Source organism: Thermobia domestica, chromosome 5 (assembly GCF_964235325.1).
Source record: "Thermobia domestica chromosome 5, izTheDome1.hap1.1, whole genome shotgun sequence".
NCBI lineage: Eukaryota > Metazoa > Arthropoda > Insecta > Zygentoma > Lepismatidae > Thermobia > Thermobia domestica.
The window spans coordinates 170,529,423-170,657,486 of NC_137458.1; the positions used below are offsets into that span (position 1 = coordinate 170,529,423).

Sequence of the window (128,064 nt, forward strand, 5' to 3'; positions counted from 1 at the left end):
CCGTAAATTTTGATACTATCTCACAGAGAAAGAGATTGTAAAATGAAGAGTACTGCACATCGCTATATTGAAACCTTATGTAGGATTAAATAGACAGTTTCTGGGAAGTAGTTTTTTATTTAGCTTGACTATACGATGGTTTTTTTTTTTTTTGTGATAAATTATAACAAAGGGAACACAGTCGGTGAAACGTACTCGGAAAACCCCTGTGTGCAAGGCTGTGAAACACAGTTTCTGTTGCAGGGCCGAGGGCGCCCAGGCCAAGCTGGGTCACCAAATATAGTGACCATCATTGGGACCTCATTGGGACCGAACCAGCAATCCCACTCTCTACCACCTAAGCAACGGAATTTCATAAATACACCTATGTTCAAAAATCAAGTATAGATCCATAAAGCACGAGATCCAACCAAACGCGGGGCACTAGGCATTTATCTGGTTCGCCTTGTATAAAGGCCTCCGTTGCGTGTGCCATTCCGTAGAATATAACGGAGCGTTTATTGCTGAGTGCACAAGTCACGTATGTAAAAGAATAAAAAAGACCAACTATGATGCACTCTGTTCACGTGTGTTCGGTACACAGACAGATAACTAAAGATAAGAAGACTACTTCTGCTTGAATCCACCCAACAACACACCTCCTATTGTTGAAGGCGTGCTTTCTATGTGCACTTGACATTAGCAAATGAAGATACAATGATGTTTATACAGATGAGACACTCACCTGATTATATAACAATAAGAATAGTTCAATCGTCTATTTGTGAATGTTTCAGTCGTCAGAAAACAAGTTACGTAACACAATATTATCTATTATTTATATTTCAAGGAAAAAAATATTTTTCCTGATATTAGTCATGAATGATGAGTATAAAAACAGTTGGTTGACCACACGCAATACTTTTTATCCCAATCATGAAGGCTGGTATTATAAGTTTATGTTCTGTGGCGCTGCTAGCTATTGCAGTGCCAAGTGCAAATGGCTATTTACAAGTTAGCGGTAACAACTTGACTTACAAAGGACAAAGAGTATTTCTGTCAGGATCTAACATTGCCTGGAATTGTTACGCTTGTGATTTCGGTAACAACCAATATGCTCAAAATGGCCCAACTCTTGAAAACTGGCTACAACAAATTGGCAACGCCGGAGGAAATGCTGTCCGTAAGTTTCCTTTTCCTAAGCATTTTTAATACTTCATGTTCAAAGATATTACTTAGAATTGGATTACAAGTTCATGTGACTGAAACCAAAGGATTGTGTGGGGAACTTAAGCTAAACTTAACAGTTGATTTACAGGGTTATTTTGTTGATTTTGGCCTAGGGAGAAATTCAATTGGTGGTTAATGATGTAAGTAACAATTCCACATACAGTGTGAATAAATTATTTTGCTCCAATCTTGAATTTTTCATGTTAATGAGAGTGATGTCCCGCCTTATGTGTGCACTTACCGACAGTAATAGTATACAGCCATAAATGCCATACAAGATGGTGGTTCATCATTTCTAGAGGTTACTCAGAATATTATTTTTTAAAAATTTTATTGTATTGAACAAGACACCTCGAGTACATGTACGAGTGCATTGCTTCACCCAGACGATAGCAGTGCTTATGCGCACCAGTACTGTTATTGAACTATTGCAGAAATTGCTTGAATATTGTAGAATTTGTCCAGTTTTCCCCCTTTGGAGCGGAATTCTCGGAAAAGCTGAAACATTTATTTCCTTTCTTTTAAATTAAGGGCTTATGTACCAAATTTCAAACGTCCAACTTAAGAGAATTCTCACATTTCGGACTTTCTCAATTAAAATTAAATTAAAATAAGATAGAATATTATAGAAATCTTCAATTTTTCTTTCCTTGGTGCGGAATTTCCTGAAAGGCTGCAACATGTATTCTATTATTATAGATTTAGAGTTTACATACCGACAGTGGCGGCGTAAGGGCGGGGCGAGCGGTGGCCCCGCCCCGGGCCCCACTTTGTGGGGGCCCCTGACGGTAGGTAAAAAAATAGTTACTAAGGAAATTACTAAGGAAAAATAGTTACTTAGGACCGTCAAGGTTTATAATCCACACCTTCCCTAAATGTAAACGCAATTAATTGTCAATCAATATTACACCATATAACGGATGAAACAACAGAAATATCTGTGTAATAAAGCTAATCGGTGCTGGATTTCCGTATAAGCTAAACAGACTATAAGTTTCGGGCCTCACTCTTTGGGGACCCGAAAGAAACTTAAAGAAAAACAATATTGATTAAAAATAAATAAAATAAAAGTTTCATTATCTTGGAGGCTCCCAAAGAAATTTAAAGGAAAAAGCTCTGAATATACGTGAAAAATAAAGTAAATGTTCCATACTCTGGGGGCCTCCCAAAGAATTTTAAAGGAAAAGGCTAAATGCAGGCGAAAAAATAAAACAGACGTTCCACTTTCTTGGGGCCCCCAAGAAAATTTAAAATAAAATGTTGAATGTAGATGAAAAATAAATAAAATGCAAGTTTTACTGTCTTGGGGCCCCAAAGAAATTTAAAGGAAAAAATGTACTGTATGTGGATTAAAATATGAATAAAATAAAAGTTTCACTCTGTTTAATTACCTCATAGAAATTTAAAGGAAAAGCTGAGTGTAGATTAAAATATAATGAAAGTCAAAGTATATTGTGTTATTTACATTCTAAGGCCTTATGAAGCAAGTAATGGGGCCCCGTCTGCTATCCTGCTTCCTAAACTATCACTGTTTATTTATTTATTTATTTATTTATTTATTTATTTATTCATATATCAGCTCAAGAGAAGGATAGAAAGAAGGGATCAACGTATATAATGCTTTATTAGGGTACTAGCATTCTGTTCCTAATTAAAAGCTCTTTGGTGCAGACGCTATAATCCAAGGATCTTATAAAATAGAGGATCTGCCCTTACAACAAAATCTTGAAGCCATACGTCACAGTAACGCCACCCCTACCCTGCCCACTCCACCCAATAGGATCGTAACGTTTTGAGCCAACAATCATGGCGGAAACGAAAGTAGCCAATCAGACTATGGTGGAAACGAGAGTAGCCAATCAGATATGCCGATGCTCGATTGTTTTTTGGCTTTATCGATTTAATAGGATGACGATACATTTGGGCAGATCCTCTATTTATAACATTCTTGCTATAGTCGCTGATTCACTTGTTTTCCTTCTGTCTGTATTCTTTTGCCCTTTTCAGCGAGCGAAACCCTTTTGCTTAGCTGGTTTCCCCATTTCTGCTCTTGTTGTTTGGCGTATGAATTTACATTTCAGCCCACAAATTTAGAGTGAAGAAAATGTTCAATAAGAAAACAAGTGTTAAAATAATCAAAGTACTTCAGCATTATATTTAATTCAACTCCTGATTGTTCTCATATGGAACACTTGTCACAATCATTCGATTTGTTGACATACAACGTGATTCTGTTCAAGTTCGGGAAGCATTTATTGATTTCATCTCTGTCAAAGGAAAGACTTCTGAGACTGAAGAAACTTGAACGTGATAGGCTTGATATTAAGATTGCAGAATCCAGTCTTGTGATAATCAGGCTACAATGGTCGGTCAATATTCTGGAGTTCAAACTTTGATACGGAATATAAGTCCTTTGGCCATTTTTGTTCCTTGTAACAATAATTCATTGAACCTTGTGGCTTACATGCTGCGCACGTTAACGTTGTGGCGGCGACTTTGTTGGAAGCAATGGAACGTTTGGTGGTATTCTTCTCTAGATCTACTCACCGATAGAATGTGCTGCAAAATCACGTAAAGATTGGTCTGAAACGTGAAAATGACACTAGATGGAGATCAAAAGCAGAAGCTTTAAAGGCACTTTCTAGTCAATTGGATGAAGTAATAGATCCGTTAGAAGATCTGCGTGACACTTCGATTGAAACGTGGCTCCTTGATACTACAGGAGATGCTGGTCTTCTTCTTGCAAGCATCCAGTCATTTAACTTCATCGCTTTACTATATTTCTGGTCTGCAAATCTCTCATATATTGATCGGATCCAAAAATGCCTTCAATCTCAGGATATGAGTTTCAATCAAACTCTTATTCAGTTACAGAGCCTGGTTAACACCATTAATACCTGGAGACTTGAGCTGGACAAGAAAATCATATCCACAGCTGAGAGAAGTTGCAGGGCATGAAATATAACTGTGGGTACACACAATAGAAGGAGATGCATGCCTGGAGAAACAAAGAATGAAACCTGACTGCACAGGTCAAAGTGAAGCGCTCTATCAATGAAATTCTAGATGAGATGAGACAACAAATGATTATTTTACTGAGATGCATGACCTAAACGACAGATTTGGATTCCTGTGTTCTATGGCCAACTTTGTGCAGCAGCTAGATGATGAGAGCGAGGAAAGGCTAAAAGCATGTTGCTCTGATTTGGCTTTGTTCTACCCGAATGACCTGGATGGCTTATTATTATTTCAGGATTGTAAGGATTTAATCCGTTCACTAAGGTGTGCTCAGAAAGCTAAAGAACAACTTGACTTTTCACCACAAGGTATCCTGAAATATGTATCTTTAACGGGGCTTGAAATTTACTAAAGTTTGGCAACCGCTCTTCAGATTTTGATAACACTGCCCGTATTTGTCGCATCATGTGAAAGGTTTTTCACCAAATGAAATTGTTAAAATCATACTTGCGTTTCACAATGAGTCAGGAAAGATTCAGGGATCTGACCATTCTTTCTATCGAAAATGAAATAGCATCCACTGGATTCTGATAATATAGTTGAGACTTTCGCTGCTGTTGGTGGAACATAGGCTAATATGGTAGTGGAATTATTGCCGAAAGTAGTTTCATGTTTCAAGTAAAGGCAATAAAAATACAAAAGTACCAGAAGAAAATAAAGTCTTTGTTTTACGTTCCACGGCTATGTCGGTTAGGCTAAAGGGGGCGGTGATGATGAGAAATGAATGAAAAGTTAGAATGAAGAAAGTGGGAGGAAACGGGGAACCCCGAGAAAATCCACGAGCACGGTGTTTATCCATTACAAAGTCCACATGGGTCGAGCTGGGATCGAGACAGGGACCCCACGCATCGAGGTGAACCACTGAGCCACCCCGCCCCAAAAGTACCAAAAGAGTAATAACAAACAGTCAAGATTTGTCAATTGACTGGTGATAGGTGGTAATGAAAAGTAGGATGGTATAGCCCGTAGTAGAATTCTGTGCTCACATATTTAATCTGTAATATCCCCAATTATTCAATATATTGAGGATTTTTTTGTTATAATATATTCTAATACTAAGTACCGGTATGTTAGTAAATGGTAATGGAAATAGTCATAAGTGAGAGAATGTAAACAAGACTGAATTATCAAATACAAAATAATATAATCATAAAACAAGTGCGAAATCTGGAAACAATAGTAAAAAAGACAAGCAGGAGAGAAATATTCTAGTGCTTAACTGTTCATTGATATTTCGGCAAAAGTAGCGGGACTAAATAGATCGTACATTATCACTGGAGAGAAACCGAAGGTTAAAGTGAATGGGGCTAATTGTAGGAAGAAAAATCTAATCAAATAAAACCCATCTAACGCAAATTCAGACAGGTAAGAACCTATAAATAAACTTAACCATATGAGAAATTGCGCAGGAGAAACACCAAAGGTGAGAACCGAACAAAAATATTCTAGAAAACATAGAGCTTACAATTAAAAATCCCATCGGTTATACAGGGGTGCCCACAGAGGGGGGCTATGACGCAAACTGCGTCATTGAAATATTGGGGGGGGGGTAAAAATCAAATATGTTTGAGGAGGTGTAAAAATTAATCGAAAAGAAGATATTTTTTTTTCATGGAAGAACACCTACGGATAGACAAGTAGGGGGGTGCGTTATGGACATAAGGGGGGGGCACCAGTGGGTTATATTATTATTTGCATATTTTGCAATATCAGCTCATTGTTATGTTTTGTACGTAAATTTGTCTCTAACTGTATTATTAGGAGCATTACTTCCACTATTCCATCTAATTACAATATGCGTTGATGCTACGATAGTATAGATGTAGGATAAATTCTGGATTCTTGATTGTTACGTTTTGTTTGTTATTTCTGTTGTGGGTTGTAGTTTCCGTTACACCTGTATCCATAATCCTTTTTCTATCGTGTCCTTTGTTTAAAAATAAATAGAAAAGAAAAAAATTGCAATGATAATCGTGGTCCAGTATTATTTGTAGATACCAGCCTGAAGGCGGTTCTAAGCAATTAAAAAATAGACAGGGATGCCGAATGTCAGCCCTATTTGTTTGATATATCCCAGATTATAATGATCTAAACACATATACCAACGGGAAAGGGGGAGGAGCAAACAGAAAGAATGATTATGTAAATGAATGTCAAAAATAGAAGTGTATTAATCACGATTGTTTGAAAAGGGGCCCCAACCTACTTCACTCTCCCCGGGCCCCTGTTTGCCTTACGCCGCCACTGCATACCGAATCCACACCTCTACCTTTATGATAATCCTCACATTGTACATTTTCTGAACAAATAATAGAAAATTTGAATACGATTAAGAAAGTCTCCATTTTCTCTTTTTGGAGCGGAATTTCGAAAACACTGAAACAAGTATTCTATTATTTTTTATTAAATCTTTATATACTGAGTTTCACACCATCAAATTAAGCGAATCCTTGCATTAAATTCTTTCTAAATAGGGATTAGCATTAGATAAACTCTAATAATGGATATTGAAACGATTTCTCTGCTTGTTCGAAGTAAAATTGCCGACCGCTTATGATTTCCAAAACAAACCCAAGATTCACGAAGCAGAGATTTCTGTAGAAATCTCAGGTCGGAGGTATTTTAAAGAAAATGTAATTACCACAGGTCTTTAAGGCTTAGAAAGAACAGAACATAACAGAACAAATGGAGATTAACAATAATAATTATTTATTAAAATAAAGTAAAAAATATGCAAAATGATAAAAAAAAATGAACAATAAACCAAAAGGGCATAGCGAAAACGACATAACTCACTCTTTGTTTTAGAGTAGGGCATATAGGACAAAATTTATGTGTGTACACCAGGTGGCATCTGTTCTAGCCTTTCTATCTAGAAATGTGTACGTCATGGCTCTGAGAAAATTTAAAACATTACTTGAGTCATGAGAAGTTAAATGTTGTCTAGGGGAATAAAACAATCTTATAGTTGGCAAAACATACTTAGCTGATGCAATGCAGCGCTCCGTGAACCCAGAAGGATAAAGTTTCTCTTCTTCCTCATATTTTACGTTAAGGAAACAAGGAGTTGACAGGAGGTTACATCCGAACAATGTGAAAATTAATGTATTAGTAACGAAGGGAGTCGAACTGTACACAGAGAAAAATCCGTTCTCCGGACAGCGGTATACCGGTATTGTACAAATATACGGTATCCTCTTGCTTAGTATAGAAATTAGTACGGAGCGTACGTTATCCGTATGCTACATAGGCACTGCCCTTAGATGTTACATCATGCCGTTGCAGGATGTCTGCCATCTAACAGTTTTCCGTATATCACATGCATATACTTATGTTACCTTCGTCAGATATATGTTATATACGTCCATTTGTGTGTGAGATCTTGACCGCCAACATTGTTTCATACGGAAAGTACGTATAGATGGAACACTTATACAGAAAGTATTATTAAACATGCGTTTTCAGTTATACATCTGCTGTACGTTAAGTCCAAAATCTACAGAAATTACGCTGTAAACTATCTTTTTAAGAACGTTACCTACAATTTTTTTTCTCAGTGTACGGAAAAAGCGGAGTGTAATGGTTTTCTTAACTTTAATCGTGTTGATTATGAACAATAATTTCATGTTGTAGACGGGATGGCATACAGAACTCTCAATTTTCAGGTGTAGAACGTATATCCGTTCTTCGGATAACGTTTCTTCCCATATTAAAAAAAATCAAACTTTATCGATTATGACAAAACACTTGTGGCTTACCATTATGGAAGAAAGGTTTCCTCTGCTTTAAGCCATAATGAGTCCATGGTTGAATGCACTTCTGTGATATTTATTATCCTGTTACTATAAGAATGCGTAAATGTTTTCATGTTCAAAACCAACCAAGAGAAATACAAATCTCTGCTTATATGAAAAATAATCATTCAGTTAACTTAAAATTATCAATGAATGGTCCCAATCAATTTAAAAATAATTCATATAAAACTATTTCTTTTTCTGATAGAAAGACCTGCCTCGTCTCGAATCTTGTAACGAAAATTCTGTATCGTCTCGTATCATGGACATTTCTGAAATGTCGCCCTTTAGGACGGGAACTTCTGAAGATTATTAAACTTGTACTCCTTTATATTTATTTAAAAGTTTATAAGCTATATCGGAGTTCACACGTCCAATTTAAGCGAATCCTCACATTGCACATTATAATATTAAGCACTGGAAAGTTTTAATTTTTAGGAAAATATTCCTACTTTTCCTCTTAGATGCATAATTTGGCAAAAGTGTTCATTTATTTTTAAGGAAGTAGATTCCCGACACTATTATAATGGATTAATATCTAATAAAATATTAGTTAGGATATTCTAACATCATACTACAGTAGTTATGTTTGGAGAAGGGGCACACCCACGTGGAAGCCAATTGGATCTGGACCCCTTCCAAAAAACCTCGTAATTCGACATACGTTTGTACATTTTCTTAATAAAACAATACTTGTCTATCAGAGAAAAGATTGGTGCAATATGAAGATTTTATTTTACACTTCATCTGTACGATTACTTTTGTTATAAAAAATATTTTTTTATAATTTTTTCTGAAAATATAGGTGGTAGTAATTAACAATTACTTATCTTCTTTTAGAATTTATAATAACATCTGTTCAATACTATAGATATATAGTATCGAACCTTTTCAAAGTTTCGATTTCTCCCAACAAAAATTACTCAGTGTGCGCCTGGTTTGAAGGTTAATCACATATAAGAAGGCAAGACTTCAATAAAAATAAATCAGACGACAACAAATTAACAAATAAAGATTTCATTGTTAGCTGTGTTAAAATATCAACGGGAGGCTTCAGCACAAAATTCTATAGCTGGTAGAACACTATTCTTTCAACTTTTTCAAGAATGCATTGATGTTTACTTTATTCAATCACAGATATGTGCGACGTGAATGATTTCGCATATCAAAAGTAAAATATTAGTTATAGGGTCTGGAGGATACAGAAACAATTGGGAACATCAATGTGGTAACCTCGAAATAGTGGTCAGGGTTTTGATCCTTTGAAATTACCTTCTCTTTTCACGTTGTCTTTACTCATAGTTATATCTCCGTCTGGTATTATTTTTTCTTCAGATATTCATATGCCATTTGAATCGTCTGATAGGAAACCTAAATGTTGTATTTCATTTAATTGACTCTGAATTAGTATATTGCGGAATTAGTGGATGTTTACGATATATGGCACAGACTCAACTTGCCCCTATATTATTAGCAAATTGCTTGAACATGATCATTGAACTATGCCTTACACGATGGTTGAAACTTAAACCGGTTCATTTCCTTTATGTTATAGACTTTCTCCGTGATTTTATGCTTTCAGAGCAATCCCATAAATTCTTACTGCATGTAGTACAACAAAATGAATTATTAGTCTTTCAGATAAATTAATCATCGAATGAAGATTAGATATAAAATTAATTTAAATTAATACTAAACTTAAAGATAAATATGCTATAGAATTTCACATGATTATTATTGTCATCGCTGCAACATATGAAATAAGGATTTTAAAAATGTTTTCATAAAATATATGGGAAACAAAGAACTTTCGAAACGAATGTTGTTTTCGTGAGCGCATGGCTTGTAGTTCCGTCCATAGAAGGGACAAAAAATCGTTAGCTTGTAAACTGTTTAACACGATTGTTTTGTTATCTAAAGAGCAAACTCAAATATTCGGATGAATGAAGATCGAAAAGCGAAGAAACGATCTTACAGATTATATTCAGAAAAGAATAATAGTTTCGAAAAATATGACGAATAAACAAGATAATCATTTAGAGGTAAAATTCACAATCAGGAGAATTGTAATAATACTAGGAATGAAATACTTCAAAATGGGGGAAGTTGTAACCTTTGTAGCACAAATGCGAAAAGAATGGTAACCATATCTTAGAATTTGTATAGTTTTCAGTAGGCTAAAACGTCACAATGATGTTTAGAGCAATCTAATACATCAAACTGTTCCGGAGATATGAACAGCACTGGTAGAAAGGTGAGTGCTATAGGATTGCTTAAAATGTCGTTGAGAAATATTAAAAATGGTTATTGCTTTTTTAAAATTTTATAACATTATAGCAATAAGTTTTACTTTTACATTTGCCTATGATACATTGAACCAAATCAAATTTAATATTCAAAATGCTAACAGTCTTTTTACATTTATGTAGCAAATGAAATTTGAAGCTAAATTCTACTAAAACTGCGATAATACTAATTCTCCCACTCAAGAGACATACTGTAATAAACAAAGTCATAATTTTCGAAATTCACTTCAAGATTCGGCCTGTCCTTCCTACTCCTTAAATATTATATTAAGAACAACCTTTGATGAAAAAATATCATGCAAACTCCTCCTCTTCTCCATTGATTGAAAGTCCAAAACAGTTTAAATATATTAAAACTCCTTCTTGGCACTACCCAGAACTTAAAAGCACATAAGAGTTTTAAAATTCTACGTATATGTTCCAATGTATTGTGAGTTATTCTGAAACACAATGCTTGCGTCTCAACTATCGTATCAAATTGTTCAATCCCACTTGTCTTGTATACCACAGGCTTACTTACCCTCATAATACTACCTTGGTTTTCGATATGCTGAAACGAAACGAACGACTCAACATATACTCTAATAGAGACCATAAATCTTGATACCCGTCTGTTCACTGAACATAAATATATATATATATGTCAGGAATCATTTTGAATATCCCGACCGAGATTTCTTCACTACCTTTCATCCTTAGAATTTCAACCGATTATATCATTAATACAATGATTTCCACTCTCTCAAAGGATTCCCCTCATCAAACATCAATGTTGAGTGGCTCCAACACAAAAGAAAATTTGTGAATACTAACGCCACTCTTTGTATTGTGACGTCTAAACACACGTCTTCTCACAATTATCGCTATCTCCATTTCTAGATTTCCATCTTCTACATTATTTCACCTGTATTAATCTAGTGTTAATTTATACTTTTTCTCTGTCTTTAATAACTAAGTTTTATTCTCTGTAACTTCTTGATATTACAACTGATGTATGTATTCTGCGGTTCTGTCTCCCTTGCTGTGCTACAGAAAGAATAATAATTTACCAATGCATAAATAAAGTTATCTGCTGTATCTTTCTTCTCTCTGAAATGCAATACTGCAATTTATTTAGTATTACTTATTTAGAACATATTTTCTTTTTCTTTCCAACATATTGATGTTCAAGAGTTTGGGTCGAACAGACAGTTTGACCCCTCATTAAATATTTTTATAAGAGGTAGAATCCTATACCTCGTTTCTAAACTATTAATATGTAATAATTCTTAAACTATTGTATTGTTATGATGATGATATATCGAAATAAAATTATTGATATTATTCTTGTTAATCACAGAAGACTGTCGGGAAAACGAGTTTGAACATTTATGTTTGGAATTTAAATAAGCTTTGAGTTCTTATTTTAAATTTACAATATTTAACTTTTAATATATGATAAGATAGAAAAACGATACATACAATACCAATTGTTTATTGTAATAAAATACGTATATGTAATATAATGAATGAGATGTGGCGTACAAATATATGATTATTAAAATTATTTTAGTTCTATATGTTGAAAATGATTACGAGTGTCTACGAATAGCAATAAAGCAACTGAAATAAATATGTTTTACGTAGGTAATACAGTGTAAGTTATGTTGTATGTTGTACAGTCAGGAACAATATTAAGTATAGGTTGCAGCTATCATTTCTTATACCTCCAACCTATACTTAATATTGTTTTTGACTGTACAAATGACTATTTCTGATTGGCTTAATAGTATCATCTCACTGCAGGAAGCCGATAGAACATTGTTTACACAAATCCATAACAACTCAGAAATCGTTTATTTACTAGTGTTTTCTTAAGCAAGTGAAAATATCTAATATTTTACTTTAATCTACAAGTTACAGCCCATATTTTTTTCATCTTTATGAGATATGAATTTATTTTAATCAATATGTGCTTCATTATGCTACTGAAATTGAAATTTAACAATGTTCTTGTTAGAATGAAAACTTATGTATTTCTAGTTCAGAACATTACCAGGTTGTGATTTCTCTCTTTCTCTCATTGTCTGTCATCTTCCCTTCATCAGAACACACCTTGCAATGTCGAACTTTTGTCTCGTAACTTGAACTTTCTCCGTGAAGTGGTGACCAGACAAATTTTTTAGCTTCAATTCCATTTTTTTTAACCAGACCTTCTCCAACAGCCTCTAGAAAGTCTATTAAACGTACATTCTTATTTGTTCTTACATATCTTAGTTTCTCTATATACATTCATTTGCTGGGGCGTATTCATAAAATGGAAAAAGATTTTGTCTTCACCTCAGTTATTTCCTGTTGAAAAAAATAGTAAGCTAATAATTGTTCACCTCGGTCCACACTAGCTCGCTTTGCTATAGATTATGTTAGAATCCAATACTACATCTGGATTTCTCCTATTGTCAGATCCTCCTCTGGACTTGGCAGCTACATCGGACTTATTTCTATGTATTTCAATTTAAGGCATAGCAAATGATATTTATTCATACACCGCACACTATTCTGAATATATGCATTGAAATTATAGTGTACGTGCTATGCACGCGCATGGGATCAAAAGTGTTAATAGCGAAACCATTTATTAAGGCTAAATTACTGAATAAATAATTCCTACTGAATTAAAGTGATACTAAAGCCGTAATGTAATAATATTTTTTTTCTAAAAAAAAACTTAAGCAAGCATTCAAAAACAAGAAAATTGAGAAGCAAAAATAACTATTTAGATTAGATCGGGACTACTATCAACACTCCAATTGACCAAAGCAGTATATATATTTTAAAATTACATATATGCTGATTTGGTCAGTTGGAGTTTTATTAGTAATCTTGAATTTTCCAAAGCTACAATGAATAATTTACTAGATCGGGACGTATAATAATCAGTTTTTTTCTTTAACACAAAGAGCGGACCTAAAAGAAGATCTTGCCAGAGATTGGGGTGTTATGGAACATTACACCGTCTAATGATAGTCAAAGATTGGAGTTGAGAACATGCTATGCTATCATGTAAACGAGGGATTCTCAACCTGTGGCACGTGAGCCGTTTTTGGTGGTATATACGGATTATGATGGTATCAATAATGAATAACAATCTTCCGAAAGGGAGGATTCAGATATCAATGGGGAATTTCTTTCCTGGCCTATCCCTTCAACGAATTGAGTCAGTATGATCTTATCCATTCAACAATATATCTTTTTAAATATCTATCTATCTATATAAATCCACACATTAGACGGTTATATATATATATATATATATATATATATATATATATATATATATATATATATATATATATATATATATATATATATATATATAGCGTTTGAGAAAAAATCCTGAAATTCGAACGCATAACAGTGATTCAAACTTCACTATAAACTGTAGATTCACGTCTCAAACACCCTTTGTGCCGCTGAAAGGAATGCTACATTCCAAGCCACCAACCAACTGTGCAATACTGTACTATACGAAGCAGAAATAGATATTAAAAGAAATATATTAGAAATGGTGGAAATATTGGAAATAGGGGTCTTGAAAGAGAATCGAAAAAAACAGTTCGATCGAAGGAAGAACGAATGCAAAGCGTTAGGAATAGTAGATATAGTTGTAATGCTCTGCTATTGTGCAGCAGCAGCGTAGTACAGATATATTAAATTTTTGTATGTGGCATTGTGGACATCGGTCCGTATCAGAAGATAAATTCTTAATTAAAGTTTTTCTAATCGAATTTAATAAGTGATTAGTCTAACAATTCAGCGAGGTAATGCAGTTAGCATTTTAAGTTCCTTCCCTTCTAAAATGGAAGAAATTTTTTATTTGAAATGAACCAGAATTTGTGAACACTTTGGACTGAAAATTTTGTAAACTATTTAAGTTTTGTTAACTCCGTGATATTTGTCATGCTACTTCCGAAGATGAAGAAGATGGACTTACTAGCTCTTCTCAATTACGAAGTTAATCGAATAAATTTCATTGTTGTATATTGTGAAAAAGAAAAAATAGTTTCATTTAAAAAAAATAATAAAGATTTAAAAAAAATTAATAAACAAACAAAATATACTAATATATAAAATCTTATAAAATGGTTCAAGAATTCGTAAGTGGAAAGTGATTGAAGGATAAAGATAACGAAAAATCATTTGAGAAGTGCTGAAAAGGAATTAAATACCACAGGTAACTTTAGTAAATAGAGAAAAAATCAGTTTTTTTTTAGAGAAGTAATCAAATACAAAAATTCAGCACTAATTTAAAATTTAGGTCAGGAGAAACCTCCTCCTCCCTTTTCTCTGTAAATATACTGCGATTAATATAAATGGAGTGACTGAATACAAAATAATTTAAAGTTAAGCAATTTTCCAAATCTTCATGTATTTAAGTTTTATTATTTCGGACTCTATTGATGCACATTTTAGCCTAAACGTTCGTACAAACTTAATGTTTGCAATGTTTTCTGTATAATAACATATAATTTACAACCTGAAAATAATATCAAGTTAATATAGTATTTTAATTCGGAAGTGGTTATTATTATTAATTTTAATGGAATACATTAATCCACCCAAAAGTTGTTTATGCTATTTAAGGTTAGAAACAGGTACAAAAGAGTAAGAAAACATAATCGAAAGATATAAAATGAATAAAAAGTTTATATGTATATAAGTAAGAATATAAATAATACATTGAATAATTATGATGAAGGAGAAATATTATTTATAGTGTGACGGAAAGGAATATTAATTCCATAACACCAGGTAAAGAGCTAGAGGAGATTTTTTTCTTTAAATCACCTTTCTTTATGTTATCTGATTTTTTTTATGCTAGAAGAAGAAGAAATTTGATTTGTATATAGAGTTATCTCTACTATGTGATTTGCTTTAGGATTGTTCTGTTTATGTACATGATATTAGTTTTACAAATGATAATAATAATAAACATTATGGATGAGATGGAATGTGTATATATCAAAAAGTCACGGAAAAATTGAAATATATGGGACTCTTGTTATTATTTTATGTAGAGTATTTTGCAATAAACGATAACAGCTGCATATATATCGCATTTTTAGTTGTTTTATATTTGTCTTGAATTTAAATGACATAACTAAATTTTCAATTAGAATATAAGATTGTTTGTGAATACGTATTTTCCATTTATTCTAACGTAAAATAACTTCATATTATGCAATTTTATAAAAATTTGAATCTGAAGACCTTCTGATTAGATTTTCCACGCGACTTCATGCGAAAGTGGCAACTCCGTTGATGCAGGGCCAAATCAATAGATGTTTACATTAGACCAGAAGTATCGTCTCATCTCAGGATTACAGTTACTCCAAAACTTTGATTTCCACATTTAAGAGCAGTTCATAGTAAAAACAGAACAATAGAGTACAAGAAACTGGTTTTAAATTTCCATAGCTATTAGTGTGTTATTATCTGTTTCTTTAAAAATAAATTTATATATTTTCTTGACATGTTTCTTTAGTTCATCTATAAAACAATACTTCGTTGGTTTCTTCAGAAACAGAAAAACGTGGTTTGTCAGATTGAAGTTCACGTCTTTTCAACGCACAGATTGTATGAGACTAGTCTTATAATTTAAGGTGCAATCAACCGGCAATTGGAACTTGAGGCGCCAAAGGCATAAACAGATATTATTGCATTTAATATTTTAGGTATAATATTTTACAATACATAATGTATTCTGCGTGTTTTGACATATGGAAACTTAAACACTAACAGAATCAGATATTCGCCGTTAATTGATTACAAAAGAAGCATAGAAAGATGAATGCTAGGAATAATCAACAAAGATAGAGGAAAACCGCATGGATCAGAAAAAGACGAATATTATTATGAAAACAAAGGCACTGAAGTGGCGGTGCGTTGGAGATATTACACAGAATAGGTGGAAAATACTATAAGAATTTATGAAATCTCCCAGGAGAAAACAGTATATCAGACCTCTGCTAAATATATGCACTTCACCGTAGAAAGAATATGTTTAAGTAGACTTTAAAATGTTTAAAATTTTATGTTACTTTTATTACTCGTGAAATATATCGTACACACTATGATGTTCGTTGATAGATATGACATTTCAGTTATTCCTTCACTCGTTATGGTACTTTTGTTTATGGTGTTACCTACATCTAACTAAAGGTATTTTGCCTTAAAGGTATATGGGTTCACATTGGTGGAGAAACGACACCAGCCTTCGACAGCAATGGCAATGTTGTTGGCCCAGACACCGGTGGCACTTTGATTGACGATATGAGGAAGTACTTGGACGCTGCTGCAGCAAATGACATTCTTGTGATTTTTGTCTTGTGGAATGGAGCTGTTGCACCTCAACAAAGAGTCTTGGGTCTCATCAACGACGACACTAAACTGCAAACCTACCTGGACAACGCATTGACGGTAAGTGACTCTAAATGCACATGGGGATGAAGTAGAAAGCAGAAATGGTTTGCTTTTAAGTTATTTAGTAATGATTCATACACAATAAGCTTCGTTACTAATACATTGTATGATACCTTTTGGTCGTCATGATTATAAATTATCCATTGAGTAAATAATAATATATCATAAAAATCCGTAGTCAAACTGAAAATATATTACTAGTGTATCCTTGAATGCATAGACTTGTTTGTCGTATGAATTGTCTGTAATTTCCTATCGTATACTTGAAACGATAAGAAATTTCAAATACATGTGAACTGAACTCGCACGTAACTTCTAGCGCACATATAATACACAGAAACAACCGAAACACAGCTATGGTGTAAAACGATAAAAAAAAAAATTCAAATACATGTGAACTGAACTCGCACGTAACTTCTAGCGCACATATAATACACAGAAACAACCGAAACACAGTTATACACACTACATTTGCATATAATTTTCTTAAGATAAACCACTATTGTGCCTAATCAATAAACATTTCCGATTATTCATGTAATTCGTTTGTTCGTGCTTTTTCGACCGATCATTAACACGAATGATAGCGAGATCATTGTATTTTACTTGGTTTGAAATAGAAATTATGTTTTCTATTTGTATTTCAATAATAAAAGAAAACTTGCTAAGTATCTTGCTCGCTGTATTTGTATAACTATGAAGACACTGAGTTTTTGTGAAACATTTGACAAGTAGTAAGTAAAATAATATGTATATGTAACTTTCAAGCAAATATAATATTTCAAGATTATATTTATTAATCTTCCTTTCTTCCCATCAGCCTATGGTACAGGCTTTGAGCGACCATCCCGCTTTGGGAGCATGGGAGATTATCAATGAGCCCGCTGGTTCCTGGGCCATACAATCTAATTCTAACCAATGCGCTGACACTTCTGGTCTACAAGGAACTGGAGCTGGATGGGCAGGCAGTATCTCTCCTGAAAGGTAAGATGCTGCATAAAATTGCTAGTTGATAATAATTGATACTAATTGCTAGTTGATACTAATGCTGCGTAAAATTTAGTTGAACTAATTATTAGCTTATCTTAGTAATTTGCAAGTGGGGTAGGTTAGCTTAGTGCGATTGACTAAAATGTCTGGTTTCACGTCTGGTGGAAACGACCCTCAATAACGCAACAAATAGATAGAGCGAGGTTACGAATTCAAAATCACAAATTCTATAGATACATGTTCAGAAGAAAGGATGAAATGCTCACACAGTCAGGAGCCAGTGTATTGTTGGATAGATAATGAGAAAGTGGGTTATGGGGAACACGTAATTGAAAATTATCTTTCTATAAAAGTTCAAGCGGAGATATTCTGCACATCTAGACACGAGGAACATCAACAGTGTAAGTGGAACATGAATGGTGAATACACTTCATACGCCATTGTTTGTGAAATTTTGTACCGGTTACAAAATATTTTAAAAAATGTTCCTAGGGCTACCGCTCAGCATGTTCTTATTAGCTTCTCAGAAATGCTGTGCAACATGATTCAGAAAAATGTTCGTGTAATTGCAGGCGAGCTAGACATACACTACAGAGATGTGTTCGTGCAATTGCAGACGAGTTAGGCATACACTATATCACTTTTGGTTAGGTGATAAAGTTGGACATATGGGTGTCACACAACTTTACACCGGCCAAGAAGGATAGTCGTCTTGAGATGTGCAGTTCTCTGTACGAAGTAACTGGTAAATTTTCCCGGGTTTTACTTCTGGTAAAAGAAATAGATCTGTTACTACAATCGTAAGTGATTGGGTCGTGATCACTGTCCAGAACGGTTTTCAAAATCACTTCTTCACCCGAAGAATGTGTTGATGCAGATTTTGCCGTTAATGGCAGAGGTGTTTCATAACGCCTTTCTTCTAAGATGCGAAACTATTACTACTAATATTACAGTGCTGGTCTCTATGAAATGCACTGCAAAGTTGTCCGCAAGCATCAAGCAATAATTAAGAGTAATGATGCCCTTATGTTGAATGAAAATGCATGCCACTCAAAGGACGGTGCAGGCTCTCCAGAAGTTGGAGCATGGAACCCTTCCTCACCCATCGTATTCTCTTGCCTCTCGCACCATTTACGAACTCTTTCGCCATTTCTATTACTTCTTGGCATGAAAGAACTTCCCGATAGCCGGTAGTGCTTCGTGCAGTTAAAGGCTTCTTCGAATCAAAGATTCTGGACTTCTCTTGTAATGGAATCCAATCAGATATTGAGCAATGTCAAAAAATATGTGGCCTCCATCCCAGTAGCATAGTTAGGGTTATTTTTAGGGGTCAGTGAAGGGACTCCAAAATTTTGTGGAGGCTATTCATGCTTAACACCCTTCGTGCTTAATACATATATATACAGTAAAAGCTTGTTCAACGGACATCTCACAATGGCGGACACCTCCACAAGGACAAACATTTTTGTCCCGGCAAAAATATACCCTCTCTGTACGGACACGTCAGTCTTTTTTACCCTTAACGTTTTAGTAACCTCTTCATAACAGGAGTAATTACACTCAGCTCGTACTTATTTAGTATAGAAAAGACTTCCTGCAATCTGAAAATAAGTCTTCAATATATTGATTCCTTCAACTTGTCTAGCAGTTACAAGCCGTTCAGATAAAAAGAAAAATAGTGTCCCCTTAATTATACGACCGACTTTGCAGACAAATTATCGCAGTCTTTTTTCCAAGGAAGTTATAAATCCTCATTATTGCTTAGTTCTGTCTACATTTTAGGTGTTTAATAAAAAAAATATTGTATATTCTTATTGAATGAGTTTTACTTTTAATACAGTCAGTAAACGAATTAAAGGAATTTTATAAAAGTATGATTAGCACTTGACAAACAATTATCACACAAGCGCTATATCAACAATTTCGAGAAATAGGTGGGAAGAAAGATCGTGTATGGCAATGTTACGTGCAAAATTATAAAGATAAGTCAGTATTTTGCAAATATTGTGAACATAAATATGTATGCGCAAATGTTGATAAAATGGTGAGATATGTGTTTTCTGGCAGTTACCCAACCTAATTTGTTTATAACATTTAAAAATGTAATGATTATAATATCAGTAGTAAAGTCAAATTTAAAAATCCACTTAAATGTAAATTTAAACATTTTAGCGGTATAAATGTATGTGGACTTACTATACCATTTTCCCACATATTTACTTGCATAGAACATATTGTAAGTAAATACCCATTTATGCTTACCTTCTAAATATAATAAAATATTAATAAAATAACATAATGCCGTTCAGAATATACATTTTAAAGAATCCTCTGGAGACAACACTAATAATATACTGTGATAGAAAAAACGAATTTAACTTTGAAATAATAACATAGTAATGTAATGGAATTTTCTTTGTGATTGTACATAAATTCCCGGAAAATTCCCATTTTTGGGAATCTTCCCGGGAATATTCCCAGGGAATTTTCCCGAAAAATATCTTCCCGGGGATTTACCCATCACTAGACATGTTACGATGAACATGTTACCAAAACTGATTTAGGATTGCCACGTTATGAACAATTGTTAAGATTAAAAAAAAATTGCAAATATTGCTTTTAACAACATTAACGATAAAAACAAGAATAAATAAACCACAAATTACAATAACAGTATCGAAACCGATACCAGCATTAAAATGCTGAACTGACAACCTACTAAGAAAATGACCAAGTACTAAATTTCTAATAGCATGGTCCTCTCAAAAAACTCAAAGCAGCCTGGTCGTTCTCATCAAGCTTATCTTGTTGGAAATCAGTAGCATGAACTGAATAATTTATTTTCCAACAACAATTTGTTTTAACCACTGTGTTCATTTACTTTAATTATGCATAGTTCCTGAATTACATTAATAGAGAACATTGTAAACAAACAGTAATAGCTTATTTGAAATTATGATAGGATATTCCGATTGGAAATCCCGATTGGAGATTCCTGGAAATATTTGAAGGTCAATGTACCGTAAATTCACTTGACCATGCTGAGAACTCTTTATACCTCATCCCTCTCACACGGAAGTCTAAGTATAAACCATTTTCCATCCCAACATTCTAAAAATGGACTTCACCTCCGTTTCATTTTTTACCCCTCAAACCTCTGTACAGAGTTTTCTTGTCGCACACGGGCTACGCATTTATTTATGTCGGCTCCACGCATTTATTTCGTTTTCGCCACTATATTATTGTTTCTCTCCAGTCATCGGGAATTAGTTTTCGGAAGTTCAGCATGTCTTCTCAGCAGTGTTTTATCCCTAAGTTTTTTTTGGGGGGGAGGGAAAGTTATAGGGGGAGACCCCATTAAAAATGTCAACCTTGTACTTTATGCAACTCATACCTTCATAGCATGTGTGCAAAGAAACTGTCTATATACTTTCAAAGAACTGTATCTTTGTTCTTCACTGCTACACATTAATTTTTAACTATTGAAATATAAAACTTCTCCATAAGAACTAATAATATTTTGATGAGATAAAGATTCATATTCATTCAATTATTAAAATATTAAGACTATGCTAAAAGGTTCTTACCTTTTCATGAACTACATATTTAAATACATATTTTTAATAAACCAACGTATTTTACATTTTAAGATTAAAAGAAGGCAGTGCAATTCTTCTTGGGCATGCATTATACCAGATTTTTATAATATTTCTTTTATGGAAAAATTCCAGTTCCCGAGGACCTTCCATGGATATTAACACAGGTGAACTTAAGTGATGTGGTGTAAGCTGTTGTCTTAATTTAGTACAAATTCGTGCCATACTTGAGAATGATCTTTCAACTTTGCAGGTACCTATGGACACAAATTTAATATGGCAGCTAGATGTCGTAGTGTAGGAAAACAGTCCCCAATATTATCCACTTGAAGTTTACGTAAGATATAACTTAACTTCATATTCTTCTATGCATATTTCTTTAAAATTGAATAAAAACACTTATATTCAGTTACACACTCTTCAAAATTCAAAGAAAAAAATCACACAAAGATTTGACTTATTGTATTGCATTATCCATAGGCATAATGTCACCACAGTTGAACACTTGAGACGATAAAGAAATTTTGCCAATGCTATCCCTAAATCTTCTATCAAAATTTTCTAGCAACGCTATCACATATGGCCGCACAACTTTTTATGGAGTTTGTCATAGTTTTCAAAATCTATCTTCAGAAAGGCGTAAAGACTTTCTTCCATCACTTTCTTGATACTTATGAAATGCTTCCAAATAAGTCGATGAATCACTCAATGTCCTTCAAACGAGAGGATGCTACTGACACTTTCATCAGTAAATCACTAAGAGTAAGTTTTCCGGACTGTAAAATTTAGGGTTGCCATATGTCGGTATTTTGTACGGACTATTTGTATTTTTGGGTCCGTGTCCGTGTCCGTATCGTACAAAGCATGAAATAGGAAAATGTCCCTATTTGACATTTTTTGGAGCTGCCCGAAAATTTCCGAGTCGGGAATTGCTAAAATCTTGGGAAAAAGAATTGCGTTTTCATCATATAACTTATATTTTAGTCACTTTTAATAAAATAGGTTACGTTTTTAAGAAGTGTCTCATTTTCCCATTCCACAGTTCTTTTGGTTAGATTTTTTTTATATGTAATTTAATGTCATGATTTATTATATTTGTGTTATGAAAAAATATATAATATGCTAGTTTCCAATAGTGTTTTTTTAAGTATTACAGTAAACAATTCTGTGATAACCTAAAAAGGTGGTTTTTAGGTAAGAAGTTTCAACATATTTACTCTGTGTTTGGGAACCGTACCTTTAATGGGTCGTCATTTTAAGGATTGTCCGTATTTTTGATCAAAAACTATGGCAACCCTAGTAAAATTAGATTCAATGAATTAATTGGTTTCAACACTTCTTTATAGCGAACAATAAGATCGTTAGCTTTTTGTACTGGACTACAACAACAATCCCCCTGCCTCTGATGGCAAATTCCCACAATCTATGTGTATTTCATGTAGAGTTACTACGATTGCCGCCAAACAGTCAACAAGGACTTTGACAGCTCGAAAGTGATACGTGGAACGACTGTCTCCTACTCTCACAAGCTCCAGATTGGGATCATTCATGATAGCTTGTAATGCTTTTAACTTCGTATGATTTTTCGGTGATAGCTGAAAATACTTCCATAGTCTGTTGAAGATCCAATAAAAGCTTTTTACAATCTTTCATTTTTGTCGTTACATTAGCTGCGGCTACATTTAATCAGTGCCTTTTGCAATGAACATTGTGCTTTCTGTAGGCCAAAATTATCCTTGAAACGAACACAAACACAAACACCATACTTCTTTTCTGAGAAGTTATGATTCAACTTTGCAGCAAGATTGATGAGAGGTTCATACTTCGTTGTATGGGGAATTTCGTTCTTGAACATGAAATATGCTAGCTTTACATTTGAACATTTTCTTATTTCTGTTTTTCAGATTGTGTGTGTAACATTGAATATACAGAAGTACATTGTTCCATCATACTTTTTACCTCGCAATCTATGAGCTTTTTTTATGAGATTCGTTTTGTTCATGTTTTAAAAGTTTATCTTTTGAATTTTTCCCTATACTTTTATTCCAGTTTGTGAAACCTTTCGTTATGAAAATATCATCAGAACCTTTTGGAAGTGGTCTATCTTTAAAATATATACTACATACTTGGCAAAGCGCACGAGTTTTACCATTGTCTAATGGCAAAAGCCACGTGTAAGTTTTTTCCTATACGACAAGGAAACATATTACGACATATCATCAACATTCTAGTCGATTACATTTCGGATACTTCAAATAACTCTATTATAAAGAAATATAACACTCCAAGTATTACACTTCAAAAGCACAAATACATTACATTAAAACCCGATCACAACACTGTTGTTACTTTGTGCTGATACATATTAGTTAGTGTTCAGCTTCTCAGATAAAAGCGAATTTTGTAGGGAATTTTAGCAGGTGTTTTCTCGAAATGACAAGGGAACTGGGACTAAAAGAATGGTACCCTGAAAAGAAAATGTGACTTTTTGCGAAATATGAAAAGGGACATCGACTGAAAACTCGCAAAATCGAAAAACAAACTGCACATTAAATTTAAAACCGGAAACATATATATATGGTTTGGGTACAAAACCTCGCGGCGACAACCTCGCGCACCAAAACCTCGCCTCCCGAAACCTCGCGGCCCAAAATCTCGCCTGGCCAAAACCTCGCCGCCCAAAACCTCGCGGGACAAAATCTCGCCGCCCAAAACGTCGCGGGCCAAAATCTCACGGGGCCAAAACCTCGCCGGGCCAAAACCTCGCGCCCCAAAATATCGCCATACGCAAAATCTCGCCTGATCAAAATGTAAATGTTCCAAAAGATGATAAGGATGACGGTATAAAAGACGCTGTTTCAGAAAAAAGTATCACGGGTATTTGACCAAGTCCTGCGATACCATATGAAAATTCTATTTCTGTATTAGAGGATTTCAATGTGAAGGTAGGGCGACAGGATGTTTTTAAACCGGTTATAGGGAAAGAAAGTCTGCATAAGGAAAGTAATGACAACTAACGGAGTTAGTTTCGTGAACTTTGGAACATCCAAAAACTTAAAATTTCAACAAAAATCTAATAATATTTATGAAAGTATGAAATAATATGAATTTTTACGACGTCCCTTGATTTTATCCTGTAGGTTAAAGGAGGCGTAGATGACCAGGATGAAGGAAATGATCGAATAAAGAAAGTGGGAGGAAACGGGAATAACCCGAGAAAGCCCACGCACACGATGTTTTGTATCTTCTTCTTCTTCTTCTTCTTCTTATTATTATTATTATTATTATTATTATTTGTAATGTGGAATTGCATATTAAGAAACTCATTGGGTAAATTGTAAAGAAAAGTTTCATTCGCGGCGAGGTTTTGGCCCAGCAAGATTTTGTCCCGCGAGGTTTTGGCCACGCGAGGTTTTGGGCGGCGAGGTTTTGGTCACGCGAGGTTTTGGGCGGCGAGGTTTTGGCCCGCGAGGTTTTGGGCGGCGAGGTTTTGGCTACACGAGGTTTTGGCCCGGCGAGATTTTGTCCCGCGAGGTTTCGGCCGGCGAGATTTTGGGCGGCGATGTTTCGGCCGCGAGATTTTGTCCGTATCCCACACTTGGAACCCTACATTGGAAGTGAAATCTGAGACATTTAGCATTGTTTCAAAACTTTTTGTTATTGGTACAAAGCAGTACAAAGACTGCATAGTGAAATGAGAGTATTTCGAAAGAAATCGTAGCATGTGGTACTGAGTGAAACATCACACTGGAAGTGGAATTGAGGCATTTTGGGAATAGATACAAAACTTTTTTATTGCTGGTAGGAAGCAATATAAAATGTTCTTACTAAAATGACATCATTTTGAGAGAAATTGAAGCATATGCCATAAATAGCTCAAACTAGAGTGCCACACTAGAAGTCAAATTTGGGGCATTTTCAGACGCACAAAACTTTTCTTTGGAAATCAACAGGAATAAAGTACCATTCATATAATATCAAATATATTTAGAAATATGTTGACAGATAAATTACCTTGAAGGATAGTGTAATGGATGAGGTACTGAGTAACAACCGTGTTTCCTTTCTTTTTGCCAAGGTCTTTGAGGTTCATAAACTGGCAAGCGGATGCAATCCATCAGGCGGCTTCCAATGCAGCCGTGACAGTTGGAACCTGGTCTTCAAATCCGATCTCTGACAGCATTGGAACAAGTAAGTATTGGATTTGGTACAAACTTAGCAATCAACGCTCTTACAGCTCATTCGTGCAATAGCTTCTCCTAACATTTTGTACTAAACCAGATGGTTTTCAGCAACATTAGTTTTTTATTTTATCTAAACTGACTACGGAACGAATGGAGGTTAGCTCATTCTTTCCACAGAAACGAACTGATTAATAGATGGTTATATTATCCTCAGTATCAAGCAAGGATTAATAACGACATGGCATGTGAATGGCATCCTATGTATAAATTAACCTTTACACTTCCCCGTAAAAACATTTATTCCTGTTACTTTGTAAGTTGGCTATTCGTTTATATTTATCTTGAAACCTGGTCACATTAAAGCAGAGTTATTTCTTTAGCCAAATTTTACCATAGATAAAAATGGTGATAAAGATTCTTTGAAGTGAACTGTTTATGATCGATCATGTCCTTGAGTCATATCTTTCAAAAAACTGAACTGACATTGACATTAATTTCACAAAGGCTGTTTGGAGAACATAACAAAACTTAGAATATTTAAGCAGTTATAATGTAGATAACGTTTAATAAATAAAGTATCATTAATCCCATCGTTGAAGATTGGTATTAGGAAAATTATCTCACATATTAGCATTAGCAGGTGTTCTTTTCTGATGAAAGTAATCCCAGACAGTTTGACATTAACCAAATTATGAACGTTTTTATTGGTCATAATTTGGGTTGGCAAGTTACAATCGATCATTTTATTGACAAATAGTGAGTGAAAAACCTGTCACACGTTAACATTGATTTTCCTAAGATTATTAGAGTTAACTTTGAACGTTGATAATGATTACAGTATGGATGTTTCTAAGCGAGATCTTTATCATCAATCTTATTTTTGAGGGACAGGGTACGAAAAGCAGTTTTACTCATTAACGTCATTATTTGTGCTAAAGTGGCCATACGTTGCACGTTGTTCAGTAATGGATTAACTGATTTAGAAGCAAGATAATGGATTATGTTCTTAAGGAATCAAGTCCTTTCACCAGAAACTACCCCAAATACTTATCATTATCATATAGAACACACTTCCATTTCTTTTGATCCAACTAAACAGAGATGACTTGAATTAAATTGTGGCTCAGTGGTAGAGCGTTCACCTCTGGTGCTAGGGGTCTCGAGTTCAAACCCTGCTTCCGCCAAGTGAACTTCGTGGTGGTGGACAAACACCGTGTGCGTGGGTTTTCTCGGGGTTCTCCCGTTTCCTCCCACTTTCTTCATTCCACCATTTCATTCATTACTCATCATCACCGTCTCCTTTAGCCTAACCGGCATAACCGTGGGAAGTAAAACTCAAAAATTTCATTTCATTTTGAATTAAATTGAACAGATCTTACACGATAATAATGTACGCAAGGTTTCGTCATTTACTTCAAGTTTGTATTTTGAATATCTCTATTGCCTCTAATTTTTCGGAATAGAATATTATCGTTACTTGAAAAGTTGTTTCATTAACATTTATTTGGTTCATGAATTGGGCAGTAATGCCTGTTGTGTCAATAAATAAATAAATAAATATAATCTATTTCTTTGTGTGTGTAAGAGAGAAAGAGAGGTGGAGAATATTTTAATTTCATATCTTTTGCATGTCACTAGACAAATGAATGAAGTACATGTTAGTTTACAATATAAATCCATCAAGAAATAACCTTCCTCTAATATGCCTTGTGTTTAGCGTGTAGGAAATATTAGCAACATCGTTTTACTTGTAGTTTTCTGCGATATATATAAGTACTATTAACTGCATGGGTGATAATAATTTAATAACAATTTATAGTACTATAATGTACGACACTTCTTTTACAGGGAACTACTTCAGTGACGAATGTCTGACTAGTGTCGGAGGTCGAAGCAGAGGAACATTGGACTTCTACCAGGTCCATAGCTATGATTGGCAAGGTGCTTTTGCTGGTAATGCCGCTTTTGTGGTAAGTATTTATCAATATTATGATATAGATCGTCATTATCTAGCATGTTGAATAAAATATCTTTAATATAATGGTATCATTCATTTTCTTTAAAATATTTACTGTTTAAGAGAAACTTATAATGTAAAATTATTTACTTAAGTTTTAGAAGATCCAGGAAAAAATGACAATTCAAACATTTAAACTATTTTCTATAAATAATAACTAAACTATATATAAAAATGTATAACGCATACAAGAAGACATTCTTTTATCAAGATCCTATTTTGAGATGTCCTTATTTGAGGACACAATGATTTTAAGTGTAAGTATAATCATTTTAAGTATTTTGCTGGGGGATATTGTAAGTAGGATAAATTTTTGGGAAGCGTTTATATAATGGAAAATAGGGATCCTTGTTACAAAACTGGTCAGTTCTCTCCAAGAAATTTGCAAGTTCGTACCTAATTGTCCATGAAAAAGTTATTCAATGTGTTTAATAGATATAACGGTGAATTTTATTCGTTTATGATTCAGGTGAAAGCTTCCGATTTCCAACTGGATAAACCCTTAATCATTGGAGAGTTTGCCAGTATATGCTCTGCAGGACGCAGCATCAACGATCTCATGGATTACTCCTATAATAATGGATATCAGGTGAGTGCAGAGATTGGCATTAGTAGACCCTACTTTCTACATCCTGCCTTTACTGTAAGTACATAGAGCTTCAAAAACACTTACTTACTGATGTTTTCAATTATCATGAATTAATATAACTATAGAAAAAAATGAGAAAAGAGATTACATTTTTTCCTATCCTCTATTGATGAAGAGAATAAAATATCATAAATTATTTTGTCTATTCAGTGTAAGTTGTTTCATCTATTGCTGTGGCTCCTTCATCGAGGGGTTGTAGTGGCTCAGTAGTATCCTCACCTTTGCTCACATTTAGTGAGGGGATACCTGGTTCGATACCAACCCACTCCAAGTGAAGTTTATGATGGATATACAACGTATTCCTGGGCTTTCTCCATTTTTCGACTTTCTTCATTCTACTATTTCAGTCATTATCTACATCACAGCCTCCTTAATCTCGGTGCAAAATCATGGGACCATAAACCCGAAATATCATTTATTTTGTTCTTCGTTGGCATACTGACACTTCGTTTTGGCTTTCCACGTCTAATTCCTCTGCATAATTTTCCTTCTATCAGTACTAGAGTCAGTTGGTACTATAAAATGAAAGTCAAAATCTATTTCCTCTTCTCTGTTCATAATCATAAAACATTGCTTTCATTTGCTTATTTTAATGTTTCCTTGTGTTTCTCCTATTTTATTTCTCCATACTATACACAATATTTCTGTTTAATAACGAAGTTCTATTTCTGTCAATTTTCTTCTTTTGCACACCAATGCAAACTTTGTTTTTAATTAATGTCACATAAAAATATTACTGTAGTCTAATCCAAACAACTCACATGGGTCACACTAATTACTACACGCTAATGTTTTGTTGCACTAATATACTATACATTGGTAGAACCTTAATGTTATAATGTTAATTCTAATATTAATACAGTAACAAAAATTGATCTCACAAAAGAGGACAATACAGCAGATAAGGAAAATATTGCAGTTATTCCATACATGGGAAAAACCTCCAATCAACTGGCAAGACTACTGAAGAAATTCAACATCAAGACGGTACACTGTCCCCCACCGAAGATCAAGTGTTCACTACCAACCCCAAAAGACCCATTGGGACTGACTAAAGACATCGGGAATCTATAGGATCACATGTGAATGTAACGCCACTTACATAGGCAAAACGGGAAGGAATATATAAGGCAGAATGAAAGAACACCATCGACACACCAGGCTGAAACAACCTGAAAAGTCTGCAATAGCCGAACACTGCTTACAATACAATCATACGGCTATATGGAATCAAATTGAAGTTCTAAAGAAAAGCAAACAGTTCTGAGACAGGAAGATACATGAAGCTCTATTCATTCGTACACACAACAGGGACGAAGGTTATCATCTACCTGACATCTAGCTTCATCTTCTCAATACGAAAACAACCAACATCCAACCAGAGAACAGTTTCCACCGGCAACATCAGAGCACGCTATTGGCCAAAACAATAACCAATAGAAACACAGCAATTCCTTAAGATTACAATATAAATTGTACGACCAGCACACTCCAACCCATAGCTCAGATGTTACCGCAGAAATGTAACGAAAGCTCAGCACAGCAACATTCACTCTGCCAGCTATCCCGAGAACACTGGATTAATAGTAGACGCCAGCAAAACTTTAAGATAATCATAATAGGCCCTTTGGTCTGTTAAAGCTGCTTTTGGATATTTGAAAGGGTCCACTTTGTCAACAGAATCACGTAATATTTTAACCTATCCAATCGACTCTGTTATGGTCACGGCGAATTGCCATGTATTTAATTTTCTTTGCATTTACTTATGGAGCCGTGAAATAAAACCTCTGCATTTTTATCTATTTTCCTCATATCATTTTCTATCAAACTGGGATCATGACCATATTCCATAACTTGGTGAGTGTTATTCAGCTCGAAAGCCTGATTGGTATCTTTAATTTCCTTTACAGTGTATTCCAAAAGAAAAGTTAATAATAATTTTGACAACGCATGTTTTTGTTTTAGGTCATTCTCAATGACAAAGCTCATAAACAAGTATTTCACAGCTCAGATTTTACTTTAGATTTAATTTAAACACATTTCTTAACCTAACTAGCATTTTTGGTATACCAAATTCTGCAAGAATGCTGTACCATATTTCCCTCTTAGTCGAGCTGTAGGCCTTTCTGAAATTAATAAATAATTGATATACCGAAGTGTTTTATTTCCTTCTCTTTCCGAATATTCGGCGAATGGTAAATATCTGGTCGATAGTTGATCGGTTTCTCGTATGTCTGTGCAGATAAGCTCCAATAATTCCATCCAATATGTGTATAATTTCATTCTTGCTCACAGAATGTTTGAGGATTTTATTAGATGTTCACAAAACAGAGATGCCTCGATAATAATTATAATTTGTTTTTCTGTTTTTCTTGCGAATTGGAGCAATCATTAATTATTTGCACTCTTATAGCAATTCCTTCTGTTCCAGATGAGGAGAATAAGTTTTTTTTGTATTTTTTCACAGTTTTCACCTCCAGCTAAAATTAATTCAGTGGGGATATTGTCTAAATTCGGATATCTGTGATTCTTTGATTTCTTTATAGCAATTTCTAGTAATGGAATATAAAGTTCTGTTGCATGCTCTTCACTTCCTCCACGAGCATTATTTTTTGGACTGTTTGTTTAGCAAATTGCCAAAGGAAGCTTTCCAACAGATAAAAATACAACTGTATTCGTGAGAATTGTACCGTCCACGTTCTTTAAATTACAAGCGCAGGGTTGGTAACCTTTCTTAAATTCGTCGATTTCTTTATATCTGTCCCGAATATTTGGTTTTATTGTTACAGTATATTCAAGTTCAATAACTTTAGCTTCCAAATAATCAAAATTTTCCCCCTAGATGTTTTGTGAGATTTCTGTCTGATATAAACGAAATTTTGTTTAGCTCTATCATTTGGATTTCGAAGCCAACACAGACTTGCCTTTTTCTTTTGTTTGCTAGTTTAGTGCATTCCTGGTCGAACCATAGTTTGTTCCTATTTACAGCGTGCATCACCTTTTCTTTTGCTTAAATTTTAACGCTATCCCTAATTTTAACTAAAGTATCCTAATCTACCAAAAACCAAGAATTAGTTCGATACTTCTATCGGGTATTATCCTCTTTATATTTCTTTAATTTAAGACTCTTCTTTATCAAATGCTGATTATTTCCATTTTCATCGATAATCTCTATCTTATAATCGCTTATTTCAAGTAGTGGTCAGTATTACTGCTAGTTTCTCTTAACTACCAAATATCAGTTACGATGGATTGTCAACTATCTATCAAAACATAATGAATTTAAATATGTGTGTCTTCATCAGCTGAGATCCAATTATATTTATGAATGTCGGAATGTTTCAATTTTTTCTTCACCTTTTTCGATTGGGTTTTGAGATGTTATAAAGTTCGCGAGTGTAACATCGTTATTGTTTTCATTCTGTAGTTTTTCGTTCCGTATAATGTTTGAAAACATTCTATCATCCTACCTTTGCATTCAAATTCCGTTATAAAATTTTTATATGGTATCACGGGAGTTGGGCAAATATATCAACTGTCTTTTATATAATCATTCTAATTTTCTATTAGCGTATGTACATTTACAATATTAATATCGAACCACTGACCCTTAGGAGGTATTATCGGACCACTGATCCTCATGTATATCATGAACAAATCCAACACGTTTAATTGCTTATATTATTTGCGTGTGAACGAAACATTCTATTCCTAGTTAGTGATTTTTATTACTTTGCCCATAAAAAGAAACGTAAATTTTCTTATCTACATCACACCCTTTCCTTCCTGTCTAATTTCCTGAACTCCTCCCAAATCCACTCTATATTTCTGTAATTAAATAATTAGGATTTTAATGTACCTTCCCTGTGTAGAGTTCTTGTATTCTGTGTTTCAAATCTCATGTCGCTTATGCTTTGCTAAGATCATGACAAGTTGTCAGTCCTCGTGCAAGGCTTTTGTGAATGTTTATGAGCAAGTGCCTTTTTCTTTTACCGGATGAGGTTATTATCTTTACACCAAATCCTTAATCTCGAAAGCCATTCTTGTCGTTTGTCCGCAACTCCTTATTCAATATAATCGTTGCATAACCTCCATGTCTAAAGACCTTCCCGTGGACCAGCAGCCAGAAGACGAACCATATAACGATGAAAGGTACACAGGTTACGTTAGAATAGCATCAAGTACTTCTTTCAGTCATTCGCACATCCAGTGGAAGATTGTTACAAATCAAAAATTCACATTTGAAGGAACATGACTTTTAAAGTTTGGTATTCTATCAAAATCACTCCCTGAAATACTGATATTTCTGCCATCTAGGGGTTAAATTATTTAGTTATGTTTCTGCAAAAATACCGCCAGATAGAGCTCGTTTTCTCTCTCTCTCTCTCTCTCTCTCTATTCTCTTTTGAGCGATGATAACTCAAAATTTCCATTTTTTGAGTTATAACACTCTTCCATCGGGTGTGCGATGTATATCATAAGGCAGAATTAAAGAATGAATTCAGAAGTTTAAAATATCTTCTAAATTTAAAGAGAGAGAAAAATATTTATCTACATAAATTAATTATTTAAAAATGCAAGATAATATCTGGAATCCTACCAGGCAATTCAGCTGTAGTATATATTTTTCCAAATGGAAATTCTTGATGTATTCATAATGACGTAGCTAAATCCCTACAAGTAAATTTATTATCGAAAAAATGATATAACCATAACATGTCTTCTAATCAAATGTGTTCACAATTAATAGTATTAGTGAGCTCACTTTTTATACATAAGGTATATTATTTTTTCTGCTTCTCTACTTTCAGGGGGCCCTAATATGGCAATATAATGCAGGAGGAAATTGTGCTGATTCCCAGAACACGCAGCAGCAAGGCTTCCAACACATCAGTGGCTACGATGGTGTTAGCATAGACGTCTAAAAATACTCCTTTATTGACTGAAGTACACACTGTATGCAATTCACAAAAATCTTGTATTAAAATGTCAATTATGTAATAAATTTCATATCATCAATTATTAAAAATAATGTTTCTTTTAATACGCAATTGTCCTTTCATACTATGTATAAAATAAAAACTTACACCGAACCGAACAAGGGTATAAGCTAGAATAGATGATTAAATGAATAAAAAGTAGTAAATAAACAACTCAACAACCATCCGTGTTTTAAATCATACATTAATACGGATATAGATGCCTGGGTACACCTACTGCTTTGTTAATTTTCCCCCCTTTATTTATTAAATCAACTATTGAAGCTTATATTTCTATTAGGTTTGGTTCAATTACTATTGCTTTTAATTTTAACATATGATAGTTATGAACATAATCTATGCATTTTTGAAATAAAAATATATATATTGTCTGATGTTTCCTTACATATATTAAGCATTAAACAGAAAAGTTTCTGTTTAAGTTTAGTGTTATTGCATTACCACTATTACCAAATGCAGTATCGTCGTAAGTAGTGATTAAAGTTAACCACAATTAAGAAAAATTTGCCCAAAATATGAGAGTTCATAGCCAAAATAGCGTATTAAAAGCGTGTTTAAGCATACGTAACCTTGATAGCGTAGTTTTTTTTTTAAATAACTGTAGATTATCACTTCACTATCTCCTTAAAGCAAGATGTTTTCTCTGTTTATTCAAATATGTTAATTTTGTAATCATCTTAAATGAACTAACTATCCTTAAAAGTGCAAATTAAAGTCATTTACATCTGCTGTTTAAAAACACTAACTCTGTTAAAATATTAAAATCTCCTAGTATATGTTTTAGTTAATTTTTTTTATGATGCACACTTTTTTATACTAAATGAAGTTAGTCCGGGAGCAAGTGGTATAAAATCGCACGTCCGTGCGATTTTAATGGTACAATTGTACCGTGTCATGCGAAAACGAACTAAGCGCCACTTTCATACTCTTAAGAAAATTACGTTTAAAGGTTGATGTCCAGCATTAAGGTAGCCGTAATCTAAAGTGAAATTATGTTTCTTTTTTTGGGAAAGGTGTTGGTTTTCCTCTCTTTTCGATTGTGCAAAACGTTCTAATTGTTATCAGGAACCAATCGTCGCATTTACGTGGATTTTCAAAATTTGGCGCTTAGTTCACTTTTGCATAACACGGTACAATTGTGAAACATGTTTTTTTCTGTTTTGGTATGCATTAGCTATGACAAATTTAGATGTTTCCAAGTGAAAAAATTCCGCAGGACAATATGGCGACCATTCCAAAATGGCAGCTGAGCTATACATAAAAGTATTCGTATCTCGGTTATTTTGCAGCCGATTTTGATGATCTTTTTTCAAAATTGCAAGTCTACATTGGAGTAATATTTTTAGTTATTACACTTATTGCGCTATCTGCAGTGGTTTTCCAGTTTTGAAAGAAAAACTATTTTTACCTCTAAAATTCCCTTTGTATTCGCTGTCTGAATTATTTGTCAACGTATCTTGGTAATTCTATTTTTAAAATTACATGTGTTTTATATTATATTTATTGCCACTAGGCTTTAAATTTTACTTTAAATATAGTTTTTTCTCGAATTTTAAAGGGTACAGTATGAACGTTTATGAAACAATGACCCCTAATGTAACATATACAAAGAAAACTCATAAAAATAATATTATGTACAGTATGTTTTCATATTATAAATCATATATTCATTCATTTTCGAACTCCCTACCGCAGAGTATTTCAGCTAGTGTGCTGCACTGCTCACATACAGCATAATTTGAGATACATTACTGAGAGGAGCTAAAACTCCTCTCCATCACTCTCTTCATCTGATGAATATTCAGCGCATTTATTACTCTTACATCATCTCTACATAGGTACAGATCAGTGCACAGAAGCATGTGTTGCCAATAGGAGCACAATTTAGTCAAACATTGACTTTTATGACATGAACATTTCAGTAGTTCAACTACAGTAGATGGAGCAGTGGGAGCTGTAGTCAGAGGAATGAAATCACTATTCTGAATAGTCCAGCCATAACCGTTGTGAGCTCAAGAAAGTTTAGGATTTGCCACAATATCATTTTGCCACACTATACATTGATAATATGCTCGTAGTATGGCAAGATGAAGAGTTGGCTGTGTTGGAGGTATTTTCTCGGATTTCAAACACTTTTTCTGAAAAATAATCCATCGTGCATCACTAACAGTTGAATTCTTGGCATTGGGAATGTACAACATACACGCAAACCTTTCCAAGGCACTGAAAATAGATTGTGATGGTTTATGTTCCAATCCCATTTCCGTGAAAGCTGCAAGATGTGGAGTCGCACGTTTGGAAAGTCTTCCAGCAAGAGATTTTGCCTTACCCCGCAAATCCACCGGTTGTACCACAGCCAGTAAAGGCATGGAATCCTGGAAAGGCATTTACTTTTGCTGACACTAGAGCATCATACATTCTTCATTTCTTATGACGAATTCCAACAACACATGAAGCGTCAGGACAAAGCATAGGGTAGAGCAGTAGAGCAAGAATTACAATATCCTTATCAGGCGAGTAGATATCAATAGAAGGTGCACCTTGGATTGTTGAATCAACAGCATGAAGTATGATCTTCGTATCTGCTTCTTCCTGGGAACTAGAGAGGTGCTTTACATCACGGTGTGAAGAAGCTACTCTGTTACTCCACGCAACAGTAATTTTAAGATTGTTCTTAACGCACCATGCTACCATCTTATGTGTTAAATACCGCGTCATTTCAGATTTAGTTTCTTCATGTGACAAAATCATCTTCACAGGAACGCTGTTGATTCTGGTTGAATCAGTAATATGGTAAGCGGTTCTCACACTATCAGCTAAACGCTTCACCTTTGTCTGATTCTTTAGTGACATTGGTAAATCGTATCTGTCAAACACAATTTGAACTTCATCATATTTGTCGAAATAGTTCATCACACGACTGATGAAGTGATCAGCCAGATTTTCGCATGTCGTTCAGATAGATTGTGGTTTATAAAGGTTTTGTAGCAGTGGCATTCCATCGAAAATTGCAATCCACATTCCAAAATGAACCACAGGACTTATATGTTGATCTGAGCAGTCAAAGTCTCCAGAATGCATAAAAGATCACTCTTCTTTGGTGATAACAGCATTTGACCTTCTGTGATAAAGAGAGCACGTGGAACAACACCAAACTTGAAGTTAGTGATTGCATCCTTAAGGTTCACAGTTGAACCTGATGCTGTTCTTAACATGGCTTACGTTCTTCCTCCAACATGGAAGATGATATCGCACATGTATAGCATGGCCATCTTCTTGGTTGATAGCTATATTAATTTTTATTTGTAGTGTTTTGTTTCCACTTTTCTTTAATGCATCATGAAGTTTCTCTGAGACTGATCACATCATAGTTTTCTGAGAGGATTTTATCGGGTGTGAGATCAATTGCAAAAGAAACACTCACTTTTACTAAATGGAACACACTAAGAACCTGTCAGCCTGGAAATGCTGGGTATGTTTAATTCCATTGGCTCGAGCAGAGAAGACAGGTTCTGTTTTTTCAAAACTTCGCTTTAAACGGTAAAGTTTACTGCGGCTGTTGGTGGCTTGGAGGCAACTTCTATGCCATGAAGCCTTTCGCTCAAGTAGCGTATCAGATGTAATTTCTCGAAACCTTCCAGCTGCAGCCACACACAGTTCGTCACAGTACTGAGCGCTTTCTCTGATATAGTTTAACATTTGTTCATGTGAGGTTGGATTTTCAACTAATTTTTCCTTGGTATTGGTTTGGCAAATTATGCACAAACTATAGTCAATGGATAAGTTCGGAATTTTTAAAGGAAGTGTCTCTTGATCCATCATAATTTTCTGATTTTAAGTTCTCGACGTCCTAACGATCAACATCTTCTTGGTGTTTACCTTTATCCACAGTTTTGGGGCTCAACAATTTTCTCCTATTGGAAACTCCATTAGTATGCACTCCACTACACGACACTGAACTGAACTACACTGCACTGAACCTCACTGTCCTACACTACACTACACTATACTTCACTTTCTCGCGAGTTGTTACTAAATCAAGGACTTTAATCCTTAGGTCGCTACAGTAACAATGATCTAGAAAGCGTTTATATACACAAGATTATACATATGAATTAACTAAATATTATTACACCTACTAAGATAGGTTTAATACTTTAATAATCCTTTAAACTTAAACAATAATATGTAAATGTTAACTAATATAAATAAATTAAAAAACAATATAAGGTAAATTTTGGTTATTAGGTTTTAAATCATCAATGACTTAGAGCACATTACATAGCGCCATCTATTGTCCATATTTTTGGGAGTAAAAAAGTAATGTTTTTCTTTTAAAACTGGAAAACTACTACAGATAGCGAAAAAAGTGTAATAACCAAAAATATTACTCCAACGTAGACTTACAATTTAAGAAACAAATCATCCAAATCGGATGAAAAATAACCGCTATACGAATACTTTTATGTGTAGCTCAGCCGCCATTTTAAAATGGTCGCCATATTGGTCTGTGGATTTTTTTCACTTGGCAACATCCAAATTTGTCATAACTCATGTACAACAAATCAGAAAAACCATGCCTCACAATTGTACCATGAAAATCCCACGGATCACCACTTGCTCCCGCATTAAAACTACAGAGGACGGGCCTCTGGCCGCTCTGCGGCGAGACAGGACGACCAGCAGCCAGAGGACGACTTAGTGAAAAATAATCTACGGAATTCAAAACTAGCTCTGTTCGGTTCTGTCTCGTACTATCGTTAATTATTACAATAATAGAAAAAGATAATGTTAAGACTTTCAATTCTAAGTACTAGTAGGACTTGGGGTACCTTATCAACGTAAACGGGCAAAGCCCGAATCTAGATTGGGCATTGCGTATGAGTCTATTAGATACCATTCGCAAATAGCGGCTCCCGGTTTTGTGGAAAATTTATTCATTCTAATTTGGTATCTAACTAGGGATGATACCATACCGGGATCAAGAACCTGGGAAAAACATATATATATCGTCTGAAATCTCTAGCCATGAGAAGTACGAAACCGTTTTCAAATCACGGGCAAACCCGCAACCTGACCCTATAAAGGGCCAGTTTGTTGATGTTTGTGCCCCTATGTACGGCATATTGCACGGAAGTAAAAAATGAATATTACACGATGCATCACGCTTAAACGCCTGACCCATTATGTTCGTTCTTGGCTCATTGCTAGAACGTGACTCGGGAAAGAGTTTGATATCACTTTCCACCCAGACGTACCCATTTGGTCAGTGTTGCCAACGAATAATAAATACAATGTGGCGGATGTTTTTGTACCACTTGATATATATCTATGAAATGTGGCATAAACATCATTCGTCCCTAGAGAAAATGTACTGTAGACCTACTCTTATCCCAAGGATCCCAGCCTGTCAGTGTTGCCAACCGAGTGAAAAAAGAAGTTGTAAAACAGGTTCCGTTCGATGAGACGTTTATACATCAAGCTTGGCAGAAACATCACACGACACTATAGCAAACAGACGTTGAGTGTGACTATTTCCCAACCATTCTTGGTTTCCAGTGTTGCCAACCAAATGTAAACATCACAATGTTGAAAACGGCGTGCGTAACATTGAACAAATATATAACAAATGTGACTGAAGCAGCATTGGACAATGGAAAACATATTGCGAGTGTCCTCGTCTCCCAAACACTCAAGTGTGGTAGTGTTGCCAACCAATGCGAACATATAAGATTTTCGCGTGACATCTATAGCACTGACGGACATAATTAGATTGTGACCCATACTAGTTTCGTAGTGTATTAGTGTGAACCCACAAGCACACATGTTGTCAGTGTCTCCAACCATTCTAAAATACATTTTCTTGAAAGGTTGCCTGACCAGCGCACGGGAACAACCATAGTGTGTTTGCTGTTGTGTCGAATGATGTTTATGTCAAGTTTTGTCTCTATGCATGCCATGGTCAGCAACCTTTCAAGAAAATGTGTTTTAGAATGGTTGGAGACACTGACAACATGTGTGCTTGTGGGTTCACACTAACATACTACGAATCTAGTATGGGTCACAATCTAATTATGTCCGCCAATGATATAGACGTCATGCGAAAATCTTGAATGTTCGCATTGGTTGGCAACACTACCACACTTGAGCGTTTGGAAGACGAGGACACTCACAGTATGTTTTCCATTGTCCAATGCTGCTTCAGTCACATTTGTTATATATTTGTTAAATGCTACACGATATTTCCATCATTCTGATATTTACACTTGGTTGGCAACACTGGAAACCGAGAATGGTTGGGAGATAGTCACACTCAACGTCTGTTTGCTATAATGTCGTGTGGTGTTTCTGCCAAGCTTGATGTATAAACGTCTCATCGAACGGAACCTGTTTTACAACTTATTTTTCACTCGGTTGGCAACACTGACAGGCTGGGGTCCTTGGGATAAGAATAGGTCTACAGTACATTTTCCCTAGGGACGAATGATGTTTATGCCACATTTCATAGATATGCATCAAGTAGTACAAAAAAATCCGCCACATTGTATTTACAATTCATTGGCAACACTGACCAAACGGGTACGTCTGGGTGCAAAGTGATATTATCAAACTCTTTCCCGAGTCATGTTCTAACAATGAGCAAAAACGAACGTGCTGGGTCAGGCGTTTAAGCGTGATGCATCATGGAACATTCATTTTTACTTCTGTGCAATATGCCGTACATAGGGGCACAAACACCAACAAACTGGCCCCTTATAGGATCAGGTTGCGGGTTTGCCCGTGATTTGAAAACGGTTTCGTACTTTTCATGGCAAGAGCTTTCAGACGATCATGGGCGGCGATTAGGGGGGCAAAGGGGGGCAGTTGCCCCCGTACTTTTTTAAAGTAACCTATTGCTGCATATACTCGTAGTTTCATTTGGAAATGTAAACTATGTATTACTGGTAATACAATTTGAATGTATTACTGGTTCATAGAAAAAATGGTGCCATGTAATTAATATTTGCCGTTGCGTGAGTACACATTGATTGTCTTCCGGTGGAGTAAAGGAAACTACAGGAATTGCGTTTTAATTGCTACAGAAAATAACCCAAAAATTGACCTATTGGAGTACAACAATTCCAGCATAGTTTCACTTCTTCTTACAAGGGCTGAAAGTCGACCAACAAATGCAAATGGCGGCATCCGCCATTTGTAAATTTCTTTACAATTTTAATACAAATAATACAATTTTTGAGTAAGTAATTCAAAATACACACTTTTTTTTCTTTTTTTGCATACTTGGCTTATATAGCTGATGCATCTATTAAAACACACTAATGGTGAAGAAGACAAGACAAAATACAAGGGCTCGATATGTTAGTCAGACGTTTGAAACTAATTAAGAGAACATTTCGCAAAAAAAGAAAAAAGAAAGAAAGAAAAGAAAAAATCACAAATTATTCTTTAATTGTACAAAAATTGGCAGTTCCTAAAATGTCTTTTCTTTTTTCTAAAGTAAGGAATATAGATTAAAAAGAGCGTAATTAGAAACAATTTCTATAATTTCCAATGTTTTGTAGTGTAATATACGAGTGAAGTAGTGTGTTTTTGAGTTGTGCGACTGTATAAGCAATTACATTTAGTGAATTCAACATAATTCTAGGTTTTAGAATTATTTTGTATAACTGGAGTGTGGAGTGATTCTAAGTATTGTTGTGTTTTGGTTAGAGATGCAAGGGCTCGGGAAGAAACCAGCTTTTTTGAAAAAAAAACTCGTTTTTTTCTGCTTCGTTTTTTTGCTTGGGAAATTTTGGGCTTTTTAAAAAATTTTGCTTTAAACTGATAAAGCAGACCTTGTTTCGCTTCTCTACAACGACAAAAAAAAAAAAAAAAAAAAAAACTCATTTAAATAGTGGCTGATGCAGATAATAATATGAAACCTCGAAAATAGACCATGAATTTCAAAAAGATTTTTTTTTAATTCTTAACATATGTACATTATATATTCCAAGGGATTAACCAATATATATAATAATATTTTAACCTCTTATATACAATAAGTACTTTAAAAATGATACACAAATAACTACCAAAATTGTATGTAGTATTTTTACTTCAAAATATCACACACCCTCTTTTTGAAGCAAAATAAAGAAAAACATGAGATCAATCTGCATATCAAGAGCTTCGTTTCGGGTGGTTCTGTACATTCTTGAAATTTTTCAGTTAAGTTTTAACTTTCATATACATTGTATGAATATTTCGAACAAATTTTTCACTGATTGATCACATACGTAATAATCTGTTACCACCTACCAGGTTCTTCGGATCTGCAAAATCGGTAAATCTCCAAATTCTGAAATGCACTGACTGCTCCTTAAGCTTGTTCAGAATCGGGAAAGTATCGAATTTTCTGTTCATAGATCATATACGTAATACACGGTTCATTTGAGCGTATGGTTTCCTAGGCTGTAGAATATAAACCCACCATCACGGTTTACCCAGTCCTGAAGGTTTCTGAATTTTTAACAAGAAAATTCAACATATCGTTACGAAACTTTTTTTTTTTTTTTTTTTACAAAAAAGTAAAACTATGGAATACATTTAAAAAGAGTGGAAGAATCAATCACTGTTCCAATTCACAAGAAAGACGACAAAATTGATTGTAATAATTATCGAGGCATTTCTCTTAACATTCTATTAATAAGACTTACCCCATACGCAGATGAAATTATTGGAGATTATCAGTGTGAATTTAGTCGAAATCGACCAGATATTTACCATTCGACAAATACTCGAAAAGAAATGGGCATATATTACCCAGTACATAAACTGTTTATTGATTTTAGAAAGGCTTACAACTCGGTAAGGAGGGAAACATTGTACAACATTCTTACAGAATTTGGAATACTGAAAGAGCTAGATTTATTAAGTGTTTAAATGAATTCCAGAGTAAAGTCCGAGTAGAAAAATGCGAGCTTCCACGTCGAAATTGGCCTGAAACAAAGATATGCGTTATCGCCGTTATTATTCAGCTTTGTTCCGGAGTGCGCTATAAGAAAAATCAAAGATAGGAACCAGGGCCTCGAGTTGAATGGTATTCACCAGCTTATGGTGTATGCTGATGATGTAAATCTGATAGGAGAACAATCGAAAGAAATGCAGAGTAGTGCTCTCAACTGGTCGGGTCGGGTCGGATTGAAGACCGACCCGACCCGTGACTCGACCTCATTGACCTGACCCGATTGACCCGACCCGACAACCCGACCCGACCTGACCCGACTGACTCGACCCGACAACCCGACCCGACTAGCCTGACCCGACAACCCGACCCGAGTTGACCCAACCGACAACACGATCCGAGTTGACCCGACCCGACCCGACCCGTAACCCGACCCGAGCTGATCCGATCCGAGTCGGGTCAGGTCGGATCAACCCGATCCGTTTGAGAGCACTATGGTCACGACACTGGGTGAACGCCAAAATGCACTCCCATTGGGAATTAAACCCGGATCACGTGTACCGTAGTCTTACACGTTACCACTAGCTAGATCAAGCGGCGGATTTGTATATGCATCTTAATGAATATTTGGCACTTTTGAGGTTTGGTTATTTCTTTTTATAACTGATACCAATGTCCCACGTGGGAGAAATTTTTTTTTTCTTGCTTTACTTCTATGTGACGAAATTTTTATTCAAGGTCAGTGTTCTCACCTGTTTGGACGGCAGGGGGACTTCTGGGAAGGCAATAGCAAGAGTATCTTGGCTGAGACAAAAGGAAATCGTTTAACTACAATGATAAGGGTTGAGGAAACAGGAGAACACCTGTGATTTTTTCCAAGCCTTCAACTTTCATTCCAAAATAGGTTCTTATGATTCTGGGACCCGTGCCACTTTGATTTTTCTTTCTTGGTAATTAAAACGTATTTTACAGTATATAAAGCTGCACGTAAGAAGATACATAATATGAATTTTGTAATTTAAGTTTTAAAAATACAGTATGATATTTAATTACAAAGTACTAATTTTATTTCATCACTTTCAGCCCAACAAATGAAATTCAAACAATTCGCTCCCTGGGTCTTGGTCATCAATACTGCGCCTTATTCTTTGTCTTGCAGTCAAGTCTTGGTCCTGCATTTCGTAGTTTTGGTGGTCTTTCATGCTATACAAGAGCCAAGAATGCTCGCCTCATCGGTACAAATGAAGACCAAGTGTGATTTTGATGATGGTCTTTCATACTATACGGAAAGCAAGAAAATACGCTCATCGCTACTTGGTGATCACCAAAACAAGGCCAAGAGCAAGATTACTATGCAATTCGTCTTGCATATCCAATCTTTATCTTGTTCTTGTATCGATGTCGTTCGACTTGGTGAAATAAAATTAAATATTCAGTCTAAGGTCCCTCGATTCTGCACCGAGGCTAAGGGATACTGTGACCATGAGAAATGAATGAAATGGTGGAATGAAGAAAGTGGGGGGAAACAGAACCCCGAAAAACCCACTACACGGCGTTTCTCCACCACAAAGCCTACTTAGCACAAGCTGGGATCGAACCATGCACACCATACACCAGAGGTGAATTTTCTACCACTGAGCCACCGCAGCTCTGCTTGGGCTTGGTCGTCCATATCCAGTCTTTCTTTTTGCCTTGCTTAAACAACTTCTAGTTTTGTTCTAAATCCAGACTCCATATTGGCGTAGATATTAATATTACAGTCGATTGGTAAAATCAATCTTCCACATTTACAAATTAAAGTACACACAAGTACAAAAATAAGCATTTACCATAAAAACACTAGCTGCAAGTGTTCAAAATAGATTTATGGCTTCTATAAAATCAATTGAAAATTGCTATTTTTAATTAGGCAGCTAGTGAAAAACAGCAGCTTTCGACTCCATCCGAGTTTAAGCTCAACCTAAACTCAGTTGACCAAAGTGAGCTGACCCGACTGACCCGACCCGATAACCCAACCCGACAACCCGACCCGATAACCCGACCCGATTGACCCGACCCGAATAACCCGACCCGACCTGAGCTGACCCGACTGACCCGACCCGACAACCCGACCCGAGTAGCCTGACCCGACAACCCGACCCGAGTTGACCTGACCCGACCCGACCCGTAACCCGACCCGAGCTAACCCGACCCGTTTGAGAGCACTAAATTGCAGAGGCCTTATTAAACGCTTGAAGGGACATGAGTAAATGCAGAGAAATCTAAATAGAAGGAAGATCACAAGGAAGTTACGGCAAATTATGAATGCGTTAAAAAATCAATCAATACTTTCGACACAGTGGATACTTTCAAATATCTTGGATCAGTATTACCAGACCAAAATCATACCCACAAAGAAATTAAATGTCGACTAAAATCAGGAAATTCTTGTTATTATTCAGTTCAAAATATTTTGTCGTCGCGAATTCTGTCAAGGAATTTAAAGCTTAAAATATATAAAATGATAATCATGCCTGTTATGCATTATGGCTGTGAAACATGGTCGCTTACGCTGAAGAACGCAGACTGTAATTATTTGAGAATAAAATTCTGAGACGAATATTTGGACCCACGAGAACGGGAATGGGGAATGGCGGAAACTTCATAAGGAGAAACTACATAATGTATACGGTTTACCAAACATCGTTAAAGTCATCAAGTATAGGAGGCTCAGGTGAGCAGGTCATGTAGCTAGAATGGAAGAAAGTAGTAACGCTTTCAAAGTTTTAACTGGAAACCCAATCGGGAAACGTTCATTAGGAAAATCTAGGCCCTAGCAGAAATAGGAATACAGAGTAGAAACTGGGTTGAATTGGATAAGGACAGAAGTCAATGGAGAGCTTTTGTGGCCATAGAGAAAGAGAGAGAGAGAATACATTTAAGTTAAGCACAACTGCACAACAAACATGAGTGAGTGGTTATCTTTCGCGCTTCTATCGTGAAGTCCGGGATTCAACCCCGCATTCGATCATTTTGACAAAAGTTTTTCTTAATTCCATCTGTGAATGTAGAAATAGTGTGTGTACTGTGAGTCCTGGCCGACTTACTTTCTAATCGTTTTTAAATCTTTGTTATTATTAATTATCAGCAGTGATGGATTTGCGAAGAGGGTTAGGGTGGGGATGTCTTTCGGATTGAAGCCTCTACCCCGAAATTACGGAATTTCTAAAACAAACTAAATATTTGTTTTGCCTTTACTCATAAACTTCAAGCTGTCCAATAAAAAATTAGGAATTTTTAGAAAAGCTAAGCATTAATAAGAAACCCTCCCAAAATACTTTTCTAAATCCGCCACTGATTATCAGTATAGAAAGGTCTTCAATGTTGTATCTGGAAGATTATAGTTGAATATACAAACGAAACGAAATATTTGTTATGCGTGTACTCATAAACTTAAGCTCCTCTTAAATAAAAGTTAGAAATTTTTAGAAAAACCAAACATTATTCAGAAAAAAAAAACCTCCCAAATATTTGTCTAAATCCGATACTGATTATTTCTATCAAACGGTATTCAAGGTTGTGTCCGGAAGATTATTATTAAATCATTGCACAGCTACAGTATAACGGAAATGTGGAAGTACGCTCTGGCAGATATATTGAAAAACGCACGCTCTGATGGATATATTGAAAAACATAAGTTTAATTATGTGCTAGAAGCTAGAGTACTAAACTCTAAGATGTGAAACACGGATGACTAAAAAGAAATGATCTAGAGAAGAAAAAAATGTCAATAATTCAGAAGTTAAAATCAAGTTAAATAGCTTCTAAAATTGCCCTCAAATACTACGTACTTTATTTTTACTTTAATTCATAAACCATGTGCTCCATCCGTCATGATGGTGAATTCCAGAGCGAAATATGGCATTCAGGTCATGAAATCTTATTTAACTTTAGAGTATACTATAAGAAAGCCATTTAAACAGAAAAATCATAAAAATGAAAAAGACAAAATTTCAAAAATTTTCGTTTCTTTCCCAAAAAAGCCGGCTTTTTATGTGCAAAAAACCATCGATTCAAAAAAAGCCGGCTTTTTTGCATCTCTAGTTTTAGTGTGTTCCAAGAAAGTGAAAACTGAACATAATGGCAACGGACATGTTTCGGGAAGCTGCGAAAGCAAATATTTCTTTAAATGTCGTAGAATATGCTTGTAATATTTACTGTCTTTCATTTTCTAGGAGTAATAACATACATTTAATAGTGTGCGGAATTAAAAATTAAGTTGTTCATTAATCCCCAGTTTCAATATAACTTTTGAAAAACAAGCATCATTTACTACGATTAATAATATTATCTTTTCTATTTATTTGTTTTACAAATTTGTTATTCAATAATCTGATCACACAATTTTCCAAACAGAATTTTAAGATGTTCATAAGCAAGGAATCAAATCTTTTCCGACAGTTTCGTTGTTTAAGAATATAAAGGCTTAGTACCTACTTGCGTTGCTCTTGTCAATTTACTTAAATAAAATATGAAATACGATATACGGTATTTTAACTAAAAAAGATAGTACCCTATTAGTTATACAACCTTTGTCAAACAAAGTGTTAGAAACAACCAGGAGAACTAACATTTATAAAGAAATATTCAGATCATGTCTTGCCACCCCACTTTTAACTAGTGTTGTAAAAAAACGGTTTTCTTTCTGTGAAGTTTTTTTTCAATAAAAAACATCGTTTTTTTCATGTTTTTTTTCAAATGTCTGTTTTTTTTCTGGCAACTATTATTTATTGATTTACGTCGCAGATTATTGAAATAATCAACAGAACTTGAGTCGAAGCCCTCGTAACTTACAAATCTTTTGTTTCTTTGCACCTATATACTAGCAAAATTGTGTGATTATTCCTTTCGGCTCCAGGTCATTTTTGGCGTTTTCCTACATTTCCAAAGTGACTTATTGCTCAAAAACCATTCATTCAATTGATATGGTTAAGGCCTTGTTTTTTTAGAAAATGGATGTGGCTATCTTTTGGTGTAAGTTGCATTGCAGTGTTGCCAATGGGCGGGAAATTATTGAGGGAAATGTAGGGGTGAAAAATTACAAAAAAAATCCCTAACCGAATTTCAAAATTTTTTGTATCTAGTACCACTGCTGCTATATGGGTTCAAGTCGCCTAAAAAAATCTTTGGTGTGTTGACAAGGTACAGTGAAATCCTGAAGTCGCTTGCTTCCATCCAAAGAGGGAAAGAAAAAATTCTGTCATACACATGAAATTTTGACACTTTTTACGCCCCACAATCAAAAATCAAATATGCCGGGGCTACAGCTTCTCTAATTATCCTATTGAAACTTTTTATAGTGCGTTCTGTAGGGCAAAGAGGAAGCTTTCAGGTAGTGGTACGTTTGTTTCAATGTAGCCAGTAAGAGGATAATAATAGAGGGGAAAAGGGAAATTTTCCGAATTTTTCACCTAAAAGCGGGAATTAATTGTTTTAGCTGGAAACACTGCCATCAAACAGACGAAAACTATCTGAAAATAGCCCTTAGTACTCCAAGAATATATCCTACAAGTATCATGGCGATATATAACAAAGTAAGCATGAATTATTTTTAAAAATCTCATTCTACCTCAGAAAGTCACCATTTTCTTACCACTTACAGAACATGGTTTATTATAAACCTCAACTGTACTTTCCCTAATTTTTCTCTTGAAACTTTTTATGGTGCGCTGTGTAGGCTAAAGATAAGGCTGTTAGACACTGATACGTTTGTTCGAATGTAGCCAACAAGAAGGAAATAATAGAAATAAAAAAGGGATTTTTTTTTTAATTTGGCCTAAAATCTGGAATTAAAATTTTCTGTCGCTGGCAACACTACTATCAGACACACACAAACTATCTTAAAATAAGCTTTTGTATCCCTCTAATATATCCTACAAGTATTGTGACGATATCTAATAAAATAAGCATGTCAATAAAAAATATCTCATTCTACCTTTAAAAAAATCAGTTATCTTCCCAATTAGAGAACAAGGTCTACTATACTTCCCCTAATTATCCTATTGAAACTTTCTATAATGCGTTGTGTAGAGCAAAGACGAGACTTCCAGATACTGGTACGTTTGGTCCGATATAGCCAACAAGAGGGAAATAATAGAGACAAAACAGATAATTTTTCCAAAATTTTCCCCTAAAATCTGGAATTAAAATTTTCTGTAGCTGGTAACACTGCTACCAAACAGACGCAAACTATCTTAAATTAAACATTGGTACACGACGATATTTAAGGAACAAAACTTCTAATTACCAAAAATATATTACTGTAAACAGAAAAGTAGGGAAAAACTAGAAAAATCAAGGGTTAGAACCTAAATACGAATTTTTCGTGCGTTCCCTAATTACCCCATTGTAACGATCTGTACTTGCGTTTGTTAAGTAAGAACAAATGTTCGATTGGCGTAAGTTGACTTGCACTCAGACGTATAGGTACGGATTTATAAACAAAAATTTTTAATTTTTTCCCCAAATTTAGGAAAATTTTAATTTCCCTAATTGGCAACACTGCGCGCAGGCCCGTCCAATTGATGTCAACAGTTAGGTATCCACCCGAGGTATCTACCTGGAAAGTATAAGGAGGTCTTTCTACAACGAAGGAAGCTACAGGGAAAAAAGAAGTAAAGGAAATTCGAAATTAGAAAATTCTCGAATTTTTGACTGGGGTGAAATTTGAGAAGGAAATTCGACACCAGAAGAAAAAAAATATGATGAACTATAGTCCAACCATATTTTGCAAGAATAATATCCCGATATCTTAATTAGTGTCCACACAGGAGCAGATTAAACAAATGACACCCGTGTGTGCCACTTCGGCTACCTGGGCCACCGAGTATACATTTGATTACATTTTTTGACTACTAACTCGTGTTGTTGTTGTAGTTATAGTCTCGACTAATAATAATATAGTTGTTGTAAACAATAACTTTATAAGGAAAATTTTCTCTCCTTTTTACATCTTAGTTCCAACACTGTTGGTGAGAAATGCAGGGTGTTTCAAAATGATTTTTGGGGTTTTAAGTCTTCGTAGTACTTATTACATTTTACGTACAATTATAAGCAATGCATCAAGTAAAAGAGCACCTCAAACAGTCTTTGCTACAAGTGTTCAATGTGAGATTCATTTGTCACACGGCACACATCTAGTCGATAGGCGAGAAAGGCCCATAAACTTTCCGCCATATGGCACAAAACACACTCAATTTAGGGGAGTCTCGTTTCAAGTGTACCATCTCCTGAGGATTTGCTGACGGCCAGATACAAACATTATGAGTGTTCACATTAGCTCTTAGGTGAAATGTCGATTTATCACTGAAGACGACACGATCCAGAAAATCTTCATTGTTATGCAGCAATATTTCACTTGCGAAATTGGCACGTAAACCGTAGTCTGTAGCTTTAGACCTGTAGCAACTGCAAACGATAAGGACGTAGTTGCAAGCGTCTCCTTAATATTCTTCACACAGACGGTTGCACTGCACAGATTCAGTCTTTATTAAAACAAAAAAACTTTCTGCTCTCTAGTCTACATCTTTGCTGCTTGCTCTTTCTAACGGCAGACAGAAGAAACAATGCATGTACATGCGTGCGTACAAAACTGTTTGAGTTGCTCTTTCATTTGATATAATATTTATAATTGTAAGTTAATTGTAATAGATACTACAAAGTTTCAAAACCGAAATATTAATTTTGAAACACCCTGCATTACTTCAAATTGTGTCATCCTATATTCATGTCTTATATATACATATCATCAGGGCCGGCCCTAGGCAATTTGTCGCCGCGTGCAATGGCATAATTTGCCGCCTCCCACTTTCTCCAGAAAGAACAAATCTTAAAAGCCATGATTTTAAGTATGCTACTCCAGCATGAACAACGAAGGGGAGGGTAAATGCAGTTGCACTCAGAAAGGTTTAAATACTTATTAAAAATGCAATCCCGTTGTGTCTGTTTTTTTCTTAAATATTAATCTATTATGTTAGTGAAAGATAAAGCAAACACACCTGCAGAGGAAAGATGGTAATCCTTTTTATAGAATTCACTATCGAGCTTCAATCTCAATGTATCAGTTTGCAATTCCAGTGCAACTAGCTCTTTTATCTTTATTTCTTTTATCTATTTTTCTTCTACATCTTCTAACATTTAAAAAAAAAAACTTGTTTCTATCTTCAATGATAAAGAACTTGTTTCTGACAAAAACAAGACTACTTTCATATCAAAACTGCGATAACTTATTAAATGGAACAGATATTCACTACTATTCGAGAACTGAATTCTTGCATTTGGCAACAATCAAGCAATTTGTGCTCGGATTTATTCGACCATTTGCTTTAGCATTGTCCATGTGGCCTTAAACTAATGCAACCTAAACATAATTTATGAATGTAGTATTCAAATAGAAGATCAGCTTAGTAAATGTAACTACCATCATCATGAAGTCTGTTTCCAACAAGAAATATTTAATTTAAATAATATACTTATGACAGATTTTCCCGGACCATCCAAACTTGCCGCTTCACGCAAATGCACGTGTTGCATATACATATGGTAGAGTCGGCATATCATATATATCTAGTCGACAAATTATTTATATATGACATTTAGAAAAATACTATTAGGCAAATTAGTATTAGTTTTTACCTTTAGACAAGTTATTTGAATTTTATACTGTTCGTGACATTATTTTCGTACTTATTAAAGGCCTGCTTTCACGAAAAAACAAAATTTCATTTCTACTTTTATTTCTTAGTTGATATTGATGAAAACTGCTGAAACCCGAATTGTTAATAGGTATGGCATTCATGTAAATTGTAAAATATTTGTAGCGTATCAGTATCTAGCGTTTAATTTATGTTGCATTTTACGGTGATTATACCTATATAAAAATTTTTAATACTTAAATAGACGTAAGATGCATTAGAAATGACTGTTTGAAAAAAAAAAAACGAAATTTAGAAAAAAAACGAGAGGCAATGTTTTTTTCTAAAAAAAAACGTACATTTCTGAAAAAATACGAACGGTTTTTTTTCTATTTACAACACTACTTTTAACGTCCAACGCCGCCACTGCAGACGATATATAGGTTTTTCCCAAGGTTCTTAGTCCTGGTATGGTATCATCCCTAGTAAGAAAACATTATTTATTTGACATCTAGTGATGAAATTAAGAAGATATTTTATACTGAAAGCTGGTGTCAGTTTTCTTGTTTTGTGATACTTTGACCGCGAGCGTTTTGTGCTAAGATAGTTTTATTTTTCCTGTTGTAGTTCTTTAATAAGCATATGTGGATGATATGAGGGACAAACACCAAAAATATAGCAGTTTCATTCAATGATAATAATAAAGAAGTCCTGTAGCTTTTCTACATTACGTTTTCGTTTTCTTAAATATAAGGGAAAGGGCATCTATTTGACATAATCTTTTAGCAATTCCATCCAATAACACCAAAAAACCGCATTTTTCTTCAAATAGAATCTTTAAAGATTTTCTTGCCATGTATTTTGCATCCCTACCCTTTTTATTATCTGATACGTATCTTTTAAAAATTCACTAAACTGACATAAAGATAGAATTTGCATAGCTATACAAGTCAATTAGCGAAAGTGATAACTAACATTGTGCCTTAAAAACAAGAGTGTATTACTACGTAAACAGGGGTTTCATTTGATGCTATTCTGTGTCAATTTAGTTTAGTCCAAACATAAACGTAGATATTTCATACACTACAAAAATCTAACTTTGCATTATTCTTCCACCTTCTTCTCAGAGTGTCTAATGGTCTCTACTATACATTCCGCCTATATTTCAAGTAATGCATACTGTCTATCTTAGACATTTCATTCTCCTCCCTGCTATGAACTATACTAATTTTTTACTTCGTTCAATATACCATCGAGACATACCGTAAAGTTGGTTAATAATATTATATATATATATATATATATATATATATATATATATATATATATATATATATATATCATTTCCAGTTTTTAATACCACAGTACATTAACTTCACTATTACTTGTTTTTGTTAGTAATATAAGTACTTAAATTGATAAACGTTTGATATTTATTATTATTATTATTATTATTATTATTATTATTATTATTATTAGTAGTAGTAGTAGTAGTAGTAGTAGTAGTAGTAGTAAGTTAAAAACTTTACTCTGCAGTTTCGTCCTGCAGGCATGTAGCCAGGATTTCGTAATGGGGTGGGGGTCCGTGAAATGAAATACCGTGGTTATCACACCAGGAGCTCGATCATTCTAAAAAACTATTTTACTGGCAACATACTGTATATTGATTTAATAGGACGATAAAATGAGGATATGTTACTAAGTATTTTAAAACATACTATGAAGAAATCTCGGGTAAAAGAATAGAAAAAAGTATTGAAAAAGATTTTACATAAATATAATAACTTTTTATTTATTATGACCTCAACTATTATAAAAACTACATATCCAATAATGTCTTGTAAAATATTTTACAATATCTGCGTTCCTTTCTCTATTGAATCAAATGTTAACAGAAAATTCTTTCCACATAACACTTTGTTTTTATTATTCCGTCAACTACTGTCTGTTCCAAATGAGAAGTTAAAGTAGCAGTAGAAACTTTTCTGAAATAACATGTTTGATACTGAAGCGATGATGAAAAATTATTTTTAAAAAATTGTCCACAGTATTACAGAACGGCACTATGTTTTCGAAAGCTTGAAATTTCCCTGACTAGTAGCAAAAATTCTGAGAATTCCGTAACTTTTCTAAAAAAAAATTTAATTCTCTGACTTTTCTAGGATATCCCGCACATTCGCCGCAAAATTGAAAATTTCTTTAACAAGTGTAAGTGGAATCTATGTTGCCAGGCTCATGTTAGATGTGATTGTGGACATTTCTTAAATTCTACCTGAGAGTCTATCTGGTAGAACCGGTTTATTGATCGTCATTTGTATTCCATAGGATTATCATGAAGCAAGATGGAATTCGGAATGTTCCGTTACAATAATATCCATTTTTAACTTGATCCTCCTCGTTTCGTCCACACAAAGCTCCTTATAAGAAAGAGTAACAAAACGCTTCCTGTAGCTTTTTTCTTTTAACGCTGATTCTTCTTTTTCTCGTCTCTTTTTGTTTCATCCTTCCTTAATTTTCTTCATATCTGTCTTCGAAGGGAGTGTCCGCCCCTCACCCTTGGCTACGTGCCTGCGTCCTGACTGATTTTCACTATTCTCAATATACTTTGTCTTGTCTAGTTGTGCGCATTGTGAGTTTCTTCACATACTATAAGAAGTATTCTAATTCTATTCTACTGATACATACTTCAACTTACTAGAGGTGTAAGCCTAATAATTCTTTAGTACAAATGAATATTATTCCTCTGTAACGTATCTTTAATGTTTTAATATCAGATGGTCAAAAAAAAAAAAAGCATTGAGCTTCTTGCGCCTTTTGAGATGGTGTTAGTAACCCAAATCTCAGGAGTTGCAACAGGTAAGACCTAAAAGCACCTTGATAATGAATTGAAATACCACAACATTGCGTTGCCTTTTATAATTTCATTTCGATAAGGGCCAAAATGCTGCACAGGTCCAAGAAGAAATATGTGTGTTTATGGAAAATATATTTTACCAGAAGTAACAACCCAAAGATGGTTCAGTCGCTTCCAATCTGATAATTTCGATGTCCAAGACGAGGATCAATCACAGAAAAAGTTGATGATATTCTAGCAATACGGCCTATAAGCAGTCATGGTATCCCCAGTTACCTGAACAGTTTTTATCAAAGAGTGTTAAACCATTTGGAGAAAGTGGACTACAAAAAGAACCTGGACGTTTGGGTACCACATGATCTGACTCAGAAACATTTACTCGACCAAATTTGTACCTGTGAATCTCTACTAAATGTAACGAAATCGAGCCAGTTCTAAAGAGGTTCATCATGAGTTATGAAAAGTGAACAATCTATGACAACAATGCACGAGAAAGATCGTGGTCGAAGCGAAGTGAAATTTCACATTCTGTGACAAAAAACCACACTCAGGGGTGGACTGGGTATATTTGGGCTTAGGCCGTGGTTACCAAGGGGGCCCTCAGATTATAACACCAATTTTTAAAATAGCGTACAATGAACATCTGTGACGAGCCATCGCGTTATGTAGCTGCAAATTCGTTGTTACTTGGTAGTTTTTGCAAGCTATGATTTATCATTGGTCATTAGAAATTTGATGTAACAGCAAGTTTCAATCAAACAGCAAAGCACAGGATTTCGAGAAGCGTAAACTCGCGAGAGAATATTATATAATTATTATTGTATTGCCATATAGTAGCTGAAACACTAAACAAATAATAGCCAATAACTTTTGACTGTGGAATGAACACAACAGTTTTACTGAAAATGGAAAACATTGCTGAAACACTAAACAACTAATAATGTAAAAAGCTAAGATTATTTTCAGTTCAGATGATGAATTACAGAGTTCCTGAATAACTTCGTCCACAGACACTAAATTTAACATGTCTCTTTCCATACTCAATAGTAAAAATGTGTTCAAAATGTCTTCAAACAAACTAGCTCTGAGATTTGTTTCCACCAACTTTAACTTTGAGAAGCACCTTCCACATGTCACTTGTGTGTATGGTAAAGACAATGCATATTTTGTATACAATGTATAAACTATTAAAACAACTAGGCTGACATAGAAATTGGTACATTTGTTTTTCACACGTGACAAACAATTTTTACACAGTATCATTGTCACTTCTGCCATGAATCCTGTCCAAAATTTTTCAACTCGCAGGCTCAGATGCATAATCATCACCATATTTTCTTCTTCTACTGATTCAGGGACATCATTCTCTTCAGGATTATCAAAAAACAGAACGTTTTGTGACAGAGTGTCATACACGACAGAGAACTGCTGGAACTCTTTGCATATTTCTTCCTGTTTTATATTTAGTTTTTTCGCAAGAACCCTGAAAGCTCCTGTAGATACACCATTCTTCTTGATTTCCGAAAAGTGCTTGGGCTCCAGCATTTGAAGTTTGGACAGTAAGTCTTTTGACTGCTGAAATCTAGTTGAATATACCCATGCTTCGCACGGGGGCTGTATTTGGAAGTCAACGCCTGTAGGAGTATTACCATTGATCTCAGCGACCGCGAAAACTATGGATTTGTTACTAATATCGGTCATTTTGGGCTACTTTTTATATGTCTCGGATTCCCCCCCTCCCCTGACTCCCGGCCCGCATACAATTGTAACTAAATTTGCAAGTCATCGCTAATGGAAGTGTCACCATTGATTTCAGCGACCTCGAAAAATATGAATTCGACACTAATATCGGTCACTTTCTACTACTTTTACATGTCCCGGTAAACGCCCCCCCCTGGTTCGAATTTTGACAAAATCGTTTAACTCTGGTCTGGAGCCTGGATTAAGGTATTCGTGACTGAAATTTAGTAACTCTCGGTCAATTTGTCTGGTTCCCAAGCCGGCTCCGGTAAACGCTCCCCTGAAACTCCCTGTTTCGAAATTTGAAAAAAATTGTACTCCCTGGTTCGAAATTTGAAAAATTTGGGCTTCGTCTTGATCTGGGGCCTGGGCCCCTGACCAAAATTTGGTAACTCTCGGTCCACTCGTCTGGTCACCAGGCAGCACATAGATAGATAGACAAATACACAAATACTTTATTTTATATATATATTGAATAAACCATATTCACTTACATTTAAATGAAATCTTTGAGTTTTACGTCCCATGGTTATGCCGGTTAGGCTAAAGGAGACGGTGATGATGAGAGATGAGTGAAATGGTGGAATGAAGAAAGTGGGAGGAAACGGGAGAACCCCGAGAAAACCCACGAGCACGGTGTTTGTCCACCACAAAGTTCACTTGGCGGGGGCTGGGATCGAACCCGGGACCCCAAGCACCAGAGGTGAACGCTCTACCACTGAGCCACCACGCCCCCTCACTTACATTTAAGTTCTTTCCTAGTTCATCTGCGGCAAGTTCTCCTGGCATTTTCTTCTTCTTTGAGATTCTTCTGGGCGCGGAAAGTCTTTTTCCATTTCTATCTCAACACCAGATTGCGCAAACTTTCGATTTATCTTCTCACAAAATATTCTTGTATTTTCGTAATGTATTAAACGGACATCTTTTGTCTCTATTTTCTTCTGAAGCTGCTGCTGCAAATTTTCTACAAGTCTCTAGGCCGTAAGATAGTCCAATCTGTGAGAATGCTTTATTTTGAGACAGGCTCCGTTTCTGTAAACAAGTTCTGATACACAGAGCACATCATTACAGTGTTAAATTCCGTCCATTTACTCAGCAAAATCTCAACTTGAAATTTTGATTTCGCATCATAGCTCCTGTCCTGTACAACATCATTGAGGGACAATAAAAATATATATATTTTTTTTAATGATAATGGAGAGTCGTCCTAGTCTTGGCTTCCTATTTCGTGGCGAAACTCGCTAGTGTCGATTATCGCATTCAGTGCCTTGTTTTTGCTCCACCAACTTTTTGAAGTTTTCGTAGTCTGTCATGTCCCTTGTGGTTTGCATCAATCATTTTCTTCCTAGCAAATGATTCCACCAAATTGTGTTCCTAGGATTCAGATAGGAACACAGCACTGATTTGAACCATACCAAATAAGTTTGCAGTTTCAGGGATCCGCTCAGTCGAATTTGTTATAATCAAATTAAGATCATGAGCCATGCAGTGAGTGTAAATAATTTCAGGATTATCCTTCTCCAGTAATGGTTTAACTCTTTTATAGCATACACTCAAGTTAGCAGCTCCATCAAAAGAGCAGCCTACAATATCAGACATTAAAACATTGGCAGATAGGACTCTTTTGATTTCATTATAAGTTCCTTGTCCTGTAGTGTCACTGTTTACGATAATTGCTAACAGCCTTTCAAATACTTGATCGTTTATAATGTAGCGAATTACTATAGCCAGCTGATTAAGCACTGAAACATCTTGAATAGAATCAACCATTATGCTGAAAATGCTTCCTTCCTTGACGTCTTCCACTATTTTCATCTGCAATAACCGTCCAATAATACGTTTTTGATAGAAAAGTCATTAGCGATCCTCTTCCCTACCCTTGGTCCGCTGCAGGGCTACGTCTATTCTGAGCAGACCCTACTCTAAAACGTTGTGCATTGTTTTCTGATTAACAATCACATTATTTTGGGTCTACTGTAGCATAGTAATTACCTACACCGTATTTTCAATCTCGTACTTTGTCGCCTACTACATATGGTTGTGATAGAACACTTTTATTCCAGAGCTGGATAGAATTATGGTGTTTATGCTGGTGAAAGAAAATCCATGTCAACACTGAAGCGTAAGCTCCAGCGGATAATTCCAAAAACAAAGCATGTTTTCTATTTTAAATGAACTTGATATTTGGACTAGGTAAAAGTAAATATATTTTTAAAAGTGTGCTGTTTTTCCCAGTTTTGAGTTATAAAATATAGACTTAGAAGATGTGTTAAAATCCATAAAGAACCAATCAGCCCGTGGTTAAATAGGGACCCTTTACAAACTAGGCCCCAATCTTCAACGATGAAAGAGCCCCAACTACCCAACATAATGAAAAAGGGCTCAGAGCCCCAATTGCCCAACATAATGATAAAGGGCCCCAACTGCTCAATGCAATGAAAGAAGGACCTAGCCACAAATCCAGTAACAAAAAGGCCCTATTGAAAAAAGTTAACTTAGTGATGGAAGGATGGAAGAGGGGTGTGTGTTGGCAGCATAATAACCAGTGATCTACCGAATTATTTAGCTTTCTTCTGTTTTAGCTTTTCTCTCTTTCTTCTTCTTCCTTTATTGTTTTCATTAATATTTCTTTGAGAGTGCCTAGACCGCGATTGCGGCCCTGGCCAGTCCGCCAGTGCCCACACTGACGCCTCAACATGTTTTGTTGTGCGTTTGATGGAATTCTATTACCTTGTTAGACTGGATAAATACTTATCTTTCGTTTCTTATCATTTAGCCATGAAACAAACGCCTGAAAGATATACAACCCCTGTAAACACTTGTGTGGTGTATAGATATGCTACATTGACTTCTCTAGTCTTCCGTTGCAAGCGCTGCTATCGGCTGAAGGAATTCAACTCGCTTTCTCTCGCTTAGCAACAGCTGAACCCTTATTGGCTCAACGCGTGGGTGTGTGAGGGTGTGAGCGTTAGTTCGCATTTTTGCCACGGCTCAAGACATTTTGGCAGTATAATAGTAATGTATAACTCGTAGGATATGATGTTTTACTTTTTTAAAATTTCTACACTTCCAGTGTACCCCTGAAAATGTAATAAAGAAATAACGGCCATATTTTTTAAATACTAAATTACAAATGGACAATCTACACAGAATTTGGAATCGATCAGCGAAAACGGCACATTTTTAGCACTTATGGTTTTCGAGATCTCATTGTCGAAAGGATTGGAGACTAACATATAAACCTAGCTTTTTAATATATATATTTAAAAATATACTTTAAATGTGTAATATACTTTAAATACTTTATACTTTATACACTTTCCACTTTAAATGTGTATATTTGCATCGTTTTCTTAAAAATTGCTCGAGTATACTCTAATGTGCAGATGTCTTACATTAAAAAAACATAAGAAACACATCTACAAATGCTTATCAATTTATTGGAAACACTTGGAGTTGGGAAGATGTCAGATGTCTGCGTTGACAATGGTCAGCCGGCGACCGTAGCGCCGAGATGTTCGCTGTGATGTCTTAGAACTGACTTGGTACTGTGTGAAGAGTAGTAGAACGACAGTAAACTGAGCAGTGATCGTGTAAAATCGGTGACTTCTCTCATTTCAAAAAATAACGAATTATTGGCACTCGGTTATTTGATGCGAGTATGATTAAAGTGGCAAGTATGTTGGATGTGTCTCGAGGGACAGGTTTCACTCTTTTCCGTCAGATAACTCTAAGAATATGATTGATTCCTGAGAGAGGTGGACAGCACACAGAGCTCAATGCCTTAGGTCTCATCATTACTGCGCCTATTCTCAATACAATTGGTCGTAACACCCTCATCTGCCGTAGCTCTGAAGGTAGGGATAATATTATGTTCAAAATCAGAATGCATGCAAGTTCCCAAGTTTCGTCTAACCCATGAATGTGCATAAGCGCACTCCTCTTCAGTTCCACGATTCAGCTTGGCTGTGGCGTTATAAAAGTAAGTATTTAAAAATTATATCAGTAAATATATTTGTATATTATTTTTATAATTCTATTTATTATTATTATTATTATTATTATTATTATTATTATTATTATTATTATTATTATTATTATTATTATTAATAGTAGTAGTAGTAGTAGTAGTAGTAGTAGTAGTAGTAGTAGTAGTAGGATAACGAGTGGGCACATGACGGCGTAACCTATATTAAAATCCACTTCCGCATGCAAACTGGTCATATCAATGTTATAAACTGTTGTATCATCTCAGCTACTTTCCATAGGCATTTAATGTGATGCATTTAATTGCATTTTTTTCTAAATATCATTATGTAAATAAGTAGGTTATTATTTTGTATACCCAGAGGCGATCTTAGCCTTTGCGAGGCCTAAGGCAAGATATATCGCAGGTCTTAAAATCAAAAGTAAAACTGACGATGATAAAATATCGTCAAAATATCGCTAACCAAATGTAGATCGATATATTGAGTTGCATCAAAATATCCGAGGTTGTGTCTGGTGAGAAAGAACTTCCTATAACGGAACTAATGGATACCTCAAGATAACAAACTCTGTACATGTCCAAAAACTAGGCGTGAGTGCTCAGTGTTATTGAACAGGATCGTATGAAAGTGTAGTATAGATGAGATTAAATTCAGTCTAATTTTCCTTTACGAGTTCAAACTTTTATATTCCAACATCCACCTGTGAAAAAGGTCAAGAATCCTTTGGGCTAAGAGTAGTGACCATGTGTTATTGATTTGTAAATTTGCATGCCAGTCACACAAAAGCTATTGTAAAATGAGCTGCGCGGTTACTGACGAAAAACATCTTCAGAGAAACCTTGTGGAACTTGACTCATCGAATAGTATTTGTACAATTACAGATAAACTAAGTAAACAGACAAACTAACCTCTGTTTTTCGGCCGCTACGCGCTATCGGTAAGGGGAAAAAGTTGGACTGCTGCATCTCATGTGTTGAAAATAAAAGCTAGTGATATGGTGTAATTGGAAGGGCATCCTGCATTACGAGTTGCTCTCACTGGACAGAACGATATACCCGGATATGTACTGTCGATGATTTGCATGACTGCATCTAGCAAATCAAAAGAAACCGTCGGAATTGATCAATAGAAAGGGAATCGTATGGCACGTTGACAACACCAGACGGCATACATCTACAGCGACCGGTCAGAAATTGAAAGAACTTAGATTTTTCATGTATCCAACATGCAGGTCGGACCTCGCAGCACCGTCAAGGTATCATTTGTTTCTGTCTCTGCAGAATCCCTTAAAAGATGTTAGCTTAGTTTCAAAAGAGACCTGTGAAAACCACATGTAACAGTTATCTGGACAAGAAACCACAGAAGTTCTACGTGACGGAACTAGACGTTACAGGAAAAATAACAAAGAGTCATGGAACAAAGTTCTGTATGTGTGGTTTCATAATGATATTTTTTAAATCACAATAGATATGTTTTTAATTTTAATCTCCAAAGGTTTAATATCTTTTGGACAACCTAATGCATCTCAAATCTCTTTTCAAAAGTTTTTCGAAATTTTGCTTTATTGTCATTCGCTGTCTCTCCTTTTCTTTATTTCCTGATATTTCATTTTAAAAAAATCAGTTGTTTTCCCCAATCTTTTGGCTCGTCTGCAAATTGTCTGGATGTTAGCAACATCTTCTGACGTCCGGAAGGAGACAGCTCAGCTAGCGACACTATTAGCTTTGCCAAACTATTGTGAATTAACGTGTGAGAGAGAATAAGCAGACTTATTTATGTAACAATCACCAGATACAGCTCAGACGTCATTTTACACTGGATAACTAACAACAACAACAACAATGAAAAGGATTTGGGAAGATATCGGCCAGGGCCTGTTTAGTAGGTATCATCCCGGCATATGCCTGGTAGGACAGGAAAACCTTCGAAAACCCCAGTCAAGATGGTCGGCATCGGGAATCGAACCCACAACCTCCCGAATACGAAGCCAACGCTCTACCACTTGAGCTACTTTACGTTTATAATAAGGGCTAACAATATCTAAACATTTTTGCCCAGATATTTGTGCTTTCCTTAGCTTTTAAATGATTTGAAATTTGCAAATTAGCCCTACTAACAGACAGATATAATTCTTACTTTATAATAAGAGTCTGTCGTCAATTAATATTAGCTAATAAAACATTTCTAATCATTATTAGCTGCTATTTTCGAAATATGTCTATCATGAGAAGAAAAGTGTAGTTCTATTGCAGGCAGGTAGACTTTAGATAATACTTTATCAAATAACTTAGAAAACAAAGTTTTTTTAAAAAAAAAATCCTAGTTAAGATGTGCTCCAGTATAAAAATCAAGTGCAACAGAACTCATTAACGGGCTGAGCATTTAGAAGGAAGGCATCATGGAAATACTTTGTTTTTATGGTGCATATGTTGGCGTTTTTCTGTACTACTTATAGAACTGTAATCACCTGTATCTATTCTCAGATTTTATAAACTTCAGAATTTGATCTAATGTCATGTTTTTTGTTTTATGATCAGATGCGTGATAATGGCGAAATGAAGATAGTAGGAGCAAACGGAAGAGCTTCGATAAAACCACGCATACTTGTGTTACTTGACGCCGTTTCGTACCAAACCAGCGTTCTCACTCTCTACCACCTACCCATTGAAATTTCATAAATATTTTGAAAAATTAAGTTTAGAACTATAAAGCACGATATCCATGCAAACATAGGGCCCCGGGTAATTACCGATTCGCCCAATATAAAGGCCGCCATTGCGTGATGTAACGAAACGTCTATTGCTGAGTGCACAAATCACATACGTAAAAGAATAAACAAAGTACCAACTTTGATGCACTATGTTCACGTGTTCGGTACCCAGATAACAAAACATAAGACTACTTCTGCTTGAATCCACCCAACAACACACCTCCTATTGTAGAAGGTGTGCTTTCTATGTGCACTTGACATTAGCAAATGAAAATACAATGATGTTTATACAGATCAGACACTCAACTGATTATATAACAATAAGAATAGTTCAATCGTCTATTTGTGAATGTTTCAGTCGTCAGAAAACAAATTACGTAACACAATATTATCTATCATTTATATTTCAAGGAAAAAAAAATATTTTTCCTGATATTAGTCATGAATGATGAGTATAAAAACGGTTGGTTGACCACACGCAATACTTTTTGTCCCTATCATGAAGGCTGGTATTATAAGTTTATGTTCTGTGGCGCTGCTAGCTATTGTAGTGCCAAGTGCAAATGGCTATTTACAAGTTAGCGGTAACAACTTGACTTACAAAGGACAAAGAGTATTTCTGTCAGGATCGAATATTGCCTGGAATTGTTACGCTTGTGATTTCGGTAACAACCAATATGCTCAAAATGGCCCAACTCTTGAAAACTGGCTACAACAAATTGGCAACGCCGGAGGAATTGCTGTCCGTAAGTTTCCTTTTCCTAAGTATTCTTTGATACTTTATGTTCAAAGGTATTACACATAATTGGATTACAAGTTTATGTGACTGAAAACGGAACATTGTGTTGGAATTTTAGCTAAATTTAACAGTTGATTTGCAGTATCAATTTCGTTGATTTTGGCCTGGGGCGGAATTAAATTGGTGGTCAATTATGTAAGTAACAATTCCATATACAGTGTGAATAAATTATTTTGCTTCAACCTTGACTTTTTTATATTAATGATAGTGATGTTACACTTATGTGTGCACTTCAAGACATTAATAGTATATAGTCGTAAATATGTCATACAAGAAGATGGTTCATTATTTGTAGAGGTTACTTACAATATTATATTTAAACATTCTATTGCATTGAGCGAAGCCCTTCAAGCACATGGTATGGGGCATTGCTCTACACACGAAATAGCAGTGCTTACATATACCAGTACCGTCATTTAACTATTGCAGAAATTGCTTGGATATCATAGAATTTGTCCCATTTCCTCCTTTAGGAGCGGAATTTTCGAAAACGCTGAAACATTGATATCCTTTCTTTTAATTATTAGTTTATACACCGAATTTCACACATCCTACTTAAGAGAATCTTCACATTGGACTATTTTTCTATCCTTGATGCGGAATTTTGTGTAAGACTGGAACATGTATTCTATTATTCTAGATGTTGAGTTTACATATCGAACTCACACCTCTAACTTAAGCTAATCGTCACATTGAACGTTTTCTGAATAAATAATAGGAAATTTGAATACTATTTTAAAAAGTCCTCATTCCCTCTTTCAGGAGCGGAATTCCAAAAACATTGAAGCAAGTATTTTATTATTTTTAATTGTTTTCATATATCCAATTTCACACCGTTAAATTAAGCGAATCCTCTCGCTGGACTCTTTCTGAAGAGGGATTAGTACAAAACAAGACGTGACGGTTCTCGTTTACAGAGTATTGTGAAAGTGGGGTCTTGAAAAATGCATATGGAAACGATTTATCTAGTTATACGGAGTAAAGTATCCCACATTCATAGTACCCTCAACAATCTCAAGACTCACGAATCCGAAATTTCTAATGAAACCTAGGGTCTGAGATGCTTCAAAGAAAAATGTATTTACCACGAATCTTTAGGGCTTAGATATAAAGAGAACAAATGGAGATTAATGATAATAATTATTAATTAAAATAAAATAAAAATATACTAAATATTCAAAAGTGAACAATAACAGAAAATGAACAAAAGAATTTAGATAAAACAAAACGGCATAGCGAAAAAGACATAAACCATTCTTTGTTTAACATTCTTTGCCTCTAAATCATAAAATGTGTGTGAATGCCAAATGAGTTCTGTTCTAGCCTTTGTATCTAGAAATTTTGTACGCCAATGCCCTTAGAAAATTTAAAATAATACTTGAGTCATGACAAGATTAATGTTGTCTAGGGGAATAGAAATAACGATTATAACAATCTTATAGTAGACAAAAGACATACTTACCTGATGCAGTGCAGCATTCTGTGAACCTAAAAGGATGCTAGTTACTCCTCTTGCTCATAGTTTGTATTAAGGAAACAAGGAGTTGGCCGGAGGTTACATCCCAACAATGCCAAAATTAATGTATTAGTAACGATGGGAGTTGAACTGTTCGGAAAAGGTGGAGTATAAGATTTTCTCTATTGACTTAATCGTGATTGGCGATGGACAAGAATTTCAGACTATGAATGGGATGGCATACAGAAACCTCAATTTTCAGATGTACGAGATGTATATCCACCGGATTCCATTTCTTTTTTATCTCTTTTTATTTTAATTTCTTCAAATTTTATCGATTATGACAAACCCTTGTGCCTTGCCACGGTGGGAGGAAGCTTTCCTCTAACTAATCCATAATGAGTCCATGGTTCAACGTACTTCTACAATAACATTTATTATTCTGTTACTGTAAGAACGCTGAGTGAGTAAACGTTTCCGTATTCAAAACCAACCAAGAGAAATACAAATCTCTTCTTACACGGAAAATAATGATTCAGTTAGCTTAAATTGATCGATAAATGATTCCAATCATTTTAAAAATAGTCCGTATAAAACGATCTCCTGTAATATATTTCTATTAGAAAAGTTGTCTCGTCTCGAGTCTTGTAACGAAAATTCTGTCTCGTTTCGTCTCGCGGCATTTCTCAAATGTCGCCCTTAAGAAGCGAAACCTTTGAAGATGGTAAAACTTGTACTCCTTTATATCTTAAAGTTTGTGAGCTATACCGAAGAGAGGAATAAAAATTACCGATCTGGCTTACCTTTTATCAAATTTTTAGTGATTTTTAAGAGTTAGCAATCCGGCTCAGCTCCAGTTCCAATTCCTGTTCAAGTTCCGATTCCTGTCCGATTGAACACAGGAGCAGATAATAGACTACGAACATCTACTAAATATAGCAAAAATAACACAGAGCATAGACTACGAACATAGCCTTTTAAGACCCTGGAAACACTGCATATTTTGTTGTTGTTTTTTCTGATGGGAACTGATAAGTGTTGCCAACTCCTAACAAAAATCACTAGTAGTCTTTTACGACCACTTTTCGGTACCCTGGTAACTGCATTTTTATGACTTTTTCTGGATCAATTTTACCGGTTCCAATTACACATATAACCTTTATTGAACATAACAGAAATTACACCAATTCTAGAAAGGCTAAACTAGCATGACATTGTACCATTGAACACAGCAGAAATTACACAGAGTATAGACTACGAACATGTATTCCAACTTCTATTTAACATAGCCTTTACGACATTGGTAACACTGCATATTTTGTTGTTTTCTTTTATTCAATTCGATTCCATAGCTGACAATTTTTTTCTGACAACACTGCTAATTTCCGGTTCCAATTCAGTAGACATTACAGGATAAAAGAGAACGATTCATTTTTATAACCTCTATGTATCATAGCAGACTATGGTTTGTTTTTGTGATTGGGGTTTTTATGTCGAAGTAGATTTTCCATTTGCCCCAACTTCTATTGAACATAGCAGAAATTACATCCAGTCTGGAAAGTCTAAATAAGTATTACATTAAAGGTGTTTTTGTAGCCTTTTACGACCACTTTTTTCATTAACTTTTATGATTATTTGAACCGTTAGCAACTTTGTATATTTTTCTGAACCAATTTTAGCTGGTTACACTGCTCATTTCTAGTGCCAGTTCCGGTTGAACACAAAGCAGACAATTAGCTACAAACATCTATTCCAACTCCTATTGAACATAGCAGAAATCCGTAGCCTTTTACGACCCTGGTAACACTGCATATTTTGTTGTTCTTTTTCTGGATTAATTTTTGTAGCATTTTATAAGCATAGCAGAAATTACACCCAGTTTAGTCACACGCAGAAATTACATAATAAGACAGTGATTTTTTACCACTCTTTTAATTCCTTTTCTGATATTTTTGTATCCTGGCAGCACTTCGTATTTTATTGTTCTCTTTTATGACATTTTTAAAGCAGAAATTACACCCACTCTAGTAAGGCTAAACGAATATGACATTGACAGCGTTTTCGCACCCTTGACAATACTGCATATTTTATTGTTCCGACTCCGATTCCGAGTACATACAAGCATTTTTTTAACATAGGACTATGAACACATGCTCCAACAGCAGAAATTACACCCAGTCTAGAAAGGCTAAACGAGCATAACATTGGCGGCGTTTATGGAACCAGACTTTTATTTTTTTTTTTCATTTGTGTTATTTGAGACCAGATGTTTGATTTTCTTGTACCCTTGGCTACACTGCATAAGTTTTGGTTTCTTTTTTCCGAATTCTTATTAACAGTCTAATAATATCTAAAGATTAGCTGTGTATGAGGTAAGAACATGCTACGCTATCATTTAAACACAATGGAACAGATGATGAGAAAACGGAAACGTAGCAATCTTCCACCAAGGAGGATTTAGATATCAATGGAGATATTCTTCCCCGGTCCACCTCTTAAAAAAGTGAGTCAGTATAACCTTGTCTACACCATTATATATATGTATACCGTATATATCGTATGTATCTGCATCCCGGAATGCCCCGTGAGAAAATCTTGGAATTTGAACACATTTCCCTGATTCGAACTTCACCTCAAACTGTGGATATATTGTTACCATGTATTCGAAATAGGGAGTTTGAAGAAGAAAGAAGAAAATGAGTTGGATCGAAGGAAGAATGAATGGAAAGCGATAGGAACAGTAGATAAAGTAAAACCAACGAAAACAAGAAAAAATAGGTTTTAAATTCTCATGGCTATTACTGTATTCTTAACCGGTTTTAAATAAATTGATGTTTTCTCTTGATGTCACGTTTCTTTAATGCCAGCTTATCCAGATACAGAGAAGCACGGTTGGTTCAGGTTGGAGTTAACATCTTTATATCACAAAGGATGTATGAGACTTTGTCTTATAGTTTAAGGTGGAATCCGAATCACGTGAACTCCACTGACAATCTATTCTGGGACTTAAGGAGTCGAAGACGTAAACAAATAGTATTGTAGATATTTACGTATAAGATTCTATAGTACTGTATATAATAATTATATTGTGAGTCTTTTGACATATAGGTGGGGAACGTGAACACTAACAGAATCACATATTCGCCGCTTGTCGACTACATAACGAAACATGAAAAGATGTATGCTAGGAATGACCAGCAAAGATAGAAAAAAAAAAACTGCATGGATCAGAAAAGAATAGGTATTATCATGAAAACAAAGGCACTGAAGTGGCGGTGGGTTGGAGATATTATACGGAATATGTGGAAAATACGTAAGATCTTAAGAAATTTTCAAGGGGGAAAAAGTGTATTAGACCTCTGCTAAGTAGGTGAACTTCACCGTAGAAAGAATATATTTAAGTAGACTTTAAAATGTTTAAAATTATATGTGACTTTTATTACTCGTGAAATATATCGCAAATACAATGATATTGCTTGATGGATATGGTATTTCAGTTATTCTTTCACTCGTTATGACTATTGCTTTAGATGTTACCTAAATCCAACCGATGGTATTTTACCTTGAAGGAATTTGGGTCCACATTGGTGGAGAAACGACACCAGCCTTCGACAGCAACGGCAATGTTGTTGGCCCAGACACCGGTGGTACTTTGATTGACGATATGAGGAAGTACTTGGACGCTGCTGCAGCAAATGACATTCTTGTGATCTTTGTCTTGTAGAATGGAGCTGTTGCACCTCAACAAAGAGTCTTGGATCTCATCAACGATGACACTAAACTGCAAACCTACTTGGACAATGCCTTGACGGTAAGCAATAATTTGGTACAAGTTAATAAGTGAGTAAATGCATATGGGGATGAAATAGAAAGCAGAAATGGTTTGCTTTTAAGTTATTTAGTAAAGAAGCATACACAATAAGTTTTCTTACTAATACATTGTACCTTTTGGTCGTCATGATTATAAATCATCCATTGAGTAAATAATAATATATCATAAAAATCAGTGGTCAAACTGAAAATATATTACTACCGGATTCTTAAATGCGTAGACTTGACTGACATATGTATACTTGAAACGATAAAAAATTTCAAATACATGTGAATTGAACTGGCACAACTTCTAGCGCACATATAATACACAGCAACAATCGAAACATAGCTATAGTTTACACACACTGTATTTGTTTATAATTTTCTTAAGATGAACCAGTATTGTGCCAAATCAATAAACATTTCCGATTACTCGTGTCTTGCGTATATTCTTGTTTTTCGACCGATGATTAATAGTGAGCTCGTTGCATTTTACTTGGTTTGAAACAGAAATCAGGTTTTCTATTTATATTTCTATAATAAAAAAAATATTCTTAAACATCTTGCTTGTTGTATTTGTATAACTATGAAAACACTGAATTTTTATCAAAATAATTATAATAATATGTTTATATAACTTTCAAGCAAATATAATATCTCAAGATTATATATATTAATCTTCCTTTCTACCCATCAGCCTATGGTACAGGCTTTGAGTGACCATCCAGCTTTGGGAGCATGGGAGATTATCAATGAGCCCGCTGGTTCTTGGGCCATACAATCTAATTCTAACCAATGTGCTGACACTTCTGGTCTACAAGGAACTGGAGCTGGATGGGCAGGCAGTATCTCTCCTGAAAGGTAAGATGCTGCATAAAATCCTTTCGTTGAACTAATTATCAGGTTATCTCAGTAATTTGTAAGTAGGATAGGTTAGCTTGGTAAGAGTGATTGAAATGTCTTGTTTTACGTTTGGTGGGAAGTGACCCTTAATAACAAGAAATAGGTGGAGCGAGGTTACGAGTTTAAGATCACAAACTCTGTAGATACATGTTCAGAAAAGGCTGAAATGCCAAGTCAGTCAGGAGCCAGTATATTGTTGAATAGAGGCTTGTGAAAGTGCATTATAGAGAACACATAATTGAAAAATATTTTCCTATGCTAGTTCAAGCTGAGGTACTCTGCACATCTATCCACGAAAGCTTCAACATTGTAACTGGAACAGGAGTGGTGAACACACATCGTACACCGTTGTTTGTGAAATTCCGTGTGGATTACAGAACATTGAAAAATCGATGCCAGTTCTACCGTTGAACATGTTGTAAGCTCCTCAGCAACACTGTCCAAAATTATTTTAAAAACAAGCATTCGTGTAATTGCAGACGTGTTAGGCATACACAGTATCACTTTTGATAATATAATTAAGTTAGAACATATAGGGATCACAAAACTTTATATCGGCAAACAAGGATCGTCGTCTTGGGGTGTGAAGTTCTCAGATTATGTGAAATGTTCCGGCATCGGGCTTTTACTTCTGATAAATAAATAGACCTGTTACGACAATCGTAAGTGAATGGGTCGTGATGAACGTTTCCAAAATCATCCCTCCACCCAAATAATGTATTGATATTGAAATTGTCGTTCATGGCGGAGGTGGTTCATAATATTTTTCTCCAATGACGCGAGACCATTACTACTGGTCTGTATAGTGCTGAATTCCATGAAATGTACTGCTAAGTTGTCCGCAAGCATCCAGCAATCGCTATCAAACATGGTGCCCACATGTTCAATGAAAACGCATGTCTATCAAAGAATGAAGCAGGCTATTAATAAGTTGCAATGTGGAACCCTCCCTCAGGCACGCATTGTCTTGACGCCTCGCTCACCGTCTACGAACTCTTTCGGTATTTTGATCACTTCTTGGCATGGAAAATCGTACTGATGGTCGGTGGTACTTCGTAAAATTAAGCACTTCATCGAATTTCATATACTAGACTTCTGTATCATGAAATCTAAACATTACTGAGGGTTGGCAAAGGAATATACCCTGCAGCGAAGTAACGTATCTAGGATTATTTTTAAGGGTGTGTGGAGAGGGCCACTAAAATTTTGAGGGCACCTTTCATACCTAACACCATTAGTAAGGGACACCTCCACAAAACCGACAAATACTTTTGTCTTGGCAAAAATATACATCTTATCGGAGAGAACCATCCCTTTACGACAAGGACGGTCATATTTTACCTCGAACATTTAATAACCTCTTCACAACAGACAGCAATTACTCTCAGCTCATACTTATTTAGTGCAGAAAATACTTCCTACAATTTAAAAATAAATCTCTAATTGATCCTTCAACTTATCCAGCAGTTAGAACCAAGTTCAGATCAAAAGCTAGTGTTCACAGGATTATACGACAGTTTCAGACAAACTATTGCGAACTTTTTCCAAGAAAATAATAAATCCTGATAATGGGTTAGTTCTGTCCACATTTTCAGTATTTAATAAAAATGTTGTTTCTTATTGGATGACTTTTACTTTTAATACAGTCAGTAAGCGAATTAAGATTCTTTTATAGTGATTTTGTACTTGAGAGTGAAGCGATTACAGAATAATTTTGCAGTACACTCACATGTAAACACATCTCAAAGAGATACTTTGTTTCATTATATACGGGGATAACCATTATGTTATAGCAAGTTTAGGTAACGTCAACGCAAAATATAATACATTTTACTCTCCGGTTATTCTCAACTTATCACCTCCAAAAATAAATGAGACTGATTAATTTATGTTAGCAGTTAATACTGTAGACCTTCATGAACTGGATTTGGCTCCATGTCTTGGATGCTTGTCATTGCGCGATAATAGGGTAATTGGGTTTAAAATCCTTCTTGAAATCGGTAAAAACCAATGGGAGATATTTTGTGAATCTAGCAAGAACATATCGTTATACTCAACTATGAATAAACTTTACCACACTGCCACATTGGTACCTGACGTTTGTGGCATTTTAAACATATACAAATTTTGTTATTGTTGTTACAAAACAGAATAAAAATTTCTAAAATAATTGAGATTATTTCGAAAGAAATCGGAGCATGTAGCACTCAGAGGTCAAGCTGGATCCCACACTGGAAGTGAAATTTTGTATATTTTTAAACAGGTACAAAACTTTTTATAATTGGTACAAAACAATACAAAATCTTCTTAACTAAATTAGATCATTTTCAAAAAAAAAAAAAAAAAAAAAAAAAGAAAGAAAGTATGTGGCTTTCAGAAATTCAGTTGGAGCTTAACGCTAGAAAAGTAATTAGTGGCATCGTAGAACAAGTACGAAACTTCTGATTGTTAGTACAAAACAGCGTGAGACAAGGGCGCCCGTATTGTGGTTTCCAAGGGAGGGGGGGCAAGTATACGCGAAATTTCAAATATAAGTTCAAATTTTGCTGTAACTAATGTAAAAATTCTATTGGGTTTTCGATATTCCGAAGTACAATTTCCTCTAGGGGGCGAGCGCCCCACCTTGCCCCTCCTGATGGGCGTCCTTGGTGTGAGATAATTCTAAAAGAAATGAGAGATAATTTTGGAAGAAATACAAGTATTTAACGCTCAAAAGTACAACCGAAAGTCCCCACTAGAACTAAAATTTGGGATATTTGGAGCAGTTACATTATTATTATTATTATTATTATTATTATTATTATTATTATTATTATTATTATTATTATTATTATTATTATTATTATTATTATTATTATTTTGGTACGAAACGGTACAAAACTTTCCGAATGAAATGAGGTAATTTTTAAAGAAATCGGAGCGTGTGGTACTTGGAGGTCCAGTTGGAGCCTTACTGGAAGTTAAACGTGGAACATTTTGGAACATGTACAACATTTTTTGTTGTTAGTAAAAACTGTACAAAACTTCCTTAATGAAATGAGATCAGTTTAAGAGAAATCGTAGTATGTGGCACTCAGTTCCATCTGGAACGTGACACTGGAAGTGAAATTTGGAACATTTATGCATCTTTTTATTGTTGTAGGTAACAGTACAAAATGTTATTACTGAAACGAGATCATTTACAGAGATATAGAACATGTGACAGAAAGAATTGCAGGTGGATATTCCAGAGTGGAAGTGAAATTTGTGATATTTTCAAACAGGTACAGTTTTTTTTATTTTGGGCTCAAAATAGTACAAACATTCCAAATTGAATGAGATCATTTTGAAATAGCTCGGCGTATATGGCACACAGGGTTCGAACTGTAGTGCTACACTGGAAGTGAATTTGGAACATTTTGGTAGAGATACACAACCGATTATTGTTACAAAACTTTCTTCTTTGAATGAGATCATTTTGAAAGAAATTGATTGTCAAATCAAGCTGGAGTGCTATTGGAAGTGAAATTTGGGGCATTTTTAAACAGGTACAAATCTTTTGTTTAGGAATCAGCAAGAATAAAGTACCATTCATATAACATCAAATATTTTTAGAAATAAGTTGACAGGTAAATTACCTTGAAGTATAGTGTGATGGATGAGATACTGAGTAACAACCGTGTTTCCTTTCTTTTTGTCAAGGTCTTTGAGGTTCATAAACTGGCAAGCGGATGCAATCCATCAGGCAGCTTCCAATGCAGCCGTGACAGTCGGAACCTGGTCTTCAAATCCAATCTCTGACAACATTGGAACAAGTAAGTATTGGATTTGCTACAAACGTAACAATCAACGCTATTACTATTTATTCATGCAACAGTTTCTCTTAATGTATGTACTAAGCCAGACGGTTTTCAGTAACAACATTTACTATTTTCGATTTATTTAAGCTGACTCAGGCTCGATTAAAAGTGTAATGGAGATTAATTCATTTTTCCCACAGGAACTAATTGACTAAAATTGCTTATACTGTATTGTCCTCACTGTCAATCAGCCAATGAAGATATTCTCCAATCAATCATTGAGATTGCCTCACGCATCTATCGCTTTACGTTTGCCTTTTAGTGAAAAAGCCATTGGCCACAGAAAAAGTAGTTCCAGTACGTACGTGACAAATTTACGTATAATACGACCCGACGATTTATAACTATGGATGATGATCCAATGTGTGGATCTACTTATGGTACGGAAGAAATTTATGAAAAATTTATGACTGTACTCTTGTGGCATATTGTACTTTCGCCAAGATGGATTTTGGAACGAGCCCTTCCCGCTGCTCTAGTAGCCATTGCGCGCGCCTTTGGTGCATGGGGTCCCAAGCAGTGGTCGAAGTGAGACGGTATGCGGTGGTATGCCATACCGCCTCTAGTTTTTCTATGATATAGGCATACCGCCTCTGGTTTTTAAGTGACCCAGACCAGTGGCGGCGTAAGGGCGGGGCGAGCGGTGCCCCGCCCCGGGCCCCACTTTGTGGAGGGCCCCCGACGGTAGGTAAAAAAAAAAAAAATTACTAAGGAACCTTGTTAGCATGAGCCGTACAAGGGCCGTCCAGGTTTATATTCCACACCTTCCCTAAAAGTAAATGCAATTAATTGTCTCAATCAATATTACACCAAATAACGGATGAAACAACAGAAATATCTGTCTAATAGAGCTAATCAGTGCCGGATTTCCGTATAAGCTAAACAAAGCTATAAGCTTCAGGCCTCACTCTCTTTGGCACATGAAAGAAATTTAAAGAAAAAACTGAATGTAGATTAAAATTAAAAAAAAAAAAATAAGTTTGATTATCTTGGAGGCTCCAAAAGAAATTTAAAGGAAAACGCTCTGAATATAGGTGAAAAATAAAGTAAATGTTTCATACCCTTGGGGACCCCCAAAAAATTTTAAAGGAAAAGGCTGAATGCAGGCGAAAAAAACAAAACAGACGTTTCACTTTCTTGGGGCCCTCAAGAATTTTTTTTTTTAAAGTTAAATGTAGCTGAAAAATAAATAAAAAAAAAAGTTTTACTCTTTTGGGGCCCCAAAGAAATTTAAAGGAAAAATGTATGTGGATTAAAATATGAATAAAATAAAAGTTTTACTCTATTCAATAACCTCAGAGAAATTTAAAGGAAAAGCTGAGTGTAAATTAAAATATAATGAAAGACCAAGTATATTGTGTTATTTACATTCTAAGGTCTTATGATGCAATTAATGGGGCCCCGTCTGCTAGCCTGCTTCCTAAACTATCACTGTTTATTTATTTATTTATTTATTCATATATCAGTTGAAGAGAAGGGCAGAAAGAAGGGATCAACGTATATAATGCTTTATTAGGGTACTAGCATTCTGTTCCTAATTAAAAGCTCTTTGGTGCAGACGCTATAGTAGCTGATTCACTTGTTTTCCTTCTATCTTTATTGTTTTGTCCTTTAGAAGTCGAATTTTCAGCGAGCGAAACCCTTTCGCTTACCTGGTTTCCCCACTTCTGCTCTTCCTTTTGGCGTATGAATTTACATTTCAACCCACAAATTTAGAGTGAAGAAAATGTTCAATAAGAAAACAAGTGTTCAAATAATCAAAATACTTCAGCATTATAATTCATTCAATTCCTGATTGTTCTCATATGGAACACTTGTCACAAATCATTCGATTTGTTGACATACAACGTGATTCTGTTCAAGTTCGGGAAGTATTTATTGATTTCATCTCTGTCGAAGGAAAGACTGCTGAGAGTGTTTCTGCTGAAATACTGAAGGAACTTCAATGTGATAGGTTTGGTATTAAGATTCTAGAGGCCAGTCTTGTGATAATCAGGCTACAATGGCCGGGCAATATTCTGGAGTTCAACCTTTCATACGGAATATAAGTCCTTTGGCCATTTTCGTTCCTTGTAACAATAATTCATTGAACCTTGTAGGTTACATGCTGCGCACGTTAACGTTCTGGCGGTGACTTTGTTGGGAGCAACGGTACGTTTGTTGGTATTCTCTAGATCCACTCACCGATGGAATGTGCTGCAAAATCACGTAAAAATTAGTCTGAAACCTGAAAATGACACTAGATGGAGTTCAAAAGCAGAAGCTTTAAGGCACTTTCTAGTCAATTGGATGAAGTAATTGATCCGTTGGAAGATCTGCGTGACACTTCGATTGAAACGCTTGATATTACAGGAGATGCTGGTCTTCTTCTTGCAAACATCCAGTCATTTAACTTTATCGCTTTACTATATTTCTGATCTGCAAATCTCTCATATATTGATCGGATCCATAAATGCCTTCAATCTCAGGATATGAGTTTCAATCAAACTCTTATTCAGTTACAGAGCCTGGTTAACACCATTAATATCTGGAGACTTGAGCTGGACAAGGAAATCATATCCACAGCTGAAAGAAGTTGCAGGGCATGGAACATAACTGTGGGTACACACATTAGAAGGAGATGCATGCTTGGAGAAACAAAGAACGAAACCTGACTGCACAGGCCGAAGTGAAGCGCTCTATCAATGAATTCTAGATGAGATGAGACAACAAATGTATGATCATTTTACTCAGATGCATGACCTGAACGACAGATTTGGATTCTTGCGTTCTATGGCCAAATTTGTGCAGCAGCTAGATGATGAGAGGGAGGAAAGGCTAAAAGAATGTTGCTCTGATTTGGCTTTGTTCTACCCAAATGACCTGGATGACTTATTATTATTTCAGGATTGTAAGGATTTAATCCGTTCACTAAGGTGTGCTCAGAAAGCTAAAGAACAACTTGACTTTTCACCACAAGGTATCCTGAAATATGTATCTTCAATGGGGCTTAAAATTTACTAAAGTTTGGCAACAGCTCTTCAGATTTTGATAACACTGCTGAATCTGTCGCATCATGTGAAAGGTTTTTCACCAAAATGAAATTGATAAAATCATACTTGCGTTCCACAATGAATCAGGCAAGATTCACGAATCTGACCATTCTTTCTATCGAAAATGAAATAGCATACACTGGGTTCTGATATAGTTGAGACTTTCGTTGCTACCAAAGCAAGAGAGGTATCATTCTGAATGTTGGTGGAACATAGGCTAATATGGTAGTGGGACTACTGTCGAAAGTAGTTTCATGTTTCAAGTAAAAGGCAATAAAAATACAAAAGTACCAAGAGAAAAAGAAATCTTTGATTTACGTCCCACGGTTATGCCGGTTAGGCTAAAGGGGACGGTGATGATGAGAGATGAATGAAAAGGTGGAATGAAGAAAGTGGGAGGAAACGGGAGAACCCCGAGACAACCCACGAGCACGGTGTTTGTCCACCACAAAGGCCACACGGTGCGAGCTGGATCGAACCTGGGACCCCAAGCATCGGAAGTGAACGCTCTACCACTAAGCCACCGCTCCCCCAAAAGTACCAAAAGAGTAATAAAAAACTGTCAAGATTTGTCAATTGACTGGTGATAGGTGGTAATGAAAAGTAGGATGATATAACCCGTAGTAGAATTCTGTGCTCACATATTTAATCAATAATATAACCAATTATTCAATATATTCAGGATTTTTGTTATAATATATTCTAGTACTAAGTATGTTAGTAAATGGTAATGAAAATGTCATAAGTGACAGAAAGAAACATGACTGAATTATTAAATACAAAATAATATAATCATGAAACAAGTGAGAAATCTGGAAACAATAGTAAAAAAAGACCAGCAGGAAAAAATATTTTAGTGCTTAACTATTCATTGATATTTCGGCAAAAGCAGCGGCACTAAATAGATCGTACATTATCACTGGAGAAAAACCGAATGTTAAAATGAATGGGGCTAATTGTAGGAAGGAAAATCTAATCAAATAAAACCCATCTAACGTAAATTCAGACAGGTGAGAAACTATGAATAAACTTAACCATATGAGAAATTGCGCAGGAGAAACACCAAAGGCGAGAACCGAACAAAAATATTCTAGAAAACATAGAGTTTACATTTAAAAATTGCATCGGTTATATTATTATTTGCAATTTTTGCAATATTAGCTCATGGTTACGTTTTGTACGTAAATTTGTCTCTAACTGTATTATTAGGAGCATTACTTCCACTATTCTATCTAATTACAGTACGCGTTGATACTACGATAGTGTAGGTGTAGGATAAATTCTGGATTCTTGATTGTTACGTTTTGTTTGTTCTTAAGATTGTTATTCTTAAGATTGTTATTTCTGTTGTGGGTTGTAGTTTCCGTTACACTTGTATCCCTAATCGTTTATCTATCATGTCCTTTGTTTAAAAACGAATAATAAAAAAAAAATATGCAATGATAATCATGGTCCAGTTTTATTTGTAGATACCAGCCTACATGAGGTTCTGAGCATTTAAAAAATAGACAGGGATGCTGAATGTCAGCCCTATTTGTTTAATATATCCCAGATTATAATGATCTAAACACACACACACCAACTTGAAAGGGGGAGGAGCAAACAGAAAGAATGATTATGTAAATGAATGTCAAAAATAGAAGTGTATAAATCACGATTGTTTGAAAAGGGGCCCCAACCTACTTCACTGGCCCCGGGCCCCAGTTTGCCTTAAGCCGCCACTGACCCAGACATACCATCACGGGAGAGTAGATGATGAATATCTTTAATAAATCCATTTTTATACACAGTAATTGACGATTAGGTTTTCACGTAAAAAGATTTCATTTCTTATGTAGAAATAATTTCTAAGTTGATAACACCGACAGCTTTGTTATCTTTTCTCCTACCTTTTGTTTTTAAAATGAGGTGTCTTCACAGAAGTTCATCTAGGTTATAGTTGGATGTGCCATATTGAATTGTTTCTTTCTTCTGTAGGCCTATATGTGTGCCTTCTTATCTTAATGCATATAAATGACGTGGTTTGAACATGGGCGGATCTTACAGGGATTTGAAATACCCATCAGTCGAGTGGGGGAGGGGGGTTCGGTAATTTTCCCACAGGAAGTTGTTTATATAACAGTGTTGGGCAAATTTCAATTGAATTAACAATTAACAATTAATCTGTAAATTTAATTGTTAATTGCAATTAACAATTGAAGAAAGTAATTGTTAATTGTTAATTGCAGTTGACCATTAATAATGGAGAATCAATTGCAATTAATCAATTGATTGAAAGTAATTGCAGTGGAAAGTAATTGCAATTGAATTCAGTCATTCAATTGCAATTGAAATCAATTGGCAATTAATTCAAATGCAATTGATTTCCACAGCAGTTACTTTCAATTGATTGATCAATTGCAATTGATTTTCACTGATTAATTTTCAACACTGTAGTTCAGAGAGGGCGTGGGACAATGAAAACTTTAGCTACAACCAATTAACTCACCACCCATCATGACAAATGACCCACCGTGACCCACTCTGACCCACCACCGACCATGAACCACTCTCACCCACTGTGACCCACAGACCCACTAAAACCTATTGTCATCAACTCTGACCCATGATTCACGCCCTCTTCTCTACTGACTAAAGAGTTTAAACTTGTAATAAAACAAGCCTATGAAATTATCACTCATCAGAGTTTGAATTTCTACGATCAATCGCTCAAGCACCGCTCTATTACAATAACGGCGGATCTGACCTTTCTAATATAAATAAAATAAAGAGTTTGTTTGTGTCTGTCTGTCTATCTTTGTGCGGCCTGTGGGCCAGATGAGTGGACCAAATCTTTTCAAAAGTTGGTCACGGGTAGCTTGGTCTAGACCCAGATAAAGACGGAGAGTTTTATTTTCAAATTTCGAACTAAGGGGGTCTCAGGGGGACGTTTTCCGGGAACGGCCTAGCGACCAGACAAGTTGACCGAGAGCAACCAAATTTTGGTCACGGGTACCTTGGTCCAGGTCCCACACCAAGGAAAAGCGTTTTCGACAAAATTCGAACCAGGGGGTATCAGGGGGGCGTTTACCGAGACATGTAAAAGTAGTAGAAAATGACCGATATTAGTGTCGATTCCATAGTTTTCGCGGTCGCTGAGATCAATGGTGAAACTCCAATCGCATTAACTTCTAAATTCACCCGATTCGGCTGCCGGCCGGGGATCAACGGGAAGGGGGGAGGGATACCGAAACGTAAAAGTAATCCAAAATGACCGATATTAGTGTCAAATCCATAGTTTTCACGGTCGCTGAGATCAATGGTGACACTACCATTAGCGATGACTTTCAAATTCTTCCACCGTTGTATGCGGGCCTTAGGTCACCAGAGGGGGGAATTCCGAGACATGTAAAAATAATCGAAAATGACCGATATTAATGTCAAATTCATAGTTTTCGGGGTCGTTGAGATCAATGCTGAAACTCAAGACCGTGTTTACTTTCACATTTAGCTCCCATTAGCTAAGGAACGGAGGCATTATAAAGGGGATCAAGAGACATGTAAAAATAATCCTTAATGACTGATATTAGTGTCAAATCCGTAGTTTTCGGGGTCACTGAGATCAATGGTGATACTTTCATTAGCGATTATTTTCAAATTTAGCCACCATTGTATGCTGGCCGGGAGTACCCAGGGGTGGAGAATTGCGAGACATGTAAAAATAATGGAAAATGACCGATATTAGTGTCAAATCCATAGTTTACGCTGTCGCTGAAATGAATGGTGATACTTCCACATGCGTTGACTTCTAAATGCAGCCCCCATCGGCTGCGGGCCAAAGGCGTTGTTTTTTTAAAATTGGAACCAGAGGATCATAGCGGCTTTTACCGGGATATGTAAAAAGTAGTAGAAAATGGCAGATGTTAGTGTCACATTCATAGTTTTCGCGGTATCGGCTGGGGGCCAGAGGAGATTTTTTTCACAATTTGAACCAAGGGGGTCTGAGGGGGCGCTCACCGGGACATGTAAAAGTAGTAGAAAATGACCAATATTTGTGTCGAATACATATTTATCGGGGTTGCTCAGATGTATAGTGACACCCCCGATAGTGTTTACGTTCAAATTCAGTCCCCATCGGCCTTCCCAATGAAAACACATGTACGTTGTTGGATATATATTCACACAAAATATATCCAATTTTAGAAATGTTTCTTAATTGTTCTCCCGTTGTTCAGTTTGTTTACATTGATATTTTATCTTATCCGTGCGAAGAACGGGCATAACAACTAGTGCGAAATGGTAAAGTGTTTGTCATGGACAAAATTACAATGAATTCAATTATATATGCAGTGGCGTATTTACGATTTTGTTTCGGGAGGGGCTTTGCTAACTTTCGGGGGGCTTTGCCTGGAAATGTGAAAATTCTGCGAGATATTTCATTTACTTTACTATACTAAGTAAGATTTCGGGGGGATTAAGCCCGGAAGCCACTCCCCTAAATACGCCACTGTATATAGGTAATTATTATAATTACCATTGATAATTATTTCGTTGCTACCGTTTTCTAAGCCTATTTCCACGTTTTGTGAATCAATGGTAGTGGGTCAAAATGGGCATTCAGTGTGGGAAGAAAAATGACCCACTATCCCACCAGTATCCCATAGTCGCATTTTTCGCATTGTTTAGTGCATGTTTTGTACCGTTTCTGCGCATATTTTCACGTTTTGTACGCCACCGAAAGTGCGTCAAAAAGAACCTACAAATATGGCAGAAAAAGACATATTCATCCCACATTCAAGGACCTTTTTGACCCAGTTCCACTGATGCACAAAGCAACACAAATCATGCATAAAAAATGTGAAGGAAACGACATCGACATTCGATGGTGACGGAACAGCATTAAGTTATTCCGCTATACTTGTAGGCCATTTTGACCCATTTTTCTTGTCGCACTAAATTGGAAATAGGAGCACAAAACGGTACAAAACAGGCACTGTACGATGCGAAAGAAACGACCTCCAAATTCGATAGTGACGGAACAATGGCTCTTTTTACTCACACCTTGATGGACCATTTTGACGCATTTCTGGTGATGCTCAAAACGTGGAAGTAGGCGAACAGAACGGTACAAAATACACACTAAACGATGTGAAGGAATCGTCCTCCAAATTCGTTGGTGGCGGGACAGCATTAACTCGTTTCGTTATATTCATAGGTCCATTTTGACCCACTTCCGGTGATGCACAAAACGTACAAAACAGGCACTAAACGATGCGAAAGAAACGACCCCGGAATTCGATAGTGGCGGAACAGTGAGCCATTTAACTCCCACTTTAAAGGCCCGTTTAACTCACCTCGGGTGATGCAGAAGACGAGAAATAGATGCAGATTTAAAAAAAAAAAAAATGTACTAAGCGATGCGAAAGAAACGATTTAGAAATTCGATAGTGTCGGAACAGTAGGTCATTTTCGTCACACCTTGGATGCTAATCTTGACACACATCTGGTAACGCACAAAACGTGGAAATGGGGCACAAAATGGCATAAAACAGGCATTAGTCAATGCGAAAGAAGGACCTCGAAATTCGGTAGTGGTGGAGCAGTGACTCATTTAACTCCCACTTTGAAGACCTGTTTAACTCACTTCCGGTGACTCACAAGACGAGGAAGTATTCACAGAAAACTTTTTAAAAAATAGTCACTAAACGATGCGAAAGAAACGACTTAGAAATTCGATAGTGGCGGAACAGTGGGTCATTTTCGTCACACTTTGGAGGCCCATTTTGACACACTTCTGGTGACGCACAAAACGTGGAAACCGGGGTATGAAACGGCACGAAACATTCACTAGTCGATGCGAAAAGAAGGACCTCGAAATTCGGTAGTGGCGGAGCAGTGGGTCATTTTCGTCCCACCTTCGAGGCCCATTTTGACCCTGTTCCAATGAAGCACCAAACGTCGAAATAGGCGCACAAAAGGTACGCGATGTGCAATTAACGACCTCGAAATTCGATAGTGGCGGAACTGAAAATGAAATTAAATCTTTAAGTTTTACGTCCCACGCATATGCCGGTTAGGCTAAAGGAAACGGTGATGATGAGAGATGAGTGAAATGGTGGAATGAAGAAAGTGGGAGGAAACAGGAGAACCGCGAGAAAACCCACGAGCACGGTTTTTGTCCACCACAACGTCCACACGGCGCGAGTTGGGATCGAACCAGGGACCCCAAGCACCGGAGGTAAACGCTCTACCACTGAGCCACCGCACCCCCAGTGGCGGAACTCTTGGTGATTTTCGTCTCATGTTGAATGCTCATTTTGACCCACTTCTGGTGACGCACAAAACGTGGAAAAAGGGGCACGAAACGGCACGAAAATTCACTAGTCGATGCGAAAGGAAGGACCTCGAAATTCGGTAGTGGTGATGCAGTGGGTTATTTTCGTCCCACCTTCGAGGCCCATTTTGACCCTCTTCCAGTAACGCACAAAACGTCGAAATTGGCGCACAAAAGGGTACGCGATGTGAAATTAACGACCTCGAAATTCGATAGTGGCGGAACTCTTGGTTATTTGCGTCCCATCTTGGAAGCCCATTTTGACCCACTTCCGGTGACGCACAAAACGTGAAAATACGCGCTCAAAATGGCAAGAAACTGGCACTAAACGATGCGAAAGAAGCAACCTCGTAATTCGTTAATGACGGAACAGTGATTCATTTTCGTCCCACCTTGGGGACTCATTATAACCCACTTCCCATGATGCACAAAACGTGGAAGTAGATACACAAAATGGCACAAAACGATGTGAAGGCAACGATCTCGAAATTCATTGGTGGCGGAACAGCAATAACTTGTTCCGCCATATTGGTAGGCCCATTTTGACCCACTTCCGGTGACGCATAAAATGTAGGAATAGGCTCACAAAGCGACACAAACACGCACAAAAGATGCAAAACAAAGTACCTCGAAATTCGTTGGTGGCGGAACAAGTTAATGAAGCCGTGAGCACCAATATAAGTATACCATCAAGGCTGAGAACTGCACGGTCTAATTTTTTTTAGCCAAAGTAGAAGCCCAACCAGGATAGTGATGTCCGGCTCGACTCGGTTCAACTGAGCGAACAGCTTGAGCTGGCTTTGTTGAGATGACCCATCGACTGGGCTCTATTGAGCCAATGGCTTGAGCCGGCTCGGTAGGGACGAGTCATCGACTCTGCTCGATTGGGGCCAATGGCTCGAACCAGCTCCGTTGAAACGAGTCCATAGGCTGGGTTCGAATCAGCTCAACTGAGCCGATGGCTCGAGGCGGCTCGGTTGGGGTAAGCAATCAGCTGGGTTCGGTTCAGCTCGTGTGTGCCACCGGCTCGAGCTGGCTCGGTTGGATGAGCTTTTGGCTCTGCTCACTTCTCTGTTCGGCTCGATAAGTTAATGAGCTGTGAGAGAGCCGCTTGAGTCGTTAACAACCCTAAATCCGGGTCGAGCAGTTTTGAACATGTTTGGCTGGAGTCCTATAACTTTTAACAATTTTTGGCTAGAACCCGAGTACTTGCTCCTTCTCAACTCAAACCTAGAACCTCGTGACCGATGTCCTTGCCTCCTGAAGATTTCTTGACGACCGAGATTGACAGTCAACTAATTTTTATATTCAGATACAAACCGCCTATATTCCATGTTTATACACGGTGTTATACTAATAATTTATTATAGTAGTAGTAGTAGTATCATGGATAATTATATTGTCTATGTAGGATACTTGAAGAGAGTAGTACTTGGAACTACACAAAGGATGTAGCTCGAATTGGCTCGTTTTGGCTCGACTCGACTGGAAACTCGATCCGAATTGAGTCGAGTTGGGGGAAATTTTTCGAGCCGAGTTCTCGAGTCGAGCTCAAAGATGTCTGCTTCGAGTCGAGTCGAGTTTTAAAGAAAACTCGCTCGAACTCGCTTGTGCCCATCCCTATTGTATACATGACGGGCATATAGAGTTCTTTCGAGGGTGATAGAATCATAAACATAATATCTTTAAAAAATGGTTAGTTTCACGGCTTTATTCCCAGGGAGGACGAAGGGATGGTAGTTATCCAGCATTTCTTATAAGTACCTTTTTTGAAATATGTAAAACAGTAACAAGTGGACAACACAATATACACATATCTTCTTATTTTCAGTTTTAATTGCTGATTTCAATTGCAATTAACAATTACAATTAACAATTGCAAGTTTCAATTGTCAATTGCAATTAACAATTAAATGTTTCAATTGCACTCTGTGCGATTGACAATTAACAATTAAAAGTTTCAATTGCCTGGTGACCAATTAACAATTAACAATTGACGAAAAATTAATTGCAAATTTTATGATTGAATTCAATTCCAATTGAAGTTAATTGTCAATTACAAATTTAAATCAATTGCAATTGATTTTCAGAGCAATTACTTTCAATTGATTGATCAATTGCAATTGATTTCAATTTATTTTGCCCAACACTGTTATATAAAAACTCAGTTTTTGAGCATTTTCGTGAATAATTGTCCTTAATGCAACATAAAGGAATATTTTTTTTATTTTTTTTCAGAGACTTGTTGACGAGGGATGGCGAGGGATGGAGGGCGAGGGTTGTTGTCTCTCCATGTCCCTCCCTCCCATAACTACAGAGAAGCTCTCCAATGGTTTTTAGTCATCATTTAAATAGAAATGCAATCTTTTAGGCAACATACCCTCACTATATTTCAACATTTAGACAGCCGGTATGTCGAGTCAAAATCAAAATAAAACATATCGCCTCTGCTTTTTTTTCACTTCGAACATTTGTCCCAAGTTTACGTGACATAGCATTTGAATGCATTGATACTCAAAAGGGATGCTGAACTTGGAAACACGTATTATGAAGCAAAACATGTGACCTATATCTCATAAATTCTAGAAATGGTTCTGTGCAAACAACCAGGGTCGTAGCTAGAGATTTCGGGCCCCCCACACTCACCACACCAAGCCTTTCCTTCCTTTATATATATATATATAAGAGAGCAACTTTTGTTGTTATGCTAAGCTGAATTTTTATCAAGCTGCTTCGACAGACCATTGCAACAGCCAAAAGCGATCATTATATATTCTTTTACAAATAAGAGCTGTTTTCAAGAGGCGTATTTTGGACGTTTTGTTGAACTTGACAAAACTACTTTTGGTTGGTATACAGATCCACTTGGAAATCAGTTATGGAAAATTACCGTACAACTATTTGTAACGTTTCATACTATCGATAATAAATGAAATTTTGATACATTAGAAAGTATGTGCTTTAAAATGTTCGAAATGGGTGGCAGCATTAATTTCCAGTAAACTTTTGTAATTTTTTTTTCTGTATGTGACCACACAAATAACATTTTAATTTCGATTCTTTTAATATCAGCAATTAAACGGGCTGAATTTGTAAATGATAGACTTTCTTTTATTACTCTTAAGGGTTGGTGGTATGATATTGTTTTAAATGTACATGCCCCAACAGACGATAAGAATGACGATATAAAAGACACTTTTTAAGAAGTATCACGGGTATTCGACCAAATCCAGCAATATCATTTGAAAATTCTATTAGAGGATTTCAATGCGAAAGTAGGGTGACAGGATGTTTTCAAACTGGTTATAGGGAAAGAACGTCTGCATAAGGAAAGTAATGACAACGGCGTTAGTTTCGTGAACTTTGGAACATCCAAAAACCTTATCGTGAAGAGTACAAAATTTCCGTATCGCGATTTTCATAAATTCAAATGAACCTCGCCAGATGGAAGAACACACAATCAAATTGAACACATTTTGGTAGATAGAAGAAGACAGTCTAGCATAATTGATGAATTGATGTTCGCTCGTTCAAAGAGAGATTATCGTTCAATAAAGAGAATATTCAACATCTAGAAACGGAGAGATTTAGTTTTTTTTTTTTTTTTTTTTTTTTTTTAATGAGAAGAACCAAGCGAGAGGGAAATACCGTAATGAAGTGAATAGATTTTCGTTTTAAGAAGGTTTTGAGAGCACTAACGTTGAGGACACTTGGGTTCAAATTAGGAATAGCATTAAAATTTTAGCAAGAGGAAAATAAGGGCAAGCGTAAATACGTAGAATCAAATCATGGTTCGACCAGGAATGCACCAAGCTAATGGGGAAGGAAAAACAGGCAAAACTGCATTGGCTACAAACTCTTAACGATATAATTTCACTAAATTTCGTTGACACCAGACGACAAACTTCCAAAATGTTTAGAAGAGAAACGCGATTTTTCGAAACCTTAAATTAATGAACTTAAAGTTAATAGTAAAAGAAAAAAGAAATTCGAGACATGTTTAAGGGCGTCAGAGACGACGGAACAAATCTTATTGATACAGATAGCACCTTGAATAGATGGAAAGTTTTCTTTGACGATTGACTTAACACGTAGCCAAAAACTTATGTTCATGGGGAAAGGGAAATGCAGAGCAGAACCACAAATTTCAGAGCCTGGCCGAACAGAAGTAGAAACTGTTATAAAGAAATTAAGAAACAAATTCTCTGGTTGTAGAGAAATTCCGGATGAGTTAATTTTAGCTAGAGAGGGAAATTGTAGAACAAGATACACACTCATTCTCCTTATCTGGAACAAGGAGGAATCCCACAAGAGTGGAAAGAGTGAATCATTGTTCCAATTCACAAGAAAGGCAACAAAGCGGATTGTAATAATTATCGAGGTATTTCTTTTGTGTCAACATCCTATAAAATACTCTCAAATACATTATTAACATGATTAATCCCGTACGCGGATAAAATTATTGGAGATTATCAATGTGGATTTAGACGAAATCAATCAACTATATACCAAATATTTACCATTCGACAAATACTCGAAAAGAAATGTTAATACAATATCCCGGTACATCAATTATTTATTGATTTTAGAAAGGCATACGATTCTATTAGGAGATAAATATTATTACAATATTCTTGCAAAATTTGGAACACCGAAAAAGCTAGTTAGATTAATTAAGATGTGTTTAAACAAATCCCAAAGTAAAAAGTCCGAGTAGGAAAATTCTTGTCCACAAGCTTCCTTTCAAGAATGGTCTGAAACAAGAAGATGCGTTGTCGACATTATTATTCAACTTTGTTCTGGAGTACGCTATAAGGAAAATCAAAGATAGGAACCAGGGCCTAGAGCCGAATTGTATTCACTAGGTTAGGGTGTATGCTGATGATGTCTGGTAGATTATAGGAGAACAATAGAAAGAAATGTAGATACATTATTTAAATGCTTGTAGGTCTAGAAGTAAATGCAGAAAGAACTAAATACATGGAAATTAGCTGGGGTATATTGCAAATTTTGGATGGACCAAAGTATCAAATAATATTTTCTAGGTGATACTTTCAAGTATCTAGGATCAATAGTCTTTGAAAATGACGAAATTCGTTGGGTTAAGTTCTGACTATTTTAGCCCCTACACTATGACTTCAAATATGTTATTATTCCCTTTGTTTGCCTTCATTTTTAATATTTCAGCGCAAACAGTAGCTTGCGTGTGTGTCTGTTCACTCTTCTCATTTTCATACGTACCTTTATTCTCATCATCGTGATTAATCCGATTGGGTAGAAAAGCATGATTAACTAAGCAAATTCATCACAATCACAACTCCGATCACGTATTTCAGAATTTGACCGTTTCCAATTTCTGCATACACTATAAGCCATTAATCGATATCTTTCGTATGACATTGTCACTAACAAATCGTATGTAATAACTTTCTTTAAGTAATAAGTAAAGACTTGTGACTCTTATTGAAAACTTGAGGTTGCGAGCGAAGCGAGCAAGAAAATTTTTAACAAAAGTATTTCTTTCCGAACTGACAATATTGATTTAATAGGGGTGCCAATTATTTTACAGGGCGCCTCATCGTTTACTCTTTTCCTACATATTTTCTTTCTTCTTGCTCGTTCGGGGCCCCTTGGTGTCAGCGCCCACGGCAACCGACCCGCTCGCCCCCCCCCGTAGCTACGGCTCTGCAAACAACGATTCTTTTCGTTTTGCATTGTTGTTGTATCGATCATAGTGGGCACTTTAGAGCAGGTTGTGTTCCAAAAACAGCTTTGCTACAATAGAGGGACCATCATTCTTTGAAGCAAAATACATGTGAAATATGATATAGAACGTACGGTGAATTCCAAATAATGACTCAAAGTACAGGAATAAAAAGTCTTAAAATGTTGAGAATATTTTAATTTTTGTCGTTTGGACACTACACTAATAGTAGATCCTGCCCTTCGTAACCTCGATGATAATGACGTAAAACATAATAAATAAATAAATAAATAAATAAATAAATAAATTCTATACTAAAGTAGAAAATTGTAGAAATCCAGTACGTCTTCAGGTTTCAATATTAACCTACATGGAGCAAGAACTCGAAGAGAAAGCGAGAAAAAAATTTATGGGATTGATTTAGCGTTCTAGGTACTGTCATCTCTCTTACCCTCCTATTCAAGCCGGAAGTAGTAGAAATCAATCACTTCCGGTTTTAATTTTGATTCTTAAGAATGGAAACAGTTACATATAGTGAGAATGAGAAGCGATTTTCTGCAATCAATTAAGCGTCCCAAGAAAATAATTCATCCCCTCTCTATCTCTATTAAAACCGGAAGTAGTATAAATCTACTATCACTTCTGGATTAAATAATAATTGAGAAAGTAGCACACGATACAAACCAAATTCCTTCACGTGTTGTACATGTAACACTGCTGGTCATTTTATGTCTTCAGAAACCTGAATTATGCGTGGTGATTTACTGGATCCCCATTTTAACACTTGGATACATATTTCCACATTAATAATTTAGAATTAAAGAAGTATCTTCTAGTTTCTACTATCAAAAATAAGTGTTTCCACGGTGAATTGGAAATTCTAGTTTCACCCAGTAAAAACTTATTTTAACGAATTTTGTATCCCTACTTAACATGTATACACTAACTTTATTACAAAATAGAAAGGTATGGGTCACCGCTAAACTTTCTTGCTCTCACACCTTATATTGAATCACTACATTACAGGAACATTTATTTACAAAATACAGTAAGACGTCGATAATCCCAACGTGGTCCCTAGAAGCTTTTTACATTTTGTCTTAGAGCTAGCTATAAACAAACAATAGGGTTGTCCGTCGGCGTTGTGTGAAGTCAGTATTTTTACAAAAGTTCATTCATATGTAATTGCTTGTCATACGTATATACAAGTTAAGTTTCAAGTGTGAGTTACAAGAACAGTGTAATTTAGTGCACGAGCAGGTTCTTCAGAAACATTAAATTTAAGTAGCCTTACGTACGGTATTGTAATTAATGTATGTACTGTATAACCACTGTATCGATAAAAGAACATACTGTATAGTATATTTAAACCTAAATGGTATTTTCTTGGTCCTTTTCGAAAAGTCGAACAATTTGAAAATCCAAACTAGCTGTGGTCCCAATTAGTTCAGATTTTCGACTTCCTACGGTATTGGTAAAACTTCATATGCATTTTGGAAATTAAAAAATATCCGAAGAAATTTATTCTCCAAGAGCAAACTTTCTTTTCTGAAACTTTTCAATCGAAACTATTTATGTCCTATTTTAGGATAGTTGATGAAATGTTTATTTATGAAATAAGAGTATATTCAACTTAACACTTTATGAGAAAATCGTCCGAAAAACTCGCCTTTGTAGACTTTCTCATACAAAATGACTTACACTGTATTGTAGGATTTTAAATGGAATATTTATCAATGAAATATGAAGAAATTTGTCGTAATCATCTCAAAGAAAATCAACCAAAAAGAAAGAAAGAAAACCTACCTCTTGTAGACGCTTTCATTAGTTAAAGAAGTATACAGAGGCAGATCTAGAAGCTAGAAACTGAAGGGGGGAGAACCAGAACCCAGACTATAGTAAATATATCATAAGTTTAGTATACATTTTCAAAAAATATAAATAACAACTTCAATTATTTTTGTCACTCAAAAAACAGGGCCTAGGCGCCCCGGGCCGAAGGACTAGATCCGCCATTGAAAGTATGCCATATTATAGGTTATAAATATTAAAGTGTTTATTTCTGAAGAATGAATAAAATAGTCTGTTATTTTTGAAAAAAAAAAATGTCGGTGACAAATTCACTCCAAGAGTAAACTACCCCTAGACTTCCCCCAAAGAAATGATTTATATAATAGGGTGGTTAACTAGAAAATGATTTATGAAAACTAAACAAAGTCATTGAGGCTGTTTTCATGAAAACAGTTTTTTGTTTTCCCTTCAGTAAGCTAGCAAAGGAAAATTCGATCTGTCCTTGGTGAGTCTTATGTTTGAAACGTTCGGTTGAAATTTTGATCCAGATACATTCATCAGTATGATCTGTAGATGAGTGTGTATAAAACTATTACAAACACACGGACAGACGTTGAAAAATCACGTTTCCTGTATGTAGGAGTCGCGAAACGTGTAAATCCGTTGACATATCTAATTTGATACCGTATTTTTAATAATATGCATGTCTTCTTTTTTCTGTCGTCTCTCGAAAGTAATACACGAAAATAATATTTTAGAAATGAGGATACAATAAAACCTGTTAACTTGGCTACTCCATACGATAGTTACTTCCCCAAATTGGGCTCATATTCCGTAGAACTTACCGGTACAGTTCCCCACAAAACATTCGTTTCTTTTACTTTGTAAGTTGGGCATTCTTTGATGTTGAAACTTGGCCGCATTGAAGCAAATTTATTACCTTAACAAATTTTTAAGATCGTTAAAAATGATTATTGTTTTAAGTAAGCTGTTTATCATCGATCATGTTCTTGAACCATAGCTGTCGAAAAACTGGCCCGTACTATAGCATTAATTTCTCGAAGACTGTTTGGGGATGAGGGTGAAATAACTAAACTTAGGACATTCATAGCATATATATATATATATATATATATATATATATATATATATATATATATATATATATATATATATATATATATATATATATGTAATATAGGTAACGTTTAAGTAAAGAAGTTATTATTAATTCTGTCGGTGAGGATTGGTATCAAGAAAACTATCCCACATATTAGCATTAGCAATTGCTGTTTTCTGATGGAAATAATCCCAGACGGTTTGGCATTAACAAAACTATGAACATAGATAGTAATAGATAGTAGTTAGTATAGACGTTTGTAAGCGAGATCATTGTGATCGACCTAATTTTTGAGTAACAGCGGCTGAAAAACTGTTCTACTCATACGCTTCTTTATTTATACTAAACTGACCATACGTTGCTGAACGGTTGAGTCGTAGAGTGAAATGGTTAGAAGTGTGAGAAGTGAGATGGTTATAATGAATTATATCCTTTGTTCGAAACTACTCTGCAAACTTAGCATCACATAGAATGCACTTCCATTTCTTTTGGTCAAACTAAGCTGACCAGTTAAATTGAATAAATTTTAAGTTGAAAGGGTAATAATGTATGCAACATTCGTTTACTTCAATTTTGCATTTCGAATTCCTTCTAATTGCTGTTAATAGAATAACATCATTACTTGAAAAGTTGCTTTATTTGCTTCATTAACATATTAACCATTTTCTTGTGTTCGTTTGTTTGTGTGAGTTAGTGATAGATTTTAATTTCATATCATTTGCATTTCATTAGACTAGCGAATGAAATACATCCTGGTTTAGATCATGAATCCATCAAGAAATATGTCTTGTGTTTAGTGTGTAATTTGGCACAAAATTCGAGGAAATAGTAGTAACATCATCTTGTTCGTAATTTTCTGCTGATATGTATCAGTAGTATTAACTGCACGGGTGATAACAATTTAATCATTTATAGTACTATAATCTACTACACTTTATTTATAGGAAACTACTTCAGTGACGAATGTCTGACTAGTATCGGGGGTCGAAGCAGGGGAACATTAGATTTCTACCAGGTTCATAGCTATGATTGGCAAGGTGCTTTTGCTGGTAATGCGGCTTTTGTGGTAAATATTATCAATATTATTATATAGGTCCTTATTAATTAGCACGTTAAATACAATATCTTTAACATAAAATTATTTTTCTTTGAAATATTTGTTGCACAAGGGAAATTTATTATGCAAAATTGTTCATTGAAGTTCTAGAAGGTAGAGAAAAAAACAAGAATTGAAACAATTAATTGTTCATTCAAGTTTTAGAGGGTAGGGACAAAACAAGAATTGAAACATTTATTTTTTAAAATGAAAATTAAAATATGTATAAAATTATACGGAGTGGCGCACGAAAAAATGGCCCGGCATGACACAAACATATACAAAATTTCATATAAAGCGCAAAGGTTTCGTTAGTGAAATGCACTTGCTTTACTTACTTTATTTATTGAAGTCATCTTGTGATCTTGTCTTGTCTTTTATAGTAGATGCTGAAAGAGACTGCCGTGTGTTTCAATGCATTTTTGTGCGCACACTAACATGTTATTATACACTTTGCGAAACTCTGACGCATCAATTGCCAAAATCTCTAGTGCTCTTCAAGTCTTCTAATGTTTTTGCATTATTTGCGTATACTTTTCCCTTTAGATTACCCCACAGATAAAAGTCACAAGTGGTCAGGTCAGCGGCGGCCACAATCCTTTGCTGACAGTCCTTTCTTCTGTGAATCTTTCATGAATTCGTGATAGTGACTCGTGTGAAGTGTGGCAGGTGGCTCCATCCTGTTGAAAGAAGAATAGGAACGTTCATAGGGCATCAACTGCGCGTAAAATTCCTCAAATATTCGCATATACACATCACTGCTTACTGTTGTTTCAAAAAATATGGGACCCACAATCAGACTTGCTAACACAGCACACCAGACTTCTATTTCTGATCGTTAAATGGTTCTCCATGAATCTTACGGGGATTGGTTGTTGACCAGTATATGTTTCTTTGGGTGTTTACATGTCCTGTCAGTTGGAACCAGGATTCATGACTCATAAAGTACAGCATTGTGCTCAATATTCCATTATGAACTATTTCAAGTAACCATGTGCAGTAATTCACACGTTTTTGCTTATCTCCCTCCTTCAGTTCTTGGACACATGTCACTTTGTATGGCTTCATCCACAGATCTTTTAAGACACGTTGACAAGACCTAAGCGAAATGTTCAGTTGTTGCAATAATTTTCATGTTGATTTCTTTTGACTTTGTATCATTCGTGCTTGATTATCCGCGCATACAGCAGGTGTACTAACAGACGGAGTTCGATTCCTTTTTTTGGTTCCACACAGCACCTGTAGTAAGCCACTTCTTCACCAAATCATGTATATTGCTCTTTGCCGGTACGGAAACGCCAGGAAATTTCCTTGCAAAAATGTTCTGCGTTTCCTTAAATGAACCGGTAGTCATGTACGCCTCCATTATTGCGATTCTTTCTTGTAAAGAATACATCTCGCTGAGGTTTACTTCAAACGTCTTAATAAAGTTTTCACGGCTTTCGTACTGAAAACTGACAACAAACTACACAAACGTAGTCGCAACAATAGACGATAAAAGAAGTTGTCGCACCAATAGACGATAATGCGCAGTCTGCCTGTCTGTGGCGGGCCGGTTTTTCGTGCGCCACCCGTATAATGCATGCAAGAAAACATTCTTTTATCAATGCCATATTTTGGGAAGTTATTATTTGGGGTCACAATCATTTTAAATATAATTTTGAAAGAAATATTGCTCTTTTTTTCTTTTTGCTAGCGGATGTGAGAAGGATAAATTTTTGGGAAGCGTTATATGTAATGGGAGATAGGTATCGCTGTTACAAAATAGAAAATTGTAGTTAGAACTTCACGTTACCAAACCTGCAATTCTTTCCATGGAATTTGCAAGCTCGTACCTAATTTTCTATGAAAATTGTGAAATTTAATGTGTTTCCTCTAATAGATATACCGGTGAATTTTATTCGTTCATGATTCAGGTGCAAGCTTCCGATTTCCAACTGGATAAACCCTTGATCATTGGAGAGTTTGCTGGCTTATGCGCTGCAGGACGCAGCACCAACGATCTCATGGATTAGGCCTATAATAATGGATATCAGGTGAGTGCAGAGATTGTCATTAGTACTTTCTACATTATTACATATACCTAGAACTTCAAAAATACTTGCTAATTGATGTTCTAAATTGGAAACGTTGATAAAACTATAACTATAGGGAAACACGAATGAGAAACGAGATTACATTTTTTCCTATTCACTATTGGTGAAGACAATAAAACGTCAACCTTTTTGCCTAATCAATGTAAGTTGTTTCATCTGTTGCTGTGAATGTCCTTCGTCGAGGGCCTCAATGGCTCAGTGGTAAAGCGCTTAGCTCTGGTTAGTGGGGTCCCTAGTTCAATCCCAGCTCGCACCAATTGAACTTTGGGGATTTGAACACCGCATACGTGAGTTATCCCGTTTTCTCTAGCTTTCTGCTATTTCAATCATTATCTTAATTAGATCCTCCTTTGGTCTCGGGGCAAAATCATGGGTCATTATACTAGAAATGTCATTTATTACGTCCTTTATTTTGGGTTTCCACGTCTAGTTCCTCCGTCCGAGTTTTACTTCTACCAATACTAGAAACAATTGGTATAGTAAAATGAGAGAGCTATAATATGTTCCCCCTTCTCTCTTCATAATTAGAAAGCATGCTTGCATTTACCTATTTTGATGCTTCTTTGTATTTCTCCTATTTTATTTTTCCGCACTATACACAACATTTCTATTTATTAATGTAGTTCCATTTCTGCTAAGTTTCTTCTTTTACACACCCATACAAACTATCTTTTTAAATTAATGGCACACAAAATATATTGCTATATTCTAATCTAAATGACCCACATAAATAATACTTATTATTACAACCGCTAATGTACTGTAGCACTAATGTAATTGGTTTAACCTTAATGTTATATTGTTAATCGTAATGAACGTAATACCATAATACTAAACTCTTATAGCTGGACTTATGTCTAAAAGAATGAACACTTTGATAAAACGTTTTATGATCACCCGTCTCATATAGCCTCGTTGTTGAAAGGGACGTTAAACTCCAAATCAACTGAAGTCAACTTTATGGTCTGAGCGGAACATCTTTCAAGATACTATAAATAATTAAACGGCGTGACAAACATCTTGGCATTTGAAGGCGGCGCTCCAAATTCCCTTTAAATGCTGCTAGCAAATGAGAGGCCAGCGGAATTGTCACGTTTATTTTGCACACATCCACTTCTATCCTTTACCACCTGATCGCGCTGTAGTTTGTCTGCTTAGCCATAGCCACACCCCTTAGCACTCGGCAACGTCACGTCAGAGCTTGTGTTCTATTCGTTTAGCTGAAATGCCAACATGTTTGTCACAGGCTTTAGTAAATTTTCTAGTTCAGCATGCCACTATTACATTTTACATCTCTCAACAGCTTGTAATGCTGGATGAATGAACATTCTATTTTTCCTAAGACCATTACGCAACCTTCTGTCTTCAAAATGTTTTTGAACAGAATAAGGAAAAATCAAGGCCAAATAGATTCATTATTTACAAATTAGTCTCTGGTAAACTGTATGCAGGGCCAGATTTAGGAGGTGCAAAGGTGCACGTGTACCCCCTTCCCCCTTCGTTGTAAATATACACTATCTAAAATGAAAAGCTAGCAGTGAAAATAGCAACACATTCCGAAACTTTCTGCCATCATTTTCCGTTTGGGGTTTAAAAGAAGGCAGAGCTTTGCAAAAGCAATAATTTAAGTTGATTTTCTGAAGGTTGAAGGAAAAGGATTCACCAAACAAAATAATATAACATTTGTCAAGTAGGAAAGAAAACAGAAGGCAGGAGGAGAGAAGGACATTCTATGCATCAGTGTTGTCAGAAGTAAAGAGTTTGTCACATGTCACTTTGAAGAGTTTCAGTATGATTGGATATTTTGGTAGCTATTGGTGCACCCCCCCCCTCCCTTCAGACAATCCTGGATCCGGCCCTGACTGTATGTATAAAAGTTCATAAACGGAGTAAGTTATATGAGATTTAGAACTGGCTAGAAATTATTCCAAGCGAACTGGATTAAATTTATTTAAAGGGAAGTGCATCTAAATTAAAATTAAATATTTATTGTTGTTGTTTCCAGTGCAAAATGCAGTACGATTTGTAGTTATATATTTGTTAATATACTTTCTTCTCTTTCAAGACCCAAAATTAATAACTGTTAAGAACATTGACTTAAGTATATTTCCATCAAAATTGTGGTCAACATAAAGATATTAAAGAACAAAATTGAAACAAGATGTTGCTTTATTATTTAGTGATAAGGAACAGATTTTAGGTTGCATAGTTTAAACTTCGTTATATGAACATTTGTACGCAATGAGAATTAAAAACTGACAAATTTAGGATGTAATGCCCTTAAAGACACGCTTTCCTGTATTTTGATTTCATTTGAGATTGGATTATTGGAACGCTGTTTTTCACCATCAACTATACACGTAACGTCACAGTATTACTATAAGTAACTAATTAATTATATAGCATACGGAACCCGAAAGGTTCAATGCCCAATTCACATAAGCACTCCATTTACTTCCGTCCTTAGTCAACGAGATCTAATGTCTACTTTGCATTCCTATTTCTGCGAGATCCATCTGAATATTGTCCTCTTATCTGTACCTAGGTCTTGCTAATGGTCTTTCTCCGATTGGGTTTCCAGTAACCATTTTGAAAATATTCCTACTTTTTTTCTATGACCTTCCAACTTTAGCTTCATAGGCTTAATGACATAACAGTGTTAAGCAAACAGTATAAATCATGCAGCTTCTTGTTGTGAGGTTTCCTTATTTCCATCCTTCTTAGGTCTGTAATTTTTTTCAAATATTTTCAGTCTGCGTTCTCCTATCAAAGTAAGTCATCACTTTTAGACATTTTTAGTACATGTAACAAGCATAACTATCCTTTCATACATTTAATTTTTTAAATTTAATTGGCTATTTTTTAAATTTAAAACTCTTAGTAATTAGATAGTGATTATTTGCTTTTTTCAACGATAATCTCTCTCTTATAATCACTGATATCAAGTAGTGGTAGTCAATATCACAGTCAGCCACTCTAAACTATCAAATATCAATTGTGATGGATTGTCTACTATCTACTAAAACGTGATCAATTTTATTATATTTATGAATGTCGTAATGTCTGGGGGGCCGCGGTGGCTCAGTGGTAGAGCGTTCACCTCTGGTGCTAGGGGTCTCGGGTTCAAACCCTGCTCCCGCCAAGTGAACTTTGTGGTGGACAAACACCGTGTGCGTGGGTTTTCTCGGGGTTCTCCCGTTTCCTCCCACTTTCTTCATTCCACCATTTCATTCATTACTCATCATCAACGTCTCCTTTAGCCTAACCGGCATAACTGTGGGACGTAAAACTCAAAAAAAAAAAATCATTTCGTAATGTCTGAACTTTGTACTCTTTAGAATGGGTTTTTAGGTGTAGTAAAGTTTGCGAATCTGTCGTTTAAATTTTTTTCTAAATTTCAAGAAAAAAATATTTCTCTACCTAGGTCAATTACTTAAAAATATAAGAGCATATCCGGCGTCTTACCAGACAATCTACATTTGGCCTATTTTTCCAACTATAAATTCTTGATACGCGTGTGATTATGTAGTTAAATCCTGAAAAGAAAATGTAATATCAGAAGAAGATAATAGAGCAATAGCATTCCTTCTAATCAAACGTCCTCCCCAGTTGTTAGTATTAAGCTAGTTTTCTATTTATAAATATGGTATTTTTATTGTTCTGCTTCTATACTTTCAGGGGGCGCTGATATGGCAATATAATGCCGGAGGAGGTTGTGCTGATCCACAAAACACTCAGCAGCAGGCCTTCCAGCACATCAGTGGCTACGATGGAGTTAACATCGACGTCTAAAAATACTCGTTTATTGACTGAAGTACACAAAAAGATCACAAAGAATCTTGTATTAAAATGTTAATTATGTAGTAAATTTCATATAATCAATTATTAAAAATATTGTTTCTTTTAATAGTGGTCCTTTCATATTACGTATAAAATAAGAAAAGCTCGAACCGAACAAGGGTATAAGCTAGAATGGACAATTAAATGGATAAAAAGTAGTAAATATGTAGGATAATAAGTGTTCATGTTTTAAATATCGTACATTGATAGACATATAAATGACTGGGGACACCTATTTTTTTTATTTAGTTTCTCCTTTTTTATTGAATCAACTATTCTCGCTTATACCCCTCTGCAGTTCGGTTTAAGTAATATTGTTTTTAATTTTTAACATAAGGAAGCTATGAACTTTTGAAAGAACAAAATTTTGTCTAGTATTTCCTCATATATATGAGCATCACTAAATAAAAAGTTTTATGTTTAAGTGTTGGTATTCTTGGATTATAACTCTTACCACAGGGTTATTTCCGCTATTACCAAACACTATATTGCCATAATTAATAACTAACGTTAACCACCATTAAGAAAAACTTACGCAAAATATAGGTCTAAAATATAAAGATTCACAGCTAAAGTACATACAGCATAACCTGGATAATGTAGTTAAAAGATAATAAGTTGTAATTTCATAATCTCCTCTGATTATTTAAATATCATTAGTTTGTATTCATCTTAAATGAACAATTCCTAAAAAGTAAATCAAATTCATTGAGATCTATTGTTTTAAAAAACACGAAATTTGTTAATCCCACATTATGTATATCTTAGTTAAACTATACTTTATGTTATGTACTTCTTTTATACCAAATTCCTATTTAGAAAGAAAAATCCATTTAAAGAAAACGAAGTCGATGTTGTCTCGATAGTATCGTTAATTATTATCATTAAAAAGTATATGTTAAGACTTTCAAGCCTAAGCTCAGTAGGACTGGTCGTACCGTATTAAGGGAAACAGGCGAAGTTAGAGTCTAGTTTGATCATTACGCATGAGTATCTCTAATAGTATTCCCAGCGGGAACTCACGTGATTCGGATCCCACGTTAAGCTGTAAGTCAATGTCTCATGTACCTCGCTGCTGAAAGGGACGCTAAAATTAAATCAAATCCAATCCAATCTCAAATACCATTCAAGAACGGTGTTCGGCTCTCGGTTTTGTGGAACACTTCTTCAGGCTCGCAGCTAAAACAAAACAGTATTTACTTAACTAGGGATGCGCACGAATCGAATCGAGACAGAATTTTCCTGAGAAAATTCGAGTCGAGACACAGCTCTTCCAATAGAAAAATATACGTTTTTCGAGTCGAGACATCACATTTTCGAGACGAGGCAGCTTCAAATCTTGTCTCGTGCGCATCCCTAATAGCTATGTAAGTTCCAGCTTTCATTTAATGCATTTTTGAAAGATATGGTAGTGATCAGGAAGTGAAAAAAGATAGACATGCGAAATACAAGAAAAAATAAATCTTCAAAAATTCTATTTGAAGATAAATAGAACGTTTATTGGTATTGTTGGGTGGATTTGACACAATATTATTTCAAATAAATATAATTTTATTTGTATTCTCTTTTAAAAAACAATGTGGAAAAGGTATAGAATATGTTTGCTATTATCATTGGATGAAACTGCTACAAGTTCACTATCTGTCCCTCCTCATCCATTTATACTTATTCAAGTACAACAACAAAAATAAATAAATAAAACTACTTACCACAAAACACTCGTCACGGATGCATCACTAAAAAAAAAAAAAAAAAAAAAAAAAAAAAAAAAAAAAAAACACAATAGCTTTCAGCATTAACATTTTCACAACTTCATCGTTAGATGTTAAGAAGCACAAAAGCAAAAATGTTAACCAACGCTGTGCTTTAAAAACGAGAGTTCATTCTGTGGAAACAAGGGTACAATTGATCCCATCCTGTGTCAATTCAATTGAGGAGCGTCTTTTTTAAAACTCGATAGAGCACAAAATATCTTTTTTATTTATTTTTTTTTTTTACAGCTATTGCATTTCGTTATTATTGTACATAACCTCTATCGAGTTATGACAAAACGCTTATGATTTAGTATGCTATACACACGGCATATGTCCAGATTTGTCAATTCTGATTTCACAGCTCGATTGATAGCATAAAAAGCATACCTGTCCCATATATATGTTTATTTCTTAAAATTTATGTTCTATTAAGTTTTGTAAAAACGTTCCTCAATTTAATACAAACTAACAAGTAAGAAAAATTTATACTTCCAACTTCGCTAAAATTCAATTTTACATTATTCTCCCACCTTCTTCTTGAAGTATCTAATTGCATCTACTATACATTCCATCTCTAAATTTCAAATAACGTATATTGCCCAACTTAGACATTTCATTATTCTCTCTGCACTAAACTACCACTTTCCTCATACTCTTAATTCGATAGTCAAAAGTACTCTATAGTATGTTTATACTTCATTCGATATAACCTCGATGCATGAACGTTGGATATTGACGTTATTTATATCTCTCATTTATCTGCTTTTAATATCGCAAGTCATACTCTTCACTCTTACTAGTTATTTTGTGTGTAAGTACTTAAATTGATTGACGTCTACATTATTATTATTATTATTATTATTATTATTATTATTATTATTATTATTATTATTATTATTATTATTATTATTATTATTATTATTATTATACAATTATTATCAGTAAGTCAAAAACAATATTCCCAAGTTTTATTCTGTGTGTTTTTACTGGCCTCCATGTCCTTTGTCTTGTCTAGTTTAGCACATCCATTTCTTTGCGCACACAATAAAATATTTTAATTTTCTTCTATTGATCTACAGTTCATCTAAATCCAACTGGAAATGTAAGTCTAGTAATTAGTCAAGACAGATCAATATTAGTCCTCCGTACTGTACCTTTATTTTTTCTAAAATCAGGTAGTCTAAAAAGCATTGAGCCTTTTGCGCATGAGATTGTGTTAATGTCTCAAATTTCAGGCTATATGAGTCACAGCAGATGAGGCCTAACGTCGTTTGATGCCTGATAATTGAAATTAATACGTGTGTAAAAAGCATTGTAATTCTTATAATCAGACGTAAGGTATTGCGCCAAGGAAGGTGAACTTCCCACAAAACTGCGCTATCATTTACAATTTTATTTCAATAAAGGCACAAATGCTGCGCAGGCCCGTACAGGAATATCTGCTGTTTATAGGCAAGATATACGAGGAGAAATCAAAAAGTAAAGGGATTTTTGAGAAAAGGTACATTTATTCTAATGATAGAAAACTGAAACATACATTATTTCTCTACATAATCTCCCCGCACTTGAACGCACTTTTCCCAACGTTTCACAAGTTTTTGATTTAGTCGGAAAAAAAAATTTTCGGTTCCACCTGCAACTAAAATCACCGAATCAATGACTTTTGCATCGATTACAAATCTTCTCCTGAGCGCTTCTTTCAACGGAATACGCTGAACCATGACTATATGTAAAGTGTTGACTCCCTTTGTATTTGAAATTTCATATACCAAGCAAATATATCTGCCATGATGCTTGATAACACCATCTGATGTGTCAGACTACTTCCAAGTTTCATCATTTTACTTCAATCCGTTCTCAACACACAAGGATGGTAAGGACTTTTGTTTTGCGATGTATATTGATAGATTGTGTGAAATCTCCATAGTAGGTAGATTTAAAATCTATCTAAAAAGCGTATTACAATCAAGAAAGCTTAAAAAGTAAAAAGCTTATTACTTATGAGAGTCACTGGCAAGAGGGTGTAATAAAAAGGAGTCATGATATGAAATAAGTTGAGAATTCCTAATCTATACTAAAATATTCTGTACCCAACACAGTGTAGTCTTAACCAGGATAAAATAAATGAAAAGATCGGTCACAAGAGCAAAAAAGTCTTCATAAATACGTTACTACATGATTTTGAAATATGTTTAAAATCATGTTTTAAACTGTTCAAAATGTTTAAAACATGTTTTTTTCGTGTGTGTTTTAAAACATGTTTAAAACATTTTGAACGCCTTTTTCATGTTTTAAACACATGTTTTGTTCTTTTTTTAAAAGAAAACTTTTTTCAAACCGTCACAAGAGCAAAAAAGTCTTCATAAATACGTTACTACATGATTTTGAAATATGTTTAAAATCATGTTTTAAACTGTTCAAAATGTTTAAAACATGTTTTTTTCGTGTGTGTTTTAAAACATGTTTAAAACATTTTGAACGCCTTTTTCATGTTTTAAACACGTTTTGTTCTTTTTTTTAAAAGAAAACTTTTTTCAAACCGTGTTTGTGTCATAGACCTTTTATAGGCGCCCTGGTGCATATACAAATAAATATATGAAGCATCAGAAGTAATTTATACTTTATACAAATGCAACACTTCTCCATTGTCCTGTATTAACAGTAGAATCGCAGCTAGGGGAATAGGCGAACGAAGCCGTGGCCCCGGGCGCACATAGCAAGAAGGTGTCGAACCAGCAAGAAGAAAGAAAACATGTTGGAGATGAATAAACGATGCGTTGATCTCGAAAAAGTATTGGCGCCCTATTAAATCAATATTGTTGTGGGATTGTAAATGAATAGATTTGTTTTTATATAAAAAATCTCCCTCGCTTCGCTCCCAACCCAAACGTTTCAATAAGTTCCAACAATCTTTTACTTATTACTTAAAGAAAGTTCTTATACACTAGACTCTCGCTATTCCGGCCCTCAGCACTAAGGCCTCTCAGTAATCCGGCGCACATCCAACCAAAAACACGTGCACAATGAATTATCGTGCGCATGCGGAACAATGCTTAGTTAAACAATGTTTTATATACTGCTCGTATTCGAAATTATAGCATTCTTTACAGTTCGGTTGCTTAATAAAGCATGCCACCGTCGCGTATCATTATTGCCACAGTTAAAAATTAGCGACATGTTTCATAGTGAGTGATACTACTCAAGGATAAGTTTTCTTTGAAAATTAATGTACGAGTTGGATTTCATAAAGTATATCCTCTATGTTTTAAAATTATATCCTTCGATTTAATGAAGTACAGTACACTATATCCCCTATGTTTTCAAAATAAATAAAAAAAACAAGATAAATAAATAAATCAAATAAATGTCAGGCACTCAAAAATCCGTCACTTCCGCTAATCCGGCACCCATATGTGCCAAGAATGGCCGGATTAGCGAGAGTCTAGTGTATATATGATTTGTTATGACAATGTGATATAGAAGGCCGCAAGCTGCTGTTTGCGCGAGAATATTAAACAAATGAAGGTAAACAAGGGGATTAATAACATTTTCGAACTTAAAGCAGCTGTAGAATAGGGGTTTAAGGGGTCAGAACTTGACCTAACGAATGCTTCCAATTTGGAGGAATTTATTAGGATGATTTCACCATCAACTACTTGTATCGCCAGGATACTTTTTTTTTTTTGTGCATGACGTATCAAGTTGTGATATTTTTATCTATCTACATACATACAATAATATTAACACACTATATATAACATATAATTAACATATGTCTCTATGTGATAGTGTATTTTCAGTATGTTGATTAATAATAAGTAGCCTTAAATTCAGAACTTTCATTCATTAAGAAATTAAGTAATTACTATAATTTCGAACATAAGTAGTAGCCAAACAACATTTGGATTTTGAACAGAAACATTAAATATATTCTTCATCTCCATCAATCAATATTAAGAAATTCGCAAAGAAGGCTCCTTCTGAATTTCCGTACATTTCACAAAATATTTTTTACCGCAAAATAATCGAAATTAGAATACTATTTGTGTGGTCATATGCAGAACAAAATCTGAAAAGTTTACAATTATTACTGGAAATTAACATTGTCATCCATTTCGAACATTGTAGTTTTTAATGCAATGAAATTTCACTTATTATCGATACTATGAAATGTTGTAAATTTCTATAACTATTCTTCAATTGGATTTGTATAAGACAAAACGTAGTTTTGTCGAGTTTAAAAAAACTAATATAAGCCTCTTGGAAAAAGCTCTTATTTGTAAAAGAATATTGATGATAGCTTTTGGCTGTTGCAATGATCTCTCCAAGTAGCTTGATAAAAATTCATCGCATAGCACAAATGAATGAACTTTTGTCTATTTATGACTAAAATGACGTTTATTCTATTGAAATATTGAAAAAGGTCACGCACAAGCCACTTCGAAATGTTATGTTGACCATTTTAGGATTATTATTATTATTATTATTATTATTATTATTATTATTATTATTATTATTATTATTATTATTATTATTATTATTATTGATTACAAGCTAACCCTTTCTATCAATCTGGTGACGAAGCAAGTTTAATAGGTACCAAAAGTGGAGTTTAAATGGAGATATATCCAGAGTTTATTATTATAATTGAGCATTTAATATTTTATTAGTGCCTGCCTTTTCTATTTTGTGTAATAGTTATTTGTTTGGTTTTAAACAACAAAACTTAATAACAATATGAAAACTTAATAACAATTTCTTTAATTTGTTATGTATTTAATATATACGTTAATGCCTTGTCTATTTGAGTTCCTGAGTAGAAGACAATGTGTAGTTCAAGAAGAGCTTTTTTTTTTTTTTTTAACACGGAGAAGAACAAGGAAACCTGGACAAAACTCACTCCAGTTTCAAGCGTCATCAACGCGGCAATTTATGAAGCTCCCTTGAGGGAATGGAGTCGCATATCCCTGAAAAACCACGTCATTGGACGCTTCAAATTTCTTGAGCCGAAGAACGTGAGAGAGCATCGGTATAATTGCTGTGGAACTTAAAGCACTATGGAGCAAAACACTGAACTTGCTACATTTATGATCAAGCTATTTGTGCAAAATTAGCAAAACCTTCTGAAAGACTATGAGCGCTGCAGGAAAAAAAAAAAAAAAACTTCTATTCATTGTATGAACTGTTTGACGTGACCAAAGTGAAAGGCAAATGGATGTGCGAACAGGATAAGAACCTCTACAAATTGCAAATTGAAAGTAAGGGCCAGGTTGTAACGATATCATACTTCTGGGCAATGTGTGATTTTAAAATATGCACTAACTAGTTAGTAGAAGAGGAAGAAAATAATACGAAAAAGAAGAGAATCAAAATTGATTCTGATATATAATAACTTGATGAGTTTTTGTCTGTAAGTTGTCATAACAACGCTTTATAAATAAATGATATAATTTACGATCCATCATATAAAGTATATATGCATAATTAAACGATGTATTTTATTTCAATAATTGTGTGCCACCATAAAAGCTAAGAAATCTAAACGCAACATAAACTGTTTTTGAGTGAATTTAGTGATATGATATAGCTAAAAAATATGACTGAGGACCTGTATATAACAAAATATGCTGTTATATAAATTTGGTGGTTGCCGCCAAGGACCTTTTAGGGGATTCGTCGAAGTAGAGTAGGCATTCTAAAAAAAAAAATATATTCTATGTGTGCAGATTCACTTTAACACTAGAACGACCAAAACTTATACCCCCCTAGAAGTACCGAGCCGTCATTTTGACGGCTATTTAATTCCAAGAGATGTATATTATTTTTCTTTATATTTCTCATATTTTAGCTTGAATTTAATCTGTTTAATCGACTAGCTTATGTTTTACGTAAGTTTTTCTCGTGATATAATACAGGGTGATCCTCTAAACCCCGTCAATATATTAAAGATAATATTAATATCGGAAGTTCGCCCACAGGACAGTGACATGAAAAGTTAAAATAAAGGAATAATATTTATATTCCTACGTATGAAATCATTTTCATACTAGTCACGTGATCACCCTACCTGTCCTGTAGACATTGGTTGGGCTACTTTTCTTTAGCCAAATGAACCAGTATAATGAACCAAAATAATTAGTTTTATATCGAACTTTTTTTTTTTTTTTTTTTTTTTTTTACATGGAAGTGTATAAAAAATTCATTTTGCTTTCAACTTATATGTACTAAACTCAAGACAGCAACACTTTCCTCGTGCTTACATTTGTGTACTGTGAGTGGATTTCCTGATTGCAATCCATAAACGTTTGTAGTGAACATATCCTTTACTTCCTGTTTCAAGCATTTTGAGATGTTCTCCTCTATTTGGACGCAGACTACCAATCAAGATCATCTGTTTCTTTTTCAAAGATTCGGCTTATTTCTAACCTGTAAGGAAAGTTATCGCAAGTAACATTCAGTCCTCTGTTACTGAGAAAAAGATCTATCATTTTCAGAACAGTATATTAGCCTAAATGTGAGTCCCGACGTCATTCTTAGTCGTTTCCCAGGTAGAGAAAGACTTTTAGCTCATATCGTAACTTTACAACTGCAAGCAACCAAATTTGAATCCAAATTTCTCAGGCTTGTTAGGCATACATTACATGAATTTGCATCTCAACTTAGTAGAGAATAACTGTTCATCTACACAAGCACTGTCGTGGGTTTTATAATGCCTGATACAATTTTCAGTGAATAAGTTCCACACAGATGAAGTTTGCTTTTGGCCTTGAAGAGCTAGGACATTTTCATCAAATCAAAGACACTTCATTATTTCAAGAAATACCTTTCTTTCCATAATCTTTCTGAAAACACTGGTCCACAGCTCACGTTCTATAGTTCCTTTACGGGTATATCTGAAGCTACACGAAATATCAATATTGCTAGAAATGAAACGAGTTCTGCAATTGATAGCAGCCAAACAGAATCTTGACGCTGTCTCAGCTTCAACAACGGTGCATTTCATAATGTTTTTCAACATTGTTTCGTCTATGAACATGCGAAAAACATTACCAAATTCACCATCTTCAATATGATGTAACGCATACTATAACAAACAGGTTTCTCGCGAAGAATGTCGTGTGTGGCAATATGCCCAGCTTTGTTCTATCTGTCCACTTTACTCCAACGTGCCCCGTGAGCTGCTCTAAAAATATTTGATCGATTACTTCTCGATACTTCTGTCTCTGTTTCCTTCCTCTTATCCGAAGAAGTAGCTTGAGACACTGCATTCTCGCTACTAGTGTTGTCTTCATCAAAGCAGTCTCCCTGTTGTTCTTCCAAGCGAAATTCATTTTCACTCAAAACTTAGAAAGCACGTAACATTTTATCAGGTCTCATCTTGCTTTTGTAATTATTCATATGTACCTTCAAGAAAACATTTATTTCTACAAAGAACAATGTTCCCAACGAGATACGAACATAATTGAAAAAGAATATCATTCAAAGAAGTGGCATATATACTTTTCCGTACAGCCTTGAAAAGCAGAAAAAACATATCAAATAGCAAACTCGTTGGAAAAAAACAAATAATGTAAAATATTTCAAAATGTATTATTTCCAACAGAGATACTACCTTATAGCGTACAACCTATAAAACAGTCCAAATCAACAACAAAATATAGATTTTTAAATGAGGCAGTCAAATTGACGGTCTGGTTCTTCTAGGGGTATATAACAAAAATATGTATTTATTTAAAATAGACACACAATGTTTGTATGCTATATCAAACCTCTCTATAAAATAATAAAAGTCCTAAAGTATGGTTGCGTAAGTCAAAGAATTTTATGAGATATTGAAAATTGTTTTACGTGATGCCGTCAAAATGACGGCTTGGTCCTTCTAGTGTTAAGGTTTCATAGTGATTTTATCAAAACGGAGTATACATTATTAAGGAGTGGCACAAAAATTTTCAGAAGTATCAAAATGAGTCGTACTGACGTTGGAAATGCAACAGAATCAGATGGCAACAGGGAAATGAGCTTTTCTGACCTGGCCGATCTCATTAAACAACAAACGGAACTAATAAATAACATGATCAGTAAAATGGATCAGCGAAGGGAACAATGGAGACAAGAATGGAAGCAAAGTTTACATCAAAATTCTACAGAAGTTGTCGGTACTGTGATCTCTGAACATAATAACCAAAATAAGGAGTTATTCCTACAGGAAGATTTATCAGCTACCGAAGAAATTTCGTCACAGGTTAGCATGAATGCGTTAAGTGAACCTGAACCTTCCACAGAAGCTATAGAACATACAGATCCTGAATTTGCATTGACGAAGAAGTATAATATTATTGATTGAAATGTATGGATGGAATTTGCTGAATGTACGCAAAAACATACTGCAGTATTGATTGGATCAGATTATCCCAACTTCTCTCTTCATTCGAATGTTTTTGATTGTCTTACTGATGCTGCGTGTAATGAAGATTTCGGTATGCATCAATGTGCGAAAAGTTATGGTCATTTTCGTCTAGTGAATGCTATTGACTGCTTGTATACACGATATAGTACAGTAAAATTAGCTCCGAACCCGGGCATCCAAAAAAACAAAGGTTTGAGTGTTCCACATTGTTCATTACACTTTACTTTAAATGTGGTAAAAAGTCTCCGCCAAAAGACTGTCGGGTTTTGGAGGGGTGAAGGGGGCGGGGGGTTGGTATGAGTTGTTGAAATTAGTTTAGAAAAATGATAATATTGTTGATCAAAAGCATATTCATAATATAAGTAATACTTTAATATACAATCCTTGACATCTAATCTATATGCTTGACACCTATAAAACAAATACAGTAAACTCTCGATTATCCGCGATCTTCTTTACTGAAGAAAATCTACGTAGGAAAATAAAATCACAAAAAAGAGGTATTTTAACACTTAAAAGCAAAGCCAGTGGACTTTTTTATGAGAAAGCAAATCAACAAACTTGTCTGTTTAGGTAGTAATAATGTTATTTGTAGAGATTCACCTGCAAATTTCAATTCAATTTGACATTAAGAAGAGGCATGCATTGTAGCTCCACATAACATGTTTCTGTTTTCAAATGATCGATTAAATCGTCCAAAAGAAATTTCGTGTAGATGTATTCTTCTTTGTCCATTTTGCGCACTGTCCGGTATAAGTTTGCCGAGCCACCCAATTACAAGGATAATTAGAGTTTACTGTATGGAAAGCAAAAAACATATATAATTAGACAAACCTAAAACAAAAATTATTACCTTAACGCATTAAGCACAGAGAGTTTTCATTTCTCTTCATCATTCTCATCACTATCTGAATTTGTTTCAGAAAATTCTTGCATATCCTCGTCATCTGTCAACACATCTTCTTCCGCATCAGAATCAGTGGCAAAATCTGTATTACTGCATCCATATCCAGCGCAGTTAGTACACATGGTTGTGCACTGAAGGGCACTTCTTCGGCAATCACAGTCGCTTAAACACTCTTCTGTGCATGAACAAGAGATGAGGCGTAGCAACCATTCTGGAGCAGCAGCAAGAGTTGTTGGTGTTAGACGCAGATATCCACTGGCCTTCTTCCAGCCCCATTTTAGTGGGTTTTTCTTGAATCCATTCCACTGTTGCACTTGGTGGTAGACTCTCAGTGAATGTTCCCTTGCTGCAGCTTTCGTTGGAGGTAGAGTAGCTAACTTAAACTCACCTTGCACTGGCTGTCTTGCAACTGTCATTAAATATATCTGGTGACGTAAAGCATCCAAATTTCGTGTCTTGTGGGAATCATATAAAGATAGAAAAAAATCATGGCCAGCTTCAGCAATATCGTCTGCCTGTGCATTAGGATAATTAAAAATAAGCAATTTTTTCTGAGTTCCTCATCACTTTTAACTTTTTTAAATGGGGCTGTCTTACCTTTCTTATATATTGAGGGCACAGAGTCACAGCCTGTAAAGGCATAAACACACAACAGAACTTCCTTCATGTCCCCTATTTCATGCTGCATTTCCTGAATATTGTAAATTTTATTTGACTGATTTCCTTTACCACACACAATCATCTTTAAGCGTAAGCTACAGTATGGGGGAGCAAGAGTAATTAACAAAACCAACAGATCAGTATCATCACCTATTACTCGCACCTCCATCCCATTTTGAGCCTCTGCGATTGCTGTCGAAACGATCAAAGTGTCTGCATCCCCATATGCTTGAAGCACATGACACCCTCTACAACGACTCACCAAAGGTAGTCGTTAACCCTGGTTCGGCTAATGATATCAGTGAATCTTGTGTGGCAGTAATTGTTTACACATAAAAATATCTTCCATAATTATATACACTATTATTCTCACCTTTTCTATCGAAATTACAAGTCGATGATCGGTATTAAATGGTTTATTAGTTGATACTCTTTTAACGAATTTTCACTCAAAACTGTCTTACAAACATACGTGTTGATTAGGTCTCTATAAACAGCTACATAGCAACCAATTATACAATAATGTATATTTCTTACATATATCAAAAACATTCTTCTTCTGTTATTTTAAATTGACATTATCTCAAGTATAGTGCTTGAGTATGAGCACTTTCTGCCCAAGGTACAAGTAATTATTAAACGATACAAAGTATCTCGTTGTATAAAAATGTCGCCCGACGATGGGACTGAATATAAAAGTTACAAGCGAGCTTAGCTTTTATATTTAAGAACCACTGGTCCGTTTACAAATAATGATGTTACATTACTTATGTCCTTTACATTTTGATCGCCCCTTGTATATATATATATATATCTTCCTTAAGCTTCATATATATAAATACATTTATAATAAATCTTTTATTCCATTATCATTTATCTTTTTATTACACAAACGTCGTCGCTTAATAATATAATTACTGAAGGTGCGCAGTCAAAATCATAAGAGGCAAATTACCTTTTAAAAACATAAATCACAATGATTAGCATTTTCAATCATTATTAAAACGGTGATGTTAAGAAAAATAATATTTGATCTTTCCAGGGCGCATTATATGATAACTACGTTAGATGATGTTTTAAAATATACATTGTATCCATAAGGCATCAGAATATAGAAGAATCTTATTCGGGTAATATATAAAGTAGCGCATAAAGACAGTCGTCGGATAAATGACTTAATAGAATGAACCTTATTCTTAACATAATCTTTAACAACAAATTCTCAACACAAATCCATATAATATAAATAACCTTTGCCTTTGATCAATTATAAATCGAATTATAATTCTTCACATTAACAAAAGAGAATTAAAAATCATTTGAAAATTATCATTGGTTAATAAGAATTAAAGAAAATTAAATTAAGTAAAAATCAAAAATTAAACGTAACCTACGTTTAGACGAACAAAAGGAAGAAAATAAATCTATTTTTACACAAACAGAAAACACTCTTGTATATATATATATTTTTAGTCTCCCTCATTCTTATTAATTTGCGCAAGAATGTCAGGTGCAACTAGTCTCTTCACTAAACGCATCCTTTTTTCTCTTGTATACTGGGTAGGCCTCCAAACCTTCAACTCGTCTATATTACGAAGCCCAATTGACGTACCCGTTTTAGCGTTCAAAAATTCAAAAACTTTAGGGTTTATTTCCTTAAAACATAAATAAGGACCTGAGAAAATGTCACAAAATTTATAAATCTTCTTCAACAACGCATTACTTTGTGGATGTTGTTTAACAAAAACTAAGTCATTGATCTTGATTCGATATTTTCCTTCTTGCAAGGACTTTAATTGAGAATTACGTTTCACAAATTTGTTATGTCTTCGGATTTTTACCATATTCACTAAATTGGAAGAATCTACGATTGTTGAATCTTCTAACTTGACATTAAAATGTCGTTCCACAGGGAAAATCAAATCAGAACCGTTATGTACATTGGCAGGAGACACGCCCAAAGTGTCTGATATCGAATGATTCAAAAGATACGTGATTTGACTGACATGCTTAATCCATCCGGTATGTTTATCTTTACAGAAGTGTCGAAACAACATACCAAAATTACGATGCACATTTTCTACGACAGAGCTGCTAGGATGGTACGGAGTTACGAAATGAATTTTAATGTTAGCCTTGTTCATCGCTTTGATAAACACATCACTTTTGAACTGTGAACCATTATCACATAATATGTGTTCGATAGGACCACAATGTGGAATGTATACGTTCAAGATTTTATTTATGATAGCAGCGGAAGTTGCTCTACGCAGAGGATAAGCTACTACATAACGCGAAAAGTTATCCATGGTAGTAAGTAGATAAGTTTCTCCGGTAGCTGCTCTTGGTAACGGTCCATATAGGTCGATAGATAGAAACGAATGTGGTCTCTCTGGCGTTATTGAGAGCATAGGTTTATGTACAGCCTGGTAGTTATGTTTGATTTGCATACATTCAACACAGTCCTTGATGTGATTTTTGATTTGAGCTCTCATTCCTCTCCAATAAAAGGATTTATTAATCAATGCACATACCTTTACATAACCAAAATGACCGAAATCGTTATGATAGGCTTTTAATATACGCATTGTCAGTGTAGGTGGAATGCAAATTTTGTTTCTAGACTTGAATTTAAAATCTTTAATAAGTAGAATTCCGTTGGATAATTTAAATCTAGAATTCCATTGTTTGGGGCAATTACATCCCTCACTGCATGAAGACAAATGTTCCATGATTTGGTTGTATTCCGGATAATTCATTTGATGTTCTCTTAGATCTTCCATTGAAATGGTAGCTATTTCATCCTGCAAGACCTTAAATTCATTGATAGACAAAATATGTTGTTCTTCTCCAGGAAACAGACGTGATAAGGTATCTACGGGTCCATTATCTACCCCTTTAATGTGCTGTACTTCAAAATCATAAGATTGAAGCTCTAACGACCAACGAAGTAGTCTGTTATTATATCCCTGTATGCTGTTAAGGTATCGTAATGAATTGTGGTCGGTAAGTACTGTAAAATGACATCCGCTAAGATATGGAGCAAATTTTTGTATCGCAAAACGTACGGCCAACAGTTCGATTTCTGTCGTGGTGTATCCTTTCTCAGCTTTCTTCAAAGTACGGCTAGCGCAATGGATAACCGCCGGTTCCTTAATGGTTGGATTTGGTTGCCAGAGTACTGCAGAGATTCCAAGTTGAGAACCGTCACACTGGACATAGAAAGGAACGTCATATCGAGGGTGATTCAAATGGATGTTTTGCTTCACGCTCTCCTTCAACTTATTAAAACTCTGTTCTTGAATCGGACCCCATTGCCATGGTACTCCTTTCTTTATAATCATAAATAAAGGCTGGGCTATCTCAGCAAATCGCGAGATGGCTTTTCGAAACCAATTGAAGAGCCCTAATACTTGCCGTGTCTGTTTCACATTTAATGGCGCAGGCAGATCCTCTATGGCTTGTACTTTAGATTGACTGAACTGTAAACCCGAGGCATCAATTTGGTACCCAAGAAATTCTATAGAATTTTGTAGAAATTTTGATTTCTGTAGGTTGATAGTAAGACCCGAACTTTCCAATCTATCCAAAACTATATCTAAGTACTTCAAGTATTCCTGCGGATTCCTTCCCATTATCAAGATGTCGTCAGCGTAGGTTATCACGTTGCTGCGTAAGTCTTGTCCTAAGACTTTATTTAAGCAGGAAGCTAACGCCGCACTACCATTGATAAGCCCAAAAACTACACGGTTGTATTCATATAAGTGACCTACAAAACTAAATGCTGTGTACGGTTTCGAATCCTCATGCAATTCGACCTGATTATAAGCCATTACGAGATCTAAATTACCGAAGACTGCATTCCCTTGTAAAGAGGCTAGTATTTCTTGCACTGGAGGATACCTCACTTGTTCCAGATCAATATGGCAATTCGTGCGTCTCAAATCCAAAACCACACGTAAAGAACCATTTTTCTTAGGAACTACATGTAATGGATTGAGGTGAATGCTTCGTGAAGGCCTAATGATCCCATCTCGTAACATCTCTGTAATTTGCTGACGTACATTTTCCCTGTATCGGTAAGGAATTATATAGGGCTTAGTCACAATGGGTTTATCTGTCTTAACCTTAAAAGAATAAACAAAATCCTTACAACACCCAGGACGTTCTAAAAAAACATTTTTATGTTTATATAGAATATCTTTAAAGTGGGTTTTTACGGTATTATCTATAAAATCAAGACTACTTTCAAGGGACTTAACACACTCAGAAAACAATACATCATCTTTTGAATCCAACAAATTTTGTGTGACTTTCGTTAGTTGAACATTTAATTTATCACTTTCTGAACTTACAGAAACATTATTCAATACATTAGGAACATTATTATACTGACAAGCACTATCATCTAATTTTGGGAGCAGTTTCTGAACGATTTCCTGAGGTATGCCGGGTATAGTTAATGTTTGCTTTCTAAAATCAAGCATGACACGCAATTGAGATAATAAATCTAAACCAATAATTAAATTTTCATTCAATTCCTTTATCACTAGAATAGGGATTGATATTTCAAAATCTTGGATAGATATTGTCACACGAGTAATTCCAGCTACTCTCTTTTTATGTTTGCCAGTAAAATCGACTATAATAAGATTCTCAGCCTTTTGTAATTTAGAATTAGAGTAATTACTAGTCATTGCTTTCCATGACGAATATGATAATAGAGAGGCGTTTGCGCCTGTGTCAAGTAGAGCTTCGGTGCTTAACCCATTGATTTTGACAGGTATTTTAGCTGTACTGTATGATTTTAAAAATACAAAATTTTCTTCAACATCAAAACCATCATTGACATTATCATCTTCGGACCAACAACGATTTACTACAGGCATAAATTGATACTGACATCTATTGATTGCTATTTCCGAATAATTATTTACAGATATGTCATGTAAAAGGTCGTTTTCATCATTAACATGAACACAAAAATTTGAAGATAAATGTTCATAAGAATCGATAGCTGATATGGGTTTTACATTATCGCATAAATTTGAAAGTAAATGTTCATGAGAATCTATAGCTGATATGGATTTAACCCCTACCACATCAGCTGCAGTTAGTTTAAATTCATACTCGTGTATGGTTCCAATAAAGTGCATTGTACCGCACAATCGTGATTATGTCCCGTATTGTTATTCTGTACAAGAATTGTGTCATTCTCTTGATTTTGATGCGGAATGCCATCTCTTGAATTACGACTACGTCTATCCATGTAGTTTACTGTATTCCTTGAATTTCGCCATGTATTACGTCTATTTTTAAATCTATTTTGGTTATATGGTCTAACATAAGGATTGCCACGATTAATTAGGTTAGGTGGATTTCCAACATATCTTTGCCTATTTTGTTCGTTCGGATTGCTTAAATTCACTCGATTTAGGTTGTGTTCCGTATCGTTCGCTTTACGGATATTTAGATTACGAACAGGTACAAAGTGATCTGAATTATTTTTAATTTTACCTACTCCCGCTTGATGATTCTGAGCGTGGTATTGAGTTTCATAACATTGTACAAGCATTAATAAATGATTAAAACTCATACACTGGGTAGAAAACAGGATCTGTTGTAGTTTAAACGGTAGCAAATTTCTGATTGATGCAATTACTCTGGATTCTGATTGCAACGGATTAACGACTTTTAATTCGTTATATGTTGTTAACCATGTTGTTTTGGTATGCGTTGTCCTTAATTTGTAGCATCCTGATTTCCTCTTGTAATGCAGATATCAACTGAGTATTCGCACGTATTTTGGTAGAATTATCCGTGACCTGAATCTTTTGTTGCCGTATAGAAGATTCTATTACTTCCAAATCCTTTTTTACACAGTTGACTTCTTGAATTGTATGGTTATAATTATCCTGGCAATCTTCAGATACTCTTCTAAGCTTTTCATCGAACTGTGATGTAATGTCACTCACCGCCTGGATAATAGATTGTTTCGTCTCTCCGGATGTCTGTTCCAATCGTTTACTTAATTCCTCGTACTGTTTACTGGAAGTCTGCTTTAATTCTTCATACTGTTTACTGGAAGTCTGCTTTAATTCTTCATACTGTTTACTGGAAGCCTGCTTAAAATTTTCCGACATCTGGGCTAAACTTTGTTCCAATCGTTGTTCTTGTCTCTGTAAAGCCATTAAGATTTTGTCTTCTAACGATAACATTTCGGGTACAACAGGAGCTGTATTTTGTTCTTCGTTATCACTGTCACCAGTTTCTTTTTCCATTACCTCACAGATCATCATTTTTCTTGTGATTATTTTACCACTTCGAAGTATAGTAAAGTTCGTAGTCATGAACCTTCTTACAGAAGTAAATTCACCCTTACTTTATACTTCAGGGTAAGAATTTACAAAGTTCCCGGGTGAGGTAAACCAAAAATTTTACAACGACTCACCAAAGGTAGTCGTTAACCCTGGTTCGGCTAATGATATCAGTGAATCTTGTGTGGCAGTAATTGTTTACACATAAAAATATCTTCCATAATTATATACACTATTATTCTCACCTTTTCTATCGAAATTACAAGTCGATGATCGGTATTAAATGGTTTATTAGTTGATACTCTTTTAACGAATTTTCACTCAAAACTGTCTTACAAACATACGTGTTGATTAGGTCTCTATAAACAGCTACATAGCAACCAATTATACAATAATGTATATTTCTTACATATATCAAAAACATTCTTCTTCTGTTATTTTAAATTGACATTATCTCAAGTATAGTGCTTGAGTATGAGCACTTTCTGCCCAAGGTACAAGTAATTATTAAACGATACAAAGTATCTCGTTGTACCTCTTTCCTTCAAGTGTAATGTCAGAAGGGATATTAACTGTTCCTTGTTCTGGTTGGCAAGGAAATCACTCTGCCCAAAGGTGACGTGAATGTGGTCTTCTACTTTCACATCTATGTTGCTAGCTGATCGAGACCTTCGCAGATGTTCCTAATCTTTTGTGTTAAGTTCTTCCCTATAACCATCGAACACGACAGTAGCTCTTCCGTAATGGGAGAGAACATAGTCACTATATTGTCGGCATTTTACTTGAAACGTTGCAGGGCGTTGCCAAACAACATGATGTAGAAGATGCCCTCCATCGACCACATATAATACCCTCAGTGCCATCTCATCATCAGGAGGTGGATTGGTTCCTGCACTTGGTAACATTTTTAGGATTGAAGACTTGGTTCCTTTCCTCATCAAACCAGTTTCATCGAACAGTGAGGGAGGGTATGTACATAGTTCATATTTAAATATTTCTCTTAAATGTTCTGTTCTCACACTACAAACCATGCGATGGAACAACTGGTTGGGGTTGACGTGAGTGGTGTCATTTCGGGTGGTGACAGATTTTGTCACGGCTGCTAACGATTTGACGGTATACTTTCTTTTTAAATGGATTTCACTGAATTTCAGCCCTTCGATCTCTTTTATTGCAGAAAGACCAATATCACTGGCCTCGTCACAATTTGGAGTAGAGTCAGCCAATACACCTGTAGAGAGAGAAGACAGCTGAGGAGGTTTTGTAAAAGGGTTGTGCAGTCGAAACCAAGTTATTAAACCTTTTAGGTGCTTGGCATTTAGCTTCTGGTTTGCATCACGTAACTCTACGTGTTGCTCTGAGGAAGCATAATTAATAGATGCAAATCTCTCAACTGCCTCTACGATTCTGGAGCTTGCAGGCATCGACTTCACCCATGTAGCGATAGTTGATGCAGTGATTCCTCTGCCACCAGTCAACCCATCGCTGCTTTTCATCGCCCGCATTAACACTTGTTCGATGGTCATATCGGTCCAAACACCGCACCAAAATTTGTTACTTCGGCGAATGGTGAAGAACCCTCTGGTGATAAATTTGTCGAAGTGTTCTTCGGGTAATATACTCAGTAGATGTAGGCAATCTTGCAAGTACACATGCGCCGATTTCGCATAATTCAAGTGTCCTGTGGCATGAAGAAAAGGCAGTATTTGCTGCACACAGTGAAGATGGAGGTAAAAATCTCCAGTTCTCTCCGCTTTTATGAACATCTTGATAAGATGTACCATTTCTATGAATTGAATACCACAATTTCTGTGTTCTACCATGTTTCTTGAAATTCTGCAGCCTTATCTAAAGTATTTGCTAAATTCTTGACTGCAGTAGACCTCACTATCTCATCAGCACCTATTGTCCAAGAAGTTAATTGCGAATAGAGTGCCTTTAAATCTTCCTTGTTAACATCAGGATCGTGTGTCTCAAGGAAAACTGTTATAAGGGCTTCTTGGGTTAGGAACAAAGCACGAATAGATCTGGAATATGCTTTCCCCTGCATCATTTGCGGAATGCTGTTTTTTGCGTATACTTGACTCCAAACCTCTTCCAAACCACTTCCAGCCATTATGTGACCTACTGATCCTATAAAAGAAAGGAGAAAGTGAAATCTCCAAGGCGAATGAATAGTGAGTTCAGAGGGCTACTGAGAGGGGCTGCAGCTACAATTTCTCGAGCCTTGGCATATAATGGTTGATCGAACGTAACCATCGTGCAAACCTGACCCTGCTTAGCACCATCCTGAGCAGCATAAAGGAGAACGGTGTAAATAGTGGAAGGGTTTGAGGGTGCTAAATTCACAAATGGAAGAGCCAAAACTGCTGATATTTCATACGGTTGTCCAGCATGCAGCCTTTCCATACAACCACTCCAACCAGGCCTACTATCGGTACACGAACCATTAAGCCAAATATCAGACAACAAAAACATATTCAAAGTGTGGGTGGTAATAGCTGATAAAGGTTCAATTTGCATTACTTTCCAATTTAAAGCAGTTATACGTGTATACCCAGATGTATCTGGACGTTGGTATATCTGTAATTCTGTTAAGCCACTGTGTTCAATTTCTTTTGTTCTGACATTCCTCCGAGGTACACAGATGTCAACACTGAGTGCAGATTCAGGTGTCACACACAGTATACCACCCAATGGAATGAAAAGTGGCATGACCATCCACAGTATGTACATTGTAATCAGCATTATCAAAGACATACTGAACATAGCCCTGATTTATGTTTAATTTGTCCTCACTGGTAACTGACCTTTCTAATTTTAATATTTCGTTATAAGAAGAACAGAACCCCATATTTGCCAGTAGGTCAATTAAAAGCCTGGACCCAAACCTTCTGTGAAGGAACACTGCTGTACCAAATTTAACAGGGGACACAAATGATGTTGGCCGAGATACTGCAATTATGGAATGAGCAATAGCGATTGTTTTCCATTCAGTACCTTTTTTTATTTTCTTCTGTTATCCTGGTAGGCTTAATGATTTCATAAAGCAGTGTCTTCAGTAATTCTGGAATAAGATCTGGACTTCCCGTTTGAATTTGCTCAAAAGTTGGAAACTGAGAACAATCATAAGTTTGAGATTTCAGTGTTCGTCGAATTATTGCTGCTGTAGTTTTGATCACTCTCAATTCATCATCTTTTTCAACAACTTGCCGATTTTGGTACCAGACGTCTGACAGGATTCTGGATGCTGTTCCACTGAAGCAAATTATGACCCTTCTTCCGGGAAGATCTGCTACATGTATGTTGGAACCAAAACGCCCGATCAATTTTCTTTTCAGGTGGCTGTCATCGTATGATTCCACGTTAGGGTTCAGATCGTTATACAGTTTTTGTAATTCTTTCAACGTGTACTGGCATTCATCATTCTCAATTAAATATTGACATAATTTATCAAATGCTGCAGCTCTTTCAGAGTCCGCTATTGATCCGCTTTTACTTGCTGGCTTTCCAGGTTTACTTGAGCCTTCCACCTTGAATCTTGACAAACAATACCTCTGGTACCTACCATCACATTGGACTAGGTCAATGACATTGCTAAGTCTGAGAAGTACTTCTCGTCCCCAAGCACAATTTCTTCTTATTGCGTCTTCACGGATACCTTTTATCAACTCAACTGTCTGTACCTCACTCCATTCTTCTTGGTATGGATATCTGCATTTCGATACGTCCACACATTGGCGACCACACAAGAAACATTGTGTTTTGAAGTCAAATGGAGCACGGGGAGTTTGTCTAAGCTCAGGATTTGGAACTGTTGGGGGTGGCTTGGGTTTTAAAGTTTAGCGCCTACGACACTCTTTATGCACTTCCAACACTACTTCCTTTTCGAATTTCTCCTTCACACCATCTTGCTTAATTCCACTACACTCTATTATTCTATAAGTTCACCACCTTTATCAACACAAGGTTGCAATACACAACTCATACAATGATAATAATATCGTTTTCAGGTCCACAAAGCAAATCAAAACTGTTATGAAACAACTACCGGTAATACCACTTGTTATACTTGATCAGTGTGCGTGTGTTTGGAAGACATAGTAAATTATCAGAAATAGGTTTTAAACGTAAAAGGTAAAGTAGATACACAAGAGAATGTCGTTTACATTTTTTAAACATTAATCTTAAAATAATAATTATGCATATTGATTTAAAAATAACAATACGCAGAGGAAATGTCGAGATTTTGTAATTTACAGACATCTGCGGAGCAAAAATATAACTGTATCTTTAACAAAGAGAAAAAAATAATTTTCTAATCTCTTTCCTTCTACCCCTTCCCTCTCCCAAACCCGACACTATTTCTGCGGAGATTTTTTACCACACTTAGAGTAAAGGGTAATAAATAATTTGGAACAGCCAAACCTTTGTTTTTTTTGGATGCCCGGGTTTAGGTGTTTTTCTGCCTAATTTTACTGTACTAATATATTCAACATGATATTAATCCCGGAGATGAAGTAATGGTAATGGAACCGTTCAATGATTTGTACACGACATTGGTTCATGTAGCAGGAAGAAAGTTGATTCCAGTATTCGTGAAATTCAGAAAAAGAACGTGTGTTCCAACCAATGCATGTAGTGATTGTTCGATTGAGTTGTAGCTGTTGAAATGTTCATTCAACGAAAAGACCAAAATTATATTAGTGAACAATCCGATGGTGCTTGTACAGAACGTGATGCAGGGCGTTGATTTCAATCATCTAAGTATAATATTGCAAAATTTTGAAAATCCGTCAATGGTGCAATACAGTACTAACCTGAAATAAACTAACCTTAATCGAAACCAGATTCGAAACATTCATGTGAGATTAAAGTGTGATCCCAATGTAAAAGGTGATGTTAAATTCATATGTACCGGTAATGTAACCGAGCCTAATTACAGAAGAAACAGAAACCGTGGTAGGACAGACTACCATGATATCGTGTAAAGGACAAGTACAGATCCGTTAGGAGACATGACATTTCGCCACCTGTGAAACGAATGAGAACTGAAACTAATTCTACCGTTAAGATAACCGAACCTAACCATAGTAGTAATAGTAATATTAATCGCGTAACTGAAGCTAATCCTAGTGTAGTACGATTACGTACACCTAAGAAGCATGTAAGCATTAGATTTAATTTCCCTCGAAGTGGATTTCGTAGAAATTCCATAGACAGCACAAATTCTCAAAGAAAGAAACAGAGAACTGTAGAAGTAAGTAATGTGCAAGACTGTATTTCGATTTGTGACTTTCAATGCAACTTGGATGAATTTATTGGTCATGTAACTTAAGCTAAAGTTACGACGTCAAAGAAAACCGTTTTCAATTGATTTCTGCTTTATTTCGCTTTAAAATATCATTATGATTTTGTTTGTCATTCGTACCTTATATGAATTCTATTAAGATAATTCAATGAATGAACAGATGGAACAATTCGTACATTTGTGTTCTTGATAAGAAATTAATTATTGTGTTATGTTTTAAACATTGTCACTATTTTCATTTTAATTTATATTTTGTTGAATATATCCTATATCCGATCCTTTTTCGTACAAAGAACAACCATATGAATACCATAAATATATCTCTTTCAAAACCTTCATTATGCCCGAGCAAATAATTATTAACTTGTAACAAACATTTAATGGACCCGAAAAGGACTTAAAATTAAATAACTTATAAATCAAATTTCGAATGTGCTTTATTGTCGTTGAAATATATAAATAAATGAAGTCGATGACAAAATTTAAAATAAATAAAATATGATAATAATATTGTTATAAAAATAAATGTGATATCTGTATATTTATATGAACTGTAATTTTCATATATACGAGGTGCATTCGAAAACTCGAATGATTAATATGTATTACTTAACGGTCCAGGATTCTTTTCCTTTATTTTGCAAATTCAATAAAAGAAAGTCCTATATTTCGGGCGACATATGTAACGATATCATACTTCTGGGCAATGTGTGATTTTAAAATATGCACTAACTATTAGAAGAAGAGGAAGAAAATAATACGAAAAAGAAGAGAATCAAAATTGATTCTAATATATAACAACTTGATGAGTTTTTGTCTGTAAGTTGTCATAACAACGTTTTATAAATAAATGATATAATAGTTCACGAACCATCATATAAAGTATATATACATAATAAAAAGGTGTATTTTATTTCAATAATTGTGTGCCACCTTAAAAGCTAAGAAATCTAAACGCAACATAAACTGTTTTTGAGTGAATTTAGTGATATGATATAGCTAAAAAAAATATGACTGAGGACCTGTATATAACAAAATATGCTGTTATAAGGTTGGTTATTCCACTGGCAAACCTGCTATTGCAAAAACCATCCATTCATCCAAGCGAAGGAAGGCAATGGAAGTGACTGTGTCGACAATTACCAGTCAGCAACACCTTATTGTTCCGCAAGTAGCACGAAGTCATCCGACAAAAGCGAAGAGAGTCCTTGAGAGAATGAGAATGCAGCATCAACGAGCAGAAAGATGCGTAACTCAACAGGCATTTACAAGACTCCTTGTTACAATCTCAAAGCTATCGTCTCAAGGACCAGTAAAAGTCTTCCGCCGGCTTTCTGGTGAGGGCATTGAAATCCCAACCCTATGTCAGTCAGCAATCCACAAGGCTATCTACACGAGAGCTGCTCAGGTGAAGAAACACTTGGTGAGCACGCTTCATCTGGAGAAGTGGAGCATACACTTTGACGGCAAACGCATTGATGGCTCTGAATATCTGGCCGTGGTCCTCAAGAATGAAGAAAGAAAAAGAAGTTGATTGCGCTCAAATTGAAAGATGGAAAAGCTCAAAGAATCGCATAAGGACTCAAGGGTGTGTTAGAGGAGTCCAACCTGTGGAGTTTAATTGCTATGATTGCTGCCGATACAACAAGTATGAATACCGGGAATAAAAGCAAATGTTTGAACAGAAAAGTCACCCGAAACCCAAGTTCTTCAGTTGCCAGCACCTTGGGCTGTGTTGCGTTCTTCGCGTTTTCATGGACGATGAGCTACATGGGTCGACCAAATCACTAAACATCGAGTACTTCTGTGTATACGATTTTATGAGCAAATATGACAAATTGAAAGCAGCCTTTAGCAATGGTAAAACTGAAACTAATGAACATGCAGCTGGAGAGACGACGAAGTTTTTCTACTACCTCGCTCGTGTCTTCCGTCACTTCATTGACAGGAGTGACATCCATTTCGTGAAGTTTCAACAGATCCCAAACATAGCAACGCACACTGGAACTCTCGTGACATTCTAGCCCTCCTTGCGTTTATACTGATACCTGAAAACCGGAACAGGCTATGTAAAATTTGTTCATTCGTTCCTACTTATGGACTGACCATTGGTTCAGCATTCGATTGTTTCATGCTGAAGATGTTGATGAACTATCTGCAGCTCTGAGTGACTACCCAACAGATCTCAAATCTTGAAAACCCACCTGAAAGATGAATCTCCAATTAACATTGCCCGAAGTAAACAGTGCTGTCAGAGTGCGATCAAAGTTTTGTAAGATTTATATGACTCCTGCCTCAAGAAGGGCAACCTCCCACTGAGATTAATCCTGTCTACTGACATTTTAGTGAATAATTGACTTTCTTGTATGTTTGATGACTCTATATATATGTGTGATTCTAAAGCTTATTATCAATTTTGTATCTGTCTAAATTGACCCAAAAATTGACCAAAAAAAGCTGATAAATAACAATTTTAAAATGATTTTGTGCGTGAGGTTTTTTCATCATACCGTCTTGAAAGTGAGATTTTCTTTAATCTTGAATGAAAACTCATCAAATTACGATACAGGGAAACGAGGTTGCATAAATGTCATCACCCTAGTGCCCACACTTCACTACAAATAAGATAAATCACAACGTTTCGTAATCTTTTTGTATTTTTTAACAAATCCAATACTCCACTGGTTCCCAATCCGAGGAGGCTACCCCTTAGACGCATGAAAGAAAGTCAAGATGGCACAGATTACTGAAATACCATGAATTGCAAAATTATTTTTACATTCTAAAGGTGTCAGAATTTTTTTCTTTTCAACCACGACTAGCTAATCTTTGTATTGAACAAACTTCCAATTAATTATTGAGAATTTGTTATACTGATTCCAATATGTACTCTATGGGGCAGAAACATGGACATTACGCAAAAGCGATGAAAAAAAAATCGGAGGCTTTCGAAACGTGGGCATGGAGAAAAAAGGAGAAAATTAGCTGGATTGTACGTAAAAAGAATGTGAAAGTGTTAGAAATAGTAGCAGTAGGGGAAAAAAGAATAATTTAGATATTGTAAAGAGGAGGAAGAGGAACTGGTTGGGATATTGGCTGAGGAGAAATTGTATAATGAGGGACGTGCTAGAGGGTATGGTGGAAGGAAAGAGAGGGAGGGGACGAAGAAGACTAGTTGAAGAAAGCTATTAAAACAGAAAATTGCTACGTCAAGACGAAGAGACTAGCTGAGGATCACCGTACATCAAAGCTTCTCAGTTGCAGCAAATGACCTGCCAATAATGGCAGAATAACTATGATGGTCATGATATGTTTAGCATTATTGGCCAAAAAAGAGAGAGAAAATTAAAATAATAATAATTATTATTAAATCTTAATATCTTAGAATAATTTGAATGAAATCTGAAAACGATTCAACTGTCTATGTCTATGTAATCTCAAATTATATAAATACTTTTGACCTCTAGCCCTATTAAAAATACAAACTAACGGTATCAAACTCCAAGTTATTTGAAATAACTGTACAAAATCACTCTCACTTGTGAATATGGATTATGTATTGTATAATATCGCTCAATCCTCGATGTGCCGTATACCTACGGAGGCTAAAACTAATATTGATAAACAATTATTCAACGTATAAGCATTCGCCCATGAAATCAAACATGGGGTCACATGCACTAAGTTTTTGTCAATGTCATGAAAATGTTATTTCGATATTAATTTCATGAGCACACATTAAAAATTTCCAACAGTCTCGGAGCCAAGGTCACACATACGTATGTAGTCAGCACCTATGGTATAGGGAATTACCTATGTTCAATACCAGGGCGCAAAATTTCAGTCAGACGCACTCGCCAATCCAAAAATGATGGTTGCCAGTATCTCTCACGTACAAATTATGAGGCAAACCATTTCGATTGAGGGTGGGAAAGAAGGGGCAAATTACGACGTTGTGAAGACTTCACTTTCATGTCCGTTATGAAGACTTGAAATTCCATGTTTTCTCTCACTCAGTGACAATTATTTTCGTGTGAAATAGACACTGTGCAGCCCTGTAAGTTTAGGCGGAAACCATTCCTACTGAACACTGGTCGCCAGCTCTAAATTTCTAGTCGCCAATGGCGACCTAGCAGCCGGAAATTTTGGGTCCTGTCCAATACTACATTTTTCTTTACTTTTGGAAGAAGAACACCACTAATGTGCTTTAAAATGAAATGATGTATCTAGTTAACGTCTCACGATTATGCACCAAGGCAAAAGGAGACGGTGATGATGAGAAATGACTGAATTGGTGGAACGAAGAAAGTAGGGGGAAACAGAATAAATCCCAGAAAACTCACGCACCAAAAAACCAAAAAAACTCACATGGCACAAGATGACACCTGTGTAGCTTGAAAATGAGTTACAGAAAACACGAACAACAGATTCAGAAAACGACATAATGTAGCTATATACTCACACGAATTGCATAAACTACTGGCAACACATTCACTCTAGTGGCATTTTTATTGAAGCCAAGAAATTCAAGTGAAAGATGTAATGATTTCCCCCCCCCCCCTTCCTTTTTACGTTCTGTAAAAAAAATCAAGTAGTACGGTACTTGTGCTAGACTCTTGCACAAGAGTCTTGGTCTTGGTCTTGTATCGGGATTTCTGGTCTTGGTCTTGGTTCTGCATGCAAGACTCTTGCAAAAACTGACAGACCAAGACTCTTGCGCTCATCACTGTTTTGAAAATGTTGCGCTCATCACAAAAGTTTTGATGGCCTCCCTTGTATTTTCCGCTCCAGGGCTCCTAATGGTCTTAATCCGGCCCTGTATATTTTTTCTATACTTAAAACAAGGTGCTGTAAAATATAAATTATTATTTAATTTCAATTTGAGATTTCAGTTTAGCTTAACACTTCAATATTAGCAAAAGTATAAAGCAGAGAGGGAAATCAGGAACCTTTCAAGGGTTAAATTACGAAAAATGTAAAAGGTTGTTTTCGCAACATGGGCTGGCAACGCTGGTGGGATTAGCTGACTGTATTGTCGGTACTCGACGTGTTATCGCCCTTCGTTCCCTTACTTCCGTGTGCGAGGAGTGCGTGACGTGTGACCTTTTGTTCATATACCGATACTTACGATACGAGGCGGAGGGCCCACTGAAAATTCACCGTCCACCGTCCACCATAATTTCTCCAGGCTGTATTTTCTAAAAGTAGGAGGCTAGCTTCATCACAGATCTTCGCATTAACCTTGAGGAGGTCTGTGATAGAGACAGGCTCCTACTTTTTAGAAAAATGCAGCCTGGAGAGATTACCTCCATCCAGTCATGCTCTGAAACAACATATAAAGAGATCCCATTACCAAACAGCAACTAGGGAAACGCTTATAACTGTGATATCTATCTACCAAGGCCAGAAGACACCGGATGGTACTTGAAGGATTAAATTCTGAAGCCAGTTTTGAAAACACTCGAAGATATTCCCGAGGCTTATTTAGAGATTATCATGTGTAGCTGTCAGAAACTTGAATGTGTAAATTTGAAATGCAAATGTAAGAATCGCGGTTTCTTGTGCACTCCAATGTGTAGTTGTCCGAGCGAATATAAAAAATCAATATCAGTTAAGGAACAGAGTGATGAAGACTGAATGACGCATTAAAAACATCACAAATTTCTTTATCTCTTCAGGATTCTAGAAATCTAATAATTTGTTTCTTGAGTAGAAACTTCTTAAATATATGGTTTCCTTCTATTACGTTTCTTATTATAGATTTATACCGCTATAGCGACTGTACACAATCTTTATACCTGTAATAGGCAAGTGCTTCTTCTATAAATAAGATTTAACTGTTTAAAAACTGATCATTTATAAAATGTGTTAGACATATCTTATTTTTGCGTTTTTTCTTACCGTTACAGTAAATATTAAGTGGGAAAGGTGATTTATATATATATATATATATATATATATATATATATATATATATATATATATATATATATATATATATATATATATATATATATATATATATATATATATATATATGAGAAAGCTCCCTTTTTATTCTTCAGAGAAATTTTGTGTTTTGAAAGGGTTATTTACCGAAAAGCCCCACAATTGATATTAAAAATGGATATTTTTAATTAGATTATAAACAGACTTAATCATAAGGATTATATACTTGCAGGCATACAAGATTTTACATATATATTCATCAGCATCATCTGCTAATATCTACCGTTTGTGGGAAGGTTACCCTTCGGCAGCGTCGTGGTCAGTTTCGCACATGACTGAATGAAGTCGCTTACAACTCAGGCACTATTAGTCCTACACTTTATATAAGTGTACATTTTTTTGAAAGAGCATAAAATGACGAAAATTTTTTAGAGGAAACATTTTTCGGAATTCGATCTTGTAAAGAATCTGTGGTTAAAAAACTGACGTCACGCGCAACCAATATTGAGTAAAAATGAAAATAACAAGAAAATCATTATATTTAGCTCAAACATGTACTAAAACAATTAGAAAAACAAAATGAAAAAAGTCTGGATGTTCTATCTCCAATAGTTACAAAGATATAGTGAATAATAGAAAAGGTTAAAATTTCGGCTTTCACCCCTCCCCCTCCCCTCCCGTAAGGTGTTTTTTTTCTGGCATCCGGCATTTTTGTGATCAGTGATGGGTATATATGCAAACAATATCGGACGCCAGATTGTTATATGATTTGCCTTTAAACTAGGAAAGGAGAGAACTTTTGTCCTAGAGTAATTTGAGTATC

At 35.4% G+C, this 128,064-nt stretch overlaps 2 protein-coding genes across 2 annotated transcripts; both read left to right on the forward strand.

Annotated features, from left to right (window-relative positions):
* The first annotated feature begins 884 nt into the window (after positions 1-884).
* Positions 885-33,257, forward strand: LOC145686269 (mannan endo-1,4-beta-mannosidase-like). The gene is made up of 7 exons (XM_081759400.1): positions 885-1,162; positions 16,545-16,786; positions 17,610-17,773; positions 25,454-25,566; positions 27,408-27,529; positions 28,046-28,165; positions 33,037-33,257. The coding sequence occupies exons 1-7, from the start codon at positions 916-918 to the stop codon at positions 33,148-33,150; spliced, it is 1,122 nt and encodes a 373-aa protein (XP_081615526.1). The 5' UTR covers positions 885-915; the 3' UTR covers positions 33,151-33,257.
* A 29,339-nt stretch (positions 33,258-62,596) lies between these two features.
* Positions 62,597-97,926, forward strand: LOC145685313 (mannan endo-1,4-beta-mannosidase-like). The gene is made up of 7 exons (XM_081757686.1): positions 62,597-62,880; positions 67,959-68,104; positions 68,900-69,063; positions 72,787-72,899; positions 91,849-91,970; positions 93,917-94,036; positions 97,775-97,926. The coding sequence occupies exons 1-6, from the start codon at positions 62,634-62,636 to the stop codon at positions 94,013-94,015; spliced, it is 891 nt and encodes a 296-aa protein (XP_081613812.1). The 5' UTR covers positions 62,597-62,633; the 3' UTR covers positions 94,016-94,036; positions 97,775-97,926.
* The last annotated feature ends 30,138 nt before the right edge of the window (positions 97,927-128,064 follow it).

Bases quoted from the DNA above. Each gene is read 5' to 3' on its own strand.
- LOC145686269 (XM_081759400.1), top strand. From the start codon at position 916: ATGAAGGCTGGTATTATAAGTTTATGTTCTGTGGCGCTGCTAGCTATT. The intron at 1,163-16,544 runs GTAAGTTTCCTT...TTTGCCTTAAAG, and splicing joins CGCCGGAGGAAATGCTGTCC to GTATATGGGTTCACATTGGT. The intron at 27,530-28,045 runs GTAAGTATTTAT...TTTATGATTCAG, and splicing joins CTGGTAATGCCGCTTTTGTG to GTGAAAGCTTCCGATTTCCA.
- LOC145685313 (XM_081757686.1), top strand. From the start codon at position 62,634: ATGAAGGCTGGTATTATAAGTTTATGTTCTGTGGCGCTGCTAGCTATT. The intron at 62,881-67,958 runs GTAAGTTTCCTT...TTTACCTTGAAG, and splicing joins CGCCGGAGGAATTGCTGTCC to GAATTTGGGTCCACATTGGT. The intron at 91,971-93,916 runs GTAAATATTATC...TTCATGATTCAG, and splicing joins CTGGTAATGCGGCTTTTGTG to GTGCAAGCTTCCGATTTCCA.